This window comes from Mya arenaria, chromosome 9, assembly GCF_026914265.1.
Source record: "Mya arenaria isolate MELC-2E11 chromosome 9, ASM2691426v1".
NCBI classification, from domain to species: Eukaryota; Metazoa; Mollusca; class Bivalvia; order Myida; family Myidae; genus Mya; species Mya arenaria.
The window spans coordinates 49,524,995-49,642,099 of NC_069130.1; the positions used below are offsets into that span (position 1 = coordinate 49,524,995).

A 117,105-nucleotide genomic window follows, 5' to 3' on the forward strand; every position below is an offset into this window, starting at 1 on the left:
ACCACCATCACCATCATCATCATCATTATCATCATCTTTGCAGCTATAAAACTTTGCAGCTATTTAGGTATCAAATCATGTGTATTTTATTTTGAATAAATGAATATGATTGAGCGCCTGTCCTGTGCTAAGGAAAATGTATACATGCAAAGACTTTCAAAGAACTTGACAAGATGCATTTTGATAGTCTATCCTAAATTACAAACAAAATTTTAGGACTTATCATTTCCAATAAACACAAATATGACACGTTAATCTAACCACCGCCTGTACTGTTATAAAGCACATTCATTCAATAAAAATCGAATGATTCGGCAATATTATTATTTATACATACCATATAAAACCGATACGACAATAAATCATGCACACACATATCACAATGGATGACAATAATAACCTTATGGTCGGGACATCTTGTGTTATTTAGTGAGCCTGTACAGTGCAATGTGTGGCCTGATCAAATACAGCCATGTATATCGCTAAACTATGGATGTTTATTTTCATTGTGAGTATTTCTTTCTTTAAACGATATTTTTTTCAATATTTCTAAAATACTTTATTTTGTAATCTAACATGATACGCCAATTGACGATCGAATATCGTCTGAAATTCAACGCTTAAGTCTAGTAAATTTGACAAACTCCCGAATTAGTTATTTGATGATTTGATTTTGAAAACAAAGAAGAGTTTATTATTCGTAAGTTTATTATAACATTTACAAGGCTTTATCAAAAATCACAAATAATAAAAAGTCGAATAAAAATTAAGTAGAAGGGCTTAAAAACTGAAACATTTGCACTCATTTTATGTTATAAAAAACAACGTCAAACCCATTCTGTTTGAGTTTTGGTTGTTTACCATTTTCCATTATTTGGATAAAAAAAACATAAAAACAACATGTAAAATAATTCAATAAAAACAAATCTGTTGTAGTGCATGCGATACTTTTTTCGTTTCGATTAATGTAACTTATATGGCATTATGTGTGCCTTTTCAGGAATTTGGTCCGTTATGCTTGGCTCAAGTGCTTCCAAACATTGGACCAAGACAATACGACCGAATCGGCAATGGAGCCAACCAAGGTGCAACCAACTCACAACCGGGCCGTTTGTATAGACGAAACTACAATGGGCAACAACCACAATCCCAGAACAGTGGCGCTGGACCTATGCAGCAACAACCATCCGAAAACAGCGGATTTGGGCAGATGCAGCCGCAACAATCAGGTACTGGTTTTCCAAACAACATATTCGGACAGATGCAGCAAAGGCGTTTCCGAAGGCAGGCAACTTTACCAGCAGGTCAGTCATGGGATCGTCCTCAAACCACACAGGGACGTGCAGCTGTTGACAATTTAAATACGCTTGCTAGATTAGCAGGATTAGTTATTACTGGTCCGAAGTCTCAAAACAACAGAAGCAAAATTGGGAAACAGCAGCAATCGGAAGGGCAATTACCTAATCTACAAAACCAATTACAACAGCAACAACAAAATCAAGTTTCTTCTCAAAAGCAAAGGAACTTACAATCTCAGCGACAACAGCAAAATCAAGTACCTTATCAGCAACCGAACATTCAACAGGCACAACCACTAACTCAAGAACAACAGTTACAACTAGAGATCGAAGCCCTACAAAAGCAGATACAAACTCAGTTGCAACAAATGCCAAAAGTAACTAGAACACGCGAAAGCGCACAGCAAAAAAATACAACACGTATACAGCAGCAGCAGCAGAAGCAAAAGCAGCAACAACAGCAACAGCAAGGACAGCAGCAGCTACTGAATCAAGAAATTCAACAGTTAACAAATCATCAACAGGCACAAGAAAGACAACAACAAAGACAGACCAACAAGAGAAATAACGCACCACATAGAAACATGACAAACCATTGGAACTCACAAGCTATGGTTTTAAAAGATCAGAACGTACCGAAAAGCCAACGACCTAATACTGCTGTGCTAGAAACATCGACAACTAGCAATATTCTGTTACGAACAAACAGTATCCAGAGACAGATTGTTCCGCGGAATACTGTTAATGCTGGAAGAAATCATAGGCAACAGATGCATCAAAACGTTCCAAAGGTCTCACTAACGAACTTAATAAACCAACAAGAGGTTCCGTCCTCTAGTATAAGCCAAACTGCCCAAGCTACAACACAGTTCGAGGCTGTTTCGAAAGCCCCACTAGCAGCCATGACCCAACATGTAAACACTGCGATGTCAACAGGACCCATTAATAAGCTTCATGGTTTGCAGAAAACCATACCGGAGGGAAGCTTAGAATTTATGCTCGGCATCAAGCCAATAGCACAAGATATAAACCAGGCTCCAAACAAACAATTGCCCAGTTTAAAACCAAGGAATCAATGGGAACAAGGGGCAAGGAATAGGATTCTTTCAAATACAAAGACAAATCCACAGTCACCAAAAGAAGATTTACATCCCAAAAATGTCAGAAAAGTGCAACCGACACAGAATGCTATTCAACGACAACCTAAAAGCGTTTTTCCATCAATGAACCGTTTGCAAGCAATGACACCTACAGCAGACAATAATGCCGTTCCAAATACATGGCAAGAAAAAGTAAATTTTGGTTTGCAGTTGCTTGCCGGACATTCCAGTGATCATAAAGCTCAAAACAGTTCGCCAGCTGAACCATGGCCGTCGCAACAACGACTATCACAACCGCGTCCCGATCAGCGACACTCAAATAGTATATTACCTGAACAGCTTGCTCAGCTACAATTACAGAGCCCCAGCCTAATGCCCCACCAAGTTCCTAAACAAAACAGAAACAATGGAAAGATAACAACCTACCAACCAGTTCAAGGTGGAATAAATAACAATAACATTATTTCTCAAATGAAACCGGATAGTTTTACCATGTTCGCTAAAATGCAATCTCTTCTCCATGACCTAAAATCTGATAAAATCCAACGGCACAAGACTGCTGCTCAGCAAAATTCACATGTTGAACAGAGAAGTAACGAATTGTTTGTGCAAGGAAGTAATCTCGAGCAACAAGGACCAGCTCCGCAACAAAACAATTTCACGCAACTTTCAATGAACGCAAGTCCACCACAACAAAAAGCCAGCCTTGCACAGCTTCAGGCCAGTCTTGAAGCGCTCGGTGTTCCTGCTGAAACCGTTCATATGCTTTCCATTTCAAACGCGTTTGATCAAGTGACCCAGCAACCTACTACCACATTAGCCCCTTCGCTTCCTAATACTCAGTCGCCACAAAGAAGGGCCGTATTGAATAGACCAAAAATGCAACCCGTCTCTAGAGTGGGTAAACGACGACAAGGGTCATCTAACAGACGCCAAAGGATGCGAAATCGAGAACGCGCGTCGAATAACGTGCAGCCGAGAAGAAGAAATACGATGGCCAGAAAAAAACAATTGAAACGATTTAAAATCAAGCCTACAACTACCACACTTGCTCCCAGTACAACCGCAACACAAATGGTACAAGGTCGCAATGCCAACACGCTTGTAGGAAATCCTTTAAAATCATTGCTTCTTTGGAAGCCGGCACCCGATGCCGCGGCAGGCCGACCTATTCAGATTAGCTGGAGTAAACCTGTACCAGACACCATAAATAGACCTGGTTCATCTAAACAACAGCCCGTTAACCCAATGGCACCAAAACAAAAAGTACAAAACGGAGACAATATTGGCAATTGGATCAATCCTAAAGGACTGGCTTCATCTGTTGATGCTACTGCACCTGGTCAACAACAAGAGCTACTAAATGCACTGCTTGCAAGTACTGCCAACGCAGAGTTTGACGTTCTTCCAATGCAAAGAAAAAAAACTAATGATGTTCCACCAAGACAGGCTGTAAATATGTTAAATATCACATCAAGACGGCCGTCTGCAAATACCTTTGACCTTCCACCAAGACAAACAGCTACAAATATGTTTGACGTTCCACCAAGACAGCTGGCTGCAAATACAGTTGACGTTCCGCCAGGACTGTCAGTTGCTAATACCGTTGACGTCCCACCAAGACAACCGGCTGGAAAAACGTTTGACGTCCCACCAAGACAACAGGCCGAAAATACCTTAAGAAAAATAACAAATACGTTTGGCACACCTCAAGGACAATTAGGAACTATGTTCCAATCGACAACAACTGCAACTCCAGAAATCTTAACTTCCAACTCTCTGCACACTGCATTACCACAGTTGTGGAACTTTATGCGACCCGGTGCCCTAGGAATGTCACGGTTAGCTTCCACTAGTACCACTACTCCCCCGCCAAACAGCAACCTCGGTGTTTTGTTGAACACGAGAAATGAATTGGTAAGCCGACTTAACAGTATGGCAACATCCAACAACACTACCCAGACGGACAAGAAGCGCAACAGGACAATCAATATTACAACTGAGACACGCAAAATTGAACATGTACCTCAACACATTAACCAGCCAATGATATTTAACATAATGAACCCACATAAAAGCTTTGCACATCCGCCACAGACACAAGAAATGAATGTGACAAAAGCAATTGAACTTATAAACATGTTAAAAGCTTTGAAAGCTCTGAAGACCACTATGGATTCACAGAGTACCGGCCAGGGCCAGGGCAATATGTTCGGATTTCCTAATTGGCAGAACTTTAGCATCCCAAACGGTCCAAACCAACCTGTGAAAATCGTGCTTCAGCTACCGGAAGTGGAGAACAAATATAGAAAAGGTGAGTTTGTTATTTCAAACAAATTGTCTGGAAACGTTTCTTTAACTTTCATAATTACATGTATCAAGTCAATACCTGATAGAAAATACTCTCTTAAGTTAAGAGAGGTCTTTTGTGTTGTTTTTTCCCAATGCCATCAAAATAGACCCTGCATGCTTGTGCTTATTTTATCTTGAGACAAAAATATGCATAAGCATACGCACCATGCCAATAACTAAATTAATGTCTGATCCTAGATGTTCACTAGACTGTAACATTACCGCCCCATCAGCATGAAGACGGCGTCTCAAACACGAAATAGGAACCTTATTCCATATAAGCAATCGGCTTTTTCCTCAATTCCACACTAAAGTATGTACAGTGAAAAATAAAGTAACGATATATTTCTTGTTTCAAATGAATACTGTTCAAAGAAACTAAATATTATGTAATTGGCTTTTCTCAGTGTTGCAATGTGCTGAAAATGAAACACTTATACTCCAGTTTCATTTCAATCAAAATTGAATGAGAGATATGTCAGTGCGTTATGATCTACCATCAAATCAAAACGCGTATTATGTATGTTCGTTTGTAATCAACAATCCAATCAAAAATGCGAATATGTGTGTGTGCGTTTGCTATCTACAATCGAATAGTTTAGTTTTATATAAATAACAAAAGTTGTGGGTGCAAATTTACTCCAATGCGGACCTGATATTTTAGCACCATCTCTCTATATAAATAGTATGTTAAACATTTGTTTCATAAGCCTTCTAATGACCATCCAATGAAAGTATCGTTCGGCGATAATAAAATGTTGATTCTTTTTTAAATTTTAGTATTATGTAAATGCTTCCCTTCGAATGACGGATGTCCAGCCGAACTGAAAGAAGAACCGCTAATGGACATGTGTCAGGCGGGCACCACCACCCCCTGCTGTGAAGATGGTTAGATTATACTTTAAATTTTAATTAAATTTTCGAGAAAGTAATATAGCTTATACAAGTATGTTATTGTATATTATCTATGGAATAATGTAGTTAAATTTGTCTGAAAGAATAAAGAACAAGAAAAAACATAGTTTGATGCTTTTTTTCAATTTGCGTAAAAAATACATGGACTGGTGATTCATGTAAACATGTCTAGAATTATTAACTAATTATAATGCCTGTTTTGTATGCATGTATATTATTATTTATTTTTAAGGCTAAGCTTAGTAACAACGATGACCTGTTGTCTACAGGAACGGTGATGACGAAACACTTTAAAGGCCTCAAAACAGTTATGGAAATCGTTATTACCAACAGAAGAATTCTCATTCACATTATGGATTGACGATCTGTGAAAAATGCACGTGACTGTTGTGCGTTATATGGATGACTTTGTTACAGATTTTGATAATTTGTTATCAATTAATTGATTGTATAATTCTTTGCAAATGTATTAATATTCGACAAACGGTGTATATGCATGCCTTTTAATTGTCTTAGGCTTTTTGTCGAAGTTTTAGTGTAAATAACTTAGAAAGTCCGATGAAATGCTTATAATCACTTATTTATAAAAAAAACTGTGTAACTCTTATATTGGCTATGATTGCTTAATGAAAACTTGTGCCTAGTTAATTGTAAAACATAAATTATGTGTCAATTATTGTTGATCACAGTTTTATGAGTCTTTTATCTTCCTTTATTTAGATGTTTATCAGTAAATGCTGTAATAGAAAAACGACGAATAAAACTTTGTTGTAAAGGAACAAAACAATCATAGGGTGTGTTTTGTTTGTATATGTGTTTGTATGGCGATAAGCTTGTAATGCTTAAGTCAAATAAATGTTCTGCTCTGATCTGTGCTGTGTTACAACTACGCGCATGCCATTCTGAATGATGTTATAATAAGAGCGAGCTTTGCATGTCAAACATTAAAATAGCTTTATGCATTACCGACATCACTTCGATATAAAATCGCGTTGAAACAAGCCTATTTTTGTCATACAAATGCCGTGCTGTCGTCATTATAGAAATTGACAATTGTGGGCGTGCAGCTTTTCTCGGTTAAGAACGTTTGAATACATTGAACGATTTACCAACACCTTAGTGATGGGCATCATATTGGTATGACATATTTTACACTTCTCTAATAATGTTGTTGTAACTTCCGGTTTCCTTAATTTCTATTTTTTGTAGCCCGACCATTGCCTTTCTTTATTTTCATTGCAACATGTCATGATATATCACACCCATACAGCCTAAAAAGCAGCAAATCAACAACCAGATATGGTCAAAGATTAGTTATATCAGAGGTGCAAACATTCTCTTTGGTGACTTTTAACAACTTAAATTAATTTATAAATATATGATGCCCAACCCATGACTGGTGGGAAGAAGAATCTCCTCAAAAATAAGTTTCTGACCTTACTATGCTTATACAGATGAACAAGTAAACCAACACGTTGTAATACAATGTAGGGAAAATACATTTTTACAACAAAATACGGAAACTGTGACCAACATTTTACTCAGTATGAGTAGATAAGTGACAATACATTGTTATTTCAAAATATTGGTAATTTTGATCTTTTTATTTTACAATATTCGCTCAAAAGCTATTTTTTTTGGTATGATTTTGCGGAGGGAATTGAAAATATTTTCGTTACACTTTTCCAGTATTTATCAACCCAAACTTGTATATAATTAAACACTCAGTGTGCTAACATATTCATTAACATTCCTTTGTAGCTGGTACTCACGGTAAATCATTTCACAAACATAGCGGATCGAGCGAAAGGAGAAGGGGGCACCTCTCCAAAACAATCAAAACGTGCTTTCTTAATAAGGTTGAGAAAGAATGCTAAATTAACACAAGAATTCACCATTTATTTCATGATTTAGCAAAAAAAACCTGCTCACTTTAAGAGCATTTTTTTGAATTCCTGAGGAAAATTTGCGTTCCGATGCGTGTTTTCGCCCCTGAAAAATAATGAATGTAAGTTTATTGGGTGACATAAAAAGCTATTGCATGAATCAACTAATATTGTAAGGTTAGATACCACTTATTGTCACACGCTCGATAATAAACATGTCCAAGGACGCCGTGTTACCTGTTTATATGACCAAAACGTGGGCATAATCACATCTTACCGTTGTTTGATGGACCACAGGTAATGATTTAATTATTGCGGTATTTTCATATTTACACCTGTTTGACATTTGTTAATTCATGTATTATATATAGCGGTTGGTCCTTTGCGAAGATACGCAATCAAAGTATTATTTTATGTATTATTGTATAAACATTACACATAATGATTTTACTTTTACTGTAGCAACTTTAAAAGATTGACATTTTGTCACACGACAGCACACACTTATTATTAAAACTCGAAACAGGCCGCTATGAATCACTCAATGTTGAACAAAGAACCTGTTTTAACTGTCATAACATAGTAGAAGATGAATGTCATGTTTTATTACATTGTCCTTTATATAATAATCTACGACATTTACTGTTGTTAAAAGTTATTGATATTAATGATAATTTCAATTCATTATCGGATAACGAAAAACTTTCATTCCTTCTTTCAAATGAAACTATCGTTAAACACAGTGTTAAAACCTGTCATGATATCCTAAAACTCCGACGTCAGTATCTGTAAGTAATTTAGTGTTTGTATGTTTTATTGCATGTTTTGTACAATAATGATTATGCTCACCTTATCTTTATTACTGAATATTTTAAGTTATATTGCATGTTTTAAAGTTGATATATTTTATTGTTTTTTTTTATTGAGCAAATAGTCTCCCATAACTTCATGAGGAGTGGTTTTATACATTATTATTGCATGTTTTATCTGTATTTATCCCATGAATGTATAAACGTGAGACTTGAATAAACTTTCTGTCTGTCTGTCTGTCTGTCTGTCTTATTAACAGTATGTGTCTTCAAAATTTACAAATTATACGACACTCCACACAGAGCTATGGTACTATGTCTGCTATTGCAAATGATTTAGAGTGTCGAAGGCCAATTATATGGCTGAAAAGTATTCAAAAACAACTTGTAACAAAAGATTGTAACATTGTTTGCTAGAGAGCTAGCGCTTATTCGGCAGTTTAATGGACATTACTCTTGAGTTCCTATGCTGATTTTACCGGCTATCAAATGTTAGAACATACAAGATTTAATTGAAAAAAAAAACTGCGCTTTAAAATCGTTATGACCAAGTTTCTTGAATTATGGATGCAAACTGCATAGTTATCGATTTGACAGATACATTTGAGCAAGTTTCTTGAATTATGGATGCAAACTGCATAGTTATCAATTTGACAGATACATTTGAGCAAGTTTCTTGAATTATGGATGCAAACTGCATAGTTATCGATTTGACAGATACATTTGAGCAAGTTTCTTGAATTATGGATGCAAACTGCATAGTTATCGATTTGACAGATACATTTGAGCAAGTTTCTTGAATTATGGATGCAAACTGCATAGTTATCGATTTGACAGATACATTTGAGCAATAAATATGCATTCGATGGTCATAATATAGCTTTGTCTAGGAAATTCTGCTGGTTACTGAATTCATCCGAGATCAGGCCTTAAACCTATCATGATGAACACATGCAGTCAGATCAACATTTATTTGCAAACACATAACAGACATTGCCAATGACATTGAATTAACAACAATTTTAGCGGAAATAGTATAGACGTTATATATTAAATAGAAAAGTATTAATAAAATGTTGATTATCGTTGAAAAATTGTATAATCGATAACAAGGTATTCTTCATATTATTTCAAATCGTAAAGTGAAAAAATGTCATCTTTTTAAAAGCTTGACTGTAAAAACGTAAGTGTTGCAATTCCGTCCGTAAAGCTTGACCATTATTTTATATTAGTAAAGCTGATTTCTCCTAAATACTTGAAAAAGATACCCTGATAAAAGACAAACTTTAAACCAATACAAGTTTATTAGGAAGTGAGGGTTGTACACACCCAGTTTAAGAAGTTATATGCAGTACTAGCATATGCCATGATAAGATTGTAAAAGATGACATGTCAGATGCTACAGGCTTCTCTTTTGTGAAATTGTTAAAGGTAGTTCGCGAAGAATAAATACTAAGGTTATTTCTCTAAAACTTTATCACTTTACAGACTTATGAAATATGCAACAGTGCGTTCTGATTATTTAAAAGTTAAGGTTGTTATGGCTGCAAAATATCACAAAAAGAAACAAATCATAGTATGAGCATGAACAAAGTTACTTTTAAAAAAAAATGCATAAATATTTATTTACTCTTAATCGCTTTAAAATAATCATTGAAAAATAAGCAAATTCATGTACAATGTTGAAAGAGTCTGAGGTTCTTTGTTTCTCACATTTATATTACTTCCAATGTCACTTTAGCATATTGTTAAATACACATGCCTGTTTACACGAAATGAACCACATATACAATACCTAGACTATGACAGCGCCCGGACATTTTCTTTTCGAAATTCAGACGTCAAACGGCCGGTTTAGCATTTGTATCGCAACTACGACTATGGAGGACACCGAAACTCATCAAGCCAGTGGTCTAGTCTGGTGCATAATGTATGTTCATGTAAAGTCGTAAACATTGCATCGTCCTGTGGTAAATATGAACAAAATCACATTTAAAATGCCATGCATATATTCCGCAATACCATAAAGCCATGGTTAAGCAAACTTGTGCTACAGTGGTAATGCTTTGGTACACAGAATTGTTATAAATTTATTACTTTTTATTTGAAGGCATATTTTGTGACGGTGCCTTCACACATTGCAATTTAATACAAAATAATGAAACTCGTTAGGGAGAAGATTTCTTATCAAGGGCTCGCTAAACTCGTTTTATATGTTTTTGTATTAAATTGCAGCCCGTTTCAGATCTTCTTTATCGAACAGTGAAACAAACAAGTGTTCCCTACACAAAATAAATTATTTTAAAAGCGGAAAAATATCTAGGGATTATGCTTTAGTAAAATTGTTAGATTTTCCAAAAGTGGGGTATTCTTGAATGTATGATGTATATGCATTAAAAAACAATACAGTTATGAAGTAACTAGAATTCCGCCAATCGGAATTTCCCTGTTCATTGTAGAATTATATAGTATTCGTTTTGAATCCAGATATTTTCAGATACATTTCAAACTTTTTTAAAACACAGTCTAAAAATAAGGTAAAACATCACGTTAAATTTAAATCATTGATTACATATATATTTTCAAACAAAACTTGGTCAATTAAAATATAAAAGCTTTGAAATAAAGTTGTTATGTCTGTGAAACGTGTCACTTTTGATGAATTTATGGGCCGTAACTCCTGATGGAATAGTGTGATCTTGCTGTTGAGATATAATACGCTGAAACATTTTAACCAATTGTAGAACATTTTGGATAACAAATGCTTAAGTTAGAGAGAGGACAAACTCAAGAGTATTTGTAAAAATCAGTGTGCCCATTAACATTTCAACCAATTTTTAGTAGATTGAATAGGAAATGCTCCAGTTAGAGAGTAGAAAGTGAAATTGGTAAATATTTCACAAATAAAGGGCCATAACCATAAGAGTAAACTATATCTGTGTTCATTCGAACACTGATTTTTCCCCTTGATGGGAAAATAATACCTAAACAGTTATAGCATTAGTAACGAGGGCCAAAACACTGCTGGACACAGCCACAAACAAAACCACAGATTCACTACTACACATACTGGTTAATAGTTTTCTCAAGTTTCATGACTGTGGCTCACATACTTATTGAAAAGCTGACAGCAAATTTCACGCTTTCTATGAAATGTCTTAACTTGGTCAAGCCATAACTCTACTTTATCGTCTACTAAGTAATCGCACGCTAATATCAAGTACTTTCGAAAATCCACTGCCAGCGTATACAATAAGGAGAGTGACCTCGACAATATGAAATTTCTTTACAAGACTTGTAAAGCTAGGGCATGTAAATGCACGTGACATGCTTGTTTATACAGATGTATATATTCACGTAGTAGTTAGAACAGTACCTAAGGTGACAGATGACAAACTAATGACACCGACAAGTTGGACCCAATCATTCCATGTTCCTTTGCAGTCCAAACACCAGATGACTCTTCAAATATCGCCAGGCTGTGACATACTGGCATCCGTGGTCATCGGGATCGCATTGGCCATTTCAATGAACCGGGGTCACGGCAGTGTCGAAAGGACATGAATACAATAAAAAATGGAGGGGCTATCATTTTATCTTGTGTCAGACTAAATTAAAGCCTTACTTATACCAGAGATATTTGTCAACACTAATCATTATACAAAAACCTACATTTTTCAGCCACAGAAATTGCAGATCGGCAATCATGAAGTACTAGGTTTAATCATTCAACTTTCGCGGGTGTTTAGAGGTCCACCTACTGCCACTCATCCGATACACAATTCCTTCGTCATATTTTGCTTTGACTATGTGTCCGCCAAGGAGGTAGTATTCTTAGACATTAAGATGAATTGAAGTAATATTTTAATTATAAAGACGGGCTCGTTCGCTACGCTCACTCCGCCCATTCGTAATCACTTAAAGTTTACTTCATGTCATATAACTACATGTATTTCTTAGTACAATCCGGACGGTGTTTAGTTAGTCACTATCAGTATTGAATGGTTCTATAAATTATTGAAAATTGTACTGTCTATTTAGAAAGTGCATATTTATGAAAAAATAATAATTTTCAATAATTGAACACATTTTTCGCATCGAAATGTTTAGTTTGGAATTGTTGAACAGTTGAAAAATCCGGTGCCAGTGTTTCCTTCAACCTTTATTTGTTTGTTTGTTTCAGTTGCACACTTCTCATTCAGTATATAAAAGTGTGCTCTCTATATTTGACTCATTCAACCCTGCAGCTTTTAAATGATTTGCAATCTAAAATCGACTACAGAAATCGATTTTATCACTAAGTTATGTTATTCAATTTACAGATCATTAAACAAAACATTTCCAACGGCATTTTTGTAAGATTTCGTATTCAAGCTTGTATGTGTATCATAATTTAAGGTTATATGCTGTAATGAAAAGTATGTTAATTTATATTCACGTCAGACTCTATTCATTTTAATTATATTCACGTCAGACTCTATTCATTTTATTTATATTTACGTCAGACTCTATTCATTTTATTTATATTCACGTCAGACTCTATTCATTTTATTTTCATCCGTTTTAACTAGTCGTATTTAAATCCATGCATTTAACGCAATACAGTTTCAACCTTCAAATTTAATATTTGGAACGTGCTCTGCTTCGGGCCCATTCAGAACACCTCAGTTATTTACCATTGAAAACAACCGTGGATGTATATGGACGATTAACAATGTCAGAAATCTTAATATTTAGCTTCGCTGTAAGTCCATCGTGTAGTAATTTCAATCCAACAGTTGAACTTACTGACTTTACTCTTGGGAATCTTTATCATTTATACAAAATAACACTTTATTGATTCTCAAAACGCTACAATTTATTAGAACTATTATTTAGAATTATACTACTTCTACTTATGAACCGGCATACATCCGAGGTTGTGTTCGATGAAAAATGGCCGAGTTGTTCCGAATGTGTTCAAATTTAACATTTGGAACGTGCTCTGCTTCGGACCGATACGGACATTGCCGAGAAGTTGCGATTACAAACTTGATAGTCGTTTTGTTGGTTGAACCCTGTTTCAGGTTAAAGTGTTTAATGTTTTTACAATATATGTGTTACCCAATGGGCATATAATAATTCAACTAAGAATTTGTTCAAAGATCGTAAGCATTCCTTAATAGTATGTATTTACATAATATATTAAATATATATATATGACGTACAAGGCGTAAAAAAAAGATCTTTGTCTCCACTTACCAGACCGACCCTAGTTTTTCTTCCCGACACTATCCTTTTTTGCATAAGGGTCAACTTTTTGTGTAATTTCTATAAAAATGTGCATTTTTTAGAAAACCGGTTCTTAAAAAAGTAGAAAAAAGTAATGCCTACCTACCTACCTTATTTTTTTGGAGATGTAAGAAAAAAACACAAAAAAAAAACTGTTTTGGTTGCCAAGGATTATACATCCAACGGCACGAAAGCGTCACTATCATACTTATTAAAGGTTCAATATTCCTGACACATTGATGCAATCGATTACAAATCTGAATATTAACAAGATTTCCCTCCGGTACTGCTCGTACATGTGGGTAAAATATGAGAAGCTGGAGCCACTAGGCATTATCTGTGTTGCAAAACTCTTTACTTTCATCTAGTTTCATAGATACTAGCCATAAAGTGGATTTAGCTTAAAATGTGACATTTAACACCAATTCAGGGAACTGTCTTTAAAAAAAAGACTTTGACTTTAGAAAAAAAGTTTATGGACATCTCCTTTCTTAGAACACATCAAACCCCATTAATTCTAATTGCAGAATTCACGTTTTTCTTTAAAGATGAAATTAAATCTGGGAAAACTCACCAAAGTGGTTGTTTTCATAATTCTTCACGTGAAGTCGGGGCGAGTTTCAGGTCACGGGAAAATGCTCGACCCCCCTGGACGAAACACCGTCATGTTTTCGAATATCTACGGGGCAACAACATTCCATAGAAACTGTCACCAAGGTGATATTAACTTTGCGGACAAACGCATGAACTGCGGTGGACAACAGGTACGATTTACTGTGTATTACATCAAGCATCTAAAAGCTGCACTCTCACAGATTGACCGTATTGACAACTTGTTTTATTTATTGTCTTGGAATGCGCCAGTTTTGGCATAAATGTCTGGAAACCAGTGATACAAGATTAGTGGCAAAAGATCAGATAGTAGTTTTTTATTTAGAAAATTGATGTTTTATGGCTAGAAGCGTTATATTTCTGACGCTTTAAGAAAAAATATTTTCAATAGTTTCCCCAAACAATTGAGATCTGTTTTATTTTGAGTTATCTTATTTGACTGAATTGAAGGTGTTGATACCAAAATTAGCTGATTCTGAGACAAAAACTAAAGAAAATGTCAAAACTGTTAATCTGTGAGAGTGCAGCTTTAAAAGCGCACCTTATAGGTTAATGCAAAAAAATAAAATCATTTTTACGTATTGTCATGTTTAACTCATTTGACTTTAATAAACAAAACAAAGACAGCATATGATTTTTGTACCGATAAAAAATATTAATGATATTTTGGCCATTTTTAACAGGGAAATTTGTGGCCACGTCGCTAGTAAAACAAAGGCTAATATATTTTTATCTGTACACAAATCATGTTTTTTTATCATTAAAGCTGCACTCTCACAGATTGAACGTTTTGACAATTTTTTTTGCCTTGGAACGAGCAGTTTTTTGCGTAAATATCTGAAAACCAGTGATTAAAGACAGATGACAAGATGTTCATATTTCCTCTCCAAAATTAATGTTTTATGCATTTTTCTTAGTAACGGTTTAAGCCATAAAACATGGAATGAAATATGAAAATTTGCGATCTGATCTTTTGTCAACAGTCTTTCATCACTGGTGTGCAGATAATTACGCAAAAACTTTGCTAAATCCAAGACAAAAAATAAAAAAGTTGGAAAAACGGTAATTCTGTGAGAGTGCAGCTTTAAAGTGAACTGAGTAAACATCATATTGCATTAAAAACAAAAGTATTTTTTGCATCAACATATATTGTGGGCCGTAAATAGCCCTAAAGGCAAATAAGGTACGATATTGTTTGGTTAACTGAAAAACTAGGGATTAATGTTCATTTCAAACTTGACCGTGCAAGTATTCCACGCGTAACGTCGTCATCTAACCTCGTTTTAATTACTTTCTTACAGCTTCGGATTTCATGGAACTCCTGATCACACAACAAGTTCACGTCATTTTCCTAAATGATTATATTTTAAGATTGTATTGAATCAGAACGTATACGATTCCTAAACGGCATTAGGCAAGACCTAAAATATTCTTTGCTTCCTGTCTCCAAGCCCGTGTATTTTAAGTCGATAAATAGTTTTGTTTGTATTATTTTAGAGAACAGAGAAATAAATTCAATCTACGTGTTCGCTGTATACGTCTCGTGTGTTATGGGGTGGTATTCAATATGGAACTTAAGTCAATGTTATAGTCTTACATCATTGACTTCATTCACTGTATAGGTCCGTTATTTATATCGACCAATCCGATTAGCTACATCGTTCTTAGATCCGTTAAATACCAATATTGAATACTAACCCTGGAGTTGATTGTAATTGTGTGGTATTTTCTAAATTGGGTAAGACGCACAAAGAGAATAAATACTGATAAAATTACTAAGTTGTGATAACGGACGTAACAATTAGAAAGCAAGACTAAAGGACAGATAAGATAGACGGTGTGAATCATTACCATGCTGGACCAACTACACACTTCAACCACTGACATAAGAATTGCAGTAAAAAGAAAATGACATATTGGGAAATACGGTTGCAGTCAATTTTGCTATTAAAGGAACTTCCAATTCAAAATATATTTTAAAAAAACCCTGTTCATTCTCTAACTGTTTTTGATGTTAGAGACAATGCCAGGTCTAACGACACATGCCAGTTTTACATGACGCTCGGTTTATGCACAAGCGGCAGTTATGCACCAGACAATTGTAACCACGCTCCCCCCAGGTCCGGGGGTATACTGGAAATAGCGAGGGAAATGGGTCGTGGTTTTCCTTCCAAGTCGCAGAATCCAGTGAATGCGGTGGTTTTGATTTCGCGCCAAAATAGCGGGGAATGAGCCTTACCTAGGGTGTCCCCGGGGTAAGGGGGCATTTGGCGGGGCTTTTACCATCAGTTTGTCCCCGTAGGACGGAGATTTTACCTGGGATTGGCTGGACAGAGAGTCAATGTCCCGGCTATTCCCCGGACCTGGGCAGACCGTGGTTACAATTGACTGGTGCATTACGTTGACAGGACCCACCCTATTTGCTACGTCTCCCCCCTCTCAAAAAAATATAAAAATATTTTCAAGACCAAAAATTATTGGGACATGATCATTACTCACAAAAACCTTAATACATGCATCAACCAAAACTCCCACCAAAAATCCCAATATATTCTATAATTATATATAGATATATAGAATTATATATTATACTATATTATTAACGTAACTGTCGCCTATGGGTATGTATACAACTTTTGACACTATTATTTTACGTAGATAATGGTATCAGTTAGTAATTACAGTTTAATTACTTTAAGGACCCGAAAGATCGCTGCGGAGCGTGTGGGGACGCCTTCAAACTACCTTATCCCCGCCCACATGACGCCGGGGGCAGATTTGCCGTGCAAACGACGCCCACACGGATGTATCTTCAAGGTCAGAAACGCCTCGATCTTCTACATTTAAACTAATTATAAACCAGACTAAGGTCATCAATAAACGATTGTCTTGACAAATGAACAAGATCTTTGTAGGACGAAGATGTGTCAACAATTTCTTATTTATAAATGAATGCAAAATATAAATAGTTGGAATCGAATGTGGACAAATTGACCGAGGTGGCTACATATAGGTATTTCATTTAAAGTGACACTCGTGTTTAAAATCAATACATACACATGTATAACAAACATACATTTTGAGTGAATAACCTTAACTACTTACTAAATAATGCATTCATGGAAAATAGTAATTACTGTTAACAAGATTGTAACCGCGCATTTAATAGCTGAAAACGCACACATATTAAATGACTGGTGAGTCCTAAACGATTTACAGTGATCAACTGTCGTCTCATACGGTAGAAATACCATTTTTTCTGCACCTTTCTTTCAAATTTAACACGGTATCCTTCATTAGAACTATTGTTTTTCGATATTTATTCATCCTTTTCAGTGAATTAAAACAAAGGTATTAATGGTGGTACATCCTATTTAACATTTTCGCTCTTGCATTTTAAATAATACCACTATTAGTGAAAAGTAATATTCTCTTTTATTTCTGCAGTATTCTGAAGCCGTATTGTTACTGTGTTTTGGTCCTAGGTCAGATGTTTCAAGTCCATATTCTTCTATCGGCTCATCACGAAGGCTGGTTTGAATTCCGTCTCTGTGACGTAATCGATGGTATCCATGGCAACGACAGTCTGACGTCATGTTACGAAAACCCTTCGCAATACATCACCCTTCGGGACAAAAGTCAGAACAACGTGTTTTCGGCGAAAGGTGAAGTTTCCCGATTTGCAGAGTGACGTTTTGTTAAGTCGAATAGTACAGTGGGTGTATATTGATCACGTGATTAATTACGTCATAAATGCTAAGTCCGAAGGTACCATTATGCTTTGAATGCAGACTTTAAAAAAAAGATAACTTTTTTCTTTACCATTTAAAATGAAACAAAGGGAAGACTATGCGGCTATAAAAGCCCCGCCTTCGTTTTATTACCGAGTACGACTCTGTGATTAGTTTCCACAAACACTCTAGTAAAAGACCGAAGGCGGGGCTTGTAAGCGGCAAACACTGTGCTATATTTAATTTAAAATGGTTAAGACATAGTAAAGTTGCCTTTAATAAAAGTCTTCATTCGAAGCAAAATATTGCCTTCCGATGAACTATTTATAACGCGATTTTTTTACATGGTTTACACACACTGTAGTAAATACTTACCGAAATATGAAGAATGTTATCATGCTATTTTGTTAAATAACTGAACTGTGACGTATATCACCATAAAGCAGAGTTCTAGAATTACGTGTTTCTAGTTAAAAATGAAAATCACATGTTTAAATCAGCAAGATGACAACGTTTTTCTAAAACAACTAGAATGTACGTACAGTTTCAGGAGGTATTCCGCACGCGCTACAACCGGATATGTACGTCATCAATATCACACTACCACGTGACTTTTCCTGTCCTCGTGGTTGCAATATGCAGTGGCGATATACCACAGGCACAGGTCAGTTTCAAAAATTAAGAATTCAATCCGAATATTGCAAAAAGGGATTACAATGACAAGCGTGTCCGATATATTCTGTGACAGTGTGTACTGTTTCAACACCACCTGCTTCATTTACTTTTGCACAGCAGTTAATTGAATTGTGACTAAAAGGAGATAAAGACTCCGAAATGGTTGAAAATATCTGGCAGTTAGAGGTTTTGCCAGACGGATTTTAAATTATGAATTTCAAATATAGATAAAAAGTATAGATTAAAAACTTATCACAAAGTTGGCCGGCAGATCACAAAGTTGAACGAAGTGGGTTCCCGGTTGGGAAAGTACATTTTTAAAAGTTATCTGAAAAGTTACGCTGCTGAGCATTCAAAACGAGGCTTAATCATGTCAAAGGTTAAGTTGCGAGACAAAAATACAATGAGGAATATTTTAATAATAATATTATGTCTCGCAAATATAAACCACTTTATAAATAACTAAAAAGATATGAATTAATACCTTTTTAAACAGGTGGAAAATCACACGATGGTGAACCTCCGAACGGGCTGTTTGTGAATTGTGCCGACATTGTCATTATATCCTGCAAGGAATTCCAGGTAAAAATATAAACTGGTTGACAGGAATTACATTATATCATAATTTGTTTATGTTCATTTTCTGATTTAAAACTTAACCTGTCTGCATATGATAAAAAAAATCACAAAAAGTGTTATTGACAATATTTCGAATGTCTCACCCTTATGCAATATATTGTTTACTCCTGTAAAATATATTGCTTACTGGTGTGCAAAGAACTCGTGTTGAAGTTCGTATAAAGCTACAGTTTACTGGCGTGCAAGGTATTGGCAAGCTTCTGTTTACTGGGGTGCAAGATATTGACAAGCTACTGTTTACTGGCGTGCAAGATATTGGCAAGCTACTGTTTACTAGCGTGCAAGATATTGGCAAGATACTGTTTACTGGCGTGCAAGATATTGACAAGCTACTGTTTACTGGCGTGCAAGATATTGGCAAGCGACTGTTTACTGGCGTGCATGATATTGACAAGCTACTGTTTACCGGCGTGCAAAGATATGGGTAAGCTACTATTTAATGGCGTGCAAGATATTGACAAGCTACTGTTTACCGGCGTGTAAAGATATGGGTAAGCTACTGTTTACTGGCGTGCAAAGATATGGGCAAGCTACTGTTAACTGGCGTGCAAGATATTGGCAAGCGACTGTTTACTGGCGTGCAAAGATATGGACAAGCTACTGTTTACTGGCGTGCAAGATATGGGCAAGCTACTGTTTACTGGCGTGCAAGATATTGGCAAGCTACTGTTTACCGGCTTGCAAATATATGGATAAGATACTGTTTACTGGCGTGCAAGTTTAGGCAAGCTACTGTTTACCTGCGTGCAAAGATATGGGTAAGCTACTGTTTCCTGGCGTGCAAGATATGGACAAGCTACCGTTTACTGGCGTGCAAGAAATGGTCACATGTGTGCAAGATATGGGCAAGCTTTAGATATGGGCAAGCTATTGTGTACTGGTGTTTAAAATGTGGGCAAGCTACTTTTTAATAGTGTGCAAGACATGGACAAGCTTCTGCTAACTGGTGTGCAAGCTACTGTGTATTGGTGTCAAGATATGGGCAAGCTACTTCTTACTTGTGTGTAATAGTTGGGCAATATCCTGTTAACTGGTTTGCAAACGACTCGTGTACAAGTTTTTGTTTACTTTTATGTCAGATCCGGGCAAGTCTTTGTTTACACGTGTGCAAACTCGTGTATAAGCATAAAGCTATTGATAACAGTTATGTAGGATATGGGCAATCTTTTGTTTACTGGTTTGGAAGATATGGGCAAGCAACTGTTTACTGATGTACACAATATTGGCAAGCTATTGTTAACTTGTGTTCAAGCTACTGTTTACTCGTGTGTAAGCTATATGTAAGCTATTATTTACTGGTGTGTAAGCTATATGCAAGCTATTGTTTACTGGTGTGTAAGCCATATGCAAGCTATTGTTTACTGATGTGTAAGCAATATGCAAGCTATTGTTAACTGGTGTGTAATATATATGCAAGCTATTGTTTACTGGTGCGTAAGCAATATGCAAGCTATTGTTTACTGGTGTGTAAGCTATATGCAAGATATTGTTTACTGGTGTGTAAGCTAATTATGCAATCTATTGTTTACTGGTGTGTAAGCTATATGCAATCTATTGTTTACTGGTATGTAAGCCATATGCAAGCTATTGTTTACTGGTGTGTTAGCAATATGCAATCTATTGTTTACTGGTGTGTAAGCTATATGCAATCTATTGTTTACTGGCGTGTAAGCTATATGCAATATATTGTTTACTGGTGTGTAAGCCATATGCAAGCTATTGTTTACTGGTGTGTAAGCTATATGCAATCTATTGTTTACTGATGTGTAAGCTATATGCAAGCTGTTCAATACATTGTTTAATGGTGTGCAAGCTATTTGTTACTGGTGTACAGGCTATCAATTGCCGGTGTGCTGTTGTTTAATTGTGTATTAGCTATTGTTTTACTCGCGTACAACCTATTGTTTACGGTCATGAGCTAGATGTGTTTTCAATGATATTTTGCTTTAAGTCCCTAACGTGTTTTTTTTTTCGCATTGCTATTTACTGCAATTAAATTGTTCACAGGATCACAAATACCCTGAGTGGTGTGCCTTTGGGCCGACACAAGAGCTACTATCCTGCCAAGGTATACTTATAGCATATTTTTTTGTAGATAAACGTTCTGTCATCGATGTTTGCAAGGGTTTTCTGAACATATCATACTATCACATACACATAAATTCAGATGTAAGTAATTACAAACGGTAACTCGAAATAATGTTTAATTGTTGTCAGTTATTACATATATTACATATAATTCACGCAGTTTAACTTGTATTGCAAGGTAAATTGGCAGCAGAAGAAACAACACACAGTGATGCCAGTGTAGATGATTCCGATTTAAAAGAACAAATGGCAAATGGAATCACTTTTGCAAAACTTCGCCTGGAAAAGGCTCCTTTATCCCAATATAAAACGCAGAATGTACAGAAAAAGTACCATTCGCTTGAGCCAGATGTAAACCCTTTACATAACGAAGAGCTTAACTTTAGTAAAACTGAAACACTCCTACAGCATTTTGTTCAGGGCTCTGATACAAGAAAACCTCTTGGGGGTGTTTACAATGCACAAAGTGACGATCGTCTGAATGAAGAAGCAAGTCGGTCTGCTGTCAAAACCTCTGATCAGAACAAGGTTTCATTTCTTAAGCCAGGAAAACAACAAGACAACAATAAACTTAGGGACGAGTCACTAGAAAGATCAAATGACACTGAGGAAATGATAGATGTTAACAATTGGTTGGATGAATACAGTAATGGTGATGAATTCGTTGGAAATGAAGATAGTGAAGACAATATTACAGGGATTGGGTCAATGACAAATTCTCTTTCGGAGTCAGGTAAATGGCTAATTGAAACAAATATTCCTCAGTCAAAAACCAATTTGAAAGAGTATGACATCAGTGATGTCACTGGTGATAGTGATCAGGGGGATTCAAATAGAATATCAAGTGGGAAAAGTTCGTTAAACGATGAGAATACTGCGGGTCCCGAGTTACGAGTAACAGGTAACACTTTCCAAACTGAGCCAATAAATCAAAAGGGTGAAGAACAAAACATACTTCACAGAGAATATGAATTTGAGAGTAACAATTTCACAGACGGAGAAGAAAATACACTGGAAAATAAATCGGTTACAATGGAAAGCAAGTCGGTTACTATGGAAAACATAACGATAACTAAGGGGAACATGTCGGTTACTACGGAAAACATGCCGGTCACGATGGACAACATGCCTGTAACTGTGAAACACATGCCGACCACGGTTATTATAGATAACAAGCCTGTAAAAATGGAAAACATGGCGGTTTTGGGGACAATTGAGAAAGTGCAGACCCAAACAACGGTGGATGAAGAAAACGAGTTTGTCAAAACTAACGGGTCTGTAGATGATGTTCTACAAGATGTTTTCATCGATGGAGAAAACATCCGTAATTTGAATGGTGGAACAGAACGACTGGCAGAAGTAAATAGTGATGTTAAGTTGAGTGATATGGACAAATATGCACAAGATTCGCACAAACCTGACATCGGACACTACGCAGATGATAAATTAATTGATCAAATTGAAGCGCAAGAATTTTCACAATTAGAAACAGTCGATAATTTCAACAAAACCAAACACGTAATGAAAACCAACGTCAAAAATCCCGCAGATGATTATATGGCATTGCCTAAAACGGGTACCCTTTTTGGTGATAACGATTCTACTTCGTTGGAACTAAACACCCCGCCACGGAATACAACTGATAGTAAAGAAGAATCAACTGAAAACAACACAAATGCAATCGAACCACATAACAAAATATTCTTAAATCGCCAGATAAAAGAGGTGAACCCACAACCATCATGCACATATTGCACGACTCACAACCGTGTCACGTGCCACAACGCATGCTGTGAAAAACACGTGGGTTACAAATACCGTGCGATCGACCCAGCGAGACGAGTGACTGACACGTGGTGCAAAGAAAGATGTTTCGGTGCCACGTGTCCAAAGTATCTTTGCGCCGCACATAGGAAAATCACCTGGCAGTATAAGAAGCCATGTATTGAGAAGTTCGACAAAATTGTCAGGGATGTGATTGAAAAGAAAAATGAGGGCTGGACTTCGCATTTGTACCGAGGGGAACGGAAACCTTTGAATTAATGATGACGTACTCAAGACTTTGGACCGTTATCTTAGCTACGGTGAAACAACGAGGTCCATAACATTGACTTTACAGTGACTTGAATAGTTACTCCTCGGAAATATACCTTTTACAAAACTATGATTAAGAACGGGGCGATGTAGGGAAGGACGTGTTTGGTTGGGCACTCACGGTATTGAATCATGGCGTCTTAATGTCAGGCACCACTTTCTTCGCGTCTTTACACCCTATTTCAGTTGTTGTTCCAATGTGAAATGTTATGTGCTGTACTGTTATACTAGTACTGTTCGTGCAGACCATGTAATAAATCAATATAACATGAAGGGCTTTTCTTAGAGTAGTGAAGTATACACACTCTTCCGCACAGTGGTCAGAAATTGGCTCATGGTGAGCATTAAATGATAAGCATATAGAGAACTGAATTTTCTACCTTCTGTACCCAGTGCGTAGGAGTGTACACATTCATCACACCGAATGAGAGTGAAACCATCAATGTATTTGAGACCAGCTAGTTCGAAATGTCCAAAAATGCATGGTAGGATTGGTACGAAACGTCCATACTATATCTTGGTACGAAATGTCGAAATTTCGCATACATTTTACTTGGAAAACGTTTACCAAGCAATTTATTGCCAGTATATCATCGTGTGCATAAGCAATGTGTTTTATGATGTTTCACAATGTACACATTATTACTGCTCATGTGTACAATAGAGTATTCGTCTGTTGGACTCCTTTATCAGCGTCGGGATCATGCGTGGGTCAAAAATCTAGTAATATTAGACCTTTCATGCGCTTTTATACTGGTAAGATTCACTAAGCTATCATGAGTTTGGAACAATATCATCCGAAATGTTTGAATTGCCACATAATTTCAGAAAATGCATATATATGAACAAGAAAAACCGTTTGCTGCTGTAGCGCCCAAGACATTATGATTGCACATGTAAAGCGGTTGTCGTTAGATTGGTCATTAAGTGCACTCGAACAGATCGAACGTTTTGACAACCGAATATGTTTTTGTCTTGGAACGAGCAAATTTTTGGGTAATTGCATGGAAATTATTGTTATAAGACTGCTGATAAAAATCAGATCGCAGGTTTTTTTATATTTATTTATTTACTTATTCTAAGTCAGTTAGAAGACATGAAGTAATATCTGATTGACCAAGAAGGGCTTGTTCGGTACGCTCACTCTGCCCTTTCTTAATCAGTAAGAATTAACTTCCGTGTCATTGCGTAAAATCTGGGAGTAGGATTTAGTATTGGTCCCAGGTAAAATGCAACCTCCAAATGAAGTATCATTGTATCATTATCTTACATCATTCCTTTATTACATGTAGCGACTGCCTGATCAAGATTCTCGTATTTGGCTGAGGATATGGCCTAGGGACAGCGTCACATCAACTATTTTGATGACCGTTCCACCTTGGTAACCTGGATATCTCGAAAAATTACGGGAGTTTTAGGTCATACTGATTTTAAGTGAATGTCCGGTTAGCGCACTCGCTTCTCACCTAGGCGACCTGGATTCGATTCCCGGCTTGGGCGCATACGAGTTTAATTTGTGCGCACCAAGCCGGACAAGTGGGTTTTCTCCAGGTTCTCCGGTTTCCCCCACACCACAAGACCTGGTCACCATCTCGCGTAAAATTGTGCCAACGAAAGTGATAAATATAATGTTGTAATAACTTGTTTCGCAATCGTCGTTATATAAATATGTTTAAACTAAAGTGATTGGCTGTACAATTCTAGACCTGGCACTATTTACCTTTCCATGCATACATTTTACCACAATGATTTAGTAAATTGAAGAAAAACAGCTGTTTTTGATATATTTTTTTATTACCGATATTTCTTTTCAATACATCTCAAACAAAGTGTACAGATGGCTAACATAATGGTAAATTTGAACAGCACTTGATGCTTTGAAGTTTTAACATGGAACAAATAAAAGATCTCTTTATGTTTATTATCACTTTTTCCATATGAATGGTAAATTATCTCCTGTCAACGATATGTCAAAGGTATGGTGTGATTGCAAATAACTAAAACAATAATAATCTCTATATCTTGTTGAAGGCTGCAATGTCCATACTTTGAACCTGAAATCAGAAAAAAACAAAGCTGTTATGGTATTAAGAATACATCCTACATTTACAGCCAATGCAACTGCAAATTGCAATCATAAAGTACTACGCTTAATCATTAAGAATTTCTACTTTTGCAAGTGTTTAAAGGTCTGCCAACAGCCAATCATCCGATACACAATCCCTGCATCAGATTATGCGTTGACAATGTGTCAGCCAATGAGGTTGTGTTCTGAGTCAGTTAGATGACCCGAATTAAAATCGTAATGATTAAGAATTAAAATCGTAATGATTAAGATTAAGACCATCATTCTGTCTATACTTAATCATTAAGATTTTAATTCATGTCATCTAACTATTACTTAACTTCTGGGTTCATATACTCGGTCTGTATGCCTATAGTTAATATATTTTCCATGTATAAAGAGATTATTTAAGGAGGGCAATCAGAAATGGGTATTGCTATTGTTATTTTTTGTAATTGTCCTGATTTATGCATCAACTATTGGAGTTACAGTGAAACTGGCCTAAAACTTTAAATAAACAGCAACACAAACTGTGATGCCCTCTCCCAGGCGAGTAGTGTAGCCCTCCTTATTCTTTGAAAAGTCGAGCTAAAAATTCCTTTACAGTTTCAAAGAGTATCTAAGATACACTTTCGACATTTTTCACTGTTCTGAAATTTTAGCCTGCAATCACTTATAAATCAAACATCAGCACGCACAGGACTGGGACAAAATTTCAATGACATCATTTCTTAGATTTGTCCGATTTTCATGAAAAACTAAAGTTAAAAGTCATTTAATATCCTTGTTAGGCATATTATAAAATGCAAAATTGTTAAGTGTACGAAAACAATATATTTCACCATCTGAACACAAAGTGTATATTTCACTCGAGGCTATGCCCTTGTGAAATATAGCTTGTGGTGCTCACTCAGTGAAATATATTACCATCATACACTGAAACAAATAATTAACCCCTAAACATACAAAGTCCTCAAATTCTGTGATCTTTTCTTCAAGGAGGTCTGTGCCGACTTTGTCATCTTCGATCACAGCGTTAATCTGTAGTTTCTTGATTCCATAACCAACTGGTACTAGTTTAGCTGAAAAATAATGAATGTAAGTAGTTGTGGTAAAATATGCATGAAAATTTTAAATATAAGTTAGTTAAGAGTTGTAAGTATCATAACAGTTTTCCGCCCTTTCGTAGCAGCCAAATTTGGTCCCATTCCAAAGCAATATATTCTACATTATTCTCAAAGGAAAATTTCCCAAACAAGACAAGCGGGAAATGTACATTTTGAGTGAAATTTTAGCAACGCAAACTGTAGACAGAATTTTCATTTTTCAAAAAAATACCGAAATGTTAGTGTTTTACATGGCAACTACGGTAATTTGAAATACCAAAATTAAAGCTTATCTATCCAGACGCCCTAATTTCTTGCAAAAACATTTCCTTGTGTCTTTATGACATTTACATCTTTATATAGGTCCACATTTTGAAAAGCTAATTACCAGCTCCCCAGAGAAGGCCGTCCATCTCGACAGTACGGACTAATCTCTCCAACTCCTTCATATCGGTTTCATCATCCCAGGGCTTGACGTCAATCAGCAGGCTCGACTTTGCTATCAGTGCTGGCTCTAGAATAAATGATCAACATTATCACAATTATATGATTGATCATAAATTATCAAAAATTATTTAAAAAGTCAGTGGTACTGCATTGTAAATGTTGCAGGCTTTCAAGTGAAAAATAAAAAAAAGGTAGGGATAAAAGTATGAGGATTTGAGCAAAATGTAAGGATAGTAGGGCTCTTTAGGCCTAAAATTGTTTGGTTAGGGTTACATCCTTTTCAGAAATAGGAAGGGTAGGTGGGCATTTTATTTTATTTTATTTATTTTTTAATTAGGCTTTGTATAAGAATATCATTTTCATCATTGGAGAATGGTGTTAAAGTTATCTTTGTAGAAGCATTTAAGGTTTAAACTACATATTGAAAAGCAATTAAAAAAACAACAAAAAAATATTTATTTTTTTTATATTTTTTTTTTATTTTTTCATTTTTTTTTTTCAAACTGACTATAAAAACGATAGGGTCGGCGCCTATTCCGTAGGTAGGGTCGGGTAAACCGAACCAAATGTAATTTATTTTTTAGGCCCTACTTAGCTTTTTGGATGCAAATAAATGACTACTAAACATGTTCATCAATTGTGACACACATATAGATATCTTTGCATAGAAACCAGTGTTTCAAGAGGGATTCAGCCACAGGATGAGGAGATGCGCCTGGAATTGTTGTCTCTGACTTGACAACATGGACCACGGATACTCATCATAGAACCCCTCTTGCAGCACTGGAGACCTACTTTACTGCATCAAACTAACCCTTCAAGAATACTATAAATGGCTTCTTATTAAAATCAAGATTTAGATTATTTCAATTAATGCATTTAGTTAAAACTTTTATATTATTGCTCTAACTATTTTTACAAAAAAGTAGGGATAGTAGGTCCTTTTCAAAAAAAAGTAGTAAAAAGTAGGAGCCTAACAAAAAAGTAGGGAAAAGTAGGAAAAGAAGGGCTTGCATGAAAGCCTGAATTGTTTGAAATACAGGGTAACCAAGCATATTTCATATGTGAGCTCTGAAAAAAACCCAGTTGTGTAAAACCAGTGGGCCAAGCATATATTATAATTGATAAAAGAGTTCTCAAAAAACATATTTGTGCAGAATCAGTGTATCATCACAGCCATCAAATATTCAAATATTTTCAAGGTCAGCCATGACCATCAATGTTTCAAGATCAGCCATGATCATCAATGTTTCAAGGTCAGCCATGATCTTCAATGTTTTAAGGTCAGCCATGATCATCAATGTTTCAAGGTCAGCCATGATCATCCATGCTTCATGGATCATGACCCCTTGTTGTATATTTGTAGAGGGTCACTCAGGGAAGCTTTTTATTAAGTTTAATTGAATTTGGACTGGAAGTTTTAGAGGAGATGTTTTTTTTAAAGCAAAATGGTAAATTGGCCATTTTGTTGTTGTTGTTGTTGATCAACCATGACCCCTTGTTGTATTTTTGTAGATGGTCACCCAAGGAAGCTTCCTGTAAAGTTTCATTGAATTTGGACTGGTAGTTTCAGAGATCTTTTTTAAAGCAAAACAGGAAATCGGCCAGATTGTTGTTGTTGTTGATCAATCGTGACCCCTTGTTGTATTTTTGTAGATGTTCACCCAAGAAAGCTTCCTGTTAAGTTTCATTAAATTTTGCCAGATAGTTTTAGAGGAGAAGTTTTTTAAGCAATTGTTGACGGACGGACTGACGGACAGAAGCCAGACAAAGACCGATCACAATAGCTCACCTTGAGCACTTCATGCTCTGGTGAGCTAAAAAATACACATAGTTTCATACTCTTTGCTTTCTTTGCTGCGTAGGCTGCCAGTTTCTGTTTGGTCTCCTCATCCTCTTCACTTTCACTCTGAAATTAAGCAGAAGCTTTGTCATCTTGCAGCGTTTAATAAAAAATAAAAAAAAAGAATAGAGATAATGTCAAACACTACTTGTACATGTCCCTTATCGTACATTTTCAAGTTGCAGCTTAAACTTTGTATTAGATGCACTCAAACTTTTAAATTGTTTGCTAATCTCCTTTTCTACGTGCCTGACAGCCATACAAATCAAGCCTTCCTCTTAATTTTAAAGAGATCATAACTATATTCCATGACAGAATAAGATGCATGTGACCGGCTTTGCATGAAACTACCCAGCCCTGTGAGACAAAACCCACACACACAAATCTAAACAATCTAACACCATTTATTTCTCTGTAGTTCTAGCTTCCTTAACTTTAATTTAGATATTTTTTTCTATGTTTACTACACATTAACATGTACGAAAAGGTGATTATTTATAACGTGTTTGCTTGAAGTTCTTTAGCTAATATCTCTCAATTTTGGTCTGAAACAACGACCTCGGAAAAAAATGTCAAAAGCTTGTTACTGGTTGTAAGACGCAGGCATTTTTTTACATCGAAATCTGAGGGCAAAAAGTGCACCTTATAACCAGTCATTTACAGTATGCATACTTAGGGTACAAGTATTATTTTTCATGTCTATTGTTGTGTATTATTTTCTTATTGTAATTAAGGGTGAACACAAGTATTAAGATGTAGGTAATAATGATTCAAACATATATTTGTTGGAACTACATTATTTACCTTTTCTACATTAAGTTGCATTGGTTTCAAATATGATGTTACACTCGTATCAATTCACCAATACTTACATCATCACCAAATGGGTCAAAGTCATCATCATCGTCATCATCAGCAGGTTTGGATTCAGCGGGAGTGGGTGCTGATTGTGATGAGCCACCGGCTGACTTTTCAAGGGCCACAACTCTTGCCTCTAACTTCTTAACAAGGGCAGTAATGTCTGCTGAGGCTGTAAAATTAAAATCATCACAGTAACTAAACAGGTACAATAAAATTAAGAATGTCACAGGCATGCAGTCAGCAAATTTATTTAAACAGTGAAAGAAACCATTACAGTGAACAACTGGAGATACTGATTATTATGGTACTATATGAAAGCTTTCTTTTTAACACAGGTATTATTTTATAGAGCTTTTTGACTTGCAGGTATAGGAGGTTTCTCTCATGACACATGTACCCAGTACCTGATTCGAGACCTTTTTCCATGCAGATATGAAAGCTTTCTTTTTGACAGAGGTTCTGAATCTGAGAGCTTTTTACCTTGCAGATATTGAATCTTTTCATTGACAATGGTCTGATTCTGAGAGCGTTTCACTTTGCAGATATATGAATGGTTTCTCTTTTACACAGGTACTGATTCAGAGAGATTCTCACCTAGCTGATATGGGAGGTTTCTCTTTTACACAGGTACTGATTCAGAGAGATTCTCACCTAGCTGATATGGGAGGTTTCTCTTTTACACAGGTACGGATTCAGAGAGATTCTCACCTAGCAGATATGAGAAGTTACTCTTTAACACAGGTACTGATCCAGAGAGATTTTCACCTTGCAAATATGGGGTTTCCTATTGACACGGGTATGGATTAAGGGATTTTCACCTTGCAGGTATGGAGGTTTGTCATTGACACAGGTATTGATTCAGAGATTTTCACCTTCAGGTATGGGAGGTTTGTCATTGAGACAAGTACTGGGGAACATTTCATCAAGAATCCTAAGAGTCATTAATCATCTAGGAATAAAAAATATGTTTGACAGTAGTACTGCTCTTTTTTAAATCCTTCCTAGGAATAAAATTTTTCATCAAAGATTTTTGATGAAACAGCTGCTGGCAACCCCTGGTTTCTAGTTTCAGTACCACAAAAATAAACTTAAAAGCTATAAAAACTAGAGCTTTCAACTTATGTCAAAATTAAGCATATTGTTATCAGGGCTTTTTCTATAGTACCCACGGGTCCGACTATCGGATCCATTCCCAAAGCAAAATATAAGATATTTTTCCCAATTTTCAGAAAAAAATCCCAATCAATTTTTTTTTTTTTTTAGAGTCTTTTTACATGTACTGGATCATTTTCAACATATATCAATTATGTGATGTAAAGTTTTTTTGACAATTGAACTCAGAAATCATTGATTTTCATCACATTCAGATATCTGTATAAAATATTATATGTCATGATCGATTTATTGCAATAGATATTTACACCTAAGGATTGATATTTCAGCCATTTTGGGTATTTTAAAGGGAAATAAACTAATATAAAACCATTTCCTATTCGCTGGAGACTAGACAGCTTTTTCGTTTAACTGTAAAATTTCCCAATTTCGGCATTTTCACGACGCAAAATTTCCCAAAATGTCTAGGGTCTTTTTCCCAAATTGGGCAGAAAAAGCCCTGAGTTATAAACAAAATTACCTTTCTTGAGGTTGGAGTTTTCTGTCTCAAGGGCCTTTATTCTGTTCACCATCTGGGGATCAGCTGCTCCACCTGCCTCACTGGAACCCTGCACAACACAGCAAACACATACTAACTAAATACACCAAACATGCAAGGGAACCAAATACGATGAAAATTAATTATTAAATTTAAATTTATGCCCAAGTAATGAAAAAAATGAAAATGTTTTCAGGATTTGAAATTTAAAATAAGCATGTAATGATAAATAAGTGTATGTATATGAAACAAAATACAGTCAAGTGATACACATAAAAGACACCAAAATGTTCATTAAACAAGCAAAATGGAAAAAAAAATATATAAAGAAATATATAATTTTTTATAGAACAAGTATGATTTGAGGGATGTAGAAAAAAGAACAATGATTTTGACAAAAAAATATTTTTGTTTTAGTTATATTCATGTAACAATGTTGTTTTATTTTATTATTATTTTTTTAATTACGGACAAGATAGAGTGTGCATATAATCGTCATTCAATTTAAAGGGAAAAAAAGAAGGGAAATCCCACATTAAAAGAGGAAAATTTGCAAGAAATATATGACAGCAGATAGGCAAGAAGGTAGAATGACAAATATAGAGGGAAAGTGTACATACATGTAATAATATGTGTTTAAAATGAGGCGGGACATTGAAGCATACAGGTACATGAATGAGAAACAGAACAGTTACGGTAAGCAAGATTTTAGCAAAAAGTAAGCAAACAAACAAAGAGACAACATAAAAAATAGAACACTTTGTTAGTTAATTCATTGGTGTCATCATTCTCCACAAACAACAGAATATGATAATGAAATGGTTAGTAGACCATAGTTTTTGAGCGGTTTTGCAGAAATTAGTTTTGTATGCAAATGAAGATTAGACTTTGGTATGTATAAACGGTACATGTGATCAAACCTTAGGCCATATTATTGAATTTTAATGTCTGGTGGACCCATATCATTATCGTTAATTCTTGTTTTGAAAGGGTGTCTCTTGCTGATTTCTAATAAAGTATGTGTTAAGTCAGGGCTTTTTCTATAGTACTCACGGGTCCGACTATCGGACCCATTCCCAAAGCAAAATATAAGATATTTTTCCCAATCTTCAGAAAAAAAAACCAATATAAAAAAATTGTTACACCCCAAAGATAGATATTTTTGTGCCTTTTATATGGAAAATAAACTAATATTAAATCATTTCCTAATTCGCAGGAGACTAGACAGCTTTTTCTTTTAACTGTAAAATTTCCCAATTTCGACATTTTTACGACGCAAAATTTCCCAAAATGTCTAGGGTCTTTTTCCCAAAATGGACAGAAAAAGCCCTGTAAGTAACCAGGGCTCGAATTTAGCACTTGCACACTCGCAAAATGCAAGCCAAAATTGGAAAATGCGAGTTGAATTTAAAGACAATTGCAAAAAATTTGTGAGTTCAAAATTTGCAGAAAATATGCAACCCATGAAATAGATATATCAACATAATCGGTGATCAATTCCTGCACAATAGATATAAAAATATTTTTAGAAATTTATGCCTACAGTAAATTGATGACGTAGATTAACATTATGCGCACAGGCAGGTACTTGTAACTATGTGGCAGGTACTCGTTACTATGTATTTTTGTAGACTGGTCTTTCGTTTCCATTTTTGGCGGCGGTATTTAGCGTGATCGTATCTAGACACCGTCTGTATAATGATGACAAGTTATAAGATATGGGGGGTTTTTACGCGTGTTGATTTAAAATAGCTGATGGCTGATGGCGATGATCAATCAGTTCCCAAACAGAAGACAAAATGAAATAATCTGTCCGTTAAAACTGTTTCGAAATGGAACATTAAATTGATCATCAAAACAGATGACAAAAGGAACATTTTCAAAATATTTTGCACAGACCAATACTGGCTTGATCAGACTTCCTCAGTACGTACGGTCAGTGTTACATATATGATGATATCGTTTAATGTACAATTACATGATAATTCATTAAAACATCTAAACTATACCTAAAACCATTGTTTTCCAAGCAATAAATATTTTTTTCTAACAAACACAAAGATTTGCCTTGAAAAATGCGAGTAAGTGTGTGGTTTTGCTAGCTGAAAATTTGCAAAAATTTGTGAGCATCAAAAAAAGTTAAAATAAATGTAAGCCCTGGTATACTTCCCAAATACATTATAAACAAACTTAATGCAGTGTTTATCTAAATATCAAATGAGATCGGACATAAAATCTCCAATATATTTCCCTATTTTGCAGTTTTTAAATCCAAAAAATTCTCAATTGTCGCATCATTTTAGCTGAATCATTCATATTTTTCTTTCAAATGATATCGAAACTCAAACCAGAATTGATTTGAATTGATTAGAGAAGCATATACATTCAATGCAGTTGTAATATGGGATCACCAGGCATAAGAAATTCACCTAATGAAGTATCAGATTTCTTAATATCTCCATTATGGTAACAGATAATTAATTCTTGAAGAAGCAGATATAACCTACATGTATACAGAAGCAGATATAACCAATACACAATGATTTACAGTTAATATAAAATACATCAAGTCCTTGGTCAAGATCTATTGATATGTATTGACTATTCATGCAGCTAAATGTTATCTTAATAATATCTTTAAACCTACTTCTCTAAGCTACTAATAGCAACTATACTTTATAGTATTTGCGCTCAATATTCGAATGGAACACCAAACTAAGCCTGCGAAGGGAACTCATTGATAGTTTTCAATCGTAGTTATTTTTTCCTGATATATTTTTTTATTATACAGTATTACATTTATACTTCTTATATACTCTTAAAGTAACTTTAAGTGGATACAAAACAGTCCATTAATGATTTTTAATAGGAAAATTTAGAAGTTTATGCAATAGCAAATGCTAGTATAGAGCTATTTAGGCCCACACTGAATATTAGTATTTATTTTTGCTCCTCTAACCTAGCATGTTGTAAGTCAGGCTGCACCAAGGAAATACAATTTTCACTGTATAGATATAAGCAAAAATAAACACCATGATTACGCTAACTACATTATATAATATTTTCAAGACAGCAGGAATAACAATCAATAAAATATATAGGTAGTAGTCATCAAGACAGAATACTCTGGTCACTACATGTACACGTACATTCTATTTAATCAGCTTGACTATTTCACAACCATGGATATAAACTGCTTTTTCTAAATAATGTATTTGGTAAGCAAATTATTCCATGAGTTAGATAATATTTGAGTCTAGTCTTTTGTTAAATTCAACAATTTTCTTGCAGTAATTCGATCAAGTTCGACAATCAGGGATCGCAATCTTCTTAAAATACCAGATAATACATGACATCTGTTATCAGTCAAAATAGAAAAAGAATAATAAATGATAAATCTGTATTTTTCAGAACCTTTAAACTGCATGTACAATAGCAGGTATGTTAAGCACTCGCTAATAAGCTTTAAGTCTGTTATATTTCAAAGAATTCAGGCATAATGGATGATCATACTGACAACAATTTACAACAGTCAAGACTGCGTGAGTGTACTCACTTCATTCAAAGCTTTTTGGATGTTTTGACGAGCCTGTGCTATTTCTGTTTTTAACGTGCTGCCTTGAGTTTGATTATTTGAGGCCCCCGTCTACAAAATATATCATTGATTGGCATTAATTATTATGAAGCATTAACATGTACATAAAATATTGTATTGATGAAAAACTGCGCATTTAAAATCTTTAAATACTAGTAAGCCTTCTAATCATATAAATTTCTCTCTCTATATATAAATGTAATAAAAGCGACTCAGAGCAAAAGCCAATGCTTATCTTGGTTTTTCATCTCAGTCAATCAAGGGGCATAACTCTACAATTAATAAAGCCAGAGTTATTGGGCTGGCTTTACAAGCACAACTTGTCTCCGGCAACATGTGTACAAAGTTTCATTAGAATATCTTGAACAGTAAATAATTATGGCCAAGGTTCAAGTTTTTACACAAAAGTGACATTTACGACAATGACACCGTGGCTGACAACACTGACACCATTAAGGCAATGACAACAATACAACAAAAAATAGAGGAGCTATTAGCTGAAACCTAGACTAGCTACATTTGTACATGTTCCTAAAGTTTGTGCATAGACTATTGACCTGGATTATGCATAGTTGAAAATTGTATTTTTCTATATGCTGAGCATGTGCATAACTTTGATTAAAAGCAATGTGTACTATTTCCGGTTACAAATATACATTTTTATATCAAATAAGAGCTAAACACTGAACAGTAAAACTGTTCTTACTAGATATAAAAAGGTGGCACATTGGTAGATCACCCACCAAAACTTTGTAAATGTTAGTAATTAGAAAAAAAAATGAATACAAATTGGTATGCGCTTGCAGCAGCCTTATGCAATTAAACACTCTTTGAAATAAGCCTACAATAATTTGCTAAAAGTTTGCAAAGTAATAAGAACTTTAATTTATTTATCATCGAGGCAAAAATTGAGCTCTTACTAGAACCATTACAATAAAGTAAAAATAACCTCAGTTTTAAAAATAATCATTATCAATCTCATAATTGCCCAATAGAAGTCCAAATAACTTAACAGTGCTTTTTGCAACCTTTTAGTAAATGGGACCAGGGACGTTGAAAACAGTGACCAATTGTCTAAAATTGTGAAAATTACCAGGACCAATTGACAGGGGTCACAGGGGGAAAGCACATTTATGCTCTTGTGTTTGAAGGTTTTTAATAGCCTTAAATTGTATATTTAACATGTCTGTACTTAAATTATAGAGATAAAACATTATAAAAAACTTCCCTAATTTTGAGGACATTTTTCTGTGTTAAAGTATACTTTTTGAAAATTAAGGCCCCATTTCAATAAAAAAAACACTGCTTGAGCAAACCTTAATAATAAATTGCATCATTAACCATAATGGAGTGGTTGGGGACTATATTCAATACCCATATTAGTCTAGACACAGAGTAAAAGCTTACAAACCAAATCAAACAACTCATACCTTTCCTGCAGGTGATCCGGATGCGCCGGACAGTACCTGCTGGTAATAGGCCTCAGCAGATTCATATTTCCACTGCTGGGTCCATGTGGAATCGAACAGAAGTGGATGAGCCATCTGTAGAATAAACAATGATGCATGGCTTCTTGAAATTTTGGAAAGATGACCTATACTTTACCCACCAGAGATTTCATGGGTGCGAATGTATGTAATTGGGAACAAGATTTGCTCATTACAATAGATTTGTACCATATGTCCAATCCATGAGTGAGTAAAGTCACTCAATTTCTCAATTTTAGACTAAATTTTCTCAATGATTCATTGGATATGATTAAATGGCCAACCCATCACCAGGAAAATGTAGCATTAACATACTAATAGAATAACAAAAGTTACAATGAACTGATCTTTCTTCCAAATGATAACAGACAAAAGTGCCGCGGAACCTGAACTCCAATGCTTGGCTGTATTTTCTGGCCAAACAAGGGGGATTATTCAATAATGATTTAATCCAGAGTTATGGGTCTTGTTATATGTCAGTGACAACATTTTTACCAGTTCCATTTCAATGTAAAGACTATTTTTTTAGTTATGGCCAAGTCTAGGTAATTGCATAACTGCAGACGTTGACAACGGTCAAGATGGTATTTCAAGCTCCTTTTTGTAATGTATGTGCAAAGGTTGCATGTCAGTCAGTTTTTAATAGGGATGCAAACGAATATTCGAATATTCAAATATTCGATCAAACGTTTGGTATTCGAATGTCAAAATCGGTATTCGAATATTTGATGCATCGTTGTCGAATAAATATAATAATAAACCTTTTGCTACAACTCTGTTGTTGTGTTTAAAGTTTGTTTGTCTTGTTTTTACAACAGTTGGCCAACACTGCCAGAGGTGTAAATGTTATACAGTAAACACGCGCCATATGTCATTTATGGACATATGGTCGGATACCATAAAAAGACCCCGTAATTTTACAATAACTGGCTTAATAAAACAAGTGACATACAAAATTCCACCTTTTCTGGTAAATTTGAATGCCTTTGCCGATTAAGGAATAAACTAGTTCCCGAGTTGGTTTGGGTTTCCATAGTTTTATTTAGTAGGTATCAATCCCAGAACGAGGCTGCTCGTACTAAAGACCTACCATTGGCACAAAAGCAGGGTTTCCGCCAGGAATTTCATAAGGCATGTCGGAAGGGGAGGGTTTGGGAGGGGTGTCCCCTCCTGACGTCAATTTTTTTTATATTTTCGTATCCAAAATTGTGCAATTTCCTGCATTTTAAACAAGTTTACAGTTATGTTCCCATGACTTAGAATTACCAACTAAAGTCCGATTAACATTAAAATTATTTGTGAAAAGGTTTAATGGTTTCTCTTCCTCGATTATTGGTATTTCTCAAGTTTTCCGACAATAAAATATCGACGATATTGATCGACTCATGTTTCGTTTAGTGCGGGTATTATTTATATTGACACCGTTGACGTCACAGCAAAACGTGTAAAGCACGCTGCATGCTGGAACACAAAAGAGTCCGGAGCAAAGCGACTGCTCGTGTATTCGTATTTAAAGCTGCAACAGCTAATATTTTTAAAGCCGGGTTGGCTAATTAATAACTTAAAGGGAATGTAATGTGTATTTTCAGATTTATTTATCTTTTTTCTAAATAAATTAAAAGAACAATAAAATAATCAAAGGTTAATAATAAGCAACACAAAATATAACTTAACACTTTTAAGGCGGGAACGCGACTCAATTAATTACGACGACATAGCATAACCCTTGTTAATAACACAGATATCTTAACACGGTTCTCAATTATAATTTAATAATTGGTTATCAAACGGACTCTGGATTAAGAAACAAAATAAAACGACACATGATTTATGTTACCGAAATCAATTAACACTTATTGTTAACTTTGCGTTCATAGATGATTATAGGGATGAAGGTCGCAATTACGACAGTGGTGTTTTTCACACATTCCCATTCTGATAAAGAATAGGAGGAGTTTGGTTAATTGGCACTGTTGAACCTCACCGACACGCCTTCATGCTGTCGTCGATCCTGAATGGCTGATACAAATGTCGTAATAGTCCCGACACGCCTTCTGGCTGTCAGTCAACCGTTGCAACCGTTGCAATCGCAACAAAATCGTGTATTGTCAAAACTGATGATTGTTTTGATAAGGATTGTGGCTACGCGGATTAAAGCATGTCGGCATAATTAACGCGTGTCGGTAATTGGCCTTGCCAGCGGAAGGCACGTCAGGCCCGACAAGCCATCAAGGGCTGGCGGAAACCCTGCATAACCCTATTTGATCAGAATCCATCTAAGTTTACGTTGCTTACAAATATGAAGGCAGAGGAATATAAATTAAAATATTATGCTTTTTCTTTGTTTATGATGTAGTACTTTTTGTCTTTCTAAAAAGAGGAATTTAAGAGGCTCATTTTGTGAGATTCAGGGTCCGCCACGCGTAGTGGTTACGACATAGAAGGGCTAAAATGCCACGCTATTACTTTAGCGATATTATAATTGTTTACTACAACTTTTAAAAGATGTTTTTTGTTTATCGAATATTCGTTCGAAAGAATTACCGAATATCAATTTTGCCATTCGTTTGCATCCTTAGTTTTTAACATGTTTTAGAGAGGAATTTTTCAGAGTTCTCGAAACTCTTCCTTGTTTCATTATTTGCATTTTCAATGTTTAACCTGCTCATTTTGTCTGATTGTTAGAATTGTAGCAGGAACTATGATAAAAGTTGTTTATCTTGTAGCTTTCACCTCTCTGACAGTGTAAAATGTACCACTGGTACATGATTTTGCCACTTATTTTAGGGAATATTTGACGTTATCAAAGGCAATATAGTTGGGGGATTTTTGGACATGTTTACCTTAATATGTATTATATATATAAATATAAAATATTTTTTCAGGTTAAATTCTAAGAACTTTTTAACCAATATCAAACGACTAAAGGGTAATATTTTAGCGTCCAAGCTATGTGATGAAGACCAGTGAGTCAAGCTATTCCAGTTGAGTAATCAGGTCCCAAGTCATTGACCGTGATAGTTTAAAAACTAACGGTCTCAGTCCAAGAAATCAACTGGGGTACTCGTTAACTACACTGAGAAAGTTTGAATGGATGGAAACAATCAAATGTGCATGTCACCTTATCGAAAGAATCAAAGATAATAATATGCTACTATTCATAAAATATCGACATAGCATTAGAAAATATAATTACAAAATATTATAATTTGTGAAAGGTTTTAGAAAAATGACGAAACTTAAATGAAATATCAATTTGTCCGAAAGGTGACAAATTCTGTCCGAAATTAAGACAATTAAAATATCAAATTTTCGGCAACAAATAATCTGTAAGTTGATGCAACAGCGATGTAAAAACAAATATGAACATTTTGTGTTAACTGTTTCGTAAAAGATGATGGCAACAGATAGGCATTACCTTTGAAAACTAAGTTTATCTTTGACAAAACTGCCGGCAAGTGACACGAGCAACGTCGACCCACGAGCAAGCCTGGGGAGAAAAAGAAAGTTGATTTCACTCCCCTTGTTTAGGGCTACACACAACTCCAAATTTTGGGATTTAATTAAAACGGCACACTCCTCACCAGTATGGCACTCGAATTATTTATCGAATTATTTTGAAACGCTCTAGATACGGTTCTGAACATTTATTATTTTCAATTTAGGTGAGGATAATAGTGATTTTTCCGGTACCTTACATGTTCTAAGTTAATCCAAATCCTATTTTGAGTTTCAAATCATCGGCAAACAGACGGTGCTAAAAAGTGAGGTCTTCTCATTTTTTTTTTCAAGGACAGCACAATTATCTCTCTAATACATCAACAAATTTTGCCACACACAACCTTTTTGTCGTCTGGTTCGATCCCCAAATAACTCTTTACTTCAATAGATTTCATAAATTTGTTGAAGAGCTCGTGCAAGGTTTTTTCTGCCAGACGTCGTTTGCACCTGGGTTTAGGTTGTACGTATATAGTCACCTCCGCATTAGCTGTCTGGCAACGCCTCCGCAATGTTCAATTGAAAAATTTTAAGATGTCCGTGTCGAAACGTTTTTACTTATTATTGATGTAAAATACGCTATTTTTGCATTTTGTAAATTTCGTTTGCTACTGTAACTTTATTAAAAGTCTGTGCTTCAAATAACTTAATTGCGCAAGCTCTATTGTATACAGGTCAGCGACCAGGAATGTCAGCTGGTCTATCATCTAGCTATGACGTCGGTCTCGTGGGATGGTGGTGAAAAGCTCGGTATAAACATAATTACGTCCTTTTCTCTTTCTAAAGTTACCTTGTTGACCGCCACCTGGAATTAGCCTTTATGTGAGTTTTATTCATATTGTTATCACCAAACCAACTGTCCTTGGGTGGGAGGAAAATAGTGATAGATGCATAAAATATATCCCCTATAAGGATATAATGCACCAGTCAATTGTAACCACGCCCCCCCCCCGGGTCCGGGGGTATACCGGGGATAGCCGGGGAAATGGGCCATGCTTTTACCTTTTCAGGTAGCCCCACAGTGCCGGGTGTGCGGTGGTTTTGTCTTCACGCTAAATATAGAAGGGGAATGGGCCTTACCTAGGGTCTCTGGGGTGCGGGGCATTTGGCGCCGATTTTACCAGCAGTTCGTCCTCGCAGGACGGGGATTTTACCCGGGCTTGGTTGGACCAAAAGTTAAAGTCCCCGCTATTCCCCGGACCTTGGAGGCCGTGGTTGACAATTGACTGGTGCATAATTGTTCTGATCAAACGTGAGCTATATTTGTTTTCATCATAGTTGAGTTTAACCTTGGTTGTTGCTGGGTCAATATCTCTCGCTATTTTTAAACTTCGCGTTTACTCATGCGTGCATTGTTATGAAACAAAAATAAATTGAAATAGGACCACTTCATACGTTTGGCTTGGTGAACAGATACACAAGGTAAGAAATGTTATACATTTTTAACATTCTCTATTCGTTTAACGTAACATTAATTTTACTTAGTCAAGTTTTAATTTTGTAAAGAATAGCCTAGGTTTATAAGTTTCACTTTCGCTTTGTTTTAACATGTTCATGTCTGACGATACAGTACACATAACACTGTACTTGGTTTGGTTACGTAATTTTTAATCAGAGCTGGTAAAGCAAGTCGCCAGATATTCTTAATGACAGATTTTATAAAATTGACCCGTATAAATCCTCACCAGTATGGCAATCAAATGCTATTATTTAATTATTGATAATAAATGTGATGTGTCATGTAGTCCAAATAATTTTACATGTACATGTTTGTTGCCGGTGGACGGATTTTTATACGAAAGTGTATTATTTTAGACTAGTTGTGACCCTGCTCGAAGTAATTGTTCATCATTCTATCAACAATATATTAATTAATGATGCAAATTATAATTGTGTTTCTGGTACTGGTACATATTTTATATTTATAATCCTTCAATGAACTTCTGACATTATTGCACAAGTCTGTCGGAGTGCATGCTGAAATGAGAATCAGCTTTCAAGGGATTACATTCTCGTATTAGAGGTTCTGGTTATATGCATTGAACTATTTTTCATGACTCAGATACTTTATTGTTTCGGGTTTCAGAAGACTTGTTTGACCCTATATTGACCAGTCAGAATTTAAAAGTTCGATTCATTAAGCAAACAACGTCCCCTTGTTAATAATCGCCAGGTGGCGTTTATAACCATAAACTATTGGTGCGCATTGAATGGTGTTCAGAAAATATCTTTACCTTAAAAAGTAACATTTCGGACAAGTCACGGTTTCCGGGGGCTGACGGGGGCTGAGTTACACGGTCAGTTAGCCCTGCCGTGACGACATACCACTCCCTTAACTGTAGACCTACACAGAAGGATGCGCTATATAAAAGTTGAAAAGGCAAGCTTGAAACAACTTTTCAAGGTCTCATAAAAGGATGATGGCATACTCCAATAAGGTTACTCTTAGCTTTTTAATTTTTACCCTCGCAGGTATGCCGCGGCGCGTGTTAATCGTTGGGTCGGGGGCGGCAGGGACGGCGGCCGCTTTCAGCCTAGGAAAACACCCGAAGGTGTTTGATGTCGAGATATGGGACAGGAACGCCGTGCCAGGTAGGGAGGGGCTGGGTTTTGTGTTAGAGATATTAATACGGGGGTGTCCTTCAGAATAATTATCATTATCGCACTCTTCTGCGTACATCAATAAGCATTATTGCCCATCGTCGAGTTGACATTTTTATCAAGCTGTTGCAGAACTAAAATCTATTTGAATATAATTTTCCGTCAACAAATTTAATGACGGTGCGATAGTGCCACGTTGCTACTTTTCATATACACTTTTATATTTTGAGTATCTACAGAGTACACTGATTAGCTTACTATTTATGAATTGTTTTGCGTTTCAGTCGAGGTTATAACTATAATTAAATGGATGTCAGTCTTTTTAGGTGTAACAGGATAACAGAACTTTATTTATTAAGATATGCCTTCGAAATAGTGAGTTAACAAACAAAACGTCAATATATTGACCACATATAACATTGACCAATTATTTTTATCATGGGGTCCTTTCAGGTGGAGTGGCTTGTACCGCAAGTCTTGAGTTATCAAACAAAACGTCAATATATTGACCACATATAACATTGACCAATTATTTATATCATGGGGTCCTTTCAGGTGGAGTGGCTTGTACCGCAAGTCTTGAAGAACAACGTGGCACTTACGTAAACTACGGTGTCCAGGGCGGGACACCAACGTATAGAAACACGGTCAACATTTTATCCCTGCACGGCTTCACTACAGACCCAGTGCACATGATGATATCCTTCGGGAAAGGGAAAACGGCTTGGACGAATTACGACGATTCCGATTTAACTAAGCGATTACAAAAGGACATTGCTCGATTTGAGAAAACGTTGAAGTTGATAAACCGGTTCGAGGCATTGTTCATTTTCCTGCCGATCTCCAAAGTTTTGAAGTGGTTTGGGTATTCTGATGAATTCATGAATGAAATGGTGTTTCCATTGACCGCATTGTTTTTCGGGACCGGAAATCAAACACCTGATGTGTCGTCTGCTATAATGGCGCGTGTTTTTCTTGACGACGATTTACGGCTTTTCGATTACGACAGTGATCGTCTGCTTAGTCAGACACCGGAAATGTTCGCGTTTCCAAATCTTGAGGAAATGTATGAAACAATTATATCAAAGTCTGGAGCAAAATATTTCAGAAACAGGCCTGTGAAATCCGTCTCACGTCATCGTGATGGTATTGTTGTCACCGATAAAGAAGGAGGAAAAGAATGGTTTGATGACGTCATTTTTGCTTGTGACGCTGAAACAGCTCTTGGGATACTCAAAGATCCAAGCTTCATGGAAAAGCAAACCCTTGGAAATGTTCGATACTTCAACGACCTGATTGTCACTCATGAAGATGAAGATTACATGAACAAACACTACGAGCTTCATAAAGAGAAAGATCAATATCTAGTACGAACAGACGAAAGCGATCCGACCAAAATTGAAATGTCCTTCGACCTCTCCAATTACCAACCGCAGCTCAAGAAAATAAGAGACGAAAAGCAGCATGTTTTTCAGACAATATTCTTGGACGACGAAAACCAACGTTTTTGGACATTTCCCAAAATCAAAACGGAAAAGGTTATGTATCGGCATTGGTGGCGTCAATTCTCTCACACATGGCGTCATTTTGCTTTTAGCGTCCCTCTTATGCGCTACATCCAAGGCAAGCGGAACACATATTACGCGGGGGCGTACACGCTGGTCAACACTCACGAGGCGGCCGTCATGTCCGGTCTGGCTGCAGCCTACCGCCTCGGCGCGCCTTATCCATTCGACCATGACGCTCTAGCGAAGAAGCAGTTCAATCATTACTTGATGATGATTCATGGAAAACCGAGGAAGTATGGCTGTAATGTTGATACGTTGGTCAGCGGGATTCTGGCGGTGTTCATGGGAATCTTTGCGTTTTTCTCCATGATTACACGTGCAATAGTTGACAGAACAGAAACTACATCTGAAACAAGGTACTTACTACATTTTGGTGTATTTTTTCAAGGAATGAATGGTTTTCGACGCTAAAATGCTAGCCTAAGTCTATCCGAAACCGGTAATCCGGTTGTCTGTCCGGATTGTTCCTATCCATTCAAATGAATTTTAACATACATGTATATAAGTATCATTTTATAAAAACATCATGATGTGTTCTAAATTATATGTATATTATGCTATGGAAATTATTAAGGTTCTGTCATAGCCTCGGTGTCGCATGCGTCGGCTGTCTCACCATCGTCGTTGGGCGAGGCCATTCACATATCTGTATAATTATTCAAATAATAAGCGACAAATAATACGCAAACTTATTTTAACAAGAACCTGGCCGAAATGACACAAAAAAACTTAAGTGAAATCTCAATCTCTACTTTTTTCACATAAGAAAATGAAATAAACTACAGTACATATTAAAACATACAGACACACACGCACGCACGCGCACACACACAAACACACACATACATACACTAAATTTTAACCAACGGGCTAATAAAACGATAGGGTCGGCGCCCTTTCGTAGACGTGGTAGGGTAACGCGAACCAGAATATATATACTTTCTGTTCTTATGCGCTAGCATTTAACTCATTTCCTTGTGCCTTTTGCCTTTTGTATGTGCCGTTTTAAACATGTACAATGTACATATACTGTGACTTCGCTATAGTCTACACGTACACGTACGCGAACAGTTAGCGTTTCGCAGGTCCAGCATCTCCCTACGAGATGTATTTTGAGATATTATTAAATAAATTCGAGTTATTATCAAACATAATTTAAAATGTATGAAATGAAATGGCTTTTTTTGTTTAACAGGAGAGGATTCGGTAAAGCTGTGTATAATGGCCAACAAATGGCAGATGACAGCACTGGCAGATAGATACATTCACCATGCAGAGGAGTGACGTCACTTATTGGAGCTAATTGTCGGAAGATTCACATCACTTAGAAATTATATTGAATCGTTAGGAGAATTATTTCACTTACTTCAGACGAATGACGCGAGGAACAAAAATGTCAGAAGAGTGACGTCAATGAATGAATTTTTTTTCTCAGAAGATTGACGTCACAATTTTGAACTTGATAGGGTATTGTAATTTAGTATCAGAAACATACTTTAATTGTCGCCAGTCATTTAAATAAAGGAATTTGATAGGAATATAGTACATTCCTGTCTTTGAAATTCACATTATTTTTGTATGACTATACATATGTTATGTTTGACTCTGGTCCTTATTCTTTGCATTATTGTTCTTTCCTTATGTTATGTACATCTTTTTGAAAAAGCGCATAATTTAGAACTACTTGTTTATTTCTATTATTGATGTGATATATGAATTTTGAATGACACCTAGTATATGTGGTAATTTATAGGCATTTATATACCATAATTATCGTATTTGTGTAGTAAGATTTATTAAATTGTTCCAATGTAACAAAAATATTTTCATGTTCATTTAAAGATGTAAACAAAAGGCATCATACACCTGTATTAACACTAGCGGATTCAGGGATGTGGGGGTCGCATCCGGCGATCCCCCTCGCCCCCCCCCCCCCACCCCCCTTCAGTTTACTTTTTATATCGATATGACTAAATTCATATATTTATTAAAAAAATATAATAATATATTCTTCTCTGCAACCGCAAATCCCAGACCTTTGAAATTTGGTATGAAGTCTCATGTAGTGGCCATTTGCCAAGATTGTTCAAATTACGTCCATGGGTACATTCATAGCAACCAATGACTTTCTAAGCAACCAATGGCTTCCTTAGCAACAAATTACTACTTTTTAAACCAGATCACTCCCGAGTACCCATTTACTTCCTTATGAGCTTATGACATTCTCAGCAACCAATGACTTCCATAGCAACCATTGACTTCCTGGACAAAAAAGGTCTCTCTTTGCAACCATGACTTGATTACAAACTACCTTCATTCATGGCAACCAATGACTTCCTTAGAAACTCCGGATGCAAACGAAAGTTCGAATATTCCCTGGCAACCAATGACTTCCAGAACAATATATGACTTTCTTAGCAGCCAATTAATTCATTAACAAACACTTACTTTCCTTACAACCACGGAATTTAATTTCCAGCAGTAACTTCCTTAACAACTATCTGACGTTTGCTTTGGATTATTTGAGCATTTCAAGTACTTTCGCTTAAGGAAATGAGCTCAAATGGAACTGTACGCATTTAAAATATGTTTAACTTCATTTAAACACAACAGATTTGACGCATTATTCTGAAAATCTATAATTAAAGGGTTTTTTCATACCAATTGAGGGCGTATACTAAAAAGAAAAATGGTTTATTTTAGTGTAAGATTGCAATATATTTCACCTCGTGTACTCTACAAGTAAATGGTTCACTCGTAGCTTAAAGATGCGCTCTTACTACCAAATAAGAATTACGACAATTAATAACATTTTTTAATATTCCAAAAAGGATGAATTAATGTCGAAAACAAATCGTTCTTATGAAGGTTACCGAGTTTAATTTGAAAGAAATGAGCATAAAACACGGTATATCTACCTTATGGTATTATAGTAGACTACAGTAAATCTTTCAGCATTCACCAATCATTAATATTTTTGCGCTTTCTGCTATTAAATACACGGTTACAATCTTGTTATCAGTAATTAATATTTTCCATAAATGCATTATTTAGTAAGTAGTTCAAGGTTTAATAGTCAAAATTGATGTTTGTTATACTTCTGTATGTATTAAATTTGAATAAGAGTGTCACTTTAACAAACAACTATCCCCTCTCTCTCTCTCTCTCTATATATATATATATATACATACATGTATACCCAAACTCAAATGACGTAATTCATGATGGCGACTCATTTCGGATATAACTCATATTACGTGGCGGGAAAATATAGCTGCTCTTTTAAGTGCCTTTCAAACATGTATTTGGTTCATACTATCTTCATTTGACTCGATGGTGACGAAAGCTGATATTAAACTGATAGAAACACTATCGGATCCGATTCCCGGGCAAAGCCCAGTACTGATAAGTAAATATGGGGGGGGGGGGGTCATTAGAAAGCTCCTCTGGCGGGGATTAAACCAACGACCTCGTTGTTGAAAGGCGGACAACTATACCACTGGTCCACTTTTGCCCGGTATGTTACACATGGATATAGTGGTATACACCTATTTTGATTCGTTGTAAACAACCTAAGGAATTTATGTAAACAATACTACGTTTACAATATGTTAGTCTTACATTTCACAAATAAAACGCAATTAAATCTGTTTATATTCGTTTTAAGTAAACTAATGAAGTTAAATAAATAATGCTGCGTAAAATAAATACTAGTCTTACTTCACAAAATGTTTCGCCGTTAATTTATTCCATTTAAGTAAATTAAAACGTGACATTTGTTCCTTTTTTATCTTTAATGGGTTAATACCCATTAATATTAAAAGTAGTTACATTAATTTTAGTTAAAATACATATTACTTAGGCTGTATATCTCTGCAATGCACTAGTTATAGAACTTAGTGTGTAAAATCTGAATGATAAAGGAGGGCGCAGCGACAAAAAGAGATTTTACATAATGTGTTCTAACTGACTTAGAATATAGCGCGATTTCACTTATGACTGTATGTCTGTTAAGTTAAAAAACTGCACTTCTGAATGATTAATCATATTAATTGTCGGCCTATAGGCGAACTGATTGGCTGGATGCAATATTCCCCAATTACTTCACTTCCTGCTATTTTGGAATCTTTTGAAATCTAATAAATCCGGAGTTCATATTGTCACTAATTAATACGATTGGCAATATATTAACTTACTCGTACAGTCTGTATTCAAACAATTGGTTAAAAATACTTCTTAAGATATTGAAATTAAAGGGGAAGTTCCCCTGTTCTGTGAATTGTACGTTGCTTTATTTTGTCAGGGTTTAATTTTCGCGAAACTTATATTCCTGATACGCACGGGCACCCTGCTAGCCGGTAACTCGGCAAACCTCGTGACCTGGCAACGCAGGTGCCCTCGGGCCGGACTTTTCTATCGGGAGCGGAAACACATGGCATATATTATTATTCTAAAACCAATAAGTCGACCGCTGCGCCCAGCTAATGCCGACTTAATAGTTTAGTTATTTACATATTTACCCTTTGGTTTGTGGCTTATTTAGCTTTTTAAGAAAAATGAAACAGACAAAATACTAAAAAGGAAGATGCGAAAACAGTCCCCCCGTGATACGAAAGCTATTTACAGTACAATCTGCTAGATTGGAATGTTGTCAAATAGACGTGCATTTATTTTCAAGCTGCAGACAAACAGTTTTATTTTAGTTTCAAGATCGATCAATTTAGGAGCTGCGCTGTAATTTAATTATAGCAGTTATAATCCGTTTAGTTTTAGAGGCACACATGGCCAAGTAAGTTCAGGAAAAACTTAAATAGATAAAAACAACAACAACAGCATACAACCGGAAATGGAAGAAAGAGCCCGGTTACAATGGCGAGGACGGCTAGAGTTTCTTTTCACAAATATGGGATACACCGTCGGACTGGGCAATATTTGGCGCTTCCCGTACCGCTGTTACATCAACGGCGGCGGTGCATTCATGATACCGTATTTACTCGCTTTAATCTTGTGCTCATTTCCTACGCTATTTTTGGAAATGTTTCTTGGACAAATCGCTTCCGAGGGCGCCATTTCCATCTGGAAAATTTGCCCACTACTCAAAGGTGTTGGATGGGCTATGATATTTAACCTGTTGATGACCAATATCTACTATTCTGTTATTGTGATGTACTCCCTCTTTTATATGACTGTGGCATTTGTCAATATAGGTGGTCCGTTGCCATGGCAATGTGCGAATACAACCGAGCAGCCCGAGCTTTGCCAAAATCACTCTACATCAGAACATTACTGGAACCGGTTTGTTTTACGAGTGCATGGGGAAGGGGATAATGTTGGGAGAGACCCAAAGGGCTTTGACAATTTAGGGGCCGTTGTCGGCCGGAACTGTATTTGTCTCCTGTTCGTCTGGCTGTTCTTGTTCTACTGTTGTCTACGAGGGATACGCTCAATCGCGAAGGTAATGACATTTTCTATAATTTCATCGTTTTTAATTATTATTGCGAAACCACTGATGTTTTTAAAAGAAAACAACAACACAGAAACAACAACAATAACAACACCACCATCAACAACAACATCAACAATAACAACACCAAAAACAACAGCAATAACAGCATCAACAACAATAACAACACAAACAAATAGCAACAACAATAACAACATATTTACGCTAAAGTGCTACTATTGAATACTGCATATGGTTTTGAAATTCGGCTTTTTCTAATTGTGACAGATCTTCGAATTAAGTCCATTCTTTTTAACCGTTACACACCGGCCGAACAATATTATATCCATGTTGTTTTAACCGATCATAACATTCAAGTCACTTTCCAGTTACTTTCTCTTTATTAACAGGTGACGTACGTGACAGCCACATTTCCGGTCCTTTTGCTACTCATCCTGCTTGTCCGCGGTGTGACGCTACCGGGCTATAAAGTGGGCGTCCATTACTTCATAAATCCCGATTGGAGCAAACTATCCGATTTGTCCATATGGGCCAGCGCCGCCACCCAAGCAATGTATTCCATTGGCGTGGGTTTCGGGTCCCATATCGTTCTTGCGAGTTATAACAAGTTCCATAATAACCTATTCCGGGATGGGGTTGTGCTTTGTATCGCCAATACTGGGACTAGTTTGTTATGTGGTTTCATTGTGTTTTTGTTTATCGGCCACGCGGCTGACACACTGAACAAACCGATTTCTGATGTGGTCGACAACGGCCCCGGGCTGATTTTTATCTCCTACATACAAGGGATTTCGCAACTTCCTGGATCGGCGCTTTGGGTGTTCCTGTTTTTCACAATGGTTTTCACCCTCGGGCTAGACTCTTTATTCGTGATGGTATGGACGATCTATGCGTCAATCGAAGACGTTTTCCCGTCCAAAGTTGTGCGACGAAAGAAGTCGATACTACTAGGGATCTGTTCTCTCCATTTTATTCTGGGTATACCACTAGTGACGGACGGAGGGATCCACATTGTTGTAATGATGGACCATTACGCATCAAACTTCAGTTTTACCATGTTCCTGCTACTGGAAAGCGTTGCCGTATGTTGGATATATGGTCTCAAGAAGTTTATTGCAGGTAATGCCATAATATGTATTTTTTAAATTGTATAACATAATAATTATAAGCAATTTGTGGGATTTTATTAAATTACTGCGTTGTGATTGGTAGAAAAGATTTCCGAGGTGAATAATAACTTAACTCTGATTGGTAGGAAAACAAATCCGGAGTAAATAAAGTACTGCTCAGTGATGTTTGATAACATTTTAAGAAATATGAAACGAATTTCAACACTTACAAATTATTTCCAGTTTTTTATGAACTCAAATCAAGCCTCATCTTAACAATAACATAGGAGATGCAAAAGCTGTATGGCAGATATCAGTAAAATAACGGTAATATAAACAAAAACATATGAAACCACTTGTTTATGTTCGTTTAAATGCATATTTTAGATTAATGATTTGAACGATGTCTTAAATATTTAGTGTGGAACGGTATGCGATATGCTGTATGATTGAACCAGATGAAAACGAATAAATTATGTTTACCATGCAGATATGGAACTTATGGTGGGAAAACGCTTTATTTGGGCGCAGTGGTATCTACGGCTTACATGGATGACGACAGTACCAGCTTTTAGCATCGTTTGTATATTTCATTTCTGTTAAATTTTAGTAAGCTCCATTTGACAGATTGAGAAAGGGGATAGAGGGTAGGTAGGTTTTGTGAGGGAGAGGGTATCTGACGGGTTAAAAAGCTAAAGCAAACTAAATTTCAGCAAAATGAGAAATAGCAAAACAACTGTTTTATTCTTCTCCAACATATGGTCAGAAAACAGAAGCTCAGACGATGTCCTTAAAGGAACGCCAAAGGTTCATGTTGATGACTATCACACTTGGCTTAAAATATCTATGAAGCCTTTTTATATAATTATTAAAATACATAATACAAAATTAACGCATAATGTTTGATGTTTTTAATCCAACAAAACGTGATATATGGTCTATTAAATGATGTTATTGATAGCGTCTCAGCTGCATAAATATCTCCTCTTCAGTTCATTTTCATCGCTTCCGCCATCAGCTATTCGCCGTCATCCTACAACGAACAGGAAGTGACATCAAGAGGTGAAACGATAGGCTTGTTGATCATCGTCACCCCGATCATAATCACCGGGGTAACTGCACTGATCCAAGTTATCAGACACCGGGAACACAGAATGACGAACGTCTGGAAGATGGTGAGAATAATATTTCCCCTATTTAACTAAAATACATTCCCGATTTATTTTATTATCTCCCTTGTGTTTATTTTCTGTTCATCCTGCCACTCACGTACATTTCGGTAATGTACTGCTCATTCAATTCATTTACTCTCTTGTTTCCTGCGTCATAACATGCAGGGTTAAAAACATTACCCTTTTGTACTACCGACAAGATGCATTTGCATTCCTGTGATATCGGCTTATTTCTTTCAGTATTATTAACGTCCGTTTAAGTTTATTAACAGTCTTCTACACCAGCTTCATCTAATTCAGTTCCTCGCACACAACGCTTATTCCATTTATCCTCTTATACTCCCGAGTCATTACATTTTCTCTCTTATACTTCCGAGTCATTCAATTTACCCTCTTATACTCCCGAGTACCCTCTTATTCTCTCGAATCATTTCCTTTACCCTCGTATACTCCCGAGTCATTCCATTTACCCTCTTATACTCCCGAGTACCCTCTTAGAATCCCGAGTCATTCCATTTACCCTCTTATACTACCGATACCCTCTTATTCTCCCGAGTCATTTCATTTACCCTCTTATACTCCCGAGTCATTCCATTTACCTTCTTATACTCCCAATACCCTCTTATTCTCCCGAGTCATTTCATTTACCCTCTTATACTCCCGAGTCATTCCATTTACCCTCTTATACTCCCGAGTCATTTCATTTACCCTCTTATACTTCCGAGTCATTTCATTACCCTCTTATACTTCCAAGTAATTCCATTTACCCGCTTATACTCCCGATTAATTCCATTTACCCTCTTATACTCCCGAGTCATTCCATTTACCCTCTTATACTCCCGAGTCATTCCATTTACCCTCTTATACTCCCGAGTCATTCCATTTACCCTCATATACTCCCGAGAACCCTCTTAGAATCCCGAGTCATTCCATTTACCCTCTTATACTTCTCCCGAGTACCCTCTTATTCTCCCGAGTCATTTCATTTACCCTCTTATACTTCCAAGTAATTCCATTCACCCGCTTATACTCCCGAGTCATTCCATTTACCCTCTTATACTCCCGAGTCATTCCATTTGCCCTCTTATACTCCCGAGATATTCCATTTACCCTCTTATACTCCCGAGTCATTCCATTTGCCCTCTTATACTCCCGAGCTATTCCATTTACCCTCTTATACTCCCGAGTAATCCCATTTACCCTCTTTTACTCCCGAGTACCCTCCTATACGCCCGAGTCATTCCATTTAACCTCTTATTCTCCCGAGTACCCTCTTATACTCCCGAGATATTTCATTTACCCTCTTAAACTCCCGAGATATTTCATTTACCCTCTTAAACTTCCGAGTAATTCCATTTACCCGCTTATACTCCCGAGTCATTCCATTTACCCTCTTATACTCCCGAGTCATTCCATTTGCCCTCTTATACTCCCGAGCTATTCCATTTACCCTCTTATACTCCCGAGTAATTTCATTTACCCTCTTTTACTCCCGAGTACCCTCCTATACGCCCGAGTCATTCCATTTAACCTCTTATTCTCCCGAGTACCCTCTTATACTCCCGAGATATTTCATTTACCCTCTTAAACTCCCGAGTCATTCCATTTTCCCTCTTATACTTCCGAGTCATTCCATTTACCCTCTTATACCCCCGAACCATCCAATCTACCATCTTATACTCCCGAGTCATTCCATTTACCCTCTTATACTCCCGAGTCCTTCCATTTGCCCTCTTATACTCCCGAGCTATTCCAATTTACCCTCTTATACTCCCGAGTCATTCCATTTGCCCTCTTATACTCCCGAGCTATTCCATTTACCCTCTGATACTCCCGAGTAATCCCATTTACCCTCTTTTACTCCCGAGTACCATCCTATACGCCCGAGTCATTCCATTTAACCTCTTATTCTCCCGAGTACCCTCTTATACTCCCGAGATATTTCATTTACCCTCTTAAACTCCCGAGATATTTCATTTACCCTCTTAAACTTCCGAGTAATTCCATTTACCCGCTTATACTCCCGAGTCATTCCATTTACACTCTTATACACTCCCGAGTCATTCCATTTGCCCACTTATACTCCCGAGCTATTCCATTTACCCTCTTATACTCCCGAGTAATCCCATTTACCCTCTTTTACTCCCGAGTACTCTCCTATACGCCCGAGTCATTCCATTTAACCTCTTATTCTCCCGAGTACCCTCTTATACTCCCGAGTCCTTCCATTTACCCTCTTAAACTATCGAGATATTTCATTTACCCTCTTAAACTTCCGAGTAATTCCATTTACCCGCTTATACTCCCGAGTCATTCCATTTACCCTCTTATACTCCCGAGTCATTCCATTTGCCCTCTTATACTCCCGAGCTATTCCATTTACCCTCTTATACTCCCGAGTAATTTCATTTACCCTCTTTTACTCCCGAGTACCCTCCTATACGCCCGAGTCATTCCATTTAACCTCTTATTCTCCCGAGTACCCTCTTATACTCCCGAGATATTTCATTTACCCTCTTAAACTCCCGAGTCATTCCATTTTCCCTCTTATACTTCCGAGTCATTCCATTTACCCTCTTATACCCCCGAACCATCCAATCTACCATCTTATACTCCCGAGTCATTCCAATCACCCTCTTATTCGCCCGAGTCATTTCATTTACCCTCTTATACTCCCGAGTCATTCAATCTACTATCTTATACTCCTGAGTCATTTCAATCACCCTCTTATTCTCCCGAGTCGTTCCATTTACCCTCTGATACTCCCGAGTCATTCCATTTACCCTCTGATACTCCCGAGTCGCTTATGATTTCTCAGCTTCTATTCACTTTTTGGTTAATTTCATCTCCTGATGCCGGACAATGTCCGATCCAGAAGTTTTTTATATATTTAATTAAACAACTTATACATACATGTAGTTCGCTTCAAATTCCACAGGTTCGTTTATCAACATCAGAAAGTTCAAGCTGGGGACCACGCAACACCGACGATAGGGTACAAACGCGCTACGTCGACAACATTGACATCCAGCTGGCATCTAGGGAAACCCCTAATTTAACCCATACTTACCAGCCTGCTCCAAATCCCAGTTCTCAGTCGTCGAACGCGCCGTGTATTCCTGTTGTATCGTTTGCTTTAGAAGATCAGGCAAAGAAATGATTAAATACTTCTTAAATTATTAATGCACTATTAAGTACCTAGACGAAAGACCAAAAGCCAAAAAAACGTACAAATACTTTGTTTCTTAATGGACTTAATGTAAATCAAAAGTTTTTTTTTGTCATGAATGATACGTTCTGAAATCAATTAGTATGATCTTAGCTTGGCATGTAAACAATTATTCTTAGTCTTAATTATAAAATTGCTCGTTATATTATTCGTTGCTATGTCATATAAAATAAATTTTCAACTTATGGCAATTAGAAGTTGAATGTACATATAATGTTAGATACATAAAACAGTATATGATTTTATTTCTACTTTAACGGTTAAGCTGAAGTACAACAAACAGTCGAATAGCACGTACAATGTACTGTAATTCGATCGATGTTGATTTCGTAGCAACCAACAAAAAAGCAACATTCTAAAATGGTTTGCCGGGATGGAATGCGCATTTGTTCATATCCGGGATGAACCCACTCTAGTTCGTATACAGCCATGAAGAAACGAACGTACTAATGCGCAAGAGTTTGAAGACAAAATAAACATCACACTGAATGTTAAATGTTTGTTTTAAGAACGTTTTCAAAAATGAATCCTGAACAGTATCGTGCCAAAATACGAATATTTAACTATGCTGTCGTGGAAGTTTTTAAAACTTGAATCATTTTCTTCTCTGAAACCCCATGGACCAGACCAATGATATTTCGTATGCAGCCTCAGTAAGTAGTCCTTTACCAAGATCGTTCAAATTATGCCCCTGGGTCAAAAGTTGACCCTCCCCATGGGTTACAAGGTTTCTATATACTTATGAAGTAAAATATTTTAAAATATTCTCTTTGAAACCTCAACGCACAGGCACTTGATATTTTGTATGCAGCCTCATGAAATGGTCCTTTTACCAAAATTATTCAAATTATGACCATGTGGTGTAAAATGGTCAGACGTCTCAGTTTTTCTATATACTTATATAGTAACAACTTTAAATATCCCCTTCTCTGAAACCGCAAGGCCAAGAGGTTTGATCATTGGTATGTTGCCACATGTAGTGGCCGTTGACAAACGTCCTTAATAACCACTGACTGGTTGACTAGTTGGCTGTTTCAGTCAGGTGAGCGATATAGGGCCATTTTGGCCGTCTTGTTTTAATATTATCAATTAAAAATAATGGTATCAATTCATGTATATTATAAATAATTTATTTTGTGAGATGTAGTGCGTGGGTGCATTTCAGGGAACTTATTATATCAATCTTAACATTGACTATAAATTATGTATTTTAGTTAACGTTTAAGTAAAACAAACAGTTTTATTGATGACACTAGCGTAGTACCTGACTTACATATTAATAAGTTTGGTTTATATTCGAACTTAAGTTTCATATCAATACTGTTTGCTATTGTATTGTTTCTTACTTATGTCATGTTGTATATATTTTTTGTTTTGATGACCCTCTCATTGTTTATATTGACATCAACATTTGCGATTATTATCAGTCAAATTGATAACATGCTCAAGTTTTGCATCGTCGTATAGATTTAATAGCAAGTCGACTTCCGCTTAAAGTTATGTGACTGATTGTTAATCAAAGATATAACGTTTAATTAACTACATTATTGTTATTTATTATATCTTTTGAAATCAGGTTTTAGGATGTCAAACAATGGTTGACAGTTGTTTATAAAGCCATAATTTACTTGTAAACAATTATTACTATTTGAACACGCTTCCTCAATGAATCAACTTTAGGACAATATAAATATAATATAAATAGACTCTGTGAAAAATAAGGGGGACCTAAATTGTGATAACTTAAAGCTGCACTCTCACAGAACGACCGTTTTCACAAAAATATTTTTTGCCTTGGAATGAACAAAATTTTGCGTAAATGTCTGGAAACCAGTGATATAAGACTGCTGACCAAAGATCAGATCGGAGTCTTCATATTTACGTTGGTAAATTGATATTTTATGGCGTTACTAACGCTTTAGGAAAAATGAGTTACTCGTAAGTTAACTATACAGTTGAGATATGTTCTATCGTTAGTTATCTTATATGACTTAATTGAAGCCGTTGATGCCATAGTCAGCTGATTCTGAGACAAGGTTAAAAGAAAGTCAAACTGTCAATTTGTGAGAGTGCACCTTTAACAATACGTTTTTATGTATACGGACTTGAGAACGAGTATTCATTGTAAAATAAACTTGCATCATCTGCTGGAGTTATTTATTACTGATCCATAATAAGTATAATTCGATTATACAACCTTGAGGCACCGCCTCGTGCCGGGGTCGATCTTGGACATGCGTCGTAGTCGCTTTCCTGATGATTAATGATGGCTGTCCAGACACGCACGCGCCGGCATTGAACATGTATAATGATACTAGGTCTCTTAAAATGCGAATCTTGATGTAATGAAGCTTGAAGATTAAACATATTTAAAAAAAAAACTTTCCTGAAATCGTACAACTTTGAAATTTAAATCAAATAAAGCGGAAGTAAAACATATATGTGCATTTTTTTGTTTTATTTCTTAGTAATGAAGATATACAGTAAGCAAAACTAAATAGTCTAACAAGTTTAAAGGCATTTAGCACTTATAATGAAGCAGGCAACATTAAGAACGCTTACTGACATTGAATATAGGTAAAGTTTACATATTAAGAACAACACAACTTAGAAAAAGACATTATTTTAATTAATTGCGTAACAATACTCGTATGAATATTTACAGTAGCATAACCTGGTTGTCAATATGTTGTCATCGTTGTCTTCCTCGTTACAAGCAAATATTTTCATTGGTTTAGCTATTATCATGGATGTTCCTATTAAGGTGGTTGGATAGTAACATTTCAATTGATATGAAAATAGAATCGCATCAGCTAGGACCGAACGTTGACCATGTAAAGAAAACTGGTGGTATGTGAGTTTTTGGAGCATAGTGCACATACAGGATGTATCCCTGGTTAGACCTACTTTGGTTTTTAACGGGGTGCACCAGTGTAAAGCACTGTCACGCGGGACCCCATCTTAACGTCCATTCCGGAAGACGATTATAATTTGTTTAAGGGTGCGGCGGGGAGTCGAACCTGCGACCTCTGGATTGACAGCCAAGTGTGTTACCACTAGACCTCGGGCCTACCACTATATAAATCAACGCCTTGTTCCTGGTAATGATAGTGAATACACCCAATATTCGCGTGATGTTGTTTTTTTATAATCAAACTTAAGGCGTGTGATATATGTTTATTCAAAATAGCGACATCAATTATATTGATACAGCATAACAAAACATGAATGGCAAAGCTAATATAAAAGGCATTACGTATATTTAATTCAAAACAAGATACATGTTATCAAAGCATGCGTTTCTATAGGCGAATACACGTTGAATATGCAAAAACGCTCACTAATTTTATTATCTACATATTTCCTTTATTAGAGCCACATCGAGATACATTATAGCACTGTTTGCAAACAATTACAAGGGTCGTATTACAGAAGAATTTTTAGTTAAAAGTGTACATTTTCCTGAAATATAACACCTTCCATATCTGTTTTATTTCATAAAAAGGAAGTGTTTTGCTAAATGTATTTTCTACAAGTAAGAAAAGGAAACTCAAATTTTTAAAAACGAAAACCTCATTTTAAAGTGTAAGTCTTTCTCAATTCAATGTGTTACCCTTAATAAATTACCCTGAATATTTTACCTGTTGGTGCTTCTGTAATGATGCCTCTGATCTATGCAAAATGTATGTATTACCGTAAGTTAACTACCATACAATATGATTAAATTCATAAAATACAATAATATATAATATAAAAGTATGCGTTGTCAACAAACAGATGATCGGTCATATAGGAAAAACAATAGACCAGTGTTTTATCTAGGATGTCATGTTAATGTTCTGTTCTGTTTTATAAAAATATAATTAAACCAGCACATATGATTATATGTAGTTTGTTATATTTTTTTCGCTGTTGAAGTGTTCAGTTTATTCGGGCAGCGCAAGTTTTTCAGTGCTACTTCCGGTCCAAGCTGCTTTTTCTTTTTCTCCAAAGATGTGAGGGTAGTAGGCGGTCCGGAACTGCTTGCTAGCTGTACAGTAGATGAGCGGGAAGTACAGGGTGGAGCACTTCACCATCAGGGCCATAACGTAGGGGGCCAGTGGACCCATCTGGAGAGGGGCCGGACTTGCTACCGACCAGATTGCCAGAAACAGGTAGGGGTTGTAGCCGCAAAGCACCAGCATCAGATTACCAACAGCCATCTTGAATTAAAATTAACATTAGGTTAATGACCATTGTGAATTTTCCAGATAATGCAAAAACCGAAATTTTCAAGTAAATTCACGGACTGTGTCAGTTAGTTTTCCAACGAGGACACAAACATACTAAATTTTTTGCTCACAAAAAAACAACATAGTTCTACCAACTCAACATAAACGTGTCATATCACATACTTATCTTATAAATACAAAATCATTGCAGTGTGACAAAAACCAGTATAGTCAGTTGTACGACAAATAAAAATTTAAATGAATTCTGGTAGTTACCCAGTTCAGCTGGCTCTCAGTAAACCAGTCAGATCCTCCTTTGACGTCATCAGTTTTTGTGCGCATTATGGCGCTGCGCAGCCCAAATATGGCGGCGCTCATCAGAACCATGAAGACGGAGCCAATTGTGAGGAAGAACGAGATATGAGCCTGATCCCTCACTCGCCAGTCCAACAAACACGACGTTCCAGAAGACTCGAGGGCGTAGCTAAAGTATTGAAATCATATATTCATGGTAGGAACACTTTTGGTTCTTGGGTTTTCTGTTAACAGAACAAAACATCATGATAATGCTTCAAAACAATAAAAAAAATGGCATTGCAGGTTTTGTTATTATTCCATTAAAAATTATTCCAGAAGACGTTTTAAGTTACCTCACATTCATTTCCTTATGTTTGTTCTTACTTCCTACTAAGATTTGTACCAAATAAGAAGGGGCAAATGTAAGCACATCGTTGGATACCACCGATACACTACGCTTTGCTTCTTTTTGTACCGTGGGCAGACTGGCCAGGTAAATCTCGTAATCAAGAACAATTGATGAGGCAGCTTCATTGGTTCGGCAAAGTACCAGATGCTTTACGGTTGAAAAAATATTCTGGCGATTGCCGGAGTTGAACACCCTTCTCAGTACAATAATATCTGGTAGTATCGAATACCACACGGCCACGGAGGCTGCTGACACTGTATAGTTATTGAACAATATTTGATTGTAACATGCGAATTCATTGGAAGTAGAGTTGTCTTACCTGCCTCATGCATATTCATTAAAACGAGATTTTGTCAGTCATTTGTCACACGGTATGTATCAAATGTAACGGAAGAAAGTACTGTGGTAGCCGACGATGATGTAAGCATTGAATTCAGCTTTCTAATTATAAACAAGATGCCAAAAACTTCTGTAAACAGAATACCTGTTCCAGCCCATCAAAGGCCCCGTAGCAATCACAAGGCTGAACACCCAAGCCGCTCCCGTCAACAGCCCTCCTGTGCGGGACTGAAAGTCTGTGAATTGACAAAGCACTCAACAATAACACCCAATTGGATATCAGTTCCTCGTGGAAACCATCCGGTTTTGAAACCACTATTCAAGCGCACTTGCCCCTATATAAACGCGCTTCCTTCGGAATACCCTGTCAATTGTCCGTCGAAAACAACCTCGAATGTATATAGACGGTTTACAATGTCAGAAATGTAACATGTAACTACGCTGTTAGTAGATTTCGTAGTAATTTCATTTTAGCAGGTAAATTAAATGGCTTTACTCTTGTGAATCATAATCATTTACGTAAAAATACATTTCAATGGCATTTAATTTAACCTTAGCTATGCACAATACAAATTAAAACACTACAATGAGTTAGTACTATTATTTAAAATTTTACGAACTACTTCTTCTGATGAACTGGCATACATCCGAGGTTGTTTTCGATCGAAAATGGCCTAAGTGTTCCGAATGGAACCCGCTTATAACAGCTGTATCATAGCCTTTATTCCTAGCACAATATAAAATGTCATACTAGAACTTCACTTAAAGGGCACAATACTATTCAAATGTCAGCAAAGGTCATTATGAACTTATATATACAATAAACCATATTAAGCATTTAACTCGAGCAAAAGGTTTCGAGAGAAAGGTTGTTTTTTATTGTATTCATAATCAAACAATATTAAGAGTAAAGATCACTACCCTTTAATATTTTCATAGAACTCGGTATTGCCGTCGGTTTTTTTTTTACTTGATATATATTTTTAGAGAAAATACGTCTCAAACTCATTTATATATGCTAGTTTGTGTTCATTTATGAACATTCAGGTTTGTTTTCGAGAAAAGTAAAAACCTTAATACGTCTTAACATTGTCACCATTGCATATTTGTCTCACTTTTTTATTGATGGTTAGTTAAATGCGGTATTTTTCCTAGCGTCAAACTTTTATTAAGTGCATGTTGTTTAGTCATTCGGATCTCCTCGGCCATTTTGCATCGAATGCAATTTGGTATGAAATTTGCAATTTAAAATATGATTGTTTTCAAATAATTAAAAACTTCATATTTGTAAATGACGTCATGTGATTTCGATTATCATCACGTGAGTTGCATGTTGGAAGTGATTACATCAGGTGATTTGCATGTTGGTTGTAATTACTCTACTGGAAGGGGAGCAACTGCTGTGTGGATTTACTAGATCTTGCAGAGTATTTTACACTGCTTTGTGTTATACATAAACACGTATTTAATATTACTCCTTTTTCATTTCAACAATTATTTGAGAATCTGAGTCAAGCGCCTGACATGAGATCTGTCATAAGACCATTGTAGGTATTCAATACTCAAGTTAATCTTATGGCCATACACCATTGACTCCATTCACTCTATTTATAACAATGAATCCGATTAGCTACATCGTTCTTATATCCAATTAAGATAAACATTGAATACCAGCCAAGATCGTTTAAGTGTTTTTTATATTAATCAAATTGCATATGCAAATGTATCATCGCTCAAAAACTTACATTTAGAATTTCCCTGTACGAGGTACCTCTCGATACCGTACATAGCAGCTAGGGTGACGCTGGCCATGCCTCCAAACATCGCGAAAAATCCATAGGCCTTACAGCCGGCATCCCCACACACCCAACTGCAGTAAAGAGTTATCCGAGATTAATAAAACATCATTCATTTAAAGGATTCGTTATTTAAGCGGTTACATAATAATTATTAAGACATATGCATAATAAAAACAATAACAACGATAAACATGCTTCGCTAGGAATGCAGCGGCCTTCCAATAAAAACACATCCATAAAAATTATAAATATTAGGCACGTGAAGGCTTAGCAAATAAAAATAATTTCATTTTGCCATTACACACAAATAAGCGATTATTTTGTTATACATTTATTGAGCTTGATAATGACGCAAACTATAATCAACTATTTGTTTAGGAAATGAACGATTTACTTCATAGAAGTTAACTAAAATATTCTAATGATATTGAACGTATTTGTGATAAATAAATATTTGACATTGACATTTTACATTATGGTCAGCGGATAGCTACAAAATAGCGAGCATAATTATAATAAGCATAACTTCAGATAAGTATTTAATGTTATGGATCATTTGTTTATTTTATTCAAATAACGAATTAGGCTAAATCAAACCGTAAGGAAAACGTACCTTTGGTATTGAAAAAGCATAAGTACATCGTATATCAGAAATTAAGATTCGAGAATTTTCAATGATGGTAACATTCACTTGAGATTTCAACACAATATATAACTAACCGCAAATTGCGCTTAAACAAGCTAAAGCACTTTTATCAACAATACAATGTTGCAAGGAGCCAAGTAGCCGACATTCTAATAAATCCCTGTTAAAAGGCACAAGGCTAATGCTCTGTTTAAAGGCACAAAACTAAGCCCTGTTTAAGGCATAAGGCTAATGCTCTGTTTAAAGACACAAGGCTAAGGCCCTGTTTAAAGGCACAAGGCTAAGGCCCTGTTTAAAGACACAAGGCTAAGGCCCTGTTTAAAGGCACATGGCTAATGCTCTGTTTAAAGACACAAGGCTAAGGCCCTGTTTAAAGGCACATGGCTAAGGCCCTGTTTAAAGGCACATTGCTAATGCCCTGTTTAAAGACACAAGGCTAAGGCCCTGTTTAAAGGCACATGGCTAATGCCCTGTTTAAAGACACAAGGCTAAGGCCCTGTTTAAAGGCACAAGGCTAAGGCCCTGTTTAAAGACACAAGGCTAAGGCCCTGTTTAAAGGCACAAGGCTAATGCTCTGTTTAAAGGCACAAGGCTAATGCTCTGTTTAAAGGCACAATGCTAAGCCCTGTTTAAAGGCACAAGGCTAAGGCCATGTTAAAAGGCACAAGGCTAATGCTCTGTTTAAAGGCACAAGGCTAAGCTCTGTTTAAAGGCATAAGGCTAATGCTCTGTTAAAAGACACAAGACTAAGGCCCTGTTTAAAGGCACAAAGCTAAGCCCTGTTTAAAGGCATAAGGCTAATGCTCTGTTTAAAGACACAAGGCTAATGCTCTTTTTAAAGGCACAAGGCTAAGCCCTGTTTAAAGGCATAAGGCTAATGCTCTGTTAAAAGACACAAGACTAAGGCCCTGTTTAAAGGCACAAAGCTAAGCCCTGTTTAAAGGCATAAGGCTAATGCTCTGTTTAAAGACACAAGGCTAATGCTCTTTTTAAAGGCACAAAGCTAAGCCCTGTTTAAAGGCATAAGGCTAATGCTCTGTTTAAAGACACAAGGCTAATGCCCTTTTTAAAGGCACAAGGCTAAGCCCTGTTTAAAGGCATAAGGCTAATGCTCTGTTAAAAGACACAAGACTAAGGCCCTGTTTAAAGACACAAGGCTAATGCTCTGTTTAAAGACACAAGGCTAATGCTCTGTTTAAAGACACAAGGCTAATGCTCTGTTTAAAGACACAAGGCTAATGCTCTGTTTAAAGACACAAGGCTAATGCTCTTTTTAAAGGCACAAGGCTAAGGCCTGTCGTTAAGAGACACAAGGCTAAGGGCCTGTTTAAAGGCACAAGACAAATGCTCTGTTTAAATGCACACTAATAAGGCCCTGTTTAAAGACACAAGGCTAAGTCCCTGTTTTAAGGCACAAGGCTAATGCTCTGTTTAAAGACACAAGGCTAAGACCCTGTTAAAAGACACAAGGCTAATGCTCTGTTTAAAGGCGCAAAGCTAAGACCCTGTTATTAAAAGGCTCAAGGCTAAGGGCCTGTTTAAAGGCACAATGATGATGCTCTGTTTAAAGACACAAGGCTAAGGCCTGTTGTTTAAAGACACAAGGCTAAGCCCTGTTTAAATGCACAAAAATTAGGCCATGTTTAAAGGCACAAGGCTAAAGCACTGTTGTTTAAAGGCACAAGGCTGGGGACAAACAGAACCAGCATGCCTCGACTAGGACGTCAAACAAAAATAAAGATAGAGAAAATAAGACAGTGAATAAATATTCTCTGGAATATTCGTTGAACTCATTGACGGTATTTAAAATAGCATGAAGTAAAGTATTCACAAGAAACCATAAGCGGACGCCATCGCACACGTCAGTCGATATAACATATGAAAAATATAGTTCATGTTGGGTTTTTTCTTTTTTATTAACCAAAAGATGTCTCGGCAAATGATAAAGATACATAAAAAGGCAACAAAGGTTGTGATTCGAAATAACACACAGAAATAATGTATTCAAGTACACGTACCGACCGATCCACGCGTTTGCGCCCGCTTGGAATCCCGTTGCTGCAACAAGGATGTTGGCAATCGCCATCTGAACATGGATGCGGGAACTAGACATGGATAGTGGATGGTCCTTCACCAACACTCGAAGTGTTTGCAAGTTTCCAATGACTCCGAAGATCGCTGCAAATAATAAAAAGGTTAAGCGGGGCATGAATTCATGACCAAGTTACTACGCCGCCATTTATTAAATGAAAATTTGAAAGGACGAATGTGTTGGCAAAACAATTGCGGATAATCATTGGATATAAAACAGTTTTCTTAGTTTAAGAGTGTGTTTCATGATACATGGATATTCAGCCATCTTACTGTCAGAGACCGGTCTGTTTTGCTTGAAGACAGGTCGATTTCCAGGTAATGACGAGGACCACGATAGTTTGTTGACAAATTTTGAGGCGTGGGTGGGGTAAAAAAATCAGTAAATCTGTAAATTGTTGTGTGAATTTTCCGGGAAGTTCGTATTACGTATTACAACGACAAACAGTTCAAAATACATTTGAACGATGATATAACATTCTATTTATGTTCGAACAGTTGTATTCGTCTGTAATTTGTTTGGTATGAAAACAAACGTTCTAACATTCAGCTTCAAGATCAAGAAAACGTTTTAAAAAACGGGATAACCATTTTTCTAATAAACGGTAATTTGTTAATTTACAAATATATTTTTATTCAAACTTATGGAACATTTCTTTAAATTTCAAATATTTGAATTGCAAACATTTTCTGTTTCAAAAATGAAGTCTTCAGAACAGAACTTCTGTTTTGATCAAGGGGGAAGTAACTACAATGGATTTAAAAGTAGTTCTGAAAGTTGATATTTTCACTCCTTATTTTGCAGTGAAAATATCAAATTGATCATAAAAAAACTTTGTTTTCACTCGTGGCGAATTTGAAACAAAGTAATTTTGTGAATTCCATCTTATGTGATTATCTATGTAGATTCCAGTTCTTGTACATTTACATTTTATTAGGTTATTTTATTGATAGTTAAATTTAGATGAGCAGCTTTCTTTGTCTTCAGTGAGTGCTTATAACCATGCATATTAATTTATCTGGATGTAAGAGATGCTATTTATTTTACACCAATCAACGGCGAAGTTTAGATTAGATGATGCACAGGTAAAAGTCTTAAAGCTGCACTCTCATAGATGGACCGTTTTGACATTTTTGTTTTATTTTCTGTCTTAGAATGAGCCAATTTTTCGTTAATGTCTGAGAACCAGTGATATTAGACTGCTGGCGAACGATTAGATCGTATTGTTTCATAGTAACGCTCACAAATTGATGTTTATGCCGAAAACTATATTTTCTTAAAGCGTTAGTAACGCTTTTAGAAAAACTTCAATTTCCAAACGTAAGTATTTAAACCTGCAAACTGATATTTTGTCACCAGTCTTATATCACTGGTTTCTAAATATCTACGCAAAGATTATTTCATTCCAAGACAAAAAGTTGTCAGAACGTCAAACTGTGAGAGTGCAACTTTAAGAAGAACATAACTACGACCAAGACTCAAAATAACGATCCCCATCATTCGTCCTCGCACTCCTCACACAGTCAAAAACATTAAGTTTAAATAGTAACGATACGCTCCAGAATGCTCTTGACAAGACTAGATTTATATTACGCGTTTGGTTTCATAAGCAATGTTTCATAACAGTTTTGTTTCATAACCATTTGTCGAACATTCTGGCTCAGCCGAGGTAACTATGCCGTAGATTGGCATATTTGTGCGGTATTGGCGGATTCAATGGGAAATGCATTCGCCCCGAACAAATCGTCCAAAACTACTTTTTATGTGAATATCGGACAAAAAAGGTAATAAAATACGCTCAAAATGCACTTTTTCGTACTGAAATGGCTACTATTGCACGGCCTCTAAACGCCAGCTCCACCACTTTACGGTGGTGCATAGAAAAAGAGCTGTCGACACTTCCGTGGTGGAGCTGTGCCCTATGTTTACATGAACAAACGTGAGTATGATTTATATTTTATTTGATAATTTCATTTAACGGACATATTTCGAAAATCGGAGAATGTGGTAAGAACACTTCTACTGTAGGCTGGTTACTATTTCGTTTTAATATTGTGCAAACTGTGGTGCCAGGAGCTTTTCTCCCGAATCGAACTTGTGCATATTTTCAGATCTGATTGCATAGCAAGTACATTTCGGTGCTTACAGACCCCGTAAGAACATTTTCACGCATGCAAACATAACTGTTATGTATAGTACCTATGCCGGAACACAACGAAACTGATAAGCACTTCTTAAAAAGGAAAAATGCACATATTTATAAAAGTGGTGGCGCTGTTGCCCTAGTGGTGGCGCTGTCGAGTAGTGGTGGCGCTATCGAGTATGTTTTGCGCTTGAAGTAATATAAAAAGTTGAAGCTTTTGGAATGAATACAAAAGTTGCTTTGTGTATCATTAATTGAACATTATGCTGGTTATGCATACTTCTTGCGGAAACAAAACTCTACGCGAACTACCTTAAACTTACTGAAAACTTTTTCGAAAACAAACGGCTAGGTGCTGTTAATTTTTACCATAGAAGTATAGAGGCCGTGTATTGCCCCTGCAAACATTTTAAACCATTTAAAGTTCGCTTCCGAGGAAGGAGCGAGTGTCAAAAGGTTTCCCCCTAAGTTACGCCCCCTCTGACGTCAATCCTGGGTCCGCCGTGGTTTATACTGTGGCATGCGTATTTTAAATGACTCTTTATTGAATAAGTATGTAACATGCTGCTGATAAAAATAATCAAATGAACCAAAACGGGTTTTTGGTTAAATCATAACAAAAATCATGTCATTACGTTTAACAAATTCCTGTCTTACAAGTAATTAATTTTATGTAAAAAATCGTCCCTGTTAGTATCTAAAACCCGTTTTGGTCTTACACAAAATATAGCATCATTTTGTTCATATAACTATTTACCAACTGTACTTTACGCATAAGTAAAACCTTAAGATTAAAATTGTTTAAGAACAAAATAATTCAAATTAAGAGATTACATTTTTGAAATAAATAAATAATAAAGACAGTTGAAACCCTAGAATTATTTACTTGCAAAAAATAAGATATTGGAGATAAATGAAATCTAGTATGTCCCACTGCACTATGCGCAAAGTGTTTCATAAGGCGTAAAACGAGTACCGCCTAACACTGCTTAGCGCTAACACGCGCTCTTTGATTATTTGCTTGAATGAAACAAAATTAGATGAGTTTGATATTATTGATGTACAAGGTTACAAATTCTTTGGAATTAATAGAAAACAGTTTGTTAAAAAATCTGGTGGGGTTGGGGTATTGGTATGCAATAGTCTTTGGAGTAAAATTAGTTTTTTTTGAAAATTCAAATGACAACTGTATTTGGTTTCAAATTGATGAATCTATTCTTGATACTAAATGTGTGTTTGGAGCAATTTACATACCTCCCGAGGGTTCTCCTTATTCAAGTATCGAAATATTCGATCAGATTGAATCTGATATTGTTGATTTTCGTTCCGAAGGTCTTTTAGTCTGTATGATAGGAGATTTCAATGCTCGTTCTGGTTTATTGTCTGATTTTATTTCTGTTGATCAGCATATTTCGGATGAGTTACTTGATATTGAAACTGAAATACTATTGAATAAGAATAATCTCGATGTTCTAGGTTTTCCTTCAGAAAGATATTCTGAAGATTATACTTGTAATAATTATGGTCACAGATTTATTGATCTATGTAAATCACTTGACGTGCATATTGCCAATGGCAGATTGTTTAAAGATGCCTTTATTGGTAATTTTACCTGTAAAAATGCAAGTGTTATTGATTATGTTGTATTATCTCCAGAACTTTTTCCGTGTATTCGAAATTTCGAAATTTTGTCTTTTGATCCTTTATTGTCAGATGTCCATAATCCTGTTTACATAACTGTTGGAGCGGAACCATTACCTGTTGTTGAAGAAATCTCTAATGATATTAGCGATGACGCCAATAATGTAAAACCTACTTGGAATCCTGATAGTTTAAATGATTTTATAAATTGTATAGATCAAGAAAGTGTTGAACAACTGTCTTTGTTTATTGATAGGATTCCAGTAGACGGTCCTTGTACATCAGATTTGATTAATAATATTACTATGAAAACAGGAAAAATACTTACTGATGCAGCTGATAAATGTAAATTGTTCAAAGTTAAAAAGAAACAAAATATTATTAAAAGTAAGACTAAGCCATGGTTTGATAATGAATGTAAGGCTAAACAAAAATAATTTTATGGTTCAAAACAAAAATATAGACGTTTTCGCTCACATAATAATTTTGTTAGCTTGAAAAATCATAGTAAAGCTTATAAAAAGGTTTTAAATTCTAAATTTAAAGATTACCATGATTGTATAGCTCAGAAATTGAAGAACCTTAGGTATAGTAAACCTAAGGAATATTGGTGTCTTCTTAATAAATTTTCAGGGGAACGTAAAGAAGTCCTTAATAAGGTTTCAATGGAAGCTTTCTATACTCATTTTCAAAAGCTCAATGATGTTGATATTGATGATATGTTTGATATTAATTCAGTTTCTGATTATAATGATGCTTTAAACCAGCCATTTTCAGTTGCTGAAATTAATGAAGTTATTAAATTGTTGAAAAACAATAAGGCATGTTCACCTAAGGATAATCTTTTAAATGAATACATCAAGTACTCTAAAGATGCATTGTTACCAATATATTGTAAATTGTTTAATCTTATTCTTGAATCAGGGAAAGTGCCTGGTCTCTGGTGTACTGGCGTGATTTTACCTATTTACAAAAATAAAGGTGATGTAAATAACCCAGATAATTATAGAGGTATTACAATTTTAAGTTGTTTGGGAAAGCTTTTTACTTCAGTTTTAAATAACAGAATTAATTTCTTTCTAGAAGACAGTTGTTTATTAGCAGAAGAACAGGCAGGTTTTCGTAAAAGGTATGGTACTATTGATCATATTTTTTCCATGAAAATGTTGATTGATTTTTATTTGTCTAAACGTAAGAGACTGTACTGTGCTTTTGTTGATTATAGAAAAGCTTTTGATAGCATCGAAAGAACTGCACTTTGGAGAAAATTGTTAAGCCATAATATTGATGGTAATGTTCTAAGAGTAATATATAATATTTATGCAAAAGTCATGTGTCAAAGTTAATAATGTTTTATCTGATACATTTTTTAGTTTCATAGGTGTCCGGCAAGGGGAAACTCTTTCCCCTATATTGTTTTATATATTTCTGAATGATTAAGTCTCGTATATGTCTAGTCAGTGTGAAGGTCTTGACTTTCTTTCAAGTCAAATTCATGAACAATTGAGTGATAATGATGTTGATGTATTCTTGAAGTTATATTTACTTTTGTATGCAGATGATACTGTTGTTTTTGCTGAAAGTCAAACTGCTCTTCAACAGGCGCTTAATCGTATGCAAGATTATTGTGTTTTATGGCATTTGCATGTTAATACTGATAAGACTAAAGTTGTAATTTTTTCACGAGGTAAATTGAGAAATAAGCCTGTTTTCTACTTAAACAATGCTCTATTAGAGACAGTAGATGATTTTAGTTATCTTGGTGTAATGTTCAATTATAATGGTAAGTTTGGCAAAACTAAGAAACATTTGACTGATCAAGCACGTCAAGCTATGTTTAGTGTTATGACTAAAGTTAAGAAACTGTGTTTACCTGTTGATATTCAACTACAGTTATTTGATAGTATGTTGAGTCCTATTTTATTATATGGGTCTGAGGTTTGGGGATATGAGAATATTGCTATTATATCTCAATTTCAACTCAAATTTTACAAATATATGTTACAATTAAAAATGTCCACTCCCACCTTTATGGTGTTGGGTGAGTTGGGAGCTTGTCCTATTGAAAACAAAGTTTATTCCAGTATGTTGAATTTTTGGGGTAGATTAGTTAGTGGTAATAAAGATAGAATTAGTTCAATTTTGTATCGAACTATGTATAATTTACATGAAAAGGGTATTCTACATTGTGAATGGATTGTCAAAATTAAAAATATTCTAGATAACATTGGATGTTCAGAGTATTGGATTATGCAGAGTATACCTAATTAAAATTATTTTAAGAATAAAGTGAAATCTGCATTGTATGATCAATATCTACAAAACTGGCATAGCAGTGTTTATGATTCTCCTAAATGTTTGAACTATAGGATTTATAAAATTGAAATGAAACTGGAGAAATATCTGCAATGTTTGCCAAAAAACTTGGCTATTGATCTTTGTAGATTTAGATGCCTAAATTTTAATTTACCTATTGAAAAGGGTCGTTTCTATGGCATTGAAAGAGGAAAAAGACTTTGTTCACTGTGTGATAGACAAGAACTAGGTGACGAATTTCATTATATTTTAATTGTAATCACTTTATTTATGAAAGACGTAAATATGTTAATCATAACTTCTATAGATATCCAAATATTTTGAACTATAAAAATTTAATGTGTAGTTCTGATAAAAATACATTGATAAAGCTAGCACTCTTTGCAAAAATAATAATGCTGAATTTTATTTGAATCATCTTCCTTAATTTTATTCTAAAATACTTTTCATGATATGCTGATATGTTTCTTTGTTTTGTTTTTATTGCTGTTCATCTTCATATTTATATTTTTCTTGCTGTTGTATGTTTTGATACATGTTTTGTTACCTCTCATGCCCATGTGGACGAAGAGTATGAATAAAACTTGAAAACTTGAAGCAATTCACCGCAGGACATGGACTGTGGTAACGATAACTTTTTATTTGGACACAGTATTGACTTGAAAATGGAATATCGAAAATATTTTTCAATTTATTAGTCAAATCGATATTTCAGGATGTAACACTAAAAAGGTAAACAAAGAACTAAATTTAACTGCAGTTAATTTAGTGTTTTCATTTTTGTGTGGGCTAATGATAATCGAGGGTTTTCCAAATTTTCTGATCATTTTAATTTTACGTAGAATGATTCTGACGAATGCACCAACAGTAGTTTCATAGAGTATATATGACAGTCAGTCTATTTTCCACCAAGGATTACTTGTTAAACTAGTGGCAGTAATTAAAAAAGCATATAGCTGGTTTTTGCTTTTTTGTGTAGACCAATGACAATCGAGGATTTTTAATTTTAATTTTACGTAGGTTGATTGTGCACCAAAATAGTTTCATACAGTATATTTCAGTTAGTCTATTTTTTCACCGAAGTTTACTTGTAAGTGTTAGTAATAAAAATTAGCATACACTTGGTGTTTGCATTTGTGTGTGGGCCATATTACGACAATCGAGGATATTTCAATTTTTTTAATCATTTTAATTTTACGCAGGTCGATTCTGACGTGTGGACCAAAAACACCAAATACGCCAGAGTTTAATTTTAGCGATCTACAGAAAATAGGGCGACGTAACAACAGAGATCCGTCGGGAGTACAAAACATACGTAAGTTTGTTTTTAAAATTAAATTCATAAAATTACTTTGACCAAGAAACAAAACTAAAACTACATACAATGTTAGTGTCAAAAATAATGTAAGAAATATTGAACTTACCCGAATAGAAGAAAAGCATCGCAGCGCTTCGATGTTCAAATAGGTTGAAGCCTCCGTCCAGCGTGAAGGGTTGGTCTGTCCCGTTCATGATTGTGGTCAACGTCTAAGCAGATTCAGATGGGGAGATGTCCTAGGATAAATTCATTTGATTTTTATCCTCAGATTATCGTTGGTACAGTTATATTTATATTAATATTTAATTTGTTTATAAGGATTTATACTGCAGCAGTGCAAGCCCAGCAGGGGTGGTATTCAATATGCGACTTAAGTCAATCTAATGGTCATACATCACTGACTTCATTCACTCTATTGGTCAGTTATTGATGACCAGTAATTCGATTAGCTACATTGTCCTTAGATCCAATTAAGATTTAAGTTATGACATAGCAAAAGTAAAAGCAGGAAGTGAAAATGATTAAAAAAATAAAATAAAAAAAAGAAGATTAATTTTAGACTTACAGTATTTTATTTAAGAAGAACAGAAATTCCTTTAAATAATTAAGACTATATAAACATGTTATTATATTATTTCATTCATGATACAAAGTCCGTGTTCAAATACCTTAGCACTGCTAACTGCAATAGTCCGTCGCAAAGTGCATCGAAATTATAAATACAGTCTCGTTTGGCAATATCGCGCTCGACTGAGTTGCTGAATGCGCAGAATTAAGAATACGCGGCAAGAAGAGGCACGTGCTTCCATTCCACGTGCCTAGATTTTGCATAAGTAATCATGTAACATTTACAGAGAGGGTAATACATCTCAATTTTTGTTTTTACATAAATTAATTTTCTGGTAAACAATGATGCGAAAATGACTTACACAACCACATGGACTATTAAAACGGGTGTTACCCCCTCCCCCTGAGAACCGTTTACGTTATTCGTTCTTTGCCTGAGGCCCTGCGTAGGACATTTTATGACACGTGTTTGAGTGGCTTGTTTCCGACGAATGTTAAAGCTGCACTCTCACAGATTGAACGTTTTGGCAACTTTTTTATTTTTTGTCTTGGAACGAGCCAATTTTTGCGAAAGTCCATGGAAACCAGTTATAAAAGACTGCTGACAATAAATTAGATCGCAGATTTTCATATTTAAGTTAAAAAAATATGATGTTTTGTGCATTTTTCTTAAACCGTTAGTAACGGTTTAAGCCATTAAACATTAATTTTCGAACGGAAATATCAAAATCTACGATCTGATTTTTTGAAAAGAATCCTATATCATTGGTTTGCAGATATTAACGCAAAATTTGCTCTTTCCAAAACAAAAAATAAAAAAAGTTGTAAAAATGGTATATCTGTGAAAGTGCAGCTATAAAGAACAACCATATGTATTTATTTAAAATCATTACATTGTTGCATATTTCATTTATCTTAAAACGATCGGGTTTAAATGAAATAGCCTTGTGGTGTATTAAACTTTCATTAGCCATACTTAAAGATGCACGCGTACTCAGTGTGTGTATACCACGTGATAAATTGCGTCATAAACGCATATTTTGCCTTGATTGATGACTTTAAACCAAGATAACTTCACTATTTCTTCACCATTTTTAATGAATCATAGCGCAGTCTATGCCGCTTAGGGAGCCCCTTCTACGGTCTTGGGTGAGTTTGATTGAGAGTTTAGTTTCTTAAAACACTTCGACAAACCTTTTCATAATACGGCCGTCTGACGGAGCACTGTCAAAACATTTATTTTGGAAACAAGTTTGTCGAAGTGTTTGATGAAACTAATCACCTTATCAAACTCCGGTCATAAAACGAAGGCGGGGCTTTTAAAGCGGCATAGACTGCCTTTCGTTTCATTTGAAATGGTGTAGTAAAAGAACAGTTATCTTTGATTTAAGTCTTCATTTTAGGCAAAATGTTGCCATCCGATGAAACATATATGACAGCAATAATTTAAGAGTATATTTGTCAAGGTTGATTTTTTCCTTCCTATGTATGATAGGCAGATTCATACAGATAGTGACCGAGGTCCTTTGAAAGCTGAAAATACTTAGCCTTGGATAACTATGTTTTTTTTTGCTTTTAAAGGGATTAGACGCCTGATGGTCCCAAAATCGGCAAACACAGTATTTCCTCAAAACAAGCCTAGAATTGTCATTGCGAACTATTATGAGGCCGATAATACACCACTTTACATTATTAAAAGTATATTTCGTCGCGGTCTCAGTTGAGTTTTCCCGTTTAAAAATAACGCACAATATTTTCCCAGTTATATCGTGCGTGAAAGTCACGTGATTTTTACAGGTACACATATCGACATTATTTTTTTAAATATTAAGCAAAAGCGAAAGATGCAAGTGTCTTAAGCGATGTGATACATCAGCAAATAAGATTCAATGCGTTGTACACAACGATATCATTTTCGTTTGTCAGTTTTTGATAATTTCTTTTTTCTTGCAATTGTATCATCTGGTGTCTAGTCCCTTTAAAATGTAGCCGTTCATGGTGCATAATATCCACATTCTATCAACTGCTTTAAGTTTACTGGAGTTCACAGAGAAACTTCAAAACAATCTATGTTTAGCCCGAGGCTACGATGAAATGGCATTGGTGTCCTTGTAAATTCTGACAAAAACTATAAAACAGCTCAATATTACCTAATAGCTCTTTGAGTGCTTGAAGACATTCATTATATACGGCATAAAAATCCCATTAAATATGCTATGAAGTTACATAAAGCGCTTGTGTGGTTATAAAACATATGTTGTTTACAATTATGAGAGGAATCAATTCAGCTTCAGGCTAACACGTGTTCCAGTAACCGCCATCTTGCAGATTTAGACTGATAAGCGCCGCCATATTGGCCTCCAGTTCTTAATGTTATAAGTTCAACTTATACATGTACATTCGAAAAGTAATAATGTAAATTGACATAATCTATAACGATTATTTTATTATTTCACCTGTGTATAAAAGGAACTATACACCAGATTGGCACCAAAAAAGATTTATTCTGCAACGAATCTCAGGACAATTATTTAATAAAATGTTTTACTCTTTGATATCATAATTGTGAAAAACAAATGTGAAAAAAAATTGTGTCGGAGACCGGGTTCGAAGCGTTGACGCCAAAATAGCAGTCAAGCGCTGTATCCACTGCGCTACGAAGGCGTACCCTATACAATTGGAATATTTAAGCTATATACCTAACTTTTCTTTCGCTATTTCATCATACGGAGTGCAGCCCCTTTAATGTCGGAATGTAATTGCACATACTAACGTAGTTTTTGGGACAAACTCTGCCAGTTCAACCTGATTCACAACAGTCGTAAGTTAACGATGGCAGCAATATGTATACGACAACACCAGAGGAAGCGGACCACGAGCAACTACACTAGCGATATCAACATGACATTGACAATATACAACACAGTTTCATAGTTTGAACATCTTTTCAAATTCAGCACTTACTCGGACAGTGAAGAAACCTATATTAAGAGAAAGAAATGACAGAAAGTGCACACGTTTTAAACTTTGTATTTAATGGATTGATCAAGAATTGTTACATAATTTAAAGATAAGAAATAAACTGCATACTACAAAGAAAGTTGTCCGACCAAATTTTAACAACAATGCCACAAATGATGTTTTTTTCTGCATATAGTATTGAAACGTTATTGGGACCATTCGATATTTTTCGGTGAACACTGCTAATATAAATAATTTATAACTGGTAAGTTGTCCTTAATATAATGCACTCATACCGTTACGTTATTGCATTTTCTTTCAACATACGTGTTTAAAACACAACATTTATAACATAAAATGGATATTGAAGAGTCCACTTAAAGCTGCACTCTCACAGATTGTCAGTTTTGTCACTTATCTTAAAAAAAGTCTCAGAATCGACTGAAATGGCATCAATGCCTTCAATTGTGTCATATTAGATTATTAGTATTTTCCACGGCCGCTCGTGAAAGATAGGTTCATCCCAACCCGAGAGTAGGGTGTTAACCTTGTTTCCGCAGAACACCATGCGCGGGGATGGAATGAACCTATATTACACGAGCGTCTATGGTCTTTTTCTCCCACCTCAGTTAAACAAAAAAGTTAAAATGTATTTTTTCGCTGAAACTCTTTTGTTCGTACGAAAAAAAATTGCGTATAGATTTGTGATAATTCGTGGTTGTCATGGATATCCGTGCAGTGACTCAGATTATTTAAAAAGTCAAATTGTTCTTTAAATAGTTCAGAGGAGAAAGCAGCATTATTTCTTGAAAGCAGCCTGAGCATTTTTTTTGGCGCCATTTGAAGCGAGAAATAACTAATTTTGTTTAAATATAGCCACAAGACAATGTTTTCATAATGCTACAGACGACGATCCTTAACAAGAGAGGTAATTGTGTGATGACAATAAAAAAGGAGTTTCCAGCATGGCCTTTTTTATATCTACCTATCTGAGGTGGGAGAAAATTCACTGTGTTAAAGAACTCAAATGTTTGGTAAACTGCCGAAATTTTCATTTATCTTAAAGCGTAAGTAACACTTTAAGCCATAAAACATCAATTTTCAAACGTACATAAAACGTACATAAAACGTACATAAAATAAACTGCGATCTGATATTCTGTCAACAGGCTATATCACAGTCTTCCAGAAATTTACGTAAAAAAATGCTCGTTCAAGGACAAAAGAGTTCAATCTGTGAGAGTGCAACTTTAAAGGGACTCCGGTTAGCGCAGTGGTTAGCGCACTCGCTTCTCACCAAGGCGACCCGGGTTCGATTCCCGGCCTGGGCGCATGTGAGTTTGGTTAGTGGTCACCAAGCCGGACAAGTGGGTTTTCTCCGGGTACTCCGGTTTCCCCTACAACACAAGACCACACTCTCGCGCAACATCGTGCCAACGAGAGTGACTTAGTATAAGCTATCATAGCTTCCTTCCCAATCGTTGTAATATATATAATGTTTAAAGTAAAGGGACTCCCTCATGTTCTTGGACCAAAATAACTGTTCTCGGTTATGCATCTGAAAGTACTTATTGTATTATTATTTAACTCTATGATATCGAAATTGCAAGAAGAAAAAAAACAATTATAGTGTAACGTGTGCGGAGTGTTCCGAGAGGCTGTACACTATTTCATTAAACTCATGGCAGAACTAACTTATAAATAACAAAGATGTAACTACATGATAATTTCCTTCAAGGTTACTTAACCTTTTGATTGTATACAAATGATTTGGATAGTGTTCAAACAAATAGTCACAAAACTATTATGGAAGAAATTTTGTATTTTTTATTTCTTGTGGCTTCTTGCCTACGATTGATTGATTACAATGAATTACAAACTACTATGAAAATGATCTCTGTGAATTAACACAAAGCTGGGATTTCTTGGATGAAACACAGAGTTGCAATGTAACTGTTCTTGTTAAGATGTGACTTTTTTCAAATGGATCACTTATCAATTATGCAATACCAGATAGCCGAGCTTTCTCGGTATATACATAGAGGAAGGTTCACATACTTTCTTTAATAATGTAAGTGCTCTAGCTCTTCGCTCCAACTACGTCAAACAGGAAGCAGCGCTTTCTCTGAAGAATCGTAGAAGTTGCAACTTACTTTGCCTCACAGGATAGCTGAGTTTTCCAGCAAGAGCATAGAAGTTAGGCTTAATTGAACTAATAATCGTATCTCTCAACGACAACCCGGTCCACTCGTCAGCTTACAACTAAACAATACGTCAAAGCTGAGCTGTTCAGTAAAGATAGTTAATATTTTAGATGAGCAACTACAAAGTTCAAGTTGATTTATACCAAATCTTTCTAGATGTTCACTGGTCGGTTAATGCATCTAGAAAGGCAGCATTATCAAAACTCGGCATTACATATGGCGCGAAAAGCACTCGAACAACGCGATGTTTTCACTGTTATGTTTTTTTCAAACTGAGATTCGATTGGTCGAAAACCAAGCACATTGATTTGTCGCAAATAGCATTCCGATTGGTCAAAACTGTTTTTGTATAAATGACCGAGGTCCTTTGAAAGCTGAAAATACTTTTCGCTTTGGATAACTATGTTTTTTCCTGCTTTTAAAGGGACTAGAGACCTGATGGTCCCAAAATCGGCAAATACAGTATTTCCTCAAAACAAGCCCAGAATTGTCATTGCGAACTATTATGAGGCCGATAATACATCAATTTCTAGCACACCGGATAGGCATTTCCGGTGAATTCAGCCGTGCTGGAAAACTCCATCTGGCATCCCCCCATGCCAGATGAGTCACGCGCTGTGACGTAATAATTTCAATTACTTTTATAATACACGTTATGTAATCATAATTATGAAATTTAAATAGATGAGTTCCATTAACATTACCTTAACAAAAATAAACTTTTAAAAACAAAACAAAATAACCCTTAAAAGACGTAATGTTGAAGGAACTTGAAGTATGCAGTGAATACAAATTACTGCGCGTCATGACGTTAGTAAACATCATCGCACGCGCTTTTTGGTGATATGTACAAAATTGCGCCTTTTTTATATATTTTCTTCACAAAATATGTTATTTAATGTATGCTAGAAAAAATATCTATCATGTGTGTCCGTTTCGGATAGAAAAATCCGACTCTCGGGCACGCTGCGTTGCCGGTAACTCGGCAAGCCTCGTTACCTGGCAACGCAGGTGCCCTCGGGTCGGATTTTTCTATCCGGAACGGAAACACATGACAGATATTGTTATTACATTATTAAAGGTATATTTCGTCGTGGTCTCAGTTGAGTTTACCCGTTTAAGAATAGCGCATTATGGTTTCCCGGGTTATAGTGTGTAAATTCAGTGCGTAAAAGTCACGTGAATTTTACAGGTACATGTATCGACAATGTTTTTTTTTTTTAAATATTGGTTGTAATTACGTGCTAGACAATTCCAGTAAATTTCAAATTGGAAAAATACGAAAATTCCGCGAAAGATACATGAAATAAGATTCAATGCGTTGTACACAACGATATCATTATTTTGTCAGTTTTTTATAACTACTTTTCTTCTTGCAATTGTATCATCTGGTATATAGTCCCTTTAAAATGTAACCGTTCATGGTGCATAATATCCACATTCCATCCACTGCTTTACATTTACTGGAGTTCACAGAGAAACATCAAAATAATCTATGTTAAGCCCGAGGCTACGATGGAATGGCATTGGTGACCTTGAAAATTCCGACACAACCTATAAAACAGCTCAATATTACCTAATAACTCTTTGAGTGCGTGAAGACATTCATTATATACGGCATAAAAATCCCATAAAATATGCTATGAAGTTACATAAAGTGCTTGTGTGGTAATGAAACATATGTTGTTTACAATGATAAAAGGAATTAATTCAGCCTCAGGCTAACATGTGTTCCAGTAACCCGGCTTCATAATATTTGTTAGCAGACAAAAATTGATATTGCTGATATTATATAAAGAGAGGTTGCACTTTGCATACTCAAGTCAATTGCCGCCATCTTTGAGATTTAGACTGATAAGCGCAGCCATATTGGCCTCCAGTTCATAATGTTATAAGTTCAACTAATACATGTACATCTATATAATTCGAAAAAAATAATCATGGAAAATTGTCTTATTGAATATTGTATTTGCTGACCTATATAGTTTGCATGTTAGAATATAACTGCACATACTAACGTAGTTTGCGTTACAAAAACTGTCGGTTCAACCGGATGTATGTGTTGATAATATATCATATATAACTTAAAATAGTAAGTTGGTGATGGTAGCAACATGTATATTACAAAACCAGAAGATGCGAACCATGATCAACGACACTAGCGATAAAACCATGACATTGACAATATACAACACAGTGTCATAGTTTGAACATCCTTTCAAATTCATTACTTACTCAGACAGTGAAGAAAACTACATAAAGAGAAAGAAATAACAGAAAATGCACATCTATGTAAGTACTTTTCAACTCGATATTTAAATGGATTGATCTTAAGAATTATTATATAAAATTAGAAATAAACTGCATACTACAAGTTTTTTTTTCGGCCAATGCCGCTGATAATGTAACGCTTTAAGCCATAACACATCATTTTTCGAACGTACATAAAACGTACATAAAATAAACTGCGATCTGATATTCTATCAACAGGCGAATATCACAGTCTTCCAGACATTTACGTAAACAATGCTCATTCAAGGACAAAAGAGTTCAATCTGTAAGAGTGCAACTTTAATGGGAACCCCTCATGGTTGGACCAAAATAAATATTCTCGGTAATGCATCTGAAAGCACTTAACTTACAGGGGCGGTTCCAGGATTTGGTCTTAGGGGGGGGGGGGGCGCGTTACTTTTTTGCCATTTGTTGGTTCTGCTCAAGCCTTATAGGACAGCTATTATGACTGTTTTTATTCTTTGTTTTTAAGTTATTGGACACCAAACAGCGTTGGAGCGAGCGAGAGAGAACAGTAAAGTATAAACACGATTTCGTCGATGAATAACTTAAGTGCATATACAAGTATATCTTTATTCTGATAAAGGATCTAGAAGTAGCATACGGCGAGGATATTATCTGGCATACATATTTATTATCTGCTCTAAATCTAAGTTGATATCTCTATGAATAAACAGAAGCATCAACGCATTGAATCGATCCTGTCCCATTGTACTTCTGTGAGCGTTTTTGATAAATCTCAAAGATGAATTTGATCTTTCAACACTTGCAGATGTAACTGATGTTAACATCATCAACGTTAGAATTTTCATAATGTTCGGGTACATGAAATTACACGTCTCCGAAAGCGTTTCTGTTATCGTTCCCGGCTTTTCGTCTTTATTTCCCCAAGTCCGTTTCCAAAGCTGCAGCTCTTGCTGGAATGTTTCAGGCTGCGGCATGTCATCTTGGTAGTGGTCTACTAGTGACCTGACGGAGTCTTCCGTTAATTTGTCGATGTTGCTGGGCAACAGACAGAGAGCCAAACTTGCTTGTCTAGTCATTGTATTAAATCGCATGTCCAGTTGTTGAATAAGTGAATCTACAAAGGGGTTAAAAATGACTCTTACAAAATACTCTTCGGTATTGTTAGCTGGGACATTATTTCTCTGGGTCTGTCTGCCACACCGTCTTGGCATTTGAAGGCAATCGAGACCTGCTTTCTGTGCTGTTTTAGACGACCCTTGAAATATGATTTCAGCATCGGTATTTCTGGCAGCAGAGACAGCTTTTTTGACAGTATTGACCATTTCATATGCCTCAATGATGTCCAATGTTGAGCCCTGCAGTTTGCTGCTTAACCCAGTTACATATTCGAACATGTGTAAAACTGTCTGGAAGCACATTATAAAGCCCGAGTCAGTGATACGCTTCAAAAGACCCTACGCATCAGTGGTCGCTTTTGTATCCCAGCCAGTTTCAGTTTGTCCAATTGCCTCTAGACAGTCCACCATCGGTTCGTACATAGTGTGAAAGTCACGCAAAGTAGACATCGGCAATGGCTTCCTCTAACCGCCTACTTCGTTTTGGTGAGTATTTGAAAAATAAACCATGTTGTTTAAGTGTATCAAGCATGAATTGGATTTCCTTAATTTTACAAGATTTGCACAATGCCAGATTAAGATCATGGCTTGAACAGTAATGGTAGTTTGCCTTTGGTGAGATCAACTTAAACTGTGCCGCGCATCCGGCCTGTTTTCCTGAAATATTACCAGCCCCATCCATTGTTTGCGACCTTCACAATTGAACATCAAGAACAGCGTCCGTCAAGGATTTCACAATTTTATCACATATTGCCGCGCCGGTTATTTTTTCACACTCCACAAATTCAAGCAAACGTTCTACTGGTCTATTATTGACCGTATAGCGTAATACAATGCCTAGCTGTTCCCAATTTGAACTATCCGTGACCTCATCAAATTGAAAAACCAAAATAAGGTCCAATCGTTTGTTGGTTCACTTCATCAACAATACACTTTTGCAAGTACTGTTTCATGCAATCAAGAATGCCATTTTGTGAGCTTTTAGAAGTATATGAAGCGTTTTTTGCACAGTTCTCTAGATGATCTTTAAGTAATGAATCCCCAGAGTCGGCTCGAAAATCTACCAGAGCCTTGAAGTTCCCTTGTTTAAACTTTTGGTTGTGTCATCGTCTCGATGACCCCGCATTGAAATTCCCTGACGACCGCACAGCTCAATACATTTTAATATTGAGTTCAATATGTTCCTGTTTTTACTTATTCTTTCTGCATTACAGTCTTCAATATTCAAGTCAATCCTTGCTGAAGGGTTACAGAATGTTTTTATAAATGCCGTCAACTTTGCTTTTGAGTTAATGTGATATTCATTACTTGTGTGAGACTTTAAATCAGTAACAGCGTCTTTCCAATTTCGATATGCGTCTTTAACTAATACGTTGGGACGTCGATGTGCAGTGTCCGGGAAAAACAAACACGAAAGACAAAATAATCCGTCCATTCTCTCAGAATAACATATAAAGTCAAATTTGTTAAAACATTCCCTACAGCAGTATCTTTTCATGTGACCATTTTTTCGCCTTTTTTATATTTGCACACTTTCGCTGGAAAGTTAAAACTTGAATGTGGTTGTCGGTTCTCTATAAAATAGTATTTTACAAAATCTGGTGCTGCGGAACTCGTGTAATCAGCTATATCCTTGACCAAATCATCATTCTGACCGCAACTCTGTGAAATTACAATAACAAAGTTACATGAATAATATAAATCTCATTTTTAAATACATTTTTGTATACTGTAATATATTTGTCACAATAAAAGCAGCATTCTAGACACATTTGCGCATAAGCATAATATATACTTAGTTTCAATCAATGTTATTTCCTAAATAGGAATATAAATTCAAGTTCGTGGAAGATAACGCAAAGTTTTCTCAAATCTGATTTTATTATTTTAAAACGTGTGCAGTAACAAATCATTCGACTCACCTGAACATCTGCTGACGACGCCTCGGAGGTAAGTATGGGCGTCGACACTGGTGTTCTGGCGGACGTCGCCTCGGTGGTAAGTATGGGCGTCGACACTGGTGTACTGGCGGACGTCGCCTCGGAGGGAAGTATGAGCGTCGACACTAGGTTCAGGATTACCTTTTTCTCCTCTTTCATTCTGAAAAAGCTACTCAGCGTCGTTTGAATTTTAGAGCGTTTAGCACTCGTGGGCGCATCCATGTTTGTTTACTAGGAATTAGCGGAAATAATAATAAAGTATTGAAAGCGGGACTGGTTTAAAATACGGCAATATTGTCTGCAAGGGCTAGCGGGATAGGTATTACATAAGAGTGGTAAGGATTATCATAATAGAATATAAAACTACAATAAATCCTAACCGCTTGTATATTTTTGTATAAATTTATACTGGATATTTTTGTAAGGTTGGGGAATTTGGGGGGGGGGGTGCGCCCTCCCCCCCCCCCTGGATCCGCTAGTGACTTATGATATCGAAATTCCAGAAGAAAAAAATAATTATAATGTAACGTGTGCAGAGTGTTCTGACAGGCTGTACACACTTTCATTACACTCATTGAGAACTGACTTATAAATAACAAAAGATGAAGCCTTATTTTAATTTTCCTCAAGTTTACTTAACCTTTTGATTGTGTACAAATGATTTTGATTGGGATTCAAACAAATAGTCTCAAAACAATTATGCAAGAAGTTGTGTATACTATTTTTTGTGGCTTTTTGCCTACGCTTGATTTATTAACAATGAATTCAAAACTGTTGTGAATATGATCTCTGTGAATTAACAGAAAGCTGGATATTCTTGGATAAAACACACACAGAGTTGCAAATTAACTGTTCTTGTTTAGTTATGACTCTTCAAATTGAGCACTTATCAATTATGCAATACCAGATAGCCGAGCTTTCTAGGTAAATACATAGAGGAAGGTTCACATACCTTCTTTACTGTGCTAACGCTCTAGCTCTAAGTACGCTATGATTGCGTCAAACTGGAAAGCAGAGCTTTTTTCTCAAAGATCGTAGAAGTTGCAACATACTATGCCTAAGACGATGACTGAGCTTTCCAGCTAGAGCATAGAACAGTTGGCTAGATAGAAGTGTTGGCTAAAAATGAGTTAATTATCTTATCTTTCAATGACAAACCGGTCCACTCGTCAACTATTAACTAAACAATACTTCAAAGCTGAGCTGTTCAGTGAAGATAGTTAATATTTTAGATGAGCAGCTACATAGTTCAAATAGATTTATACCAAAGTTTTCTAGATGTTCACTGGTCGGTGAATGCATCTAGAATGACAGTATTATCAAAACTCGGCATTATATATGCTACAAACAAAATAACAAAATATAAATTATATAAAGAAAAACCTTTATCAAAGTGTTTCATTCCTAAATATGTTTCGTTTATATAAAATAACAACGCCATTCACATAAAAAAGTTCGAGTATGACTGAAAATAGGTTTGACAATTTGGCAATCAAAATAAAAAGAGACACCACTTTTAGGTTACAGTCAACAGTTGTACACGGCTCTGGAAAAAATCGTCACAATAGTATAACAACGTATTTGGGTTGTGGTGTGGTGCGAACCCACGCCGGTAAAGGTAAGACAAAAAGAAAACAGACGCCTTCAGCACTAGGCCACCAGGACTTACAACTAGTGGATATTTTGACTTTTCAACGGTGTGTTCCCACTTTGCAAACCGATATTTTTTTCCTATAGAAATTGTAGGTGGGGTTGGGAGATGTATTGTTTGTGGTAACAATAGAGTTGATAAGTGCTAATTGGTGAAAATGCTAGACTTTACAAAAACATGAGCGACTCCCTTTAACACTGCTAAAGTTGTTTTATTTGAAACAAGTAACATTTTATCACTGACATGCAATATAGTCCCTAAATACAACAGGTTTTATTGCTTGCTTAAGTATTGCCAAAGGAAAGTATTTCATTCAGAAAAAAAGAATTTGCTTAAACAAAACAACTTAAATCATTAATTATTTCCTTAAGCTATCATTTGAGTCGTAACCTAACATTATAGTACACCAGAGTGATGATCAAACCTCTGATAACTGAGAATTCAAACTAAGAATACAATTAAGATTTGTACTTGAAACCGATTTCTGGTTCTTTACATACTGAGACTTGGATCGCTTTATTTGAGTACAGTATACACTATACACAAAGGTAATACAGTTCTAACATGAAGAGAAATAGACATTAAATATTTAAATAGTAACTTTCATTAAGAGCACATTAACTACGATTTTGATGTTATTAATTAAAGCCTGTGTGTCACTTAGGAGTAAGTGAATATATAGCTGTGATAGAGTCTCATATAATGTCTGATAAATTCCCCAGGTCAACTTGATTCTTTATTAAAAAGAAATGTATGGGGAATACCACTCGATGCTTTATTAAAAAGAAATGTATGGGGAATACAACTCGATTCTTTATTAAAGAGAAATGTATGGGTAATACCACTCGATGCTTTATTAAAAAGAAATGAATGGGGAATACCACTCGATGCTTTATTAAAAAGAAATGTATGTGGAATACCACTCGTTGCTTGAATAAAAAGAAATGTGATGGAACATATGTTTTATGCTTTTGTTCTCCAGTTTCGATATCATAGAGCAAAGTGATACAGTAAGTGCTTTCAAATGCATCACCGGGACAACTGTTTCAATTAAAAACTTTCTAGTTAAAAAAAATGCAAATCATTAGTATATAAAGCAACATAGTAATTTGAAATGCAAATTTCGTAATGACGTTTTGCACGCTAGGTTAAGATTATACTTAGATTATACTTTCGGTTTGGTTGAATTTTGTATTTGCATTTTTTATTATTTTGGGGGACAAAAGAGAAGCCATTTGGATAACTTCCATATAAACAAAACAAGTTTACATCACTTATACATAATGATACTTAAAGCATTTTTGATTTTTGTATTTACAGTAAGAAGAATGAAAGTCTTTGTTGTCATTTATTTTAATAAAGTCACTTTATGGAATTGAAATTCGAAAATATCTTATTTTGTATGGAGAAAAAGTGTTATTTTTTAAACAATGCAAATACAAAAACAACATAAACACACACTCACATTAACAGGGAATATACATAACCATGTTTCTATTAACTATATAAATACATCTTTGAAAAGTAGATGGTAAAAAGTAATACACATGCAGCTTAACATATTCCTATATTTACACGAGATCACACACATATACGCACACAATATTCATTCCAACACGCTCAAACATAACAAGGAAAGCTAGTAGAGATGATGAGGATAAACCTGTTATATTTAACTTTATGTGTACTTATTTAATTCCATTTTTGCAAGAGTGCCTCCATTTTATTGTGGGAAAGTACTTCTTGTGCCTCAATCTTGATCCGATTTTTTTAAATATTTCAGGTGCATTAAGACATGGTTTGGTATTTCTGTATTTCAAATTGAAAATGGAAATTTCAATAAAATTATAAAGTTAATCACATCAATGCATTTATGCTTAAATGCTCATAAAAAAGCTTTACGTTTTGTAATACCAATGCCAATACCATTTTATTTCCAAAAGTTGCTTAGCTTGCACCATTATTCCTGAGTTATTGAACACTCAAAAAAACAGACATATATTGCTACTTTTGAGTTTATATTTAAATAATGGACTATTGGTTGGTAGTATGCGTGTAACAATTTTATATTAAAAGGAGCGTAAAGTCACGTCAATTACTATTAAAATGGGATTTTATATATCGTTTTCCATTCAGTGTCATTGTTTGAAGTAGTCTATCCATTTTTCTTTGGTTTGAAATCTTGGAAAGTCTCTATTTGAACCCTGTGTATGTTTTATATGAATATAGCCTGATAGCGAAATGAGTTTTGGTTGCAAGTTGTTTTTTTCAATGTGTGTTACCTAATTTTGATTTAATATGGTTTGGAATATAAAGTAGCAATTGGTAGTATTTCAGGATTTCGGAGTACAGAAAAAGGATACATTCCTTTTGGTAATGCAAATGTTATAATTACTGTAACTTTGCCCAAAAGTGTCGGTTGTCGATGCTGTCATTGCTTATCACATTGTTTAACAGCGCATATCCTTGGATTTAATTTACAATTTTTATTCTTTGAGGTGGCAATATTAAAGTTCATTTCTAGTGTGTTTGCACGTCTTGAAGATCACATGAAAGGCATATCTTTTATGAATGGTATATTTCTGTTTTTTTATTGATTCCACGTGCTAGACGATTAATTCCGATAAGTTGATGTGAATGAGTGAATTAAAAGATCAATCATATCCATCGTTATAAAATGTTGCTTCGTCAGCGTCAAAAGTGTGTTTTGTGTTCGCCTAGAACATAAGAATACCATTTATTTATTCTGTTTTAAGGTTGAACGTTGGAAAGAAAATAATAAGTAAAAAAAATCAAAAATGAAAACTGTTTTGGGTTGTTTTTCAGATCGGTAGCACGATTTAATCCGGTGACATCTTGAATGCTAGACCTTGCCAAACGAGGCATCGAAATATAGGCGGTATGTAACACTATTAACACAATAAATGAGTTTATCAGTATAAAAATTGTCAATTTTGCAGGTATGTTATAACAAAATGCCAAGTGTAAGAATGTGGTTCAGGATGCACTTTCTATATTGAAGATTGAGAATGATACTTTAGCTTATTTTTTTCTTAAGTCCGATTTATGCAAATTAATGAATAATGAATACCTCAGAGATTAATATATTTTCTGCTTGTTTTGAATTGTGCTAACGTCCAGCCTAATACAATGGGATTACATGGAAATCAACGCCGTTTAACGATTAAAGAAAAATGAAAAGGGTCAAAACTGTTTTGTTTTATAAGTGTCATTGTCTGCCAGGAATGTATAGCATTTCACTATTTTAATATTACTTGCAAATTATCACAATTAAATGCACATATCTTGTCCGATTGATCATAATATGCAATATTGAAATATGTGCAAATGTGTGTAGAACTCCATTATCTGATGCTTTAAAAGGCTCAGTTGAAAAACCTAGAATAATGGCATTTTGTTCAAAATGCCTTAAAATGAGAGACACAAAGCTCTTGGATAATATCCAGAAACACTTGAAAACAGACTATCATACTGAGCTATTGGTGGCATGTAATTATGTGTTAAGACCTAGTCTATCACGTTTTACTGGGTTTATGTTTAAATATTTGGCTACTGAACTTGTTTCTGTAGTTTTTCACTCTCCGTCTGCTGTGTTATGTTGCACTGTTATATACGTTAAGACTTCAGCAAAAAACATTCTGTTTTTATAGTTTGTTTTATTTTCGATTCCAAATAAAAGTTTCTTTGTACTTAATGGATGAAATGTGCAAGTTCGTCGAAAAATAGGCGTTCATTACGGTATCTAGTACATTAATCAAATATTTTTCTTGATCTTCTTATTCTTGTTCATCATCAAAGTTTGGATCACAACGAAAAAATTGCACATGAAATGTGCATTAAGATAACTTCAAACGTTTCTGATCCTTGTATTGTGCATACTAGACATTCTGTCGCTCGCAAAATAATACATCGGACCAATTAAACCTTTGTACTCATCTTGACTTCATATCGTAAAGCTGGTAACTGTAACCAGCATGAATATCCAGTTTATTCCACAAATAATAGAAAAATAGAATGGTTGATTCCGAATAAATACCCAAGCGCAAAGGTAAGGTAACATACTTATGCATATTTCGGCGGGTAAGTGGTCGTATGTTCAATATTTTGTGGTAAACAAATATTCCTTGAATTTTCTTTGCAAGTATGGATTCCAAATGATTTCAGTCATATGTCTATGAATTGAAATTGATCGGGTTAACCCGTTCACAATTCTAGCTGCTTCGTTAAAACATTATTTTCTAAACTTCTTGTTATAGTCGACAAACTTATGCCAAACCTTAGATAAAGTTTGTAACAAATATCGCATACACATGTATTTGATTCTATTCTATATTTGTTTTTTTCTAACCTTCTGATTCCTCATCGACCCAAGCTGATTCAATAAATTGGCTAGTATTTTCATGCCATGATTCAGTTGCTGTAAACCAAATTCCTAACTCTTTATTATGCTCAACACCGTGACGTCCAAAATAATGTTTAGTTGAATTTGATTGCATAGTGTAAAACACACATACGTATAATCGCTTTGAATTGATTACAATGTGCAAGCCATTGTTAATCCAACTTAAAACATGTTTAAGATCATTTTTAAGAGGAAATTCAATAAGAATGGTATTCGCCAATCATACTGCTAGTGAGCAAAAGTCACGCTGTACTTACAAGAGAATCGACACTGTCATTTACAGAAATAAGAAGAAAAAGGAACTGACCCAATACAGACCCTTGATTGACACCTTCGTTGGGATACGAACTTCGGACATGACTGTCCAAATATAACCTTCTCTGACCTTGGCGACAATCATGAGCATCCAGTGTTACCCATTGCCTTCAATATCAGAAAACCCTGCATGTTGATTGTCTTTTTGTCAAGTGCCTTACATATTTGATTGTATATGCCAACTAACAGATACAATGTTGATTGACCAGATTGCAACTTGCAAAAAAAGGTTATTGGAATAAAGATGATTTTCACATTTTAAAATACTGTACGTTCCATTTCATTTGATACACAATTAATGAAATTGGTCGATAGTAGGACCGAATAGATATATCACCCATTTTAAAGAAAGGAGAGAAAATAAACTGACCAGCAAGACCGAAATGGCCAGGTTATCTCCCTCTCCTTCTCCCCCTCCTCTTGATGTTGTGCCGATATCATCCACGGTAGACTACTGTTCAACGGGTATTGGTGTTTTACACTGCTGTTGTCTGTCGCTTGTTATACCTACAATAACGTCCTTTATGTGAAAAGTTGTCATTGTTCCTTGCGAAATTTATTGCGTATATTAAATTCGATCATCGATTTATAGGGAAAATATACACTCGATGGTCCCAAAATCGGCAAATACAGTATTTCCTCAAAATAAGCCTAGAATTGTCAAAACGAGCTAGTATGCGGCCAATAAAGCATCCTTTGAAATACTGGATGTTCAAAATATTGCGCTGGTTTCAGAATGACTTTTTTCAAGGATGATTCTTCGGAGTTGTTTCAAATTTGTTTAAACTTTGAATTTACAATATCCATACATTTGTTATATTAATCCATGATAATAATATAATCGCACAGGTGACCCGTGATATCTCGTCTATGTAGCAGCTTTCAGGCGGTAATAAGTTAACGGGCCGACTTAAATAAGGCGTTGCACCCGTCTTAAAACCCGATGTAGGGCCGATATAGCTTGAGCTATCGGCTTTATGTCCGCCCGATGTGTGTGTGTGTGCTAGCTAAGCAGTTTTTCTACCGTATTTATGAACATGACAATATCATGTTTTCCAATTTAGAAAAGTACTTCAGAACACAAGCGTAATTGATTTCTTTACACTTCTGTTAACATGCAATATTTTTTTTTCCTCAAACTTTTTTTTTATTCAACAATCTATATTCATTTTACATTTCATAGTAAATCATTACATAATACAAAACTTACAAGCATGATATAACAAAGTAGTAAATTTATGTACCAGTAATCAGTAATAATTAACATACTACGAATGTACGTATAAACCAAGAACGACTGAAAAAAAGGGGAAAAAAGGGAAAAAAGGGAAGAGGAAGAGAAAATAAATATCATAGAACATGCATGTAAAAAAAGATATAATTGTTTATATGATACATTTTATTATTTTTTTGTATGAAAAACTTGAAATCTGAAAAGTGTAGTTACAAGAACAAAGTTCTTACAATTGCCCAATCATTTTTAAATTTATCTGAAATATTTCTATTTTCATAAATGTTCCATGCTAACTGAAGGCTATTTTTGAAACCAATTACTGTTGGAACACACTTTTTTCTTTTACACAGAAAAATAAATTTCTTGTATTCTAATAAAAGTATATCAAATTTGAAATTATTGTTTCCAGAACCTATCAATACAAACATACTGTTAATGAGTCATTAATATTCAACTTATGTACCATATCCTGCAATACCGGCTGTATTTTATTGCAATCCCAAAAGAGATGTAAAATAGTTTCTTCATGGCATTCACAATATCATTTTCAACCAGCTTCATTTTATATAATAATGAATTTGTTGGTAATATTCTATGAAGAACTCTTAATTGTAACCATTGAATATAAGAATCTTTTGTACACTTAAATACACAGCTATAGACATTTTTCCAATTAATATAGATATTTTCATATTGTAATAACCATTTGTGTTGACTTGTTGGAATTTCATTATTATTAACAAAGATTTTATATAGAAATCGGTTTACATTTTCTTTTGTCAAAATTGGGTTTATAAAAGTGTTCATACATGGGTTACTACATTCTAGAAAGTTAAAGTCATTAAGCACAAATTTAGAATGCCTCATATAGGCCTTTATCGCTGATATTAATCCATTATAGTGTAGGAAGTTGACCTTGTTATCAATTATTGCTTCAATTTCCATCAGGCTATACATATTTCCATTGGCATTAAAACATCTTTCACACAACGTAATCCCTTATTGTATAGGGTATGAATAAATACATAATTTCCATTACCAAACTTGTGGTTGTAGAATAATGGCATATGCATAAATTGATTAACATTGTCTATACAAAACTTATCTATGTATAACATAATTATATGCATTAATAACATCTTTCCAGAATGTGTTTGACATCTTTTGACAAATAATTTCACAAATTTTCTTTCCACAATTCAACAATTTTTTTACATCAAATAATACAGACATTAATTTAAAGCATTTACTATTTCCATTCAATATACAATTTCTAATCCATTTTATCTGTAAGCTATACATATAACTTGTAACATCAATCATATTAATACCCCCTTCTGGAAAATCTTTTTTTTAAATGGTACTCTTAATTTTTGCTTTTCCATTCCACACAAACTCAAGGAATAAATCATTTAACTCTTTCAGAAAATCATTTGTTGGATTTGGTAAACTAATGAAAAGGTGTGTAAATAATGGTAGTAAAATTGACTTAACTACCGTAAGCCTGCCAATAGGTGTGAGTTTACTTTTTTTCCAATACATAATGCTGTTTTTAACTTTTAACAATTTTTCATCAAAATTTATCTTACCCATTTGATTTAAATCCACATCAAAATGTAACCCAATTGATTTGAATCTAGTATCTCCCCATGACAGTTAACATGCAATAACAATCGAATCCAAAACATAGTCTGAGTGGCCCCATTTTGTATACGTTAAGTGACTATAAGAATAGGTAATTTTAATTGATAAAGTTGATTTAAACTTTGAATTCACAACGTCCGCATATTTTCGTTTCCTGCGTAATTATCTATAATCAACTTTTGCCCTTGGTTACTCACACAAAATTATGGATCAAAAGATTCTTAGGTTTGCTATGAAATTCAAATAAACGTTGCAATAATATGAACGTAGTTAAATTAAAGTTGCATTATTTTTAACCGCATAGCACCATGTGTCCCATATTTTAACCCCGATGCATTTGTTCTTTCAGCAGGTCATGGCAAAAAATGGTTTTGCCACATCTGTTCGATTTGCAGTACTAAATACTACACTATGTATCAAAAGCTTAAAATGAGACAAAATATGCAATCAAACCAAAATAATTAGAAAATAACTTAATTATGTAATTAATAATAAGTTGCCTCTTTTATAAATCCCATTTCGATTTTCACTACTTTTCATCCTTATGTTTAGATCTCATAGAGATTAAACACTGTTTAGTGCCTTCAACAGGCCACTCAGCTCAAAGGGGATTGCAACAATATTTTATTCACTTTGTTGGAACAATTCACAATTGTGTACTATAAAATTACATGTTATCACAGTAATTTATCGACAGTAACAAGCTTTAACAAATAAAAGGTAAAGACTTCTGCCGTCTCAAATACTTAAGATTATAAGTATCTTCCATGGCCGAGAGTGTAAGATAGGTTCATTCCTACCCGAGCGTAGGGTGTTTTACTGAAACGAGGTTTACCGAGTTTCCGCAAAACACCATACGCGAGGGACGGGATGAACCTATCTTACACGAGCGGCTATGATAGATGCTTTTTCTCCCACCTCAGTTAAACAAAATTAGGTAAAACTGTTGTTTTTTTTGCTGGAACACTTTTGTGCTTAGTGAACAAAATTGCGTACAGATATGCGATAATTCGTGGTTGTCATGGATATTCGCAAAGTGATTCAGAGTATGTAAAAATGGTCTGATCGGTCTTTAAATAGTTCTAAGAAGAGTGAAGCATAATTTCTTGAAAGGTGCGTGAAAACAGTTTTCTGGAGACATTTGAAGCGCGAAATAATTAACTAGCGTTTTAAATATTGCCATAAGACAAGGTTATCATGATGCGCTACAGACGACAGTCTTCAACAAGGGAGGTAATTACTATGCGGGGACCATAAAAAAGGAGTTCCATACGGGCATTTTATCTTCGCCCGTGGCAAGATAAGAATTTCTAGCATTGTTAAATTATGGGATCTACTCTTATCTGAGGTGGGAGAAAAGAATTTCTAGCATGGTTAAATTAATGGATCTACTTATCTGAGGTGGGAGAAAAAAACTAATTTGTACTAGGTTTAAACTATGCTCAGAAAGATATATGTATCAACAATGCAAACATCATAAGTTCGATTAGAAATATGCAATTCACTAACTTAAACCTAATTTCCATTTCGCTACTCATTCGATCACTTACAAAACAAACATGCTTTATTTGCTAGTTGAAACTTAAAGCTGCACTCTCACAGATTGAATGTTTTGACATCTTTTTTATTGCAAGTCTTGGAACGAGCCAATTTTTGCGAAAATCCTTGAAAACCAGTTATGTAAGACTGCTATCAAAAAATTAGACCGCAGATTTTAATATTTAACTTCAAAAATTGATGTTTTATGTCTTTTTTCTTAAACCGTTAGTAACGGTTTAAGCCATAAAAAAATAATTTTCGAACGGATATATGAACATCTACGATCTGATTTTTGTAAGCAATCTTATATCAATAATTTAAGATATTTACGCATAACGGAATAACTCCAATTCTATTAGAACGTCGGTGTCAAATTTTCAGGAAGATCAAAGTTTACTATTTTTCTCTAAAACTTCCCTTTCCTAAAGGTCTTCTGTACTAGGTTCTCCTTTGATGGTCTAGATGTAGTGTAGCCATGTTACCACGTGACTTGGATAACAGTTAATCGAATTCATTAAATAATTTTAAACGGTTCCACGCGAGGTGACAGGATGCGATAGTTTCTAGCATAGCTTATGCATTTCCTTTACATTGTATCTTGTGTATTTCAAATGAATGCTGTACTAGTTGCTCATCCTATCGATGAATTGTTCTTTCGGGAAATCATGTAACAGTGCCCAGAAATGGCACACAAACATCATGTGTGTTATACATGTGTATGTTTTGATTTTGAATAAGTGTGTCACTTTAAGGATTACAATATTGAAATAAATGCATCAGTTACAGCATTGAACCACTGTTCAAACGTGGCATTGGTATACTCCCCCTCATCAAGTTCCGTTTTGAAGTATCAGTAACGTTGGCTGTTCCTTCCACGAACACTGGGATACCTCCTGTCGTCATAGAATCTCCTACACTGTAATACAATAATATTTGTAAAAATGAAATACTCTCAGATATAATTAACTTTTTGACACGTGAACACAATTTAATTTAAATAAAACATATGTTACAGAAGTGTATATGTAATTTAAGTTCAGTTCTTTCATGTTATATAAACTAGTTTTATTCTAAGGGGACATAGATTCATACCAGTAAACTATGTTTTTCCTATGATATTATTAGAATGTAGCTTCAATATACCATGTGCATTTTATGCTGTGGACATTGAAACATATCAGTACCAGAGAAGAAATTTTGTTACTTATTGGACTTTGGACATCATTTTTTATTCTATGTATTAAAAGATAAAATAAATACTTATTTGAAATTTCAGTTTATTACTGGTTTTTCTGTTCGCATTTGGTGGTCGTAACACAACTAAGAGAAATACCAAGTCAATCATAATCCAAAGTTAACACAAAGACCAAATCAAACAACATTTAAGTTTTTCCCTAAAATCTAATCAAAGATCATCAGAGGAACACCCAAAGACCAAATCAAACATCATTTAGGGTTTTCCCAAACACCAAATCAAACATCATCCAAGGTTTACTCAAAACACGACTCAAACGCCATCAAAGTTTTTTTTTTTTTTTTTTCAAATACAATACAAGGTCCACCCACGACAAAGTCAAATAGATGAAAACGAAACAAAATTTGACAGGCATCATTTGCTTTTTTCGTAATGTCTCATGTCATAATTTCAAAATGGTCATCGCGTGCATTCCAAAAATAGATTTCCTGTTTTTGTCAAGCGCCTGGTCGCAATAGGTGCCTATGAAATACAGTTGAAAATGCGTGTTGTAAATGACTAGCGTTTCGCATACATAAACGATGTAAATAATGGCTAATACAGATAAAACCATACAAGGTTTACCCAAAGACCAAATCAATACCACCCAAAGATGTAGTAAAATTCGTTAGTTTAAAAACATTTTCGCTGATATGTTTTTGTTGTTGAGTTAATAAAGGTCTGCCCGCTCCCTATAATGGCTGCATTTTTTTCCCGACCCGTCATATCCCGAAGTGTGACTAAAACAAAAATTAGAATCCGAAGGGGGGAGGGGGTTACTCCCATCGGTTTATAGGATATTTGTCAACAGAGTAATTTTGTACCCAAAATGCCACGAGACCTGCGATGAATTGCATCTAGAATGTCATCAGCATTTAAATCTTTTAACTTGCTACATAACCTTGTAAAATTGATGCCTGGGTGGTGAAAGGCACCGTCAACGTATATGCCCTCTGTGACTTAATGTTGCATTGATGCCTGGGTGGTGAAAGGCACCGTCAACGTATATGCCCTCTGTGACTTAATGTTGCATTGATGCCTGGGTGGTGAAAGGCACCGTCAACGTATATGCCCTCTGTGACTTAATGTTGCATTGATGTCTGGGTGGTGAAAGGCACCGTCAACGTATATGCCCTTTGTGACTTAATGTTGCATTGATGCCTGGGTGGTGAAAGGCACCGTCAACGTATATGCCCTTTGTGACTTAATGTTGCATTGATGCCTGGGTGGTGAAAGGCACCGTCAACGTATATGCCCTTTGTGACTTAATGTTGCATTGATGCCTGGGTGGTGAAAGGCACCGTCAACGTATATGCCCTTTGTGACTTAATGTTGCATTGATGCCTGGGTGGTGAAAGGCACCGTCAACGTATGTGCCCTCTGTGACTTAATGTTGCATTGATGCCTGGCACCGTCAACATATCATTGAATCCTGATGACCAATGCCATCTATTACTTTCGTAAACGTCTCCGTATATGCCCTCTGTGACTTAATAATCAGCAGCGACGTTGAGCGCTTTAGAATCTCTAGGGTCTTTTTCAATGGGATTGATATGTCTGTGATAACAGAGTGTGTCTGAAAAGACATAAATACAAAAAATTTGGTCTCCTCCGGGAAAAAATTGGACGTTTTAAACTCACGATTGTTTTTGTTACTGGAACACAGCTTTATGACCTCAAATAAGTATCTGAACATCACAAGCTTTGTGTATTCGTTTATATTTCTTATCTCTAGGTCGCATTTTTTAAAAATTATATTTCAATTAAATATTATTAGCAAAATTACCGAAAGCATTTTAAGGTGATTAATAGGATATTCTACATAACAACATTAGAGTAGAGCATGTTAACTATTGACAGTGCAAAGCAAAGCTTCGGTGACAAGCTATGTGAACAAATCCGTATTGTTGTATTATTTTCAAAAACAACGGTAGGCCCAAAGAAGAATGGACCTTCTCAAAGAAGACAGAAACCATACAATACATCGATTTAAGCAGAAGCCCGTCAGTTAATAACTGTTACAAAGTTTCCATTTTCTTGTTTCATGACAAAGTTTCCATTTTACCTCTCTATGGCAAAGTTTCCATTCCTATGTTTGATGGCAAACTTTCCATTTTTGTCTCATGACTAAGTTTCCAATTTCTTGTCTCATGACATAGTTTTCATTTTTTGTCTTATGGCAAAGTTTCCATTTACCGCCTCGTGGCAAAGTTTCCATTTTACTGTCTCTTAGCAAAGTTTCAATTGTATTTTCTCATGGCAAAGTTTACATTGAAATTTCCCATGGCAGGTTTACCATTCTACTGTCCCATGGCAAAGTTTCTATTCTACTGTCCCATGGCAAAGTTTCCATTCTACTGTCCCATGGCAAGGAATGCACACACCAAACCGCACACAAGTGTATCCGTTCAATGCCTGCTATTTACTTTCCATAATCATTATATTTATTTATACAAAATCAGCCAATATAGTATAAAAAGCAGCAAGTAACGGGGTCATTATTTACGGCTTATTTGTTTACGTTCATGGGACTACTTTTTTGAGTTTCGTGTTTGTATTTATTTACATGTTGACCGTTATTAAACTCTAGAGCTTGAAAAGGCAATAGTTGTTTGGTCGTTTTAACCGCTTTCTTTAATATTCCTTTCTGATAAGGCTGCCACAACTTTTTGAAATGTAAATCAATGAAGACACATATTTTACTTTGAATCATAAGGTTGTGGATAAAGGATTTTGATAAGTCTAGTTGTTTCATTCTTTGTGGTTTTCATTTCTTTGCTGCTGTTTGTTAATGAATTTGACAAGACTTCCGATTGAAATCGGATGATTGCAGTGTTTTCCACGTAGAACTTCTTAAATAGCAGTATTGGCTATTTCTTCTTATATCTATTATCGTATTCACCATATTCCTGTCTGGGCACATGTTAATTTAACTTAGCAAGGTAGATATTACGCACCATTAGCGCCATTAAGAGTGATTGAGAGATAGATAGTTTAAGCCCATAGTACCTTATTTTGGTAAAACTGTGTTATATCAGTTTATCATGTCGTGTATATTTTGAATGTAGTATTTATTGTTGTAGCATGATAATATTGTTGAATGTTGTTTCCATGTATGTGATTGTGTATTTATCCGTTGTCACTTAGTACTTATATAAATGTGATTATAGTATATTGCATTTGTAATACACGTATGTTACAGTATATACGTGAAAAACTACAGACACAAGTTCAGGTGTCGAAAGGTCTAACGTAAACCCCGTTTAATGGCACAGCGTAAACGCCAAAGACATAGAACACAAAAACAAAAACTCACAAACAAGAAACATGGAACAACAGCACAAAACTCCACAAACAGCACAGTGCATATATACTATATATAATAACTAGGTATGTTTATCAAGAATTGTTAGGTACCGCTTTTAAACGGTCAGTTAAATGTAAATAACTGGGGGTTTAAACCAGTTTACGTGCAGAAACCTCACTCTTATCACAACGATCCTGAATAAAGTAAAAACGTGAAGTAAATCTTATGCATTAACTTGAGGAGACTTAATTATAAAACAAATAATAATAAACTAAAAGGTAAACCCCAAATGACAAGGGATCCCAACTCTATCTGCAGACGGAGGAATACAATTCAGAGTACCTAATGCGAAAACTTTTCAAAGATACGATGAAGTTATTGTTTGAAACAATGAGCATAACACACAGTCTGCTTTTGAAAATTAAAGGTTTCAGACTGTGTGCTCATAGAGTTTCATAATATATGCATGATTGTACTTAAACTCGAAAAAAATAATGAACACATTATTAAAAATAAAAACAACATGTATTAACTAAACTTTTCGTCAAAATGATAACCTATGTAAAATATTTGAAGAAAAAGACGCCACATGCAGGAACATTCCTAGCCAGCTAAAGATAAAAGATAACTTGAATCTGCAAAATATTCATAAAATCAAAGGACTGAAAGTTAAGTTATGTAAGGATGCTATATTCAACCTCACACGTTGTTTGAGGAACTCATCTTCAAAATCTAGAAGGCAAGTACTCTTGCCGTTATATCCAAATAAGTTCAAAGTAATTCATTAAATCTAACCCAACTACCTGCTGGAAACATTTTAATTTTACAAGTTTTCTTTAAAACATTACAGGCTTAAAAATCATTCAGATCTCATATATTTTATATCTGTTATATTTCAGGATCACGCTCATACTTTTCCCTTGTTTAATAAACTAAAGAATCCTTAGTAAGTGTTATTTAACCATTGAAGCGCCCGGTAACAAATTGGTTCAACGTCGCGTGCAATATTGGCTATAATCTAATTTTACGAGTGAGCTTCTAATACCGAACCCGCTTTTCTAAATTTCTTGGATAATGCTTAGGGAATCGAATAATAATTGAACGAATTCATCTTTTTATATATTATTTGGTATATTGATAAAAGAACTGGTAATTATTGTTGGTTTGTTTTTTAAATGTCTAAAATAACATACATGTATCGGCCGTTTCTAGAGACTTATTTGTCTGTATGTAAAATGAATTAAAGTAAGCAATTGTGATTTTGGAACGTTTTTCTTTTAAACGTTTTATATTGATTAACCCCTTGACATTGATTTGAATGAAATAAAGTAACTTTTAAAAAGGTTTCAAACCGAAAGTGAAGCATTAAGAGAAAGAACGTGTTGATAGTTTGAAAGTGTTAACATGTCGCAAAAGCTCTCGAGAGAATATAAAGCGCACAATTTAATATTCTATTAAACAAAACAAATATTTATCGTTTTTATAAAATACAACATTTCAGGAGTTTGATCGTTCTTAATTCCCGGAGTTTAACATTAGCTACCCTTAAAATCTAAACCTTCATTTAGCGGTCACCTGTTCTAACCTCCCTTAAAAGGTTCGACATGTACGAAACAATTCGAGCAACAGACATATGAAATACTAGTACTAATTTACTACATACATGTTACTGGCCTCGAATTAAATCGATTGATATTTTGAAGATAAAGTATTCATAAGTATTCATTGAACGGATTATTTTTGAAAATATTCAGTTAAAAGAATAGATTAAAATTACTAAGCTGGGACTCATTGAATGAGAAGAAATTAGGCCACAAAGCAGTCGTTTCTATGCATCTAGTGCCAAAAAGGTTTTAAGTTTTAATTTCAAGAAAAAAAAACAAGCAAAAGTCCAGCTCTTCTCCGTTTCCAAACTAAAGCAATGGAGCGCGGACTATTGTAATAAAACCGAGAACTCCTGGTCCCTTGTGACATAAAATTGAAACTTTATTGACTCGTGGCATGAATAATAGACAATTGAAAAATCCCGACGGGAAATTACTGTCGACTTTGATAGGCCATTGTGGTGGAATCTTAGCTCAAATGGCTGCCTTCTTTTCGTTTTTCTCGTACATAAATTGACAGTAACGATGTTGGTTTTGACACATTTCATCCTACAGCATTAACGTTTTATTGGTGCCAATAGTTTATAAACGAAATAACACGATCGCATACTTGTGTTTTTTCTCCACAGAATAGTGTTGAAAGTGGAAGCGGTATTATCGAATCATGTCAGTTTGGTATTTTATATTATTAATTTATATTAAGTAAGCTGAAGTTTCCGTATATATATTTATATTCTTATTTGAACCGCTTGATTTCAGAACTTGTTTGTCTCATATGCTCAAGCACGACGTTGGTTCTATTCTCTTGTTAAAAGAAAAGGATATTGAGTTAAGGTAGAGTGCGTCCACGCAAAGAGAGTTTCCACTGTGGTATCAAATAAATTCTGTTACTTTCCATGACAAAATTATTTATATTTCCAAGGGCAACCCTTGATTGTTTTCAAAATATTTTTGTCAAATGTTATACCATGATAAATACATAATTCATATAATGCCTAATGCGTATATGCATCATTTTTGCTTACTTTTCAAGATTGAAATGCTATATTTAAATTTATAATAGTAAATATTGAACGCCAAGTCCTGATGCCGATAGCGTCATGGTCGACTTCCAATGAAAATAGGTAAATCCGTATTTATCAATCCGTTGTTTGTGTGCTTTTGATGTTGTTATTTTTTTGTATTTTGTTTATGGTGAAGTTAAACAATATCTAATAAGTAAATATTTCGATATTGTTTTAATGCTTTCATTGATGATACATTGAACGTGTTTCAGATAAAGACACGGAATATTTTTCACAGTCAACGGGTTTTCGAAATAATATTTTAAGAAGATAATCAATCAATTTCAAAAGTACGAATTGCTACGATAAAGTTAATTTGAATTGGAAACAGGGAAAATATTTATTAGTTATCACTTATTACGTATTTCACGCGATAGCGGGACAATCTTAAGTACTAAAAGTTGACAAATGACAACACTATATGCCCAAACTCGCCCAATATCGACCATTCATCAGTCTGTTCAATGTCAGTATAAGGGATGCATGTCAGACTCAGCAAATTCCCGTCTAGAAAAGCAGAATCAATGAACAAAAAAGGGATATACGTTCAATTATAACTTAAGGTAAGGTATTATAATGTTTAAACCAATGTGTCGTAGCAGACGTAATTGTTAATTAATTAAATGCTCATTAATTACATGAAGTTGATTTCCTAATGGCCGAGTTATTTGCTCCTAGTCGTCAGTATTGGCCTTCGCCCGTCGGTCTCAGGCCCAAACAGCTGACCTCAGACAAATAACCGGGTCAATATGATATCACCTAGTTATGACATGATAATACCATTATAATATCAAACCGAACTCTCGTTGATAAGATGTCTGCATTGTGTGGCCAATACTTGACAAGTTTGCCTTGAGATTTGTCAGCATACATTACAATTTTTCCGAAAATCAAAAAGAAGTAATCGGAATTGTTTCGACATTAAGTGATGACAATCTTAAGTTACAATGGCGTTTTCGCTTTTATTTGGACCGTAATAATCATTAATGTAAATGAACCAAGTGCATTGTCTTGTATATTATCTGTTTCTTTTAGGTTGTGTGTTTTTCAAGTACAAGATACAAGAATCTTTATTTAAAGTCGGTTATGTTAACAAAAATCATTAGCTGAATGAGCTTTTTATCCGACAGAGGGGGAGAAGAATTATGCTATTGTGTTATGAGTAAAGTATTCATTATTTTAATGAATTCAACAACAGCTCATAACAATCTGAGAGACGGAGATTAGGCTTTTGTGACAAAACAATTCAACTGTTGATCGTGAGAAGGGGTTGCAATTCCAGTTTCATTGACCTTATTGTTAAAGACTTTACCATAATACTCGCATACATCACTCCCCTCAGGCTTTTATACATTTGCTTTCTCATCTTTTTTAAAACATACTCAATTCTAAAAAAGCAATAATTACTAAAACATGTTTATTATTTGTATATACAAATGTTATCGTGTGATTGAGTTGGAACCCTAGTGGAAATTACGGCCTTGAAATAGATCTAAGGTCGCCCTTGAAGGAAAATAAAACCCAGTCATTGTCACTTGATATCAACAATTTTTTTCTTCAATATCTATTTTATAAAAATAAAGATGATTCAAAACGCTACTTGCACAAGTAACAGTGAACTACTTTATGTGCGCTACGTCGTTCAGGTATGTGCACATTCTACACGTGTTAAATGTCTTGCATACATTTCTTTTTAAATATAACTAGCATAGAAAGCTCAAGTAGGGGACAAAACCCTTGATATACGAACATGTCAAAGTTTATATTTTATCATTCTCTGCTTAAGTTTTCATTTTAATTGGCATTTCTTTTATTTAACTTACTCATGGCAATTGTTTATTTTACTGACTCATGGGAAAGTTTCCATTTTAGTGTCTCATGGGAAAGTTTATATTTTAACATCTCATGGCAAAGTCTCCATTTTACAGTCTCATGGCAAAGTTTTCATTTCACTTTCTCATGGCAAAGTTTTCATTTTACAGTTCCATAGCATAGTTTCCATTTTTGTTTCATGGCATTTTTGTATAATGCGGTCTCATTGCAAAGATTCCATTTTACTGTCTGATGGAAAAGTTTCCAATCTACTGTCTCATGGCAAAGTTTCCATTCAACTGTCTTTCGGCAAATTACACTTTAACTGACTCGTGAAAAAATCTCCCTTTTTACTGTCTTATAGACAAGATTCTATTGTGCTGACTCACAGCAAAGTTTCCATTTTACTCTCCCCTGCCAAAGTTTTCATTTTTCTGTCTCATGGCAAAGTTGCAATTTTACTGTCTTTTGGCAAAGTTTCCATTTAACTGACTCCTAGCAAAATTTCCATTTTTACTGTGTTATAGACAAGTTTCCATTGTACTGCCTTACAGCAAAGTTTCCATTTTACTGTCCCATGCCAAAGTTTTCATTCTACTGCCCCATGGCAAAGTTTCCATTTTACTGTCTTTGGGCAAATTACACTTTAACTGACTCGTGTAAAAATCTCCCTTTTTACTGTCTTATAGACAAGATTCTATTGTGCTGACTCACAGCAAAGTTTCCATTTTACTGTCCCATGCCAAAGTTTTCATTTTACTGTCCCATGGCAAAGTTTCCGTTTCATTATCTCATGGCAAAGTTTTCATTTTACTATCATATAGTTAAGTTTCCATTCTACTGTCTCAAGGCAAGGAATGTACACACCAAACCGCACACAATTGTATCCGAACAATCCCTGCAATATACCTCTCTATACTCATTATATTTATTCGTGCAAAATCAGTCCAAATGTCAATCAATGAAGACATATATTTTACTTTGAATAATAATATTTGTGGATATAGGATTCCGGTTTAGTTTGGTTGTTTTATTGTTATGTGTGGTGATTTAATTTTTGCTGTTTGTTTTTTTCTAAATCAGTTTAACAAGATTTAGGATTGAAATCTGATAATTGCAGTGTTTTCCTAAGAACTTCCTAAATAGCAGTATTGGCTATTTCTTCTTATAGCTGTTATCTCATTTTCCATACTCCTGTCTGGGCGCATGTTAATGTAAGTGTGCAAGGTACATATTAACCAACATAAGCGCGAATCGTTTAGAGTGATTGAGAGATAAATAGTTAAAGCCTATAGTACCTCATACAGGTAAGACTGTGTTATATTGTCATGTCAGTTTGTCAAGTCGTGTATACTTGGAATGTTGTATTTATTTTTGTAGCATGATATAGTATTTAAGAAATATTACACACCACTGAGGGTCATATGACATTATAAGGACCGGTCAGTCAGCCCCCGAAGGTGTATATGGACCGAGGCGTTATTATACCGAACATTTTATATTACCATTGAATTATTTTAAAGCACTTAAGATGTGTTTTTTATTTAACAAAGCTTATAATGTTTACTTGCGACAATTTTTGCCGTTATGAAAAAAGCAACACACACTTACCAGTTGTATGACGTCAGCGGTCCATATTACACTTTGGCGAGGTCCGGACCGGCCAAAAATATTACATGGACCGCTGACGTCATAAAACTGGATTTTTATCAAAATACAGCGATATACACACCGATGGACTTTATACATACGAAGAAGGGACACATTTATGTAAGGTATGATATTGTTAAATATTGCTTCCATGTATGTGATTGTGTATTCATCCGTAGTCACCCAGTACTTAAATTCATTTGATCATACCATATTGCTATATGTTATATGTTACAAGCTTTATAATTATTCAGATATCATATATTTTGTATTTGCTATATTTCAGGATCACGCTCATACTTTTCCCTTGTGGAATAAACTAAAGAACTTATTATAGTGTTAATTAAACATCGATAAGCGCCCAGTAACAATTTGATTCGTCGCGTGCAATATTGGCTACAATCTAATTTTACGAGTGATTTTCTATTACCGAACCCGCTATTCTAAATTTCTTGGATATTGCTGATGGAATCGATTAATTGATCAAATACATTAATATCATATTTTATTACACAAAGCATATTGATAACTGAATCGGTAATCACTTAATCCTTAAAATACCTAAAATGACATATCAGACATTTCTAGAGACTTATTTGTAACTATGTTTCGTCTGAATAAGTATCTTTATTATTTGTGCCTGCATGTAAAATGAATAAGAGATAGCAATTGTGATTTTGATACGTTTTTCTTTTAAACGTTTTATATTGATTAACTACTTTATGGCAAGACATTGATTTTAATGGAATAAAGTAACTTTTAAAATTGTTTCAAACCAAAAGTGTTATATTCATAGGAAAAACGTGTTGGTAGTTTGAAAGTGTTAACATGTTGTGAACGCTCTCGAGTGAATGAAACGCGCACAATTTAATATTATTTTAAACAAAACAGATACTTCTTGTTTCTATAAAAAAAAAATATTTCATGAGTTTGATGATTCTTAATACCAGAGTTAAACATAAGCTACCCTTAGCTAAGCCTGCATTAAACGGTCATCTGTTTTAAGCAGTCAGGGTGGCCGTATACCTTAACAGGTTCGACGTGTATGAAATAAGAATTAAAGATTCCTGCAACATACATTTTAAATACTAGAACTCATTCACTGCATACATGTTAGTGGCCTGGAATGTAATCGATTGTGTTTTTTTTAAGAATAAAGTATTCATTAGTAATCATTGAACGGATTATTTTTTTAAAGAATCAGTTAAAATAATAGATTAAATTCCTCCGTTGGGACTCATTGAACGAGCAGAAATTAGACCAATTATGCCGGAAAGATTTTAAGTTTTAATTTCAAGAACAAAAAAAAGCAAAAGTTCAGCTCTTCTCCGTTTGCAAACTAACGGAGAATTTTGTAATAAACCCGAGAATTCAGGGTCCCTTGCGACATACAATTGAAGTCTCATTGACTCGTGGCATGAATTATAGACAATTGAAATATCCCAACGGGAAATAACTTTCGACTTTGATAGGCCATTGTGATGGAATCTTAGCTCAAACGGCTACATTCTTTTCGTTTTTCTCGTACATAAATTGACAGTAACGATGCTGGTTTTGACGCCTTCCCTTCTTACAGCATTAACGTTCTATTGGCACCAATAGTTTATAAACGAAATAACACGAAGTACACGTTTGTGATTTTTCTCTCAACAGAAAAGTGTTGAAACGAAAAGCGGTATTATCGAATCAGGTCAGTTTGGTATTTAATATTATTTGTTTTATTACTAGTAGGCTGAAGTTGCCAAATATTTATTTATATATTCTCTTTTGAATCGCTTTTTTTAAACCTGTTTGTCTAATATGTTCAAGCACGACGTTGGTATTATTCTCGTTCAAAAATAAAAAGTTTTTGAGAAAAGCTAGGGGGCGTTTCTCTACTATAATATCAAATAAAATTATCTGTAACTATGGCGACACATTTGTTTGTATTATCAAGAGCAACCCATTTATTGTTTGAAAATAGTTCTGTTAAAAGTTACACCATAATAAAAGCATAATTCATATAATGCTTAATGCTTATATGCAACCTTTTTGTTTATCTTTGAAGTTTGAAATTCTATATATAAAATAATTCAATGATATCTATTGCATGCCAAGTTCTTATGCCGATAGCGTCATGGCCAACTGCCAATGAAAAAGGTGAATCCGTATCTTTCTATGTTGAGAAATTCGTCTGGGTTTTTTTGTATTTTGTTAATGGTGATGTTATACAATCTCTGACTATTTCAAAAGTAGAAACTTGATTGGTTTATTTTTGGATGTTTATTTGATTTTTGCTACGATGAAGTTCAACTGATTCGGGAACAAGGAATAATATTTGATATTTAACCGAACTCTCGTTCATAAGTGCTTGACAAGTATGTATTTAGATTCGTCACTATACATAAATTGTGTCTGAATTATTTCGACACTAGTTGATGCAAAATAAATGTATAATGACCTTTTCCGTCTCGTTTGGACCGTAATGTTCATTGTACACGAACCAAGTGCGTTGTCTTGTATGTGAACTGTTTCGTGTGACGTTGTGTTTATAAATTTGATCAGTGTGGGTGAAAGTATGTTCGTATTTCATCGAAGAGGTTAAGGTTCGAGCTACGCCAGTATTCATTTTTTTTAAACTGACCAGCGCGTAGGTAGTAGCGGAACCAGTGTGCCATTTAAGCGTGGCTGTGGTAGCGGAACCAGTGTGCCAAACGCGTAGGTAGTAGCGGAACCAGTGGGCCATTTAAGCGTGGCTGTAGTAGCGGAACCAGTGTGCCATTTAAGCGTGGCTGTAGTAACGGAACCAGTGTGCCAAGCGCGTATGTAGTAGCGCAAACAGTGTGCCATTTAATCGTGGCTGTAGTAGCGGAAACAGTGTGCCATTTAAGCGTGGCTGTAGTAGCGGAACCAGTGTGCCAAGCGCGTATGTAGTAGCGGAAACAGTGTGCCAAGCGCGTATGTAGTAGCGGAACCAGTGTGCCATTTAATCGTGGCTGTAGTAGCGGAACCAGTGTGCCAAGCGCGTAGGTAGCAGCGGAACCAGTGTGCCATTTAATTGTGGCTGTAGTAGCGGAACCAGTGTGCCAAGCGCGTAGGTAGCAGCGGAACCAGTGTGCCATTTAAGCGTGGCTGTAGTAGCGGAACCAGTGTGCCAAGCGCGTAGGTAGCAGCGGAACCAGTGGGCCATTTAAGCGTGGCTGTAGTAGCGGAACCAGTGTGCCAAGCGCGTATGTAGTAGCGGAAACAGTGTGCCAAGCGCGTATGTAGTAGCGGAACCAGTGTGCCATTTAATTGTGGCTGTAGTAGCGGAACCAGTGTGCCAAGCGCGTAGGTAGCAGCGGAACCAGTGTGCCATTTAATTGTGGCTGTAGTAGCGGAAACAGTGTGCCAAGCGCGTAGGTAGCAGCGGAACCAGTGTGCCATTTAATTGTGGCTGTAGTAGCGGAAACAGTGTGCCAAGCGCGTATGTAGTAGCGGAACCAGTGTGCCATTTAATCGTGGCTGTAGTAGCGGAACCAGTGTGCCAAGCGCGTATGTAGTAGCGGAACCAGTGTGCCATTTAAGCGTGGCTGTGGTAGCGGAACCAGTGTGCCAAACGCGTAGGTAGTAGCGGAACCAGTGGGCCATTTAATTGTGGCTGTAGTAGCGGAAACAGTGTGCCAAGCGCGTATGTAGTAGCGGAACCAGTGTGCCATTTAAGCGTGGCTGTGGTAGCGGAACCAGTGTGCCAAGCGCGTATGTAGTAGCGGAACCAGTGTGCCATTTAAGCGTGGCTGTGGTAGCGGAACCAGTGTGCCAAACGCGTAGGTAGTAGCGGAACCAGTGGGCCATTTAAGCGTGGCTGTAGTAGCGGAACCAGTGTGCCATTTAAGCGTGGCTGTAGTAACGGAACCAGTGTGCCAAGCGCGTATGTAGTAGCGGAACCAGTGTGCCAAGCGCGTATGTAGTAGCGGAACCAGTGTGCCAAGCGCGTATGTAGTAGCGGAACCAGTGTGCCATTTAAGCGTGGCTGTGGTAGCGGAACCAGTGTGCCAAACGCGTAGGTAGTAGCGGAACCAGTGGGCCATTTAAGCGTGGCTGTAGTAGCGGAACCAGTGTGCCATTTAAGCGTGGCTGTAGTAGCGGAACCAGTGTGCCAAGCGCGTATGTAGTAGCGGAACCAGTGTGCCAAGCGCGTATGTAGTAGCGGAACCAGTGTGCCATTTAATCGTGGCTGTAGTAGCGGAACCAGTGTGCCATTTAAGCGTGGCTGTAGTAGCGGAACCAGTGTGCCAAGCGCGTATGTAGTAGCGCAACCTGTGTGCCAGTGTTGATTGTTTGAAAGTGTAAACAGGTGGTCAACGCTCTTGAGTGAATATAAAGCGCACACTTTAATATTTTATTAAATAAAAAAGAACTTTCTCATGTCTTTCTCATGTATGCAATATTTTAGTAGTTAGATGATTCTTAATGCCAGTGTTTAACGTGCTCATCCATAAAATCTAAACCTGCATTAAACGGTCACCTGTTCTAAGCAGTCGGTGTACTAGTATTAATTTACAACATACATGTAAGTGGCCTGGAATGGAATCAATTGATGTTTTGAAAATTAGAGTATCCATTAGTATTCATTAGTTTTCATTAAACGGATTATTTTTTAAAAATATTCAGTTGAAAGAATAGACTAAAATTCCTCCATTGGGACTCATTGAATGAGAAGAAATGGGAACAAAGAGCATTCATTCCTATGCATCAAATGTGAAAAGATTTTAAGTTTTAATTTCAAGAAAAAAAAATTGCGATATTCATTCTCCATTTTCCAACAAAGGCAATGAAGCGATGGATTATTGTAATAAACTCGAGAATTCAGGGTCTCTTGCGACATGCAATTGAAGTCTTATTGACACGTGGCATGAATAATAGACAATTGAAAAATCCCAACGGGAAATTAGTGTCGACTTTGATAGGCCATTGTGGTGAAATCTTAGCTAAAGAACTTCAGCGAACACGTTATATATTACCTTTTTGGATGTGTTCGCTGAAGAGAACGCCGTATCCAAACCCTACCAGAATTCGTGACATTTTTATGTCACGCTGTTATTTCACTTGTATGCATTGTACAGACAAAATAGCTGTATCCTTAGGTTAATGAAGTAAAATGTAGTTCACAAACTCATTTTCAAAACCAAAAAACGCTTTAAAGATAGTTGATTTAGCATTTTAATAAATCCTATTACAAGCATTCCTTATCTAGGTCATAGTTGTGTTCAAATTTAATCACGTGACACCAAGATTTTCAGAAAATACCCATGTGACCTAGTGTTTATTTTGCTGTTATTTTTTTTATTTCGAATAATTAATAAATAACTAATAACAAATTTGGAATAAATAAATTGTTTTTACTTATCAAAAGGTATTTACAGCCTTACTGCAATCGGATTCAACTAAATGAACAATGTGAATCCGATGCTATAAATAGAATCCATCGACGTCATCATGGTCATGTGATTGCATTGCATCATCACACTCAATTGATTCTGGTTGACTTTACTATGGGGGTTACGTCATAAGTTTAATGTGTTGTAAACATCAAAAAAATAAATATCAACATTAAAGTTATGGAAGCCAGAACTGGTGAAATCTTAGCTCAAATAGCTACATTCTCTTAGTTTTTCTCGTACATACATTTACTGTAACGATGCTGGTTTTGACGCCTTTCGTTCCTACAGCATTAAGGTTTTATTGGTACCAATAGTTAAAAAAGAAATAACACGAAAGCTCATTTGTGTTTTTCTTTCCACAGAATAGTGTTGAAACGGAAAGCTGTATTATCAAATCAGGTCAGTTTAGTATTTTATATTATTTATTTTATATAAAGTGGGCTGAAATTATATTTATTTACATATTTTTATTTGAATCGCTTGATTTAAAACCTTGTTTGTATAATAATGCACGACATTAGTTCTATTCTCGTTTATAAAAGAAAAGGTTTTTGAGTTTAGGTAGAGGGCGTTCATGAATAAAAGTTAACATTGCGACATTTTTTAATACTTCCATTGATTCTTTACACGTGTTGCCATTAAAGACATCGGATATTTTCCATAGTTGGCAATAGAGTTATCATTTCACCGCACGTCGTGTTTTGTTCTTTTTTCGATATAACATTTAAAGATATTCTATCTATTTCAAAATTGCCACGTTAAAATTAATTTGAATCGGAAACAGGGATAATATTTGTTATTTATCAACTATTTCGTATTTGACGCGATACCGGGAAAATCGTAGTACTAATACTTAGCAATTGACGTCAGTATATGCAAAACCAAAGTCGGCCAATACGAAATTCTGCCGTTTTGATTGGCTACTTGACTCGCCAAATACGGGATTAGTGGAATGGAACATTTTCATTGCCTGTCGAAAGTCGCCCAAAGAATACTGTAAATTATTTTAAAGACAGCCATTTTGTTTCCCGTTTTACCGATTGTTTATTTTACTGTTAAATGACTTGCATACATTTCTTTTTATATACAACACGCTTAGAAAATACAGTAGGGGATAACACCCTTGGCAGACGAGATTTCAAAGTTTCTATTTTACCGTTCCCTGCTTAAGTTTTCATTTTACTTAAATTTTAATAATACTTACTCATGGCAAAGTTTTTTTTTACTGACCAATGGCAAAGTTCCCATTTTAGTGTCTCATGGCAAATTTTATATTTTAATGTCTCATGGCGAAATTCCCATTTTAATGACTCATGGCAAAGTTTTTTTATTTTACTGACTCATCGCAAGTTTCCATTTAAGTGTGTCATGGCAAAGTTTTCATTTCACTGTCGGATGGCAAAGTTTTCATTTTACAGTTCCAACGCAAAGTTTCAATTTTACAGTTCCAACGCAAAGTTTCCATTTTATTGTTTCATGGCATTTTCTGTATAATGCGGTCTCATTGCAAAGTTTTACTGTCTGATGGCAAAATTTCCACACCAAACCACACACATGTGTATCCGAACAATGCCTGCAATATATTTCTCCATACTCATTATATTTATTCGTGCAAAATCCGTCAATATGATATAAAAAGCAGCAAATATTTGTGACATTGTCATTTTTACGGCTTATTTGTTTACGTTCATGGGACTACTTTTTTGACTTGTTTTATTATTTATTTACATTTTGACCGTTATTAAACTCTAGGGCTTGGAATGCTTGCAAAGGCAAGGTTTGTTTATTTAGTCGTTTAAACTACTTTCTTAAATTTTCCGTTGTGAGAAGGCTGCCACAACTTTTCCAAATGTCAATCAATGAAGACATATATTTTACTTTGAATCATTAGGTTTGTAGATAAAGGATTTTGGTTAGTCTAGTTGTTTTATTATTCTGTGTGGTGTTTTATTTTTTTGCTGTTTTTTTTCTAAATCAGTTTGACAAGATTTCAGATTGAAATCGAATAATTGCAGTGTTTTCCTAAGAACGTCTTAAATAGCAGTAATGGCTATTTCTTCTTATAACTGTTATCTCATTCTCCATACTCCTGTCTGGGCACAAGTTAATATATGTGTGCAAGGTACATATTAACCAACATAAGCGCGAATCGTTTAGAGTGAAATGCCATTTCAGTTTGTAGTGTCGTGTATATTTGGAATGTTGTATTTAATTTTGTATCATTAAATAATAAAATATTTCAGGAGTTTGATAATTCTTAATACCAGAGTTAAACATAAGCTATCCTTAGCTAAGCCTGCATTAAACGGTCACCTGTATTAAGCAGTCGGTGTGGCCGTAAACCTTAACAGGTTCAACGTGCATGAAATAAGACAGTAAACAGACATATGAAATTCTAGTACTTATTTACTACATACATGTAAGTGGCCTGGAATGGAATCGATTGATGTTTTGAAGAACAAATTATTCATTAGTAGTCATTGAACGGATATTTTGTAAAGATTCAGTTAAAAGAATAGATTAAAATTCCTCCGTTGGGACTCATTGAATGAGAAGAAATTAGGCAACAAAGCAGTTGTTTCTATTCATCTAATGCCGAAAAGATTTTAGGTTTTAATTTCAAGAATAAAAAACAAGCAAAAGTTCAGCTCTTCTCCGTTTCCCAACTAAAGCAATGGAGCGCGGGAATTTTGGAATAAACTCGAGAATTCAGGGAGCGCGGGAATTTTGGAATAAACTCGAGAATTCAGGGTCCCTTGCGACATACTATTGAAGCCTTATTGACTCGTGGCATGAATAATAGACACTTGAAAAATCCCGACAGGAAATTACTGTCGACTTTGATAGGCCAGTATGGTGGAATCATAGCTCAAATGGCTGCCTTCTTTTCGTTTTTCTCGTACATAAATTGACAGTAACGATGCTGGTTTTGACGCCTTTCGTTCCTACAGTATTAAGAAAGAAAAATCAATTGACAACTCGAATTTGAAGACCGCATATCATTATAAATGGGATGAGAGTTGTCGTGAAACATTTTTAAAACAGTTTAATACGCATTATACTGATTTTGAAAGCATGTCGACAGAGCTGACTTTTACTGAGCAAATGAATGCTTTTATGATGGCGTTTAAAAGTGCAGGCAGTTGCATGAAGAAAAAACGATGCGGTCCCCAAAATAAACCGTACCCGTCAGTTCAACCATAATGGTGGGATGAGGAATGTTCTGAACTTAAATACGAGAAATTACGGCGTCTAAGAAAGTTCCGAATAACAAATAATTACAGTGATTTTGAAATATACAAAGTTTGCAAAGCTAAATTTAAGTCGACTTGTGCGTCGAAAAAGACATTATTTACAGAGAACAAAACGTGAAAGTCTGATTAACAGTAGTAATAACCCAAAATTATTTTGGGAGCAAATCAAAAAGGCAAAAGTAAAAATAAACGATTCTAGTGACATGGTTTCCGGTGAGACCTGGTTTAATTATTTTCAGCGTTTATTTAGTGGAAGCGAAAGCGATATTTCTGACCAGTATGACACACTGCGCGATTTAAAAAGGGAGGTAAATGCTGACTCCTTAAATCGATGCATTACGGATGAACAGAAGTATACGGGACCTTAAAATTAACTGTGCTTCAGGTTATGATGGTGTGTGTATTGAAATGTTTAAAGCCAGCGCTCAAAGAATTACGCCTTTTTTAAAAATCATTTTTAATCATATTTTTGAAACTGGCGTTTTCCCCGAGGAGTGGGGAAAAAGTGTAATTACTCCGCTTCATAAAAAGGGATCGACATTAGACCCTAATAATTACAGGGCAATATCCTTATCAAACAGTTTAAGTAAAATATTTGTCAATATTTTAACCAAAAGACTAACGACCTGGTGTGAAAAACATAAAATAATTGATGAATCCCAAGCCGCTTTTAGGCCAGGGTACTCGACCGTGGATAACATATTTAATCTGCAATCTGTATTTTAAAAATATACGACTAAAAAAGGAGGGAGATTCTATGTTTTTTACGTGGATTACCTTAAGGCTTTTGACAATTGTATACACTCTAAGATCTGGCAATGCCTATCAAGAAACAATGTTAACGGTCGTTTTTTTGAACATCTTTCAATCAATGTATAGCCAAATGAAAGCGTGTGTGAAAGTTAAAAATGGCCTTACTGATTTTTTTCAGTGTAAAATCGGCACCAAGCAGGGATGTTTGTCGTCACCGATAATTTTTGCACTTTTCATGAATGACCTTGTGAATTTTTTAAAATTAAAGGCAGAAAATGGTATATATATATATCATAAGAAATGGACAAGTTATTTGTTTTGATGTACGCTGACGATGTTTCGGGATTGGCTGATACAGCGGTACGCCTACAGGGGTTGATAAATAACATTGAGTATTTTTGTGATAATGTTGGCATGAAAGTGAATCTTGAAAAATCTAAAATTATGTTTTTTTAGAAATGGCGGGCCTTTAAGGCAGTATGAACATTGGACATATAAAGTTTATAAAATAGAAGTGGTCTCCTTTTATAAATACCTTGGGGCATATTTTACACCGAAGTTATCGTGGTCGATGACAAAGGACACGCTGGCAAAGCAGGCAACAAAAGTTTTAATGAGCATCTTTTCATGTCAAAAGCACTTCGGATTTTTATATGCCAAAACAGGCATTTAAGCTCTTTGATAGCATGATATTGCCAATTTTGTGTTATTCTGCAGAAATTTGGCGGTTCCAATACGCAGAGAACATCGAACGTGTTCATTTTAAGATTTGTAAACATGTATGTGGACTTAATAAAAATGTGTCAAACTTTTTTGCACTGAGCGAAAGTGGGCGATTACCCATTTCAATTACTTATAACCTTAGATTCATATCGTATTAGGAAAAACTAGTTAAAATGCCTCCAAACAGATATGCAAGACAAATGTACCTTCTGTTACGAAGTCAAGACTCGAACGGCAGAACAAATTAGGCCTCCCACGTAAAAAGACTGTTGTTTGAAAATGGATTTGGATATGCATGGCTGGCAAATGACATAGGGGATGCAAAAACGTTCTTACAAACATTCAAAACCCGGATTAAAGACTGTGCGTTACAAAAACTTCAAGCACAAATAAACAATTCTCCAAAGGCATTTTACTACAGAGAATTTAAAACGCTTTTAAATGTCGAACGTTATTTGTTTGTTGATATGCCAAGTATGTATAAACGATGTTTCTTTAATTTTCGCTGTTCTGGGCATCAACTTATGATTGAAAAGGAGCGTCATATGGATATTAGCCGTGAATATAGATATTGTCAATTTTGCTTAAACATGCGGCATGTTTATTCAGTAGAAGATGAGTTCCACATGTTTTTGATATGTCCTTTGTATGATACAATAAGACGAAATATGTTTCTTCCTTATTGGCTTAATCATTTAGAAACTGTACATTTATTCACCAGAATTATGGCTGTTGAAAATGATAGAGAGATTTTCATTGTGGCAAAATTTGTATATGAATGCAGCAAAGTACGGGAAGAGTTCATAAAGAGATTGATTTCCTAAAATTGTACTTCCAATTTGTGCTCTATTACTATTTTATATACCATAATATTTATTCAATATCTTATGTTTTGTGTCCCATTTGCCTTTGTATTATATTTACCACTTTTCACACATGTTTGATCAATTATTGTTAATGCCATGTAAAATAATAATCTCATGATAAATGGTTTAAACGCTTCTATAATTTCATATATTTTACCTTTGAAGTTACAATTTATGTGTTGAAATTTTCATTGTGATATGATCTGTTATTATCATGGATTAACTTGTTGTTATTATGTATTTATAACACTAATCTGTCTGTATTTTGGGCTGGCGGCCTTTCATTACAAATAAACATTCGTATTCGTATTCGTAACGTTTTATTGGTGCCAATAGTTTATAAACGAAATAACACGAACTACGCATTTGTGTTTTTTTCTCTCAACAGACTAGTGTTGAAACGGAAAGCGGTATTATCGAATCAGGTCAGTTTGGTATTTAATAGTTGTCATTTTATTTTTAGTAGGCTGAATTTGCCATATATTTATTTATATATTCTTATTTAAATCGCTTGATTTTAAAACGTGTTTGTCTAATATGCTCATGCGCGAAATTGGTTCTATTCTCGTTTAAAAATAAATATTTTTGATTAAATATACAGGGCGTTTCTCGACTGTGTTATCAAACACAATTTTCTGTTACTATGGCGACACGTTTATTTGTATTATCAAGAGCAACCCATTTATTGTTTGAAAATAGTTCTGTTAAAAGTTATACCATAATAAAAGCATAATTCATATAATGCTTAATGCTATGTATTAAAATCTCCCAATTACTTATTTGAAATTTCTTTTTTAGAACTGTTAATGAATTTATATTGTGGTCGTTGTAAGTTTGTTGCTGGTTCCTCTTTTTCTGTTCGCGTTTGGTGGTCATAACACAAGAAATAGAAAGTCCAAGTCAAACATCATCAAAGGTAAAACATTGACTAAATCAACCATCATTCAAAAAAGCTTACCCTCAAATCTTACCAAACAACATCAAAAGACCACGAAAAGACCAGATCAAGCATCAATTAAGGTTTACCCTAAAACCTAATCAAACATAATCAGAGGACCACGAAAAGACCAAATCAAACACCATACCATTAAAGATTAACCCTAACACCTAATCAATGATCATCAGATCACCCAAAGACAAAATCTAAAATTATTCCGGGTTTACCCAAACACCAAATTAAACAACATCCAAGGTTTATCAAAATACCA

At 35.3% G+C, this 117,105-nt stretch overlaps 5 protein-coding genes across 6 annotated transcripts; 2 read left to right on the top strand and 3 right to left on the bottom strand.

Annotated features, from left to right (window-relative positions):
- Window positions 1-25,245: 25,245 nt before the first annotated feature.
- On the bottom strand, window positions 25,246-40,076 carry LOC128203233 (elongation factor 1-delta-like). Of its 2 annotated transcripts, XM_052904540.1 has the most exons (9): window positions 39,944-40,076; window positions 36,469-36,582; window positions 35,000-35,089; window positions 31,426-31,513; window positions 29,804-29,961; window positions 28,931-28,997; window positions 27,030-27,155; window positions 26,502-26,617; window positions 25,246-25,524 (listed from the first exon to the last, which is right to left on the bottom strand). In XM_052904540.1, the coding sequence occupies exons 2-9, from the start codon at window positions 36,580-36,582 to the stop codon at window positions 25,486-25,488; spliced, it is 798 nt and encodes a 265-aa protein (XP_052760500.1). In that variant the 5' UTR covers window positions 39,944-40,076; the 3' UTR covers window positions 25,246-25,485. The 2 variants fall into 2 exon arrangements, with proteins under 2 accessions (XP_052760500.1, XP_052760501.1); XM_052904541.1 differs by lacking the exon at window positions 35,000-35,089 and having other exon boundaries at window positions 39,944-39,988.
- Window positions 40,077-41,341: 1,265 nt separating this feature from the next.
- LOC128203218 (uncharacterized) lies at window positions 41,342-46,085 on the top strand. The gene is made up of 4 exons (XM_052904528.1): window positions 41,342-41,445; window positions 42,496-42,615; window positions 43,180-44,548; window positions 45,388-46,085. Exons 2-4 carry the CDS (start codon window positions 42,498-42,500, stop codon window positions 45,449-45,451), a joined length of 1,551 nt encoding a protein of 516 aa, XP_052760488.1. The 5' UTR covers window positions 41,342-41,445; window positions 42,496-42,497; the 3' UTR covers window positions 45,452-46,085.
- A 2,831-nt stretch (window positions 46,086-48,916) lies between these two features.
- LOC128245717 (sodium-dependent proline transporter-like) lies at window positions 48,917-57,275 on the top strand. Its single transcript, XM_052963946.1, has 5 exons — window positions 48,917-49,647; window positions 50,046-50,775; window positions 51,256-51,344; window positions 51,758-51,940; window positions 54,876-57,275. The coding sequence occupies exons 1-5, from the start codon at window positions 49,039-49,041 to the stop codon at window positions 55,095-55,097; spliced, it is 1,833 nt and encodes a 610-aa protein (XP_052819906.1). The 5' UTR covers window positions 48,917-49,038; the 3' UTR covers window positions 55,098-57,275.
- Window positions 57,276-58,328: 1,053 nt separating this feature from the next.
- On the bottom strand, window positions 58,329-73,199 carry LOC128245719 (visual pigment-like receptor peropsin). The gene is made up of 7 exons (XM_052963947.1): window positions 73,046-73,199; window positions 72,484-72,613; window positions 64,886-65,045; window positions 62,168-62,292; window positions 60,568-60,658; window positions 59,654-59,861; window positions 58,329-59,368 (listed from the first exon to the last, which is right to left on the bottom strand). The coding sequence occupies exons 2-7, from the start codon at window positions 72,569-72,571 to the stop codon at window positions 59,093-59,095; spliced, it is 948 nt and encodes a 315-aa protein (XP_052819907.1). The 5' UTR covers window positions 72,572-72,613; window positions 73,046-73,199; the 3' UTR covers window positions 58,329-59,092.
- A 7,815-nt stretch (window positions 73,200-81,014) lies between these two features.
- Window positions 81,015-83,644, bottom strand: LOC128246136 (52 kDa repressor of the inhibitor of the protein kinase-like). The gene is made up of 3 exons (XM_052964332.1): window positions 83,405-83,644; window positions 83,076-83,144; window positions 81,015-81,773 (listed from the first exon to the last, which is right to left on the bottom strand). Exons 1-3 carry the CDS (start codon window positions 83,642-83,644, stop codon window positions 81,015-81,017), a joined length of 1,068 nt encoding a protein of 355 aa, XP_052820292.1.
- Window positions 83,645-117,105: the final 33,461 nt, after the last annotated feature.

Excerpts from the sequence above, each read along its gene's own strand:
- LOC128203233 (XM_052904540.1), bottom strand. The coding sequence starts at position 36,582 with ATGGCTCATCCACTTCTGTTCGATTCCACATGGACCCAGCAGTGGAAA. Across the intron at positions 28,998-29,803 it reads TTGACCCATTTGGTGATGAT|AGTGAAAGTGAAGAGGATGA; the intron begins GTAAGTATTGGT and ends GCTTAATTTCAG. Across the intron at positions 27,156-28,930 it reads CGCAGCAAAGAAAGCAAAGA|AGCCAGCACTGATAGCAAAG; the intron begins GTATGAAACTAT and ends CATTTATTCTAG.
- LOC128203218 (XM_052904528.1), top strand. The coding sequence starts at position 42,498 with ATGCCGCGGCGCGTGTTAATCGTTGGGTCGGGGGCGGCAGGGACGGCG. Across the intron at positions 42,616-43,179 it reads GGACAGGAACGCCGTGCCAG|GTGGAGTGGCTTGTACCGCA; the intron begins GTAGGGAGGGGC and ends GGGTCCTTTCAG. Across the intron at positions 44,549-45,387 it reads GAAACTACATCTGAAACAAG|GAGAGGATTCGGTAAAGCTG; the intron begins GTACTTACTACA and ends TTTGTTTAACAG.
- LOC128245717 (XM_052963946.1), top strand. The coding sequence starts at position 49,039 with ATGGAAGAAAGAGCCCGGTTACAATGGCGAGGACGGCTAGAGTTTCTT. Across the intron at positions 49,648-50,045 it reads GGATACGCTCAATCGCGAAG|GTGACGTACGTGACAGCCAC; the intron begins GTAATGACATTT and ends CTTTATTAACAG. Across the intron at positions 50,776-51,255 it reads TCTCAAGAAGTTTATTGCAG|ATATGGAACTTATGGTGGGA; the intron begins GTAATGCCATAA and ends TTTACCATGCAG.
- LOC128245719 (XM_052963947.1), bottom strand. The coding sequence starts at position 72,571 with ATGAACGGGACAGACCAACCCTTCACGCTGGACGGAGGCTTCAACCTA. Across the intron at positions 59,862-60,567 it reads CCTTTGATGGGCTGGAACAG|CTACGCCCTCGAGTCTTCTG; the intron begins GTATTCTGTTTA and ends TCAATACTTTAG. Across the intron at positions 59,369-59,653 it reads CTGAGAGCCAGCTGAACTGG|ATGGCTGTTGGTAATCTGAT; the intron begins GTAACTACCAGA and ends TTTTAATTCAAG.
- LOC128246136 (XM_052964332.1), bottom strand. The coding sequence starts at position 83,644 with ATGGATGCGCCCACGAGTGCTAAACGCTCTAAAATTCAAACGACGCTG. Across the intron at positions 83,145-83,404 it reads CGTCGTCAGCAGATGTTCAG|AGTTGCGGTCAGAATGATGA; the intron begins GTGAGTCGAATG and ends GTAATTTCACAG. Across the intron at positions 81,774-83,075 it reads GTTCCGCAGCACCAGATTTT|ACAGTTTTACACATGTTCGA; the intron begins GTAAAATACTAT and ends ATGTGCTTCCAG.